The sequence below is a fragment of the Lytechinus variegatus genome, chromosome 1 (genome assembly GCF_018143015.1).
Source record: "Lytechinus variegatus isolate NC3 chromosome 1, Lvar_3.0, whole genome shotgun sequence".
Classification (NCBI taxonomy): domain Eukaryota; kingdom Metazoa; phylum Echinodermata; class Echinoidea; order Temnopleuroida; family Toxopneustidae; genus Lytechinus; species Lytechinus variegatus.
The window spans coordinates 32,421,543-32,565,721 of NC_054740.1; the positions used below are offsets into that span (position 1 = coordinate 32,421,543).

The following is a 144,179-nucleotide window of genomic DNA, read 5'->3' on the forward strand; positions in this document are numbered from 1 at the left end:
TGTCCTTTAATAAAGAACAAAACCACAGTTTGTCTATAATGGACAGTAACTAGTGGTGAGTATATTTTTCCTTGAAAGACTCCAAATGATCGAACAAGTTTATTTGACATTAGATAATTGAGGAACTGTTTTCCCTTTCTGTTTAAAGATATAAATATTCCTCTAATTCATGATTATGTAATTCATATTTACTATCAGAAGTTATGTGTACCATTTTCTTTCCTTTTAGATGTCAATAATTAGAAATCAGTTTTCTTGCATTATTGGTAAACACAGGTTTATTGGGGGTTTTTTTACTAGCAGATGCTATGTAAAAACTTACATTATTATTTCTTCATTAGAATGTGGTGTTTTGTGTTTATTTTGGTTTTTGATTTCTCAGACTTGTTGCCATGTAGTTGGTCATTTGCAAGTGTGCTTTGAAGACACAGGTTTTTTTTTAGTGGGATTTCCCTTTTCGAATTTCTTCCCTTTGTAAAATTGTGTTTAGTTCTTTTAGTTTGGAGATTTGTGAATTTGCATGAGTGGAGAGGTGATATGCTTAATTTGAAGTTAAATCTTCATGGTTGACAGAGGCGAGGTTATATTCTTCAATTTAGAGTTTTCAGCCATTAGCTTCATATAACTCGTGTTCTAGTATTAAATATATCATAAAATATATATTGAGCCTTGGGTAGTGTCAGTACCTTTATATATAAATCTGTGTAATGTTTCCCCCATTTTTCATGGAATTTTTACCCCCCCCCCCCCCCCTGAAATGTATCGAACAGGTACCATTTTTGTAATATATGGTGCTTACAATTTGTTTTATTCTTAACTGTTTGGAAGAAACTTTCATCTGTATTTTGATATTTTTGCTTTTGACATATACACATCATGTTTAACAATTTGTGACTGACTCTAAAACCCCAAACCCTGGGGGCTGTTTCATGAAGCTGTTGGTAAGTTAAGAGCGACTGGTGATCCTTTTTTATACGCTAAACAATCACCAATGGTGTGTACCATTTTCCACAAGAAGGATCACCAGTCGTTCTTCAAGTCGAACAGCTTTATGAATCCCCACCAGATACATTGTCATCAATGACCATAACATGAAACTGAGGTGTTTTTTTTTTATTTGAATAATCATATATCTCATATAGAGGTTGATGCTGCATGAAAGTGAGTTATAATTGGCTCATACTTCTAGCCAGGGGCAGCACTAAAGGACTTTGATTTCGGGCAAGAGGAATTAAACTAAAGTCCCAAAATAAATAATGTTCCAGCCTTCTCATTTTCAATACTCTAATCTCCTTCATTTGCCCCTTTTTCTCCACTTTATTATTTTTTTCTATCATTTGGAATATCAAGAGGGAGAGGAAGAGCAGTTGCCACCCCCCCCCCAATCATGGTATACTATAGCCTTGAATTGACACTACTAACCTATCTAACTTACGGTAAGACCATGCTATCAACAATACACTCATGTATCCTATAAAAAAATCGCCAAAGCTACAACTATTTCAAAGTCAATTTTCCATGCATACATTTTATTTGCCACATGGAAAGGCAGTCATAAGCAATATTTTTTTAAATAAAGCAAATGTTGAAATCATATGCTTGTATTTTTTTTAATTGGTTTACAGATTTGGTGCTGCTTTTCATGCCATATTAAAGTATTATATTATCAATGGCAGCTACTGTAAGGTAAAAGAAAATGGTATGAATCTTAAATTTAACACGTTACATGTAAGTAAACTGTTTTCAATATGGAGGGATGTCATACACTCTACCATACATACTTGTGCACATGTGTATCTCAAAGGCAATTTGTATCATTTCCCCATTTATGATTTTTGTTCTGTTAATTGAAATTCTGAAGCAAGACCAGTGACATTGCAGTTATATTGACTTGACTCAAGATGCGCATGAGGAATATTGACCAAGCCTAGATTATATTGCACAAGTCATAGACAACTACAATGTGATCCATTGTCATTGTTTCTTTTCTACCCTGTGAATGAAACCTGGTCAATAACTACATGCACATTGGCAAAATAATGGTCAAATCGGCAGAGAGCAGACTTCTAGTTTTGGAAAGTGTATTATTTTGATCCTTCCCCATCAATTTAGCCCAAATTTAGAACACGATTGCAGCCTTGATAAAAGAAATATACCAAGCATCATAGTAACACTAAAAACAACAGTGTTTAGGAATTAATTACAGGGTAGATGATAGTAATATCATAAAAATAAAATATTTTTGTCTTCAGTTTGAGTGTAGAGTTGTAGTCATGTCTTTCTTGATATCTTTATTTGCATTTATATAATGTGTATGGTGCTGCATGTAGCAAAACCAAATATATCTACATTCTATGCTAGTTAATGTTCATGCTGTTAACCCTTCCTGTGTTTTTTTTTTTATAGTGTAAAATTTGTATGTTTAGACCTTAGAAACATCACAAGCATAATGAAAGTTGTTAGGATTGGCAATATCTTCAATGTACCGTGCATTCTTGCTTAAGTGAAGCTTTCTTTAAATTTCACAAAAAAGTGAAATTTGTATCATGTTTATTTTCATCATGATATTCCATTATAAAGTTATAAAATGTTATTTCACTTGGCTTCTTGAAGATGAAGTAAAATCTAAAAGCACATTGTATCCTGTGGTTCAAGTTCCATTAAATCAAATTGTTACTATCAATCTTTTCAACAAAGATTGTCATTTGATAGTAGCAGAAACTGTTTTGTTGACGCAAAAGGGATAAAAAAGATTAGAATTAAAGTAATTACACGCAATGTTTGATAAAATGTTTGAATGTATTTTTGCCAGTCCAAGACTTGGGGCATTATTTCTATAAACTCAAAAGAAAGATGTATTTATTTATGACATGTCTTTCTTTATTTTGTATGAAGCCTGTGGAGTCATAAAATAAATATAAACATTTAGTACTAAATAGCAGGTAGTTTTGACAGGTAAATGGGTTATACTTAAGGTGTTTTATCTTTATTTTAATCAAATTTCAGTAGTAAGCACATTATTTGGGGTAAATTTAATGGTTTATTTCCAATTCGTCCAATTGCCAACTCCTCTACTACCATTTGGTCTATCAGCAGTTCGTCTACTCACCACATGGTCTACTTTCATTCAGTCTAATGCCATTCCGTCTCATAACCAGTTGGTCCAATAGCCATTAAGTCCATAAATCATTTGGTCTGATTAAACTAAAGTGTTTATTGTGCAAAAATGAAATTAAAAGAAAATGTGTATTAGATCAACTGGAAATGGTAATAGATGAAACGGTGATTAGGTGAAGTGATATTTGGACCAAATGGTTATTGAACCAAACGGTTGTTAGACATATAATGGAAGGAATGGCATGAGACTAAATGAAGGTAGACCATGTGATGAGTGGATGAGTTGGCAGTGGACGAATTGGCAATTTACCAATTTAACGATAATACTTTAATTTATCCGACAAGTAGCACAATTGACTGGTGGGCGATTATATTACAGAAATGATATACGAAATATTTTTAGTTGGAACTTGGCTTGTGCCATGGGGGCACTGCAACTTTAAGGCTCAAAATAAATTGAAAGTCTTGATATTTGCAATATCATTTGCTCGTCTGCTTCTGCAACAGAGGGGACATGCATTTTGATTTACTTGTCAATTGCAAATATGAAATTTTCTTGTAACATTCTTTAGAGACAAGAGTTTGAGAGAGCTGTGTCCCCCTCCCAAAAAAATATAACAATAGGACGACTATGCTACCTTTCAATTATTTCTCTTTATGCCACTTTTCTCCTTTTGGGGGAATGATTGAGCATCTTGTCATCCTATAGATTTATTAGTAAAGGTTAACAAGAAAAAGATATTTGATATTTTTTGTTTCAAATCATTTTAATATGCTGTAAATAGTTGTAAAACAATTATACTGTATGTACATGTATGCATTATATAGCTATGTATCAATAAAAAATCACAATTTTGTAATACAATTCAGTTGATCAGTCGCATGATTTCCCATGTTTATCTTCTCAAAAGAAGGATTCCATTAGAGCCAATTTACCTGTAAAAAGATCTTTGATGAGGATATAGGTCATTTTGACCCTCTTCATAAAGTTCAATTTGCTAGTCCCCTATTGATCCACTGAATTTGGCTCGGATCCATGCAACTTCAAAAGAAAAATAACAACTTGTGCTGCCAATCAAATATTACATTAGCTTGTAAGTTGCCATTGATAACAAATTTATTTCTAAAACAGTCATCCTTACTGTGAGGTAATTTAATTTTCTATGTGCATTCTAGAAAGACTAATAAAGCCAACAAAAATACATTCCATATCCTCAAATTAAGCATTTCCTTTACAATGCTGATCTATTTTAAATACCTTCACATTATTAAAACAATGAAACATCTTGAATTTACATCTTCCAGTGAAGAAGTTACATTGAATTTTCATTTCAGGATTTTTAGAGATAGCAAAGCTATCTCTAAAAATAAAAAAAAACTTAATAACAAATGTGATAAACTTTATTAAAAGCAGGTGGAACTTGATTTTAAAAATTACTGAATGAAAGATGATGGAGAAATCTAAGACCATATAATAAATAAGAATATTAAGTAAATGTTCATGAGAGAAACCAATAAAAAAATTCCCCCAAAATTTAGAGAAAAAATGCCTAATGAATAATTTGGGAAATTCCACTACAGTACTTGTAATGAGCAAAATCAATACTTTGCTCAATATAGTACTGTCAATAATGATAAAATGTGCAGTGTACACTTATGCTTTGATATAAAAATTTCATTGTGACTTTGTTATAAATTTTGAAAATAATGAAAGGGTCATAGGGGGTGTTGCAAGAAAATATTTGCAATCAATCACAAATATTCTGTTGCATTGATTGATCACTTTTAACTATAGCAAATCAGATTACACTCCTTTTTCATGGAGCAGATTAGCAATCAATCGCAAATTTGCAATTAATTGCACGGCACATGCTTGATTTCAGAAACAAAAATAGACTTGCAATTGATCGCAAGTTTCTTGCAACGCCCCATTAGAAGTAAGCATGCTGTATCCCCTAGCCACCCTGATGATGCCATAAGTTTCAGCGATCTGGCAACAACAATTTTTCCCATCTCATTTTTTTTTACATGCTAGTCAAATAGGCAAAATATAGTAGTCCACTAAAATGAATAGCATATCACTATTATGTTGATAGTTTATTTCTCTTCCAACAAAAAAAAAGGATTTTTGCAAGCAGTTTTAATCTAGAGTCAAGTTTATTTTCCATGTGACCAATGCAACCAGCTAGATACCAACGACTGCAAGGGGTACAAAACTGGATTTTTGGGGGGCTATATGATAATCATCACACAATGATAATCATCACACAATGATCTTACAATGAAAAAGTATTTCATCACCTGCCTGTCTGGTAGAGGGGCAGTAGGGTGTATGTGCAAACTTTTCAATTCTTAAAGTTGTGTATAGTTTTGGTAAATCCACCAAAATGCACCTATCACTATTCCAATTCATTGCTAGCTAATATGAATGGATATGCCCTAGAACAGTTATGATGTGGAGGATATGAAATGAAAATGTGTTTTACAGGATAAATTTTGCGATTTTACATGGATATTTAACTTGATCGGGTCACCCGATCAAATTAAAATATCTGTGTGTTTTTGTCTTTCAATTAAATCCTATTCCAAATCATGGAATGGGCTGAAACTTTCAAGATATGTTCTTTGTCTGTAACTTTTGGATATCTAATCACTAAATTTATAAGATAAGTGCTTGAATGCCCATTTTTTTAAATTCAAAACAAGCATCGCCGAGAGAGGGCGCTATATATCCAAGATTTGAATATTTGAAATTTTCTCAGAGAAGTGCAGTTGGAAAAATATCTAACGGTCTCTACGCTTCAGTAAGACTGTCATATTAGATGATATTCGATTATCAATCACATTATTGACCCTTTACCAAAGCTATACACAGGCTTTAAGTGGCTGGTATAAGGATGGAGGCTAAATAGCGCACTACACCAAATGTAAGGTGCGTGTGACAGTCTTATGCCAGCTGCATTGGACTAGGAATTGATGTATTCCTATTGATGTAAATCCTAATGCCCTTCTGCCAAACCACACAATGACTTTTAATCAACTAGAATTACTTCCAGTGATGAGGATGGACATTGTGTTATTTCTAAGAAAAAAAATTATATTCAGAGAGAAATTTTTTTTTTTTACTGTTCTTTGGCACCATGCTGCCACAAAACAACACCGTCATAAATGGCTAGCGTGCAACATGCATTTCATAAAACCCACTTTTTTTTCAACCATACTGAATGCTACCATCATACTATAATCTGCTTTTTGAAAGAAATATGCAATAGCATTAGATTACAAAACATTAAAGCAAATAAATTGATAGATCAAGGTTCTGAACAGTCAAGCAATGATGTCCTCTAATTTTTCTACAGCTTTTGTTACACCCTTACATGTGGAAAAAAAGTGTTCATATCAGCTCAGATATATGGTAATATCTGAACGATTATGTGATTCTAAATGATTTATTGAAGATTAAGTTTTCATTCAAACTCAAAACTTCAATGCACACATTAGCACTACTGTTTTCAGTATGCAAATTATAATTTGAAAATCTAAATTCTGAATTTAGAGACGATATAGTTGAATTTTTAAACTTAATCCGATTGTGATTGCTCTTAACAGTCAGTCGGCAAGCCCCTGTGTTAATGAGCAAATGAGCAAGATTTATCCAAGTCCTCTCGTGGCTGAATTCATGTCCCTGTAAAATCTCTTGAATTCTGAGACTTTCTTTCTCAAAGAATTTAACCACTTTCTCTTGGAGTAAAATTGATCATTTTTGTACCATGGGCAAGAGTAAATGTTACTCTTGTATATTGGTCATTTCTTTTTAATGAAATATTTTGATAAAGAAGTGAATTTTTTACCTGAAAAGATGTATCAAACAGAATTTTCTTCTTCTGTTTTCACTTGAAAATTGTGCAACATTTTGTGTTTTAGGCACCAACATTATTTATATCATCAGAAAACTCAAACTTTATACTTTCTTACAATGTCACTTTTGATATGTGGCATATTTTAGATGGGTCAGCAGCCAGCTTTTTCCATCAAGATGCAAGACGAGATTTCTGAAATTTCTGAGTAACATAAAATCCAGAGTTCTGATTGGCTGAATAATGTTTTCAAAACAACAGCCGCGGGTAATTTGAAGAGATTACCACATGGTGAGTGTGACCTTGCAGAGGCCCAGTGTGGGGAACATTGGAATTTGCGTGGGTGTGTGGTCTATATGACCAATCAGAGTGCAGTATTCTTGTTTTTGAGCTGCTAAATGTACTTGGCCTATGAAAAGCTGGCTGCTGACCCATCTAAAATTCATCTTCTTATAAAAATTATATCATATTAAAGCTGAGATCTTCAGCTTTATCATGATCTAAAAATCATTCGTGCTCAAACAGAAATTAAGTGTGAAAATAACAACTTTTGTTGCATTAAAGAATTATTTTGTTTCATGTTTTAGATCAAAAGTTTTCCCTATATCTATATTACAACATCATTTTAAAAATCCAAACACATGAGCTGAAAGAATGATTCTTCTTTACAAAGATACCAAAAACATGAAATTTGGTCAATATTTAGAGCAGCAATGGCCGTATAAAAAGAGGTGTTTTGGTTCGCACCAAGCTCATTAACTATGCAAAAACCCTTTAGTCATGAATATCACTTGGATAAAAGAAGCTACTTTTTCAGGGCTTGCCGACTGACTGTTAACCCAAGACCATAATAAGACTGCATGGTATGTAGTGGGCTTCAAAGATTAATGGCCCTATTTCATGAAAATTGTTATACATAAAATTGGCTCTCAGCCAACAGCATGTCCTGAATACGGAAGCTTGAAACAGCCAATGTAACGTACTATTGTTATCAAGTTCAATGAAACAAGGCCCTGGTTCTCATGTATAATCTAGAAAAAAATATCAGCTCTGTGATCTGGCTTCTTCCTTGGTAGATTGCAGTTTATTGGCTTGTACAAGGACAGTCCTCCTCTCGTGCAATCATGGCTACAAGATGAATTGTTCTGCAGCAGGCACAGATGACACTACTTGCATCTTCGTGACATACATCTCGTTGGACTCTTTCTGGGGTAAATGAACAAAGAAAAAAAGAAAACAACTGAGAATGAGAGTGACTAGTGACTTAATCCGAATGAAATATTCCACAAAGTTATTTCAGTTTAGTTTTCACAAACATAGCAGACCAATCAACACTACTAAAGATCTCATTGGTGGCGTGTTGTCTAAAATAATTGGCATGTGACATACAAAAAGCATGATAATGCCAGATGGAAGATATTGTTCAGTCTATTGAAAAAGGAAAATTCAGTATTCAAAATGTTAAATACATATACATAATAATAATAACAATATACAGTTCTTGAGTAGCACATATCACATGAATAATGTCTCTATGCGCTTCCAAAGGACTTGGATATTATTACCCCAGCTGTGAGCTTGGAAACTGTAATTACTCAGATTACAACGCACACGCATTTCTAGGAATAAATTCCTGCCAGGTACCCATCACCTCACCTGGGTTGAGTGCAGCACAATGTGGATGAATTACTTGCTGAAGGAAACTACACCATGGCTGGGATTTGAACCCCTGGCCACGACCCTCTGTTTCAAAGTCCGAAGACTAATCCACTGGGCCACAACCCTCCGCTACATGTAGGGGAAGGCGGGGTAAGTTGTAACACTTTTTGCATTTTGCATGTTAGAATTGATATGACTAGTAATATTGTAGAAATAAGTACCTTGCCTTTAAATTTGATTCTTGGGAACTCTTTTTCACCTATAGATAACTTTCTACCCCCACACTGAAAGTCATCATGACCTTTGAAAAAACGATGTCAAATGGCTCAACTTGCCCCATCTATGGGGTAAGTTGTGCCACCGTCTGGGGTAAGTTGAACCATAAAAACTATGTACAAAATGTATGCAGGAAGAACCAGGATGTCAATTTTTCATTTAAAGTCTTTTCACTTGCTAATTCTCTATAAATACTAACATCTTCTAAAAGTAAAAGAACTTTCATGTGAATTTGCTCCTTTCTGCCTGCATATCAATGGCTTTTCACATTTTTAACATTTCTTATTATACATCACCATAAGAATTACCATGGCTCAACTTGCCCCATGTTGTTTTGGCTTAAATTACCCCAGTCCAAACTTATTGCGATATTTTCACATCCACACATTTCTCATGCATTCATCATGTAAAAGACTATGACAAAAATGAGAATCCATACCTGGACTAACAATATTGTTCTTATTTCTGTACTATATTTAAAGACGTGTGTGGGTAAAAAGCAGTTATATATTTTACACCCTTTTTTCTACTTTTTTGGCTGAAATTTGTATTTTTCCCTCTAAACAGGCAATTTTTGTTTCAAAGTTGGAAACAAAGTGGTGGGGTTAAGGGCTATGCTATGGGTCATCAATACATGACACCAACATAATGTCTGACTCATTCATTATTGGCCTGGGAAGGTGGCTCAACTTGCCCCTATGCTCAACTTACCCTGCCTTCCCCTACATGTAAACTCATATTTTACTTACAGATAACTTATGTTAATCTATCTGTCCAATATGGATAATCTGGATGGAAGATGCTATCTCTTTTTGTACAGGCATGGTTTTAGGATAGGTCCTTTCACAGCAGGTATGCTGGTCACTACTTGCTTTTTCTTGAAGTCAAACAGATAGAACATCTTGTTGGATACATCCTAAAATGAAAGACATGACAAATTGAAATAATAAGATTACAACAATATCCAACATGATTTCTGAATCAATTAGCACTTTAGGTTGATGGTAAATGCTTTAAAAAAACTTCTGTTAAGGACAATGTAACAAATGCCAAGGCTGCTGCACACACAAAATTGCATGAAGCAGTTGAACAACACAAAGAATAAATGTGATATGATACAAAACAAGTGGAGCAACTCTGGCAGTCTCACCTGCATGATGTGATTCAATATAAAATAAAATTATTCTAAAAAAACACCATTCATATAATATGCTACTACGTTCATTGACTCTAAATGACATTTGACCTTGATCAAGTGACCTACAACTTGTGCAAGAGGAGTACCGGGGTTATACTGGATTACCCCTACATGTATGTCCATATTTCATTAACGATATCCATAAACTTTCAAAGTTATGATGGTAATTCAACAAATACCCCCAACATGGTCAAAGTTCATTGAACCTAAATGACCTTGACCTTTGTCATGTGACCTGCAACTTGCACAGTGTGTTCAGTGATACTTGATTACTCTTATATCCAAGTTTTATGAACTAGCTCCATAAACATTAAAAGTTATGATGGAAATTCAACAAATACCCCCACCATGCCCAAAGTTCAGTGACCCTAAATGACCTTAGACCTTGGCCACGTGACCTGAAACTTGGGCAGGATGTTCAGTAATACTTGATTACCCTTATGACCAAGTTTCATGAACTAGGTCCATATACTTTCTAAGTTATGATGTCATTTTAAAAACCTAACCTTACATTAAGATTTGATGTTGATGACTCCACCGCTGTCGGAAAAGTGGCGCCTATAGTCGCACAGGCTACCTTAGCCCCCCTTTCAAATGACAGGCTTTATTTTAAAATAACTTTCTTACCTTGGTCTTGAGCTGAAACCCTAAAGATTTCATGACAGATAGGAAGGAGGCAGGAGAGGTAAAACGACTAGCAACCTCAGCAACTTTCAAAAGACCCCTGCAAAACAAGGATAAGAATGATGGCAAAATAGGAAAAAATAATTTACAAAAATATATAGAGATTTTCGACTGCCTGCAGTCAAAATTTAGGCCTCCACCAATACCAGATCAGAAATTGGTGATGTCTAGTGATTCAAATTTGAGGAAACCTCTTTCCAAGGATCTGAGAAACATGTTCTTTGTTTAACCTGTTAATCAATTACATTACCTCAAATCCCATACGCATGTATGGGCATACAGCTTGCCATATCATTTTGTTTTTTTAATATCAATAAACACTTTTTCTTGAATATTTTGCAAACATTGTGGAATTTCCCACTATATTTATCATACTTTTATTTCCACAAGAGGAAAATCCTATCATGCCAATGAAAATTAAACGGTGTGCTTTTTCAATGTTGGCTTTTCAAAGCAACCAATCTATTGTTTCAACTATACACAACAAAAAAGTAAGTCCCCCCTTGAACAAACATCAATAATTTCCGAACCAATTCGAATTATTGATATATTTTTACATGAGCGTGTAGGTAATTTCATAGGCTACCCTCTGAGTAAATGTTATGGACGTATTTTACGTCATGCTTCAGTGAGCACCGTCAGAAGGCAAAAATGTCACTTTTCAAAAGTCACAAGCCAAATATCATGACTTTGATTCCATTTTACTGGAACTTATTCCACATTCTCATCATGAAAAATAGTCAGAAGGCTTGTAAAAGGTACTTTCTAAAGTACGATACAACTTTTTTGCTAAATTTCATGGTTGAATAAACACAAGTCCAAATTTACAATAATTGGATTTTTTACACATTTATGTCACTAAGAATGAAAGAATATGATGACAGTTATTTTTGGGAAGAGTATCTTCAACAATATTCATCGTTTCACGGTTCAATGAACATTTATTAAAAACAAAAAATACGATTTTCAAATATCATAGACAAGTATTGTTTCATTTTGGTAACTGAAAATGATCTTTTCTCAACTTTTTCGTTATGTTCACGACCATTTAACATGCTTCAATGATTCAAAGGCGTTTAATTAAATTTTCACGCTTGAATGAACATGTGGAATGTGATGCTCTCTTTTTTACGTTATTGGAAAAAATGCAATTCGTAACTATGGATATCTGTTAAAAACCTCCTTGCATAGTTCATTTGATTTGATTTTTATGAAAATCCCGATGTTTAATGCATCAGTGAGCACATAATATTCGAAAATTATGCAAATGAGAAGAAAGTTCAAAGCCTTGGCCTCACTCTGTGCTGTGTTGAATGGTTATTTTGGTGTGCGCGCCTTTTGGATAGTGTTACTCTGAAGCCATGTGCGAAGTTTCATGAAAAAACTGTTGGCAGAAGTAGCAAAAACCGTCCATGAAACAAACCCTCATTTCATATTTGTGAAAATTTTGACTTCTTCTCTCATAGACTTGTGTACATTATGAGTGCATATGTTTAAGAATAAGTAAACCCTCATTCAATATGGTGGAACTTTTTTTCAAGGCTGTCTTTAGCAATGTCATTTAGCAGTAATGTTTATTAACCTATGGGCAGAATTCTGTGCAAAAATGAAATCGATATGTTTGTTCATGGATGAGTGAGCACGCATCAAAGTGGGAAAAATTGTATTTTCAATGTCACAGATTCATTTTAAAGGGTCATAAAAGTGCATATTGAGGGCAAATTCGGTTTCAAATGTATTTGTTTTATCATCCATCATTTCTATCACCACACACTTTTCGAACTTAAAACATTTTCATGGTTGAGCGAGCACATTCGAAAACTTAGGAATAAGTACTCTTTATACGGCATAAGTGTATTCTTTTCGTAACAATTTTTCGTGATCAGTTTAATTTATGGGCAAATTAGTGGTGGACCCAGAATTTTAAAATGGGGGAGGGGCCTATAATCGGGGGAGCCACCAACATTTTCAAATTTTAACATGATCTATAGCAAGTTGTAAAGGATACTACCATAACCCCCTATGATGATACGTCACAATACAGGGGCCGCGGGACGGTTTTCAAAGTGGGGGGGGGGGTGGGGGTAGCTGAGCCAAAAGTGGGAGGTTGGGGGCTGACCATGAAAAAAATCCCAATCGTATGGTCATTTTTACATTTTTGTACACGCTTTTTGAAAAAAGTGGGGGGGGGGGGCTAAACCCCCTCCCCCTGCTTCTGCGGCCCCTGCAATACAATGTGCTCACTCAACCATGAACATACGATATCAAAATTGTGTGTGGAGTGGCTAAATTATGGATAGTAAAACAGCATAACACCATAAAATTCACCTAAAAACAACTTTTGTCCAACATTGTATTTGCACAATCTGAAACACGACTCTTGTGACTTTCAAAAATGGTCATTTTTAATTCAATCTTTGATTATTCATGCATGACTCAACCGATCAATTTCATATTTCCCCAGGAGTTGCCTAATGAGTGTAGAAATCCACCTACGAAATATAATATCTCAAAATAATTCCGTTCAAAAGTTACAGCAATTTGATTTAGGGGGGACTTACTTTTTTTGTTGTGTATATTTTGGAAAAATGTAAAATCTTATTTTAAACAAATATTTTTCTCACCCTGTTTTGAGTACTCTATTGGCTTCCTTCACGTAATCCATCCAATTAGTGCCCATCAATGAAAGACAAAACACTGCAATGTCTAGGACACCATCCTTCAACGGCACCTGAAAAAAACATTACACAAACTAAACATTAATGTACCGATTCCTAGTTAGCATGGCTTTCCCATACATTTTTATGAATACTATACATTATCTCTGGTGCACAGTGCAGACAAACAGGTTTTCTAGCTTATCCAGAACATCATATATGCATATAAATGTTGTTCCCACAGTCTTGGTACTCCAAAGCTGGATAAGTGCTTGCAAGATGTAGTAACAAGAAGTGTATGCTAACTGTATTCCAAGCATTTACAGTTATGAGTATAAATCTCAATAAAATTCATCAGCAAGATTTCTTCATATATTTCATATTTAAACTTGTAGCAATGCCAACTTTTACACTTTTTTACAACTTTTTTATCTTTGTCAAAGAATTCAGGCATTTCCTTTTTTGGTGGAATAAAATAGATTTGTAATGTCTTTGTAATGAAGATTTCATTGACTAAATTTATAACAGTGCCTTGACGAGATTCATTTCATAAACCTGCAATGTCTAACATATAATAATCTGAATGCAAAAACTGATTCTATGTGATTTCGTCATTACTTCGGACGAGACATGACATTTATCTCACAGAGCAACAACTAGTTTCTGTTTCAATAGTTTCAATTTATTAATTCATTCACTAATGACATGCTTGTGTTCAAAACAGGCTTATAAAAATTTAATTCCTTAGCCGTCTAGTTCAGCAGTTTTATAGGGGAACTTAGAAATATATATACCAGTAGGTTCCAAAATGCACTACTAACTGGGAATGATGCAGACATAACAAAATTCACCTTATTTTATTTCATAATAAAAATGTCATATTTTGCTACACAGCTTAAACTTACCAGTACAACTTTAACTGACCTACCTTCTTTGTATCACATACAGTCACATGTTGATTGATAGGATACAGATCAAAGGAATGAACTTTCTGCTTCACTGAGCGAGCTATCTTTGCATCCCCACATCCAAAATCTCCAATCACCAAGGAAGCTGGTCTGAAAATAATTTTGTAAATATAGAAGATATATGAAGTATGAAAGAGTATATTCACATAAAGGAATATGATGTAATCAAATAAATAACAGTAAAGGTTTCATGATTAGGGGACTGATAATGGTATATTCAAAAACAAAAAAAGAAAGCAAAAGAGAGAAAAGGGAAAATGTTTTGAAAATGAATTTGGGGGCAGCAGGATCATTTTGGGGAGAATTTCTTCTCTCTTCTTTATATTTCTTCAAAAACAAGAAACAACTGTTAACATGTCATTGCATCATTCATTTTATCAAGTATTCTGACCATTCATGGGAGAGTAAAGATGTCTAACATTTTAGAAATAATCAATAGTTTAATCCAAATGGCTAACTCTTGTCTGATTTCTAGGGCAAAGGTATTAGGGCAACAGAATCCCTTGGGGGAATTATTGCTGCTCTCTTCTTTTTGTCTTTCCTTAAAAATCAAGGAACAACTGTAAATCTCTTTGTAAGAATTCCCAAAAATGTACAGCAAGTGACCCCACAAGGCTACAGACTTCTTAGTTCTAACATTCCCATCATTTACACCTCATACTAACCTTTTCTTCAAGGCATCAATGATGATGTCAACTGGGTTTGAAGGCCACTGTGTAACCTGCTGGGTGAACCCTTCATGGTAGGTCAAGAAAGCTGTTGAATCAGAAGCAAACATCTCTTTGGCCTTGTCCCCAGTCACTTTATACAATTGTTCATTCAAGAAGCGGAACTGGGAAGACTTTAGCTGTGATTCCATCTGGGACTTGAGACTAACATCAGGTTTCATCTGTGTTTTTCTCCTGGTGTTGGCTAGGATGAGGTTGGAAGACACATCCCCATTAGAACTGATAACAGGTACATCATCTTCATCTTTACCTTTGGGCTCACTGTCCTCTTCACAAGGTTGCTCCAATGACTTCTTGACTTTATTCTTTTTAGAATCATCACTGATTTTTTCCTCATTTATCTTTGCTTCTTCTTGCTTCGCAGCTCTCAACTGTTGCTTTGCCAGTTTCCTCCTCAACTTTCTTCTTTCTTTCCCCGACAGCTTTGGATCAGATGACTCCAAACAGCTTCCTATTACTTCAGTGGTCTGACTCTCAATGGTATCTACTGATGCTGTACTCTTCATAGCTTCTGTAGACAAGGTTTGATCTTTGAATTTATTATTTCTAGGTTTTCTCTTTCTCTTCTTCTTTGCTTTCACCTCTTCTGAATGTGGTGAAGGATTATCAATTTTGTTTACTTCTGTAGAGGGAATATCACTTTTTTGTTTAACAGGCTTAGTAAGTTTCAAAGCTGTATTTGACTTATTAGGTTGGAGTTGTTCTGTCCTCTCATCAGTGCCCCCAAGATTCTGGACACCACCATCATCATCTCCATTTTCAGGTCCGAGTCTCACATTTCCTTTCTTTTTCTTTTTTTTCGAAACTCCTTCTTGTTCATCACCTCTATCTTCTTCGGCATGTTGTCTTTTCTTCTCTTTCATGGATTGAGTTTCTAAGCCAGGTTTCTTGACCTTCTTCATTTTTTGCTGCATTATAGAATACAAAAGTAAAATATATACAAATGCAAAGAAACAGCTTCTGTCTCAGCACTGGCATTAAAAACCTCAGTCTTACTTTTTCTCTCTGTAGTGTAATTTTAACATGAACTGCACTAAGCAATGAACCAAACCTGTGTCTGGGCGTGCATTTATATTTAGCCACATATTTACACTAGCTCAGTCCATATAAAAACTTCAGTGAAGACAAAGTCTGAGACTCTGAATGACAATATCCGAATCAAATCCCAATAGGATCTATGTGGCTGAAATCTAAGAGATCAATTAAAATTTAGACATTGGAGATTAAATCTGGGAAAAAGTTGAGCTGAAGTAAATCCCATAGTTTGCTAAAAAAAAGAAGAGAAATCAACACACTTTAAATATTCTTTAAAATATCACTTTTGTAACATAAAGTACTCAGAACATAGATTAGATATAGATCAATTTGTCATGTTTTTTTTATCATCTTGACCTTGGCATGCTCTTGGTAAAAGCTACTAAATCATGGTAACAACCTAGTCTTGAGGACTCCATGATGATGTTTAAAAAAATATTTTTACATATACTTCTTCATGATAAAGTATTGGCGGTGATTTTTTACCCGATTGCTAAGAAAGCATGAATGCTTGTAAGCAAGTAACCAGAGGATTAATGCCTTACCAAAGTGGGAATCGAACCCAGGTCACCAGAATACGAATCCCCCACTCTCCCGACTGAGCTATCGCACCGCCTGTCATCATGGAGTCTATATGAGACCAAAATAAAGATGGATTTCCCTAGGAAATCCATCTTTTAAAAACCATGTAAATGGTTGTGATTTTATTTATTTTTACACCTTTCTACGTCTAATGCGTATGAAGGTTTAAAAAATTAGTAAATAAAAATCTTAAAATTGAAGGTTTCTTACCAGACTGATCTTGTGTAGATCCCTCGATTATTATCATAATTATTTATAATCACGTACATGTATTAAATTTTAGTATTTGTTAAATAATAAATTCTATCTATAAAATGTTCTTCAAAACGGCATTTTGTAACATCGCTAATCGTAGCTACGTCATAATGAAGCGGTTCAAGGGTCAGACCTATTGTATTTGCTTTGTTGACAAACAGATCGAGGGATCTACAAGAGATCAGTCTTGTAAGAAACCTTCAATTTTTAACATTTTTATTAACCAATTTTGAAACCTCCATATGCATTAGGCATAGGAAGGTGTAAAAATGAACAAAATCACCACCATTTACTTGATTTTTATCTTAAAAGATGGATTTCCTAGGGAAATCCATCTTTGTTTTGGATAGTCTCTTAATTTTTCTTATGCTATGGGAAGAGTGTCAAGACTCCATGATTCAATTTCAGTTTTCAGTTTTACTTATTCAACCAATCATAAAAACATAGAAAATTACAATTTAAAACAATTAAATGAAAGGTTTGGACCCCTATAAGAAGCAGTGCTTATGAATTGGGGCCCAACATATATACAACACATTAAAATTGATACAATACAATACATAATATACCAAAGGGGCGGGGGGAAGAAAAAAAAGATAAACAAATTGGCTGGCCATTATTCAACACTCTCACACACACACACGCCAAACACACATCCTAATCATCTGAAAGCAGATCATGCAGAAAGAAAAGTGAGAAAGTGAGGTAGAGAAGATAGATAGAAAGAGAATAGGAAAAGGAAGAGAGAGGGAGGGAAAGAGAGAGAGGGAGGAGAGAGACAGAGAGAGGATAAGAGAAAACGGAGATGGTTAAAAAGAATGCACATTAACAATGGGTTAAGTCTCTGAAAAAATCTCTTTTACATAATTCCCTAAACCTTGACAAAGTGGTACTAGACCTGATATTATCATCTAAACCATTCCATTTGCTTAGTCCTACATACAAAAATGAATTCAATGTTTTGGTGGTGCGTACACGTGGTTTGTGTAATAAAAATCTTTGCCTAGTATTATACGAATGGATGAGAGAATTATTTACATACATATTATTTTTAAAGATTTGAGGAACATTACCAATATGAAAATTAAACATAAATATGAGTGTGTTTAGTGTTACAAGCACCTGAACTGGAAGAATCTTCAATTGTACAAATAAAGGATTACTATGAGCGTTGTAATCAGAGTGAGCAATTATTCGAATTGCTTTCTTTTGAAGAATTTTTAATTTGATGTAATGAGATGAAAATGAATTACCCCAAATGATATTGCAATATGATAAATGTGGTAATATGATTGAATTGTACAATAACATTAATATCTTAGATGGAACAAAACACTTTATTTTATATAATATGCCAATACTTCTTGATATTTTTAAAGAGATATTATTAATATGAGTCTTCCATCTCAGGATCTCATCCACAGTTATACCAAGGAAGGATATTGATGGACCACATTGAAGTGTAGTATTTTCAACAAATATTGCTTCAAGATTTTCATGAAGAAGTATATGTCAAAATATAAAAAAAACATCATAAAGGAGTCCTCAAGACTAGTAAAAACCATACATTTATAGTTCCATAGGCCTTTGCCAAAAGTGAGCATTTATTTTTGTACATTTCTCAGTGAATGTATTGAATTGAGTGCAGTAATACATAAAATCCGCATTATCCCTGGTAGCCCATAGTTTAACATTTTATTCTTTTACATGTATTTAAATACTTGTAGCTGTAGAACCTGTTTTCTCATACTAAGCAGAACTGCTAAGAAATGCCTAATACTATACCGTTCAGGTTTATTGTAAAATAAATCATTCAAAAAAACTGTCAGCATCTTCATGGCATTAATATTTTTTATAAATTCTATTTTGACTTGATCTCATTATGAAATAGATTTTAAAGGGGAGTTCACCCTGACAAAAATTTTATTGTAAAAATAGAAGAAAAAATAATAAAAAATATTGCCAAAGGTTTGAGAAAAATTCATCAAATAATTAAAAAGTTATTAGAATTTCAAATATTTGATTTGTGACGTCATATGCGATCAGTATTCCTACATAGCGAATGGTAAAAAATCACTGAAATGCCATTTTCTCAGAAAATTGAAAATGGTTTTCACTGTACCTTTTGTATATCAATAGAAAAATCATTTCACAGCTGATCATAAATAGAAAACAAAATTAAGTCATCAGGAACCATACAAAATTTGAAATTCATGCATTTTATATTACATAACACATGGGGCAGCTGCTCATTTATGACGTCACAAATCCAGAACTTTGATTAATCTAATAATTACTCTAATAACTTTCTTACTCTTTAACGGATTTTCCTCAAACCTTCACCAATATTTTTTACTATTTTTTCTGCTATATTTACAACAAAGTTTTCTTCAGGGTGAACTTCCCCTTTAAAGTTTATGTCAGCGTAAAGGATTATATTGTGGTGTTTGCACTTTGTTAAAAAAAATATATAGGCCCTATTACAAAATATTTAAAAATCTGATGTAAATCAAATAAATATGTTTTCTTTATCAATTTTTTTTTTGAAAATCGCCAACCCTGCCCTGATACCACATGACACGACTCATGACTGAGGAACAAATACGTTATCAAAATGTGAGAGGCAAGCCGTAAAGAAGGAGAGTTCACAGTATTTCCTTATATACATAGCCGACCCAAAATACTTTTAAAAAACAATTATTACAAAGACAAAGATGTTACAGTGAAAGAGACAAAGGCACAAAATGATTTGAATTAAATTTATAAAGTTGACTTTGAAAGTAAATTAACAAGATCTTTTCAAATTATATGAGACAAATCCCATGTGGTGAATAGGCAAAAACGATGAATCTTAAATTATTAGGTGCGTAGACACGCCCCCTACCATTTCCAATGGGACTGGACGAGTGAAATTTCTGCAGGATTCTGACAAAAAGATTCCAAAACTAAGTAAGAAAAAGGACCGGCATGATCACATCAGATTAAATAAATGGGACCGATAAAAATATTGACATCATGATATGGGATTTTTCAAAACTAGAGTCAATTAATTACCTTTTCATGATAAGTGAATAATGTTTTGTGTAGCTTTTGAGACCAAGGTTCATCCTGCCAACTCGAAGAATCATCTGTTGCCCAAAAATCCATTCTGAACTCTCGGGAAATTACAGATCTACAGTACGGTACATACAGCTACAGCGACTAAGAGCACGAGAATCTATTTGACTCTTTCAACAAGTCTTACTTTTTTTTATTAATGAATGATCAAATTATTTTTAAAAAATATATATCAATATTTATAAATATTTATCACTTTAATACCAATTTACTTAATTTTCAATATATTTTACTGATATATTTTTTCTACCTTAATGTGATTGATTTATTATTGGCCAAACTACTTTAAAACCCCTCATGATCTTCTTGTCAACAAACACGCACGTGCTTCGATCGCTCATCCGCTGTGCTGCCCTGATCCGGCCGACGTGACCAGCGCTTGCTGGAGTGGATGCGCTCTGCATGCAGTATCCTTCCGGTACGTGGTGGGCGGATCGCAGTAATAGCGGGATCTATATCTTCAGAAGACGAGCGAGACGGTGACAATTTTGGTATTGCAGACGTAGCCGTAGGCGTAGGGTCAGCTTTGCCTTTAGCAAGTGAAATTACTCCGCTCCTTTGATTGTAAACAGTGAGTAAATTTATTCCTTGCCTTCAATTTTTTTTTCATATAAAATTATAATCCAAGCGAGCGCGAGAGCCAGCCAGTGCCTAACCCACTTGTTCACTGCTACCACCCTGCCTGTGGGGAATCTACAGGCAGGACTATGGTATGCCAATGTTGTCCAGAGCACACACTTTAAAAAGTCATTATAATATCACTTTTGTGACCAAAATTACTAATTTCCGTACAGTTGCAATTTATTTTTCAATAGTAACTTGGGAATATTTTTTGTATTCACCAGAGCGCTCAAAAACTTGAATTTTGGGCATATTTTTGTGTACGCCCTCTATTGGTGGAAATTAATATGGCAAGAAAATTTTCATTTTTTGATCTCTATTTTTAATTAAGAAAAAAATGATTTAAAGTATCAAATTTAAATAAGAGCCAAGTTGTATGAATAATAGGTGTAATGGAAACTGTCAGTGTAAAAACATCAATCATTTGCCCCAAACAAAAAGAGAAAATTAGCCAAACATTGCCACCCTTATTTCGCCACACATGGATGGAGATATAACTGAGAACAAGGTTATATCATAACCTTGTTCATTGAATGAGTGGCCTAACCCACTCATTCTATGAACAAGGTTATATTATAACCTTGTTCATTGAATGAGTGCTTGTTCACTGCTACCAATAGCAATACCATCCTGCCTGTAGAGAATCTACAGGTAGGACTATGGTATGCCAATGCTGTATTACTTACTTACTTTACTTTAAGTCCTCGATGCTGTAGGCTTGAGTTGAGTGCCTGTTCATCGATCAGAGTATCTCCTCTGGTGGTAGTACAGTATATTGAGCACACACTTAAAAAAATCATTAAAGGGAAATGAAACCTTTGAAACAAATAGGCTTGTGTAGAAACAGAAAAATCAAAGAATAAGAATAAAGAAAGTTTGAGAAAAATCGGACAAATAATGAGAAAGTTATGAGCATTTAAATATTGCAATCACTAATGCTATGGAGATCCTCCCATTGGCAATACGACAAGGATGTGTGATGTCACTGATGAACAACTTTCCCTTTGGTGGACTATAAAATATTCTCAAAATGTCTCTTTTTGCTTTTTCTTATGATGATACAAACTCTCTATCCATAATGTATTCTGAAGAAATATGTATTACTTGCCCTCATGTAGAAAGAACACATGATCTATGGATAGATGTGATAATAGAGGCAATTCAAGTGAAATATATACTAAAGTAATGGGAGAGTTGTTCACAAGTGACATCACACATCTTTGTCGCATTGCCAATTTGATATCTCCATAGCATTAGTGATCGCAATATTCAAATGCCCATAACTTTCTCATTATTTGTCCGATTTTTCAATATTTTGTTGATCTGTTTCTTTGATTTTTCTGTTTTCACACAAGCTATCTTGTTCCAATGGTTTCATTCTCCTTTAAAATATCACTTTTGTGACCAAAATTACTAATTTCCATACAGTTGCAATTTATTTTTCATTAGTAACTTGGGAATAATTTTTGTATTTACCAGAACGCTCAAAATTTTGAATTTTGGGCATATTTTTGTGTACACCCTCTATTGGTGGAAAGTAATATGGCAAGAAAATTTTCATTTTTCAATCTCTATTTTTAATTAAGAAAAAAATAATTAACAAAATTAAATTTATATAAGAGCCAAGTTATATAATGAATAGCTGTAATGAAAACTGACAGTGTAAGAAAATCAAGCATTTGTCCCATAAAAAAAGAGAAAATAGGCCAAACATTGCCACCCTTATTTTGCCACACATGGATATGTAACTGAGAACAAGGTTATATCATAACCTTGTTCATTGAATTAGTGAGTTCAGACTTGATCCTGGCATGGGTTAGGGCAGGCACAGGCTCAGTGGCTGGCTCTCGCTTGGAGTCTTTGCCTTTGCCTTTCCCTCCGATGTAGACAGCTGGCAGCCGTCTGTTTCGAGGAGTTTAAAAAAAAAAATTTTTAAATTTCTCCTCGTACACAGACGGCTCGCTATCATGCAGCCACCATTAGGGGACTTGCAATGCAAAATCCCCCCGTCAGGGCTCTTCAATTTTTGTCTTTAATGAATAAAAATTTTGAAAATTAACGCGACCAAAATGCAAATTTATATTCCCTCTTGGCATTAATTGCCAAAAACGGAGAAAAATGAAGTTGAAAGGAACAAAAACAGTGACTTACCTAGGCTGTCGCGAATTCACTTCCCCGTTTTATCCGATCTTAAGTACATAAACATATGGCCATTGAGTCCCCTGTACAGATCGCGCTAGAACTTCGGTCTCTGTATTTGGTGAGTGAAGCCAACAGAGTTCAGCTGAACAACCAACAAAACAGAGACCGAAGCTTTTGGTCTACCTCCGACGTGGACATGGTTGCTCACTACCGGTACTTGCTGCCTAACGTGAGTTGCAATTTGGCATGGTGTGAGTGTTATGTTTTGCAGCTGCATTGCTGCTAGACAGCTGGCAGCCGTCTGTTTTGAGAAGTTTTTAACATTTTTTTATTTTTATTTATCCTTGTACACAGACGGCTCGCTATCGTGCAGCCACAATTAGGGGACTTGCAATGCAAAATCCCCCCGTCGGGGCTCTTCAATTTTTGTCTTTAATGAACAAAAAAAATTTAAATTAACGTGACCAAAATGCAAATTTATATAGGCTAGTGTAGTAGGTTTCACGGTACACCATGTATCTTTCTTGGGCAAATGTTGGTCCTGAAAAGGACCACCCAAACTCGACGTTTCAACAAGTGTGTTTTTGTCGTCCTCAGGAGAATGAAAGACCCTCTTAGGCTCAAGGCATTAATTGCCAAACAAGTGGAATGCCTCTGGCCGTCTCACCTGCATCACGCGGTTCAATATAGCAGCAGTGCTGACTTTGAATACTACTCTAACTCGCATAAGATGTTCAGTGATACATGGTTACTCTTATGTCCACTTTTTATGAACTAGACCAATAAACTTACAGAGATATGATGGTTATTCAACAAAAAACCCCAACATGGCCAAAGTTCATTGACCTTACATGACCTTTGACCTTGATCACGTGACCTGAAACTCAAACAGGATGTTCAGTGATACTTGATTACTCCCATGTACAAGTTTCATGAATCAGATCCATAAACTTTCAAAGTTATGATGGTAATTCAACAGATACACCCAATTCGGCCAAAGTTCATTGACCTTTGACCTTGGTCATGTGACCTGAAACGCGCACAGGATGTTCAGTGATACTTGATTACTCTAATGTCCAAGTTTAATGAACTAGACCAATAAACTTTCAAAGTTATGATGGTAATTCAACAGATACCCCCGATTCGGCCAAAGTTCATTGACCCTAAATGACCTTTGACCTTAATCATGAGACCCGAAACTTGCACAAAATGTTCAGTGATGCTTGAATACTATTATATCCAAGTTTCATGAATCAGATCCATAAACTTTCGAAGTTATGATGGGAATTCAACAGATATCCCCAATTCGGCCAAAGTTCATTGACCCTAAATGACCTTTGACCTTGGTCATGTGACGTGAAACTCATGCAGGATGTTCAGTGATACTTGATTAACCTTATGTCCAAGTTTCATGAACTAGGTCCATATATTTTCTAAGTTATGATGACATTTCAAAAACTTAACCTCAGGTTAAGATTTCGATGTTGATTCCTCCAACATGGTCTAAGTTCATTGACCCTAAATGACCTTTGACCTTGGTCATGTGACATGAAACTCTAATAGGATGTTCAGTAATACTTGATTAACCTTATGGCCAAGTTTCATTAACTAGGTCCATATACTTTCTAAGTTATGACGTCATTTCAAAAACTTAACCTCAGGTTAAGATTTGATGTTGACGCCGCCGTCGTCGCCGTCGGAAAAGCGGCGCCTATAGTCTCACTCTGCTTCGCAGGTGAGACAAAAACGGAGAAAAATTAACTGCTGATCGTGCTTCAAAGTTCTAGCTCTCCCCTCCCCCCTCTTTTTTCTCACTATCATGGGGGGGGAATCTTATACACTCTATCTCTATTATTCTTCCTCTGTTAAAGATAATCACTAGGGGGGCCTAGTTGTGGTAAAGATCTCAAAATGAATTCGAATAGAATCCAGTAAACTGACCACCCAAGTGTTTGTAGTATTAGCAGCTGGGGTCTATAAATAAACCCGGGGGGGGGGGCACTTACATTGACGAGTGGATACCATGCGCAACCAAAAAAACACGTAAAAAGGATACTCTTTTTCACGATAGGGCTCGTTACGTACGTAACGTGATAAGGGTGTCAAAAACACCCGGAGGGCACTCGACAAAAAATGGTGGGGGTGTGCCGCGGGCGAGAAAAAAACGGGGGCCTTGGAGCGGGCTTATTGTAAAAAGGAGGGTCCTCGGAACGGGCTTCGTAACTACAAATGTTTGTGAAAACGGGGGTCCTTGGAACGGTTCGCCAGCGTGTGAGTGCGTATGCATCCCTTTGGAACGATCATGTGTGCATGATGCAGCTAGCGCGGCCCCGCCGGGTGCGCTCGCGGAGAGCTGAGGCGATGGTAGGACAGCGCTCTGCGGCCCCTTTTCACCAAAATTGCAGCTCGGAACGGCGTAACAAGAAATATGCGAAGCTTTGGAGCGGATTTCTTTCTTCTTTTTTCTCGATAAGAAAATGCTATGCCTTGGAACAGAAATTTGAGTGTAAAAATGGGGGTCCTCTCCGCGGCACATACCCACTATGCATTATACACTGAGTGCCCCCCCCCCGGGCAAAAACACAAAAATAATGAAAAAAGAGTATTTCGCACTGAAAATTACGTGTTTAGGGTCGAATTTGCAGGGATGGTAAAACAAAGTTAAAATGTTGAATAAAGGATGTCCTTTTCGCCCCATTTCTTCGTGTTTAGAGTCCAATTTGCGCGAGGTGTAGAAGGTGGGGTCGTACTAAACCAAATAAGGTAAAGCCGACGACTGAAGGACCCGTAACAATAAAACATTCCTGTACTTGTTTAGGGGTTCATTTCAGGGAATATTTGCCAAGAGTATCGTTTTGTTTCCAATACTTGTTAAGGGTAGGGTTTCACACGCCAATACTTGTTAAGGGGTGCATTTTCAGAATATCGAAATTACGTGTTTAGGGTGCTTTTCGAGACCCCATGGTCGCGCATGGTATCCACTCGTGAATGGAAGTGGCCCCCCGGGAAATAAACACCACTGCTCAGTGGTGAGAATTATCTATATAAATAGGGGTGGGATTGACAAACTCATAACTCTGGATAAAAATGTGTAATTGCTGAGAAATGAGCAAAATAAACACAGAATTCCATAAAATATTGGGTATTTTTCCAAGCAATATTAAAGGACAAGTCCGCCCCAACAAAAAGTTGGTTTGAATAGAAAGAGAAAAATCCAACAAGCATAACACTGAAAATGTCATCAAAATCGGATGTAAAATAGGAAAGTTATGACATTTTAAAGTTTCGCTTAATTTCACAAAACAGTACTTATAATATATATTTATGCACATCCTGGCTGGTATGCAAATGAAGTGACTGATGACGTCATCCACTCACTATTTCTTTTGTATTCTATTGTTTGATACATTCTAATTTTCTCCTCGTCAAATGAAACAATGATTAATTCCTCCCTGAACTTGTTAAATTAGCATTGCTTTATGGTATAGTCAAGTTGGTCCTTATTGCCAAATCTGAAAAAAATGAACTATTGTATTCTTTTAATTCAAACATTGAAAAACAAAAGAAATAGTGAGTGAGGGACATCATCGACTGTCTCATTTGCCCGGGGGGGCACTCATATTATTTTTGATGGGGGTGTGCCTCATGAAACTCTGAATTGAGGGTCTAAGGAACTGGCTAAAAGGGTAAAGTACGGGGTCTTGGGAACTAAATATATACCGCTCGGTGTGAAAAATGGTCTACGGAACAGGATCACGGCACTTTAGGTGTAGCGCTGTGCATGCGCTAGCCAGGCATGAAGCAGCTATTAGTTATGTAGGGAGTTGCTAAGCCGTACGTGCATCTTCTTGCATGTGGTGCTCGTGCTTGACAATTTTGGCAGGGCTGGGGAACTGAGATGTCCCGTAACGGGTTTTGCGAGCGGCTAGATTAAAAAAAGGCTAGATATATCTAGGATAGCCTAGTAGTAGTATGAAACTTACTGGTGGCATGAATTTGAGTGTGTGCGATCGGAAATCTATCTAGAGAAGACTACATGTAACATAAATCTCTTCATACCCCTTTCCATCTTCCTTTTTTCCCCCCTCTTTCTCTGTCAGTGACTTTCACACTTTCTAAATCTCACCTCCTCTTGGTCTGACATGCCCATTTTTATTTTGTTTTAATGATGGGTTTACAGAACCTGACTGACTGATCGTGGTACCATCATGAGGCTAGTTATTCTAGATGATTATTCTAAAGCCAGTGAGTGGGCTGCTAAATATGTCCGGAACAGGATCCTAGACTTCAATCCTACAGAAGACAAGTACTTTGTACTTGGTCTTCCTACAGGTAGGAAATTTCCTCATCCCTAAGCTACTGTTTAATTGTCATGATAAGATTGTAATAGATAAGTTTAGGTACACCATGCATGCACAGACAGTGATGAATTCAAGATTCTTCAAAAGGTGACACTACATTATACAATTCCACAAAGTCTGTCAACAGTCTGTCAATGCAGAATATAATTAATAACGTGTTTGGGAGTTATGAAAAGGGGTTTGACTTGTGCAGGTTTGTGTTGATGTACACATTCTACTTCAGAGATTTCATGGGCGGGAAAGGTGCATATATACTAGCTGAGTCTACTTCAAAAACTGTCCAAGCCAAAGCATATTTTAAGACTATTATGCAAAATTGAGTTTACTTCAAAGTTGAATTTTGTCTAAAGTCAAATATATTTCTGTGCTAAATCATAACCCAGGACAATACTTGCTTGGATTTATTTGGATGTTGAGATGTAGAGCATAAAGGTCTGTATTCAATGGATAACAAATTTTCATACTTAGATAATCAATTTACTGGACTTCTAAAATGATATGGCAATTAATGATGAATAGAAGTTTATTCAGAACTTTAGTAAAGTCTTCAAGCAATTATTAATTCACCATACTCTCTTCCCATCTGTAGGAAGTACCCCTATAGGGATGTATAAGAAGCTGATTGAGTTCCACATGGCTGGTGTTCTCTCATTTAGATATGTCAAGACCTTCAACATGGATGAGTATGTTGGTAAGGGAAACCAGTCTCTGCCCATTGTTGTTTTAATAGCTAGAATTTCATCACATCTGTTTATATCATATGTAGAATTATAATAAACAGGAAAATGTGCTGTGATGCCTGTTTCATTTGTATTTGACAATAGAAGAGAAATATTAAGATTTAATCTAATTTTTCTCTGTATGATACATGATTATATTCTGTAATAAAACAGATGCATATTTCTTAATATATTTATACTGTAGAAATATACAGTATCAGTATTACTGTTAATAATTCTGCCACGAAGCACAAGTTTGAGAATAAAATATTTAGTGTTATCTGAAACAAAATCATGTTAGTGTGATTTATTTGCATGATTCTTGAAATCATACGTGAAAATATATATCTGTTGATGTTTGAGCTCTACAGATTTGGCTAATATTGTTCTTAATTCTTACAGATGTGGTAGCATCAGTTCTTGCTTTTCTTATGATCTTTTTATTTTGTTTGTATTGTTTATTAGGATTGGATAGGGACCATCCAGAGAGCTACCATTCCTTCATGTGGGATAAGTTCTTCAAGCACATTGATATCTTGCCTGAGAATGTTCACATTCCTGATGGCAACGCTGAGGATTTAGATGAAGAGTGCCGTGAATACGAGGAGGAGATCAAGAAGGCTGGAGGAATTGAACTTTTCATCGGAGGTGAGATGCTGAAGTACTCAATATATTGACAAATATTCTTTGCAGTTTAAATGATATAATCCTAAATAAGGTTGCCCCTTTCCAATCCAACCACTTCGTAGTTAGATAGACCACTTGACCACTTCAAATTGAATGATTTTTTACAATTTTTTTTCTTTGCATTCTGAAAACTAGCCCAGTTATTTACCAGACTTAGTTTATACCTTTTTGGTCAATGTATGTAGGAATTCATTATATAAAAAAAAATGATGTATGTGCCTACACTTCTGAAGTGCACATATTTCCAAAGAATGCCCAATGTGCATAACAATTCAAATTAACATTTAACAAATAGGTATGGAAAAAAGGGAGAAAAATAAAATCATTCATGAATAGACATTATATTGCAATTCAAAGGAAGAAGATAAATTGTTTTTTAACAGTACTTCAAGCTTTTGCTATTCTGTTGCATTATTTTGCTGTTATAAAATGTAATCTTGTGTCACATTATGCTTTCTTCTTTAATACAGGTATCGGACCTGATGGTCACATAGCCTTCAACGAACCAGGCTCTAGTCTTGTATCAAGAACAAGAGTGAAAACACTTGCCCATGACACCATAATTGCCAATGCTCGTTTCTTTGACAATGATATCAGCAAGGTACCCACCATGGCGCTGACGGTCGGTGTAGGCACTGTGATGGATGCTAATGAGGTATGTATTTCAATAGGGAATTTTTCATTGCATACCACATATGGTATACCACATGACCTTAGCCAAGCAAGCTGGATGTTAGGAAACTGTGGTGTTTCATAAAGATTGAAGTATGTCTTCAACTCAATGTCGATTTCAATTTATTACATATACAAAGAATCATATTCACGAGGGTGAAAAAAGACACCAACAATAAATACAACTGAACATTGGATTGAATATGAGAGGGACAGCAAGAAAGGAACAAGCCTTGTAAATAGCTAAGAGTTGCACTTAGCTTCCCAGTTGCATGCGATATGTAACATGTCGCCGATTTGGTGACATGCTGAGAGGACCCCTGCTACGCATTTTAATCCACGAGATCTGATTACTCATTTATAATCATGTGCATGTCTGCACTAAACACGACTTAAAGTCACACTTAAATCTTTGTGAAACATTCCCCAGGAGATATAGAGTGATCCTTAATGATGACATTTACTTTGGGACTTGAGATGTTCTTCATTATTTGTGGGGTGCCATCACACCTAGCAAGGTTGAGTTGGAATGAGCAGCTCTAGTGATATGCAAAGATAGTTATAATCAATCATGTCATCCTTTCCCCTTGAACAGCATGATATCATACAGTGTAACCAGGGGAGTGTTTAGTGTTTTGTAAAAGGACTTGTAGAAAGTTTTCAACACTGAGACGAGTCCAGTTCTATCCAAAAGTTACCATGGTAATAGCGATTCCCAGCCAATCAAAATCAGGGAAAGTTGTCTCTAGGAGAAGGTAGTCTTTACAGACACATCCCTATCATACACACTTCAATGGGGAAAATCATTCAAGGGGAAAACAAACGTGTGGTCTTCAAAGACAGATGATCCTTTTTATACAGGTAGATAAAGCTGGTTTGACTCAACATGTATATCTACACCCTTGCATCTAACCAGCTTTTTATATTGGATATTTCTTCAATTGATTCTCCCATCTTGTGCAGGTTATGATCATCATAACTGGAGCTCACAAGTCTTTTGCTCTCTACAAAGCCATGGAAGAAGGTGTCAGTCATATGTGGACAGTCTCGGCCTTCCAGCAGCACCCGCGTACCATCTTTGTCGTTGACGAGGACGCGACCCTTGAACTCCGGGTCAAGACGGTCAAATACTTCAAGAGCTTGATGTACGTCCATGACAAACTTGTTGAGGATTCTAAAGAGCTTCCAGAAGTCAAGCGACAAAAGAAAAAGTAGCTTTGCTTACTGTGAATTATTTTTTCTAAGCTGTACATGTATATCTAGAAGAGAAATATATATATTTTTCTTGCATTTATAAGAGGTGGGGGAGGGGGAGAGCTCTATAATTTTGTTTATGTATGTGGTCATGTTTCTTTACTTGAAATACTTGAAACTGTAGTCACTATATAAGAAAAAAAAGTTTGTTTCATGTCTTTGTTATATCTTACATTCTTATGTTAGCCAAGCTGTATGATAATGTATGTACTAATGTACAGTATATTGATTTTTTTGACACATTTTGGCCAGTCGTTGTCATTAACATGTGTGTAGGTGTGAGTGAATGTGTGTTTATGTGTATTATACACTCCCTTATTATATAAAAGCAATTGTGAATTGCTGCACGTAATCTTTTAGCAATCATCACATGACTCAGTGAGTCTTAGTAGATCATGTGGAGAATTTCATTCTTTAAACCTGGTTCATTGAATATCAGTTATATAAACAACTAGAGCACAGAGAGCAAACACTAAAAGAATGGACAATGCTACAGAATGAAGTTGATTATATGATGTAGGTGAAGTAGAAAATATAAACTTTTTATAATATTGCGTTGACAACAAAACAAATAATGCAAATTATTAAGCACTTGTATCAAGAGTGTTCAATACGCTTACTATTTTTATTTCCCTGATGTTAGCCTGGCCATACAAATTTACTTTTTAATATGAAAGAAAAAAACTTCATATGCATGTTATGATAGATGTTGTAATCATTTTATGCATCTCATAGCTACATGTATCATCCTTTAGCATTTTTAGTAGACATTGTTCATTTCTTTTCAACATTCATTGAATATAAACTGGCGTTTATCCTTCACTTTTCATTATTAGGCATTCAGTATTTGTAATCTTTTGATTTGAAATTTGTCGAGCATCAGAATTGAAAGAACAAGCCCTTAACGTTAAAAAAAACCTTGTTTGAGCTTGTAATCATGTGATGTGTATTTAAATTAGCTCTTTGTGCAAATGGCAGTCAATATGTACCAAAGAATTTTCTATGAATGTGTACATATCAGTAATTCTAAAATCGGGAAGATGCTTTTTCTTATTGTCATATGTAGACGTAATGTTTGTTTTTTTTCAATTACTGTACATTCCATGTAAAATGGTCTCATGACAGGGGCCACGGGGGGGGGGGGGGGGGGCTTCAGTCCCCCCCCCCTTTTTTTTCCAAAAGTGTGTGTACACAAAAAACATTAAAATGACCATTTGATTGTGATTTTTGCATGATTAGCCCCCCCCCCCTTCCACTTTCAAAACCGTTCCGCGACCCCTGCAATATGTGCATATAATCACAAATAATCACAATACTATGCTTGCCAGGTGCTCTCTTGTTTCAAAACCTCTGTTTTACCATGTTTTTTTTTTAATCCTAGGTAAGATTCTTGCCAATTTAGGGATTACTGGGTACATAAGACAATATCTGAATTGATTAGAAAATAGTGCGTGATGTCAGTGAAGTCTGGCAAAATGTCAAAGCCATACTATTGTTAATTTTCATGGTCTTGAAATTTGATACCACTTGGGTGCTTACTCCTCATGTAACCTGAAGATGATATGCCTTTAATTATGTTTTCTTGTCAAATATTTAAAAGATTTTATAACAGATGCTGTTTTTCATTTAATCACATTTTATCTGTGTATGGTTAAGACTTTTTCAATTGTTTACCATATTTGGTAGTTTATTTTATTTTTGTCAGTTGACATTTTCCATGAGAAAATTCAACCTCCTGGGCTGTTCCAACAGTAATATATATATTTAGTAAAATTTATGTTTGTGTTTTCCTTTTCTTTCATTTAACTGTGATCTATGTGATAAAATGTGAAAATTTTCATATTATGATGATGATATAAAAAAAAGTAAAGATGATAAAGTCAGTCTGTACGTTAGTAATAGGGAAAGTTGAGAAATTCCTTTTTCTGGAATTTTTGTTTGTTGAGGCTGTACAAATCTGTTTACAGATAAAGTTTGATTATCAATGCTTGTGTTTATTATCGTTTAAACCATACCTATCTTTATTTCATCACTGTAATTGTAAACTGACATTAAATGTTCCTTCTGAATCATCTCAAATGTATATGTATAATAATGCGTTTAAAAAAATTACTGGTGTAACATGGTCCCCAGTGGGATTGCCTTCTCATCAAAGAGGTGAAGTTGCTGTAGTCATTTTAGAGTGAAAGCTGAGATTTATAACAGGACGTCATTTGTTATATTTTATAGATATTGAACTTAAAAAAGAAAAAAAAGAGTGATTATCCCCATATTGAGTCACAAGGTCATGTTGCCCCAGCAATTAATCACATTTAGTTCATTAGATGATAGACATTCAATTCCTGTTTCTTCTGTTACTAATGAAATAAAAGTATTTCTGTCTATGGAAAGGATGAATCTGATACATATGCTTATTTCCTTGAATGAAAGTGCAAGTTCTTGTACCAGGTATGTTTAGAACTCAAGAAATGGGTTTATCACTTTATGCCATAAATCATCATGTATAGCTGTGGAGGGGTAATCATTACAAGAAAGTATGATAGTATTAGGCCCATTTCCTGCCAAATGTCTGATAAGATTAATTACCATAATGGTGGAGTTTCTTCTAATTGTAATTAGTGTATCCGGTTCCGTGACAAGTGTATCTGGTTCCATGACATTTGCTCTGGCGACAATTGCTCTGCTGTAAATTCCACACACTAATGGAATGATCAACTTCAACCCTTGAGTTAACACTAAACCCTACTCTAAACCCAACATAAAACCCTATTTCAACCTTAACCCACACCCTAACATCTTAGACGAAATAAAGCCCGGAGCAATTGTTGCTGGAGCAAATGACATTCATGTATAAGTGTGTAGGATATCTGAGGAAGTTCTTGTTTTATTAAGATTTTGTATTAAATGTGTGTGTAGAATATTTTGTAGATCTGGATTTGTGTTCTGTGACCTGTAACATACCAGGGGTGTGAGTGGTCACAAATAAAAAGATCTGACAAAAAGCTGAAGACTGTTGAAAACATTTAAAATAGAAAGAGCTCCCGTACTTTTTGTACAGAGGAAAGCCAAAAGTAAGCTGAAATTAAGCTGAAAATCAAAACAAAAAAATCTGAAATCAGATAAAAATCTGAACATTCACACCCCTGACATAAGCACATCGTGAAGTATGGAATGCCATAATAAGGACAACAATGTACTATTTGTTGATTGCCAAAACACTGATCATGGTGACTGTTCTTGATTTGTCAGTACTTGATTTGATGTCTCTAGTTGCCCTACTTATTATCTCAAGAAAATGGTTTCTAGAAACATAGGCAAGCACATGAAAGTTGCCTCAGAGAGCAGCTTTCAACATTTTTGTCTGTCCAACCCCATTTTTCTCTTCTCTTCATGAACTGCCCAAGTCATGATCATTTGAGAGCATTACAAATTTTCATTATAAATAGAAAACAGAGACAAAAATCCTCTAAATAGGGGGTACAGATTTTGTGAAATTTCCCAGTGGCATTAAAGGGGTACTCCAGGCTAAAAGTAATTATGTCAAATATATACAGTAAAATTTGCAGAGCAAAATGCTGAAAATTTCAACAAAATCTGATAATAAAGTTATTGTATTTTAAAGTTAAGCAGTATTTTGTGAAAACAGTTATATGCACATCATGAATATTCATTAGGTGTGCTGATGTCACATCCCGACTTTAATGTTGTTACTTGAAAATATATTCCATTTTTCACACATGTGTGAATGATATGTCTCCCTCATAATAAAGTAAATTGAAACAATGAACATGTTTTAAATCAGTTGCCAATCTAAATGTTTTTATTCTTGGAGGAAAAAAATGAAAAGACATAATTTCATGTATAATACAAAACAATAATTGGGGATATGATATCATCAATTGGCTTGTTGAATATTCATGAAGACATGCAAAGAATTGTTTCACTGAAATCATGGAAATCTTTTAAATGTCATAAATTTGTTATTCCTTGTCCCATTTTAATCAAATTTCCAGTGTGTTTTTTGGGGGGGGTCTGATTTTCGTCTTTATCTCTTCAAATCATATTATTTTCAGCCTGGAGTACCACTTTAAAAGTGAAAGCAGCTGTGATGAAGTAAAAAAAAAAAAAAAGCAGGAGTATGTTGAGAGGCATTGTTTTGTTTGGAATGGTGATATCAAACGGATGAAGTAAATAAAAATTTACATTTAAAAGTCATAAGACTTCATATTTGACTAATTCTTTGAGTTTGGCTTGAATACACTAAAAAGACATAAGTACAGCCTCATTATTATATATATTTTTTTCTTCGGGGGGGGGGGGGGGGGGGGAATGATAGAGGTCCTGGTTTTGTCTGTTGATACTTTGATGTGGAAATTTCAAAGATACCAGTATTGAGACTTTTGCAGGATTTCAGGCCCATTAAAGTGATGATTTTACATGATTATGGAAGGAAAACAAATTAAACTTTTGCAAATAACAGGAGGCAAAAAAAATGAAATATTTCATATAAACATAAATGCAAGTTGTGGTAATGATCTGAGCTGAATTCAAACAGAAGTTAATAAAATGACCACCACTATTAAATGTATGAATAAAGAAATATGTGTCTCTATGCGTATACAAACCCCATGACACTTGTATTCATCAAAGTTTGTGCCACAGTAGGCCTACATGTAGCTTAATATTATCTACCTGCCATAGAGCCTGACAAACTTTGACAAGGGAATGCAAGAATACAAAGTAGAATTTGATATAAATGCTCAAAATTGTTTTATTTTGTACTGGAAGACAGTCATAACAATTGATAAAATCACTAAATCATGATTACATGTCTCACGGTTTGGGCATTCGGCACACTGTAAAATACCAGGGTCAGAAATCTGATAATTGGTATGACTTCCAATCTCATGTGTAATGAATTCATTGCTATAGAAAGAAACAGTTTTTGTGGCTTCTCCTGTGCAAATTTGACTTGCATGTAGTTACCGGTACATATAATCCACATCAGTTTGCAACTTCAACTAGGATTCAAATAAAAAAAATGTCCAGTTACTGTTGTAACTTATAATTGCAAACCTTTACGTCAGACAAATTGCGTACGCTTTATAGAACATAAAGCAATCATTCATATAACAAGATATTAATTTGTGATAAATTCTTTTTCAATAACGTATTACCATACAATAAAGTTTTTATGGTATCTGGCTCACACACAGCCTGTCACTTCACAATCTCAGGCATGGTTCAGAGCAAACCTTGACCATTTGTTGCTACTTCAAAATGACTTCCATTTTGTCTAACACATTCTGGTATGGTTGATTATACACTAGAACAAGATATGGTATACCTCCTCATAGTGCCAGAAGCAAATTTGTCTACTTTTAACCATTGAAAAGGTAAATTTATACCTGTATTTGATTTGTGTTAAGAACAAGCCCACTTTCCTTTTATTCTTGCCCGCAGACTTCAACATTGATGTACCGTATTACCTTTATGACAAGACACAATTTTCAGACTACTAGCCCTGATATTCATCCATTCTAACTAACATGAGGGAGACTACCTCGAAAACTAATCTCTCCAAACAAGAATATCATCAATTTGAAAATACATCATAACCTACTGAATCTCGAGTATGTGAAAACACAAGACATCTTTTAAATAACAATAGAATCTCCCATATTCTCTGTTTACATAAGTAGGTATGTATGCACTGGATAGGGTTGTCCAGTAGAATAGGTAGTCCCTCATTTCTTTTCAGTATTATGCAGTGTCCTCACATTCTCCTGTGGTCAGCATGCATATTATCAGTATTTCATGACAGGTGTCTGGATTTTGTCAAATAGTACCACTATTTCTTGGTCATTAACCCCCCCCCCCCCCATTCTCATTATGAAGAGACTTGTTAAAGGATTCTAACCATGAAAATGAATATAAACATGATTTATATATCAGTGGTCATTTGAATCTTTTACATACACCATGTACTGTTAGTAAATACTAAAATGCTGGCAATAGTCTGGTCATTTAAATAACCCCCTATGTTACAAATTTCATAATATCTATTGACTATAATTCAGAATATCTTATGACAATTCAAAATAATGTTGTAAATTAGATGATAGCAAAGACTTTCTACACATCACATTCATCATCATCATGGAGTATATGAGAATTGCTTGAAATGAGAAATAAATTGCAACAAGTTTCTGAGATAATGGTAAATATGCCATTTCTTCACCGAGGGCTGATCTCATATACAGACTCGTTGGAATAACAAAACCACAATTGAAGTTTACTATCAGTCAGTCAAATTCAACGATTTCAGTAAATTTTAACTGTTCATTGCAAATTTGTTATTTCGACAAGATATATGGAATGCAACCCTAGGTGGTCAAGAATGTGTTTTCAGCTGCATTTTAGAGATATATTTCAACATCCGGCTTCAATCTACCTTTTACATACATAAAGGAGCAAATTAATTATATTAAACTTGTGGCAAAAAAAAAAAGAATTTGAAAGTATACATGAGAAATATTTTTAAATTGTGTCTTTTTTCATTAAATTCATTCATAAATAAAATGAACCATCTTTAGATGACCGAAACATCATAGATGACCTAGATTTCATCACATGGCCTAGGGAGTGATTTTGCATAAGAAGCCTAATCTATGGTTTGAAATATACATTAATCCAGTCCTTTGCCTTACAATCTTCTAAAATCAAAACGTCTATTGCAGTAAGAAGAATAGCCATTACGTTATTTCTCTAAAGATATCATTTGAATCTTGACAAATCTTGAATATCAAGCTATCAGGAGAATTGTGACACAAGCAAACTCTCTATCTCCATGGGACCTCTGCAGACAGAGTTGCATTTAAAAAAACAAAACAAGTGGAATGCCTCTGGCCGTCTCACCTGCATCACGCGATTCAATATAGCAGCAGTGCTGACTTTGAAAACTACTATAACAAGCACAAGATGTTCAGTGATACTTGGTTACTCTTATGTCCACTTTTTATGAACGAGACTAATACACTTACAGAGATATGATGGTAATTCAACAAAAAAAAACAATTCGGCCAAAGTTCATTGACCTTTGACCTTGGTCATGTGACCTGAAACTTGCACAAGATGTTCAGTGATACTTGATTACTATTATGTCCAAGTTTCATGAATCAGATCCATAAACTTTCAAAGTTATGATGGTAATTCAACAGATTCCCCCAATTCGGCCAAAGTTCATTGACCCTAAATGACCTTTGACCTTGGTCATGTGACATGAAACTCGTGCAGAATGTTCAGTGATACTTGATTACTATTATGTCCAAGTTTCATGAATCAGATCCATAAACTTTCAAAGTTATGATGGTAATTCAACAGATTCCCCCAATTCGGCCAAAGTTCATTGACCCTAAATGACCTTTGACCTTGGTCATGTGACGTGAAACTCATGCAGGATGCTCAGTGATACTTGATTAACCTTATGTCCCAAGTTTCATGAACTAGGTCCATATATTTTCTAAGTTATGATGAGATTTCAAAAACTTAACCTTAGGTTAAGATTTTGATGTTGACTCCCCCAACATGGTCTAAGTTCATTGACCCTAAATGACCTTTGACCTTGGTCATGTGACATGAAACTCAAGCAGGATGTTCAGTAATACTTGATTAACCTTATGGCCAAGTTTCATGAACTAGGTCCATATACTTTCTAAGTTATGCTGTCATTTCAAAAACTTAACCTTCGGTTAAGATTTGGTGTTGACGCCACCACCGTCGTCGGAAAAGCGGCGCCTATAGTCTCACACTGCTATGCAGGTGAGACAAAAACAGAGGCAAGTCCAAATTGTCCAAGGCTCTGATTGATTGAAATTCAAATTGTGTTTGATTTTGGAAGTTGCCATTGATTGCAACTCTTTCTGCAAAGGGACCAAGAAAATATAAATAGATGCCTTGCCAGAGGGTGTTGGTGCTAAGACATGAATCTAACTACAATACACTATCACAATACCATGAATGATTAAAACATGCACATTCCCACTGCACTTCTGAAAATGTGGTATTTCATTAACACATACCGGAGGACTATAATGAGATAGCATACAAATGAAACATGTAGAAGTGGTACATGTAGTTTGAAATATGAATGCATTCTGAAGGGGCATCACATATGATTGGCAAAGGAGCACTGACAGACAGAAAACAATATACTAGAAGAAAACACATCCAGTTATGATCATTATCAGAGCATTTCATGGAGGTTTTTGTCCATGATTTTCACTGGCAACATTCTCCATGAAAGCTCCACTGTTCAGTGCATCTACTTCGAGTCATCCGGTCTATGCTTAGTCTAGGGAAAGCTATGGCTTCGTGTTATAAGCGATCTGAACAATTTAGAAATCAAAGAAAAGATATACCCACTCTTCCACGAACCAAATCACAATCTGTAACTCGCACCCAATAGAAAGGAAATGATACGAAGGAAGCAAATATACGTAATCATCTGCTACTGGAGTGAAATTAATAAGTCCACATAAAAACAAAATCAAAATTGAGCATAAATTGAATAATCTTTCCATTTATAATGGGAAACAATGGATCATAAATGACATAATGCATATTTGTAATGGGAAAACTATATGTATTGAACACTAAGAATGAAAATTATTATAATATTAATTTATTGAGTACATAATTCAACAATGGCATATATATGTTTTCAGAATTTGTCCAACAATTTTCCTGTAGACCAAACCTATCAGGATTCATGAGGACTCAGAATTGTGAGGACCTTCCAGCTAAAATGATCATTTCAACATCTCATCCATGATATACTCCGAAAATAATCTGAAGAAGTATGTATGCAAGAGATATGAGAGAGATACATTCAATTTATCTGAAGGTCCAAAGATTAAATACCAAAAATTTGTTTATAGCACTAGCAAAGCAGTTGTTATCCATATGATGTAGATTACCCATCCCTAGCTTTAATTCCACAAACAAGTTGTGACAGCAAGACAGAGCATTTAATCAACCTTAGTCTCGAGACTGTCACTCTAAAGTTCATATTAAGATCTATTCCATCACCTCCTGGGCGGAGGTTGGTAGAAAGCTTGAGCCGGTCTCTGATTCCGCCTATCGTTCCTGTATCCTCCAGGATCCTGGCCCTGCTTGGAGACAAACGGCCCATCACCTCCTTTCCGGAACTCCAGGGTCATGTTCATCGACCCGTCATAGTTGCCGTAGTCTGGCACCAGTGGCGTTTGACCAGGGACAAGCTGTGCCATGGGTGGGGGTTGTTGGTAGTGTTGGGGGTAGGGCGGGGCAGGAGTCATGAACTGTTGCTGCTGCGGGGGCTGCTGCTGTTGTTGGTGATGTACTGCAGCTATTGGTGGTGGAGGCGCAGTCTGCATAATGAAAAATAAAGGAAATCAGTACAAACCTATTTTCCTGTGTTGGGGAAAAATACTATGAAAAGTGTTCTACATAATTCACATCTTCTTTGTGTTTTTGTTATTTTTTCCTTGCGTGAATTAATCTCTTACAATACAAATTGCTCACTTCAAAAACGCTGTATAAAGTAAATCATCAAAATTCAGTTTTATTAAAATGGACATCCAAAACACTTATTCCAAAGACAACGAAGAATCTGAAAGCTTATTCACGGCAATTGTCAAATCATCCTTCATCCTTCTTACTGAGAAATCAGGGAGTTCTTTCTTAATAACATACTTCTAATTGAAGGTAATATAATAAAGGAGACATTTAATGTTTCTTGAGGTTAAATCATAGAATTTCAATAGAATATTTCCCTGGCAATTGGAAAGATTTCCAGGCCTGAATTGCAATAACAACCATAACAGTATTGTATTAATTGTTAGAACTCTTTCCAAATTTACTAACGCAAGTCCCTGATTCATTTCTTCATATTTTAAAGGACCAAACTGTTTTTTGTTTAAAAGTTTTCAGAGTCACCTTCCTCTTGCTATGATGTACAAGTAACTCTGCCCAAGTCAAATTTCTTAGGCCCACAAAAATCTCTTCGACATTGGAGAAATATATAACTTACAGAAGGGGGAAAACATGTCTTGCATAATCTGGTAAAAAAAAATATTGCTTTAATTTCGGCGATTTGACTTCTAGGACGATTCATGCAGAGTTACTTGAACATGAAATTCATATTCAGGGTCCCATATGATCATTTTTATGTAAGCACACTTACCCAGGGCTGATCAGGAGATGGCATTATATCAGTGATTAGCACCTCCTCAAAGTTTCCATATTCTACAAACTTCACCATACAAGTTTTCCCTGATGGATGAATGGCAGTTATTTGTGCCTCATAAAACTGTCAAGAAGTAATCAGCAAACAAACAAACAATAATTCAAAATCAAACCATGTTGATGACAGTGAATATTGAATAAATAGACGTTATTGGAATTCCATTAAATAATCAACCTTTTCGTACATCCGACCCCCATTTTTCTCAAGTTTACGTCACTTCAGGAACTGACAAAGTCATGAAGGTCCCACATATATGGGGTCAGACATACATATTTTATGGAATTGCGCATTAGTATATTCATAAGAATTTCACAATTAATTATGTCTACAAGATGGAATTACAGATTATGATAATAGCAAAGGCACAAGAGCTGTGTTAAAAACTAAACATGTTGTGATGACATATGAGTAAAAAAAAAGCTATAAACTTCAATTTACTTCAATTATCTATACCATCAAGCTCAAGACTCAAACTATGACAGGAGCAACACAAATGTTTTACTTTTTAAATTGTGATCCCCCCATCAATCCACATCTAATTCAATTTTACCAAAGTTAATAAAAAAAAATATATCAGTTGATTATATAGGCAGAAGTTTGACTTGAAGAGTTGACAAGTCCACTCATGGGTAAAGTAAAATTGGAATCTTGAAAATCATGCACATTAATAGAATAGTATACATCATTCAATGTCAGTTTAAGAAACAATTTATACAATTTTGTTTGTCAAGTTTCAAATAATGGTCTAATGCTATTGTTGACAGATCAACCCACTGTTGATCTGTTGATGCTTGAGGAACATCTCATAAAATGTTTTGTCAGTAATTTTCAACAACTAATTTTCTCTCAGCCAATCAGATGCAAGAATCTTCAGTAGCTTAAAAAATATCTGTTGGTGAAAATCACTGACAAAATCTTGTCATTTTATTGACTTTATAAACAAATTATTCAATGATCATTACCACAATTGGAAGTACCCTGTATAATAACCCATAGGGCATTTGGGAATAATTTTTTTTTTAATCTCAAAAAGAAGTCAGATTTGGCAGTTTACAATTGGCCTCACTTTCGGTCTTCCAGTAGAATCCCATTCAGAGTCTATTCCTTTCCAATCCTATCATTTCAGCAAAGAAAATAGGGAATTAGCAGGGAATGGATACTGAGTGAAATTCCTACTCCATGGTGCAAAAAACAAACCAAACAAATAAATATCCTACCTTGCCATCCTCCCAGTACTTTGAAAGGCAGTGATCTCCTTCCTTAAACGGTAACATAGGCATGCCTTGACCCTGAGGAATCATTTCTGGTCCATTGGTCATGACTTTAGTCCTCACCACAGGTCCTTGGTTCAAACCCTGGTTGGTTGTATCAGCAACCCTCCTCCCTGCATCACTAACCATCTGTTGCTGAGGTATAAATGGTTGTGACTGCTGGTTCAGAGGCTGGAAGTCTGATCTACTATTAACCTGATTCTTCACGGCATTCTCCTCTTGACCAAGCCCTTTCCAGTTCCCAACACCATCCTGCTGAGATGTTTCTTTTCCATTGCTCTTCTTTGTAGATTGACTTTCCTCCTGCGCTGGAACATTGTCTTTCTTTCTCTCCATAAGTCGGTATGTCTTTTCAGGGGTATTATCATTCTTACTGCTGTTGTACCTACTTGAATCGCCAGACTTTCCCTGGCCATCGTATCGGCGATTACCACGTCCTTGGTAGCCATTGTCATTCTGGTAGCCATCTTTCTGGGAGCTCCTTCCCCTATCAGATTGGAACCTTTCGGGTCTACTGTTCCTGTCCCTTCCCTGGTATCCCTTATCATTCTGATACTCATCTGCTTTACTACCCCGTGATTGTCCATCAAACCTTCTATCATTCCTATCTTGATACCCTCCGTCTTTTCTCTCGTTCCTAAACCTTGAATCATTCTTATACCCTTGGGATGCATCCTCCTTATCATTAGTCCATTCGTTATTCTTCTTCCCATCTCTCCTTCGATCATCATACCTATCCTGTCTATCCCCTCTCCTACCACCTCGATTGTCTTTGTTTCCTGGTTGGTTGTCCCCCATTTGTCTCTGGGCTTGTTTCTGAGCTTGTAGCTTCTGGAATCTAGGTGGCGTCTCCCGGACATTATGGGTAAAGTTATTTCCACTAGCATCCCTGCCTGTTTTGGACTGTTCCCTTTCGTAACGGCCTGAACGGTCATTTTTCTCTCCATGGTCTCTGCTATTTTTTTCTTTAGGTTTGTATGCTAGGAAATAGAGAAACAAAAACACCAAGATAAATACGGATAGCACTACTATCTGTAAACCAAGTGCATAATGGCCGTAATTCCATCATTACCTGAAATAAATCAGAGCTAGCCATATACCTGACATTTGCAGTTTTAGATAAGATGAGAATAGATTCATGTTACCTTCATGTGCAGCACATAGAGAAATTACAATAGAACAATATTGCGAAAAAGAAAATTAATAAAACTTTCAGACTGTTTACGTCGAATCCTAGAAAAACAAACCCAATAAGCCAAATGATAGGCTTATCTTTATTCATCACTGAATAGATAAATAACAGATAAATGTATAACTCTCTGAAGTATATAACACGACTGTGAATTTACCTTCTGCTTTAGTTGGACCAAGCTTGGATTCCAGGAAGTCAAAGAGAGTTGTAGGAGCAGAAGGCTGAGAGGGAGCATCCTCATCCTCATCATCATCACCACGCCTCCCTCTGCGACCTTTGAATCCACCTGTGTGAGAAACGGCAGATACAAATATTAACAATCCTCCCCACCTTGTAAAAAGAAGTAGAAACTAGGATTCTGTGTGTACAAAATTGTAAAAATTAAGTCACTGTAAACAGCACAGGTTGTCATGTCTTTCAGCTCTACTGAAATATTGATTAATCAGATACAAGATTTCATTCTCCAACTGAAAAATACTTGTCATCTCACCTCTGTCCCTCTATACCCCTTTCATAAACCCAATTATACGGATAATAGCCGCATAATTTGGTCGTAAAATCGGAGGAGGACCAGAGTTATCTGCATTATTTTGATGCTGCTATTATCCGCATAATAGCAGCATCGGGACCAGATTTTGACTTCATGAACGCACTTCCAAAGTAATGCGGATAATTGCCATGGTGCGGTCACAAGGTCATTGTTTTCCAACGCAACCCCATCGGAGGGGGCGTGTGCAGTTGCCATGACAATTATCCACCTTTTTCAGGTCGGGCGCTCGTAAAAAAGTGTGGATTATTTTCGGAGTTTGTGAACGCAATTTTTATTGAATTATCCGCATTACTCTTAGGCGGATAATTGGAGGATGGGTTTATGAAAGGGGTATTAGCCTAGGCTGGACCAGGGGCCCATTTCATAAAGGACTTGCAACTGTTGTAACTTTCCATTATGGCAACTACCATGGTAAAAGGGGCTCAGTAGCCAATCAGAATCAAGTTTACCATGGTAGTTGCCATAATGGCAAAGTTACAACAGTTGCCAATCCTTTATGAAACGGGCCCGTGGACTTTGTATTCCACCTACAAACAACAGCAAGTCATGCTCTTGGTGAAAATCAGAGTATTACTTTGATCCAATTTCTTAAATGGATTAATTTTCCTAACAACATAATCTCAACCTACCTGATCCCCTTTCTGGCCTGTCCCTTCCCCTCTGTGGTGGTCCAGAGCTACTTCTAGTATTTGATGTATTAGTTATCCCACCGCTGCCACCACTGGTTTGGTTACTTCCCCCTCCCACCAGAGAGTCTACTGCAGCATCAAGGTTTCCCGAGTGCTTCTTCAGGGCAGCTACAGCATCCTCCTTGGAGAATCCCATGCTGACAAGCTGTGATATCGACTTGTCATCTGGCTTTTTCTGTATTCAGAGATGTCATTGTACAGGTTAACATAAGAGCACAGGCATTGTGAAAAAGCAAGTCATTTAAGAGAAAAAGATGTCAAAAACAGAACTTGCAAGTTGGGAAAGAGCCCGAGTAAGTTGCTAGTGGATTCACTCAAAGGTTTAGCTTGACATGGAGTGAAGGAAATATCCTTTATGTGCATAATGTCGTTTTTCAGTAGCTATATATTTTGCACTGAAAGGAATGGCAAACACAAATTGAAACTTGGCCTGTCAATATAGATTACCACTTAGTTCCAATTACAAGTGGACATTGTGTATAATTGATATTTTAAGTATCTACTTGCATGAATTCCAATATATGCAACTACAATTTGACAGAGTATATTCCTTGTTCAATTTCAGAGCCACTCTTTTCTGAAGATTTTTAAAGATCAAAACAGACTTCAAACAAATTCTAGTGTCATTAAGTGTGACTTCAGTCGGTACTCTGAAAAGATTACTTGTAAGGGCAATGAAAACACCATATAACTAGCAAAGGACACGAAAGCTTTCTCCTTTCATGTCCACACACATATCGAACAGATACTAGGATTATGACCCGTCACATCAAGTAGCATTCTCATTTGCGAGTATCAAAACATCCTGGCTGCACTTTTACTCCAAATGTTTGCACAATGTAGGATATACTGCATGGTTTGAGACACTCCACAATCACAATTAATGATGCTATCAGTATATCTTCCTTTCCCAAATTAGTCTTGCATCAGCCTATCCTTTTCCAAAGTGGGTCAATATATTTCCATGTCTACCAGTCTTACTGATGTCCTGTGGATAAGTGTTGCTTACTAAGACAACATATAGCTTTTCAAGATGATTGTTTCAGCATTTTCCTCCAATAGTCAACATCTTGAGCCCGTAACACAAAGCTCAGCAATGATTGCAGAAATTTTTTTTCTATGATTGATTGCACTGAATACGATGTACACCCAATCGTGAAAATCAAGAGTGAAATTAATTAATAACCTTTGTGTTACAGGCCCAAGGTCACCACTTGAGATTCAGTTTAGGGCTGGACAGGAGTGTAGGAAGCTCTTTCCAGAAATGAACCAACTAAGAATTCCCCTTATTACATGGCATGACTGAGAATGAACTTACCTCATAACCCAGTTCTCTATAGTTTGCAAAAGACTGACTGTTCCTATTGTTTTCACTAAGTGCACCTCCACTTGACCCAGTTCCTCTCCTGTCTGAATAGCTTGATCTGGTTCCACCCTGATTTTCCTAAGAAATACAATATTCAAGATACATTGTCACCATATGCTGGTCTATGAGATGCAAAATGTCTGAATCCACAAATGGTTCCCCCAAAGTTGCATCAACCCTTGTTTACACATTGCGAAGTATCAGCAGAGATCTGTCCAGTTTTATTTCACGAATAAAGATGTTCAGGTGACAATGACTATATTGTGAAAGAGTCTGTCTCATAGTGATTGCGAAATTCAGATTACAGTAAACATGTTAAAATGCTGTAAGTTTTTAGAACCACCAAATCATCAGAAATTAACTCTATTCTTCTGTGAGTCACATGCACATGTTCAGAACTACATGGATGGGACTACAGACAAATCTTTGACTAGAACGTCTCAAACATTCGGTTTTTTTTGTACCGGTATTTCAAATATCAGGGCATCGAAGAGTACTTGTTTACAGCAGACCTCTCTAAAGGGATCTTGAAAACTTTGAATGCTTTTCTCCTTTTTCCACAGAATGAGTAGTAAATGAATTGCCCATCTCACCTTTGTGTCATTATCCTGACCTCCTGCCTTGGTACCCCCTCCTCCAAACTTCTTTCCTCCTTGACCTCTGGCCTGGTCCAGTTCTTTGATAGCTGCTTTTCTCTGCTCCTCAAACTCTCGATCCTGATCGGTCTGCTCCCGGTTCTTATCAAGGTTCAGGGTGCGCTTCTTGCCTAATTAAAGGAAATCAAAAGAATCATAGACAGGTTGTTCATTGTCCAAAAGAATGTTGGATATTAATAGGGATCTATTATCTGTTATGTAATTGTACAATCATCTTGGGTTTGCTTCATTTTAATTGGAAAGCACAAACCATTTATATCATAAACAAATATTTTGCTTCAAAATACACAAGCACAAGACAATCATTAACAATTACTAATAATCATTATCATTGATATCATCGTCAATTGTATATCAAATATTTGATTTACAATACAAAAGTAAAGCAACAAATAAGTATTTTGCTCTCCAATAATAGGCAACATATCAATAACTCATAAATGATTACAAATGATCATAAAAATCAATGCTAAGATTTGCATTCTTATATAGAATAGATGGACAGATGTATGGATAGATGGATACCAGTACTGATAGATACATGTATATACACACATGAACACAAAGAGTTATGTTGATTTTGATACCTGGTCCATCTATCTTCTGCCTACTGTCAGAGTGGTTTTGAACCCGATGACGTTGACCAAATGGTACCCATGGGGGCGGTGCACCTTCTCCAACCAGAGTCGTCCTTGTATGGTGAGCCAGTTGCTATACATGAAATAGAGTAAAGACCTTAAAAAGCTACATACAGAACATAGATTTATCAAAAAAATAACAAATACCTGTAAGCCTTCAGTATCAACTAAGCATTCAGTACCTATAATTCTTTCCAACACTCCATTCTATGCCTACTTCATTCCTAAAAGTATTCGTTTTTAAACATATATCAAAAAGCTATCCAAATTACCACTATTTCATTGTCACATTTCATTTATCTTACAACTTTGAGTCAATAATTGTTGTATGTTTTAATTCCAGTTCTCAATATTTACACCTATACTTCAATCCAGTAACACAATACAAAACATAACAAGTGGAATGCCTCTGGCGGTCTCACCTGCATCACGCGATTGAATATAGCAGCAGTTCTGACTTTGAAAACTACTTTAAAATAATTATTCACCACAAACAACATTCATATATAATGATGAAATTTGACCTTGATCATGTGACCTAAAACTTGTCAGTGATAATTGATTAACCCTATATCCACATTTTATACACTATATCTATAAACTTTGAAAGGTCATGTGACCTGAAACTCGCACAAGATGTTCAGTGATACTCAGTTACTCTTATGTCTAAGTTTCATGAATCAGATCCATAAACTTTCATAGTTATCATGGTAGTTCAACAGATACCCCCCATTCTTTGACCTTTGACGTAGGTCATGTGACCTGAAATTCGCACAGGATGATCAGTGATACTTGATTACTCTTATGTCCAAGTTTCATGAATTAGACCAATAAAATTTCAAAGTTACCATGGTAATTCAACTAATACCCCCAATTTGGCCAAAGTTCACTGACCCTAAATGACCCTTGACCTTGGTCATGTGACTCAAAACTCAGGCAGGATGTTCAGTAATACTCGATTAACCTTATGGCCAAGTTTCATGAACTAGGTCCATATACTTTCTAAGTTATGCTGTCATTTCAAAAACTTGACCTTCGGTTAAGATTTGGTGTTGACGACGCCGCCGCCGTCAGAAAAGCGGCGCCTATAGTCTTACTCTGCTTCGCAGGTGAGACAAAAATGATAACAGTGCGATACACTTCACTGTAACAGGTGAATTAATGAAAGAGTAAAACATACATATCACTTTGACCTGGAACACAAAGCTAAGCAATCATACTTTTTATGACTAATTGCATTGACTGCAATGTACAATTAAACATGAAAATGAAGCATATGAACAATCGCAAACTGTTGTGTTACAGGACACAGGGGATGACTTACCTTGGCTACTTCCCATCTCTCTACCATATCCTCCACTCTACCACCCAAGACCTTCAGGGTTGAGGGTGATAACATGAGCAATCCATTGGTCATGTCCACACTGCCCTTTAATAACACTTTGGTACCAGGGGGAGTGTTCAGACTGATAATAGAATTAAGACAATTGAAAATATCAATGATTTGATATCAACTTATTGTCAATGACTACATTTGTTGACTTCACAAGAAACAATCATGGGGAATTATAAGTTGGCAGGACATACCTTGAGTTAAGGAACACTACTGTTGGGTGTAATCAAATTGAGATCAGGGGAAGGTTTCATGAATGTTTTGTCAGTGATATGTACTGACTAATAAGCTCTTAGCCAATCATATGTGACACTTTTCCTTAGCTTATAACAATAGTCAGTGAATTCACAGACTATTTGTTTTATGGAATGCTACCCACAATTTTTAGGTGATCTGTCTATCGACAGATCAACTATTAATTTCATACGAATTTTCTTTTTTATTTATTTATTATTTATTTTTATTTTCCCACCTCTTCTTGTGAGCACAAAATCTCCAAATCTATATCATCAATTATCTTCAAAATATCATCAGATATGGGGACTTATCATGTAATGTGTATAAAGCAAGTTCAAGGTCAAAAGGTCATCATGACGTCATCTAGACGCCATTTTGTAAAATCACATTATCAATCATATCTTCATTATCAATTATCAAAAATTAACAATATTTACATCACATTAAATTCAGGTCAAGGGTCAACTGCCCATGTCATCAAAGGTCATGTAAAGGTCACGACATGCGCGTACGCGCGCGTCAAAATTTAAAAATGCTCAAAATCACTTTTTGACCAAAACAGAGTACGAATCAGGTCATTTTAAGTATTTCAAAAATTTGCACGCGCGCGTTCTCGCGCGTAACGGCACTATAAAACATGGGATCGCCATTTTCTTTATATCAATGCACCGATAATATAATTCTGAACAATATGATACCTTGATCAACCTTCTACGACAAGTAATAAAGGAATTAGCCTCCATCAAAGTTTACAGCACGCGCGCACGCGCACTAACCATAGACAATATATGTGCAAAAACATGCCTATACAAAATTCATTACAGCTTTTAAAGTCTGTTGACCCCCATTTTTTTTTCCATATTCGAATAGAGTATGGATGGGAGATGTGATTTCATGTCGCATTTGACCCGAAATTTTATCATGACATCATCAAAATGGCGTCGGAACTCAAAATTCCCATTTTGCTACTTATGACGTCATTATAATTATGCAAATTTGACTTTAACTCTGTAAATATTGGTCAATTTTCGCTCAGTTTTCAATATGTTGTAGCTGAGGACATACTCTTTCTAATTTGATGCCTTTATTCACTTTTAAAGGAATGGATCATCCTAAAAAATGGCAAATTATAGAGGCATGTCATTTTCGCTCATTTTGTGTGCAATCTCTATGGGAAATGACTTTTTCTCAAAACTGGATTTTACATTCCTCTATTTCGCGAGCCATATCTTCATTTCTATTGGTTGGTTTTCTCTGAGCTTTTAGCATGTTGAAGCTGAGATTATAAGCTATCGCAAGTGTGGTCTTCGTTTTCCGATCAGATGCCGAGATCATGCCCGTATTTCACTTGCAAAATTGGATTTGAGATCCTCTTAATTTGCTTGTGTAGAAAGTCTATGGGATACAGTGCAGCTCAATTGGTAAGGCACCAGACTTGAATCCTTAAGGTCGAGGATTCGAACCCAAAAGTGAACATAAATTTTTTTTCTTTTTTTTTTCTTTTCAACTTTTCGCAAATGTTCCTTAATCACCATTACAAGGTATATTAGTTCAAATATCGCACAATAAAGTAGGTTAAAATCGTTTTTAATAGGCCTATAACATGTACAATGTGTATCGCCTATATACACCTACATGTATTTCACATATTCTCACTTCCCTCTTTTCAAGATGTTCTTTTCGTAATAAAAGTTTAGTTTTCAATATGAGCATCATATTGATCTCAATAAACATGGTGATTGTATTCATGATCATGAAAATCAGAGACTGATCACCTAATTCCTCCTCATGACAAATTAAAATTCTAGTTTTTTTTTATAATTTCATCATGATTATTTACACAGATTTACTTTTGGAAGCAACAAATTAATTCAGCCTTTCCTTATCATTTCAGTCGAGTCAGTAAACTTGATGATTAATTCATGGGGATATGAGAATCTCAAATTTAACCATGAATGATGCGGTTAATCTGAAGAATGTTCTTGGCATCTGCAATTTCAGAGTCATACAGTAATAATACATTGGAATCAGACGTTGTTTAAAGGTTACAAATAATGACGAGTAGTCTATTGTTGGAGGATTACTAATTGGTATGCCAGATATTGGTAATTGAACACAGTCATTCGAACAAAAATCAAACATATCAATCACGTAATACATCACATAATTATACATCTAAATTTTATTATGACATGAAAAACCGCTTTCCTTACCTAATTTGGGATATTGTTTCCATAACAACCCCAAGGCATGTGGTATGACCATCAGTAAGCTGAAGTCTTAGAAGTGTAGGAGCCATAGAAGACTCCTCATTGGCCTTGGGTGCTCCTATGTTACGCACTTTCTGAATCTGCAACACATATGGACCCTGGATCTGATAAAGGCACAATCAACATTGCTCACATTTTTATACAAAGGACTCTAAAATACTTCAAGTAAAAATCAATATCATTAACACTTCCTAATCAATGCCACAATGAAGAAACTAATATACAGTACTCTCACAGCAATTTGCTTTCATATGCACAGTGATGTCAAGAAGAATGAAAGGAGAAAGCAGGGCATGATAATGACATATCCTAAAATGGGCAGTTTAACTATTAACAAAACAATGTTCCACTTCTTCTTTCTTCCCTGGATTCAGAGAACTTTATTGCTGAATTCTAGCAAGGGCCGGGTAACACAAAGCTTTGGAATAACTTGCAAATATGAATGGACACTTCTCATTGGTTCCTGTTCAGTATGTCGTAAGAAAATAGACTTCTGGCAATGACCTTGATTCATCAATGCCTATATGTATTGCCTGTAAACCTAAATATGGACCCAAACTACTATGAATAACAGATTAGGAATCATTGCAACCTACTACATTTAGGTTTTTTACTAACTTTTTTTGGCCGACATTATAATGAGTTGCTCCAAAATATGACAGTTGATAATTACCTTGTCAGATTTTGCCTTGCCAATGTCTGCTGGAAGGGCATTGGACCCAATCTGCTTCAGGTCAATCTACAAAGATATACAAAAAAAAATAACTTTTCACAATGCAAAACATAAACATTTAGATGACCTATACCTTTGAATAAAAAAGTTGCTCAACAAAATGCATAACTAAGCATATACTATGACAGCTCTTACACGCTATATCCCATAACCATTCAATAAAAAGTTTTGACCCAACCTTGACATAAATTTTAATGAAAGAAAATTTTTTTATCAGATAAAATAAAGTATAAGGACATTCACACGACTTCTTTAAAACAAAAATGATGAGGAAATGTCCTAACCAGAGAAGACTAAGATGCCTGTGTCATGAAAATATATGAATTATCAGACCTTCATTTTTGAGGAGCGCGATCGCGCTGGCGCTCCTACCGCGCTCCTAAAAAGAAATAAGGAGAGCAAAAAATCATGCTCCTAAAAAAAAAAATAGTGATATTCACCTCTTTCCCGACTCTGATTTAAATTTGAACTCGGTAAATATTGTAGTCCCATATGTAGATTTTCATGGGAACACCATGGAAGTCTACATGTGGGACTACAGTATTTACCGAGAGTAAGTTCAAATCAGAGTAGGGGAAAGAGGTGAATATTCTTCATTTTTCTGATAGTTTTCAACTAAATCAAAATAATTTCAAGGAATTATGGAAAACAGATGGCCATTTCATGGATTTAAAGATGTAAAATGTGAAATTTTAGCAGGAGCATGATATTGATCACTGATGTTTTGTAAACGTATTGACCCAGGCCTAGTTTCACCACAGATTAATTAATAGCTACACAGCTAATGCATATACGATGTTACGAAAAATCTAAAATTTATCATACATGTATTGTACTGAATTGATTTGAGCTCCTCAAGGAGAGCGATTCTGAGGAGCTCAATTGAGCTCCTCAAAAAATAAGGAGAGCAATGTATTGAGCTCTACGAAATTATAAACGTGAAGGACTGAATTATGAAAAGAAAATTACCAAAATAATCAGGCATCACTGACATCAGTAAACGTACATATTGACTGTGTACTGGATGAAAGTTCATGCAGTATAATATACATTGAATTATTATTGCAAAATCAAAGCAATCACCAAAACAATAAATCATGGCTGGTATTCTAACAAGTGGAATGCCTCTGGCCGTCTCACCTGCATCACGCGGTTCAATATAGCAGCAGTGCTGACTTTGAATACTACTCTAACTCGCACAAGATGTTCAGTGATACATGGTTACTCTTATGTCCACTTTTTATGAACTAGACCAATAAACTTACAGAGATATGATGGTTATTCAACAAAAAACCCCAACATGGTCAAAGTTCATTGACCTTACATGACCTTTGACCTTGATCATGTGACCTGAAACTCGCACAGGATGTTCAGTGATACTTGATTACTCTTATGTACAAGTTTCATGAATCAGATCCATAAACTTTCAAAGTTTTGATGGTAATTCAACTGATACACCCACTTCGGCCAAAGTTCATTGACCTTTGACCTTGGTCATGTGACCTGAAACGCGCACAGGATGTTCAGTGATATTTGATTACTCATATGTCCAAGTTTAATGAACTAGACTAATAAACTTTCAAAGTTATGATGGTAATTCAACAGATACCCCCGATTTGGCCAAAGTTCATTGACCCTAAATGACCTTTGACCTTAATCATGAGACCTGAAACTTGCACAAAATATTCAGTGATGCTTGATTACTATTATGTCCAAGTTTCATGAATCAGATCCATAAACTTTCAAAGTTATGATGGGAATTCAACAGATATCCCCAATTCGGCCAAAGTTCATTGACCCTAAATGACCTTTGACCTTGGTCATGTGACGTGAAACTCATGCAGGATGTTCAGTGATACTTGATTAACCTTATGTCCAAGTTTCATGAACTAGGTCCATATATTTTCTAAGTTATGATGACATTTCAAAAACTTAACCTCAGGTTAAGATTTCAATGTTGATTCCTCCAACATGGTCTAAGTTCATTGACCCTAAATGACCTTTGACCTTGGTCATGTGACATGAAACTTTAATAGGATGTTCAGTAATACTTGATTAACCTTATGGCCAAGTTTCATGAACTAGGTCCATATACTTTCTAAGTTATGATGTCATTTCAAAAACTTAACCTCAGGTTAAGATTTGATGTTGACGCCGCCGCCGCCATCGGAAAAGCTTCGCAGGTGAGACGTACATTATTGTTGTTTGTCTTATTAAAATCATCATGTTGATATAAGCCAGTTCGTAGTTCCTTTCTGTGCATGATCAAAAGAGTCTACACATGATCAGAGGAATGTCATTTGTACTAAAGTGACATGGTGGTTTAAAATCTAATGAGATAAGCACCAACTTTGATGTCTTGATTATTCATATATTCTTTTGAATTGTGGTTTTCATTTACATCCACAAAAAATCAACAATGCCTCCATGAATGACTGGTATTTCACAGTTTGCCAAGTACATTGTGCAACATGGTATGATATGCATTCAAAGTAGGAATGCAACAAATACCTTCATTGATGTGCTATTCTAGTCACCTGGTCTATTTAATTTCTTCATCCTGCTATGTAAGACAAGCTTATGTAATATCTTGCTTTGAAATCTGCCTATCATAATGAAAGAAATGAAAGGTAATTTGACCAAATTTGTCCATGAAGTAACTATGAACTGGTCTATTGAACTGAGGTATGTCACTGTCTTAACCCTAAATAGACTGGGCTATTTCGACGCCTAAGAAGACGGGGGGGGGGGGGCTGATTCAGCCCCCCCTTCTGATCTCGGCCGTCGATCGCGACGAAAATTGGCACAGGCGTTACCCATGGCATTATCTACAAAACTATAACATCAAATTCTGCAAAAAATCTCATGTCTCATTAATTATGCTAATTTATGCGTAAAGTCATAGTTTGCTCTAATCAATGAAATAATGCCCCTGAAATGCTAATTTTTGTTTCACATACTCTAGATAGGCATCTGATCAAACTTATTTTTAAAAATTTCAACATCACATCTATTTTCATATGTATTCTATTGTTTTCTAAATTTCTTATGTATTTCTTTGTTTTTTTTTTTTTTGTTTTTTATTGTTTTTTCAATGGAAATTGTCGGGGACTTCATTTTGACCATAAAAAAGATAAAATCAATAGATTTTAAGCAGTAAAAGGAAAAATAATGATACATTTATGAATTTTGGCTAAAAGCACTATTTGCATTGGATTTGTACACAAATTCACGTTTTTGAGTAATTTGGGGTCTGCATGCACTTACGAAATGTTGCGTAATTTCGGAACCGCGTACCCGGGGGTCACAATTTTGGTCTCAAAAGTTGCGCGAGACTTGAAAGTATAAAGTCAGTGAGCGACGCGGTCAAAAAATTTCGCACGGCAGACTTCTCGCGAAAATTGTTGAGGGGGGCTGAATCAGCCCCCCCACCCCCCCCCCCCCCCCGTTTTTTTAGGGTTAATAATGCACACTTTTGACTTGCATGCTAGTCCATGGGAACACTCCTGGACACAATTTAACAATTTGAAGTACATGCATTTAAACTTGTTTTTTGACAATAAAAATCAGGAGTTACATTAAGATATAGAGGATAGTTTTTTTTTTTTGGGTTCTGGTAAAGGCTGTACTTACATCCAGAGCTCTCTTTGTAAGAGCATCCACTGACATAGCAGGCACTCCATCCTTGCATCGCTCAATCCCATCTTTAGAAAGATGCCTAAAAACAAGAGGAAAGACTTGTAAGAGCATAAAGTAAAAATAGGATGATTAGTAATATGTTGAGTCCTTGATATGGGTAATTTATTCAACAAAAATAACATGAAAACGTTGTCCAAACTATGTAGGCCTAACTAGAAAAAAAATTACAGTGAGAATGAGACCCCAAGAACATTGTAATTGATGGTTATTTCTGATAGGAAAACCTTTGCAACATTAAAAAGGTGGTACGCAGACTCTAGGGAGAGTAACATTGTGAGAGCAAATAGATTTTTTTTTCTTCTCTCCTATCAACTCTAGGCTATGCCTATGCAAAAGAGTGCCATGATCCAGTGCTGGATCAGAATATAGATATCCTAGACTAGAGAATGTAAGTAGCCAGGTCAAGAGCCTGGTTTAGATTCACACCCAAAGGGTAGGCCTACATTATGGGTAATTTTGAAAGTTGAGACCATGCAGGATTTTGATTGTCTGGCCGAGTATCGGCCCACTAATATGGTGCAACTACTTCCCACAACTATAGCCGAGATGATGGCATGGTGTGAACATTGGTGACTTTTTCATGTGGGTCCTAAAAAAATTGTTGTAGTCACTTTGGGAAAAAATATCTTCAAGCGCAAAGCAGCGGCACAAATCACGATATATAGCGACTGGTAAATACGTAAGGATGACGATGTCATCCAAGATGGAAACTTACATTGACCAACGAAAGGATCGAAGATGACTATGTTTTGATCATCATTTGAAAGGAATTAGCGGTAACTGCCGTCTAAGGTACGATATTTCTGAATTTTGTATATTTTTCTTAAATTTGATGCAATATCTTTTTTATAATGTGACATTTTATGTACAAAAAACGATAGGAAATTCAGGTTTCCGCCAAATGTTAGATCTAACGTTACTGCTAACGTTGACTGTATGTACGAGCCAACAACTCTTCAGTCTATGTATTGGTGAGTGAACATTGCAATTAAAAATAGACAAATATATTTAACAAACATTGGTGCAAATATCATTTGTGATAATTGTGAAAATAAATTTAAGAACAAAAAATATTGCAGAACACAACGAACAATTGTGTACAACGGATAGCGGAGCGTGAACGTAGCGGTCGTGTACATTTTTGCTTATTACATGACGTCATCCAGCCCCTGCCGAGAACCAATTTATGAATGAAAATATAGTAAGCATGCGCAGTGCAAGCCTTTTATTTCCCCACACAGAATTCCACCAAAACAAGTGTGCAATTCTCTATCACCTCGTACCAAAATCGACCTAGAATTTCACTTTCCCGTATTTTATATGAATTATGAAAGGTATTCTCGGAGGATCTATTTTCTCACCGATACTGCACAGGTAAGCAAATTTCGATTACTTCTTGCTTTTCTGTCAAAATCTTACGAATTAGCGTCTATATGCCATCGTGTTCGTTGGAATTTGTAGGGTTTATCGCAACGTGCACAAAGTCAATTGGCTTCCGGTTTCGGAGCGTCGCGTGAATATGCATGAAATTGCAGTTTCGATAATTTTCGATCGATACCGGAGCGATCCGATCACGAACCAAAACTATTTACGGCTTACACAACGTGACTGGATATCGTTATCGCTATCGATACTTACCTTACCTTACCTTACCGCAAATACTGGAAGAATGCTGAATTAGCAGTCGAGCTTCCAGATCTATCTTCTAATTTAGTCATCTTCCATCATGCTTCAATAAATTAAGGAGGCAGTGGGGCAAGTTGGTGAAAATTGACTTTTCGTATCTAATTAAGAGTAGTGGGAATCATAATGCTTATCTTGCCAGTATCGGTCTAGCCTGATTTTGAAGGTGTCTACTGTGGGAGCTTCAACTACCTCAGCTGGGAGATAGTTCCAATCATTTACTCGGTGACTAAAAGCATGCTTTCTCACATTTGTTCTGCATCTTGGCTTTACAAGTTTGTATCTATGACCTCTTGTAGTACTGTCAGCTAGTTGAAAAAAGTGGTCTGGGTTAAGCCTGTCGACTTCATGAGTGATCTTATACACTTGAATCATGTCTCCTCTCTTTCTTCTGTACTCCAAGGATGGTAATTTCAGGTGTTTAAGCCTTTCCTTGTATGGAAGATGTTTGATCCTGGAGATTACTTTTGTTGCTCTCTTCTGAACTCTCTCGACAGCCTTAGCATCAGCAATGTACTGTGGTGACCAGATGACATTTCCATATTCCAGGAGTGGCCTCACTAACCCTTTAAATAGTTTGGGGATAGTGGTCGAATCAAGACACTGGAAAGTACGTCTTATGCTGATCAGTACCCTGTTTGCCTTATTAACAGCATTTGACACTTGCTTGTGGAATTTTAGATCGTCGTCAATGATGATCCCTAAATCCTTTTCTTCTCTAACTGCATTCAGTGCTGTACTCCCGATGTTGTAGTGCTCTCTTTGGTCACCTGATCCAAGATGCAAAACACTGCACTTGTCAGTGTTGAATTGAAGTTGCCACTTTGAGGACCAGTCCATCAGTGAGTGCAAACTTGCTTGGAACAGTTCACATTGATTTGGAGAGGAGACAGACGAAAAGGCCTTAGTGTCATCTGCATAGATCCTTACAGTGGATTCCATAACATCAGGAAGATCATTGATGTACAACACAAACAATGTCGGGCCGAGCACGCTACCCTGGGGCACCCCACTCTTTACCGTGCACCACTGAGATCTGGCATTGTTTACTATTACCCTCTGGGTTCGGCCACTGAGAAAATCAGCAATCCGCACGCAGTCCGAAGGAATTATTTTTGGGACCACGTGGTCATGATGTGATCTGCGCGATTGACCAATCAGCGGTCTTCGAATCGCTGTGCGGAGACGATCTATCCGTTGTACACAGTCTATGGACAATTGTTCGTTGTGCAGAAATGCTAGGCTTAACAATAACATGCCGAATCTTGGGCATGTTACTCTACTTATCAGAAACATTATAAGTCATTACATTGTCAACTGATTTTGTGAATAAGTCACAGTACAATCACTGACACTGCACTGCCATTTTTTAGTTCGTCAGCGCTGGCGACTTCTTTCCACTCCCATTCAGACTGGTCATATGTAGCTATGTGCGAGTACGGGGCATCGCGAGCGCTGGTTTTGGTGGCACAGTTTTCGCGCAGGTTTTGCTGCGAGTGGCATCGCCTCTGTCTGGGTGGCTCATTGAAAATGGGGTTTAATGCGCATGTGCACATAGTAGGTGCAATCTCGTGCCTTTTAACAGACAGCTGAAGATGTGCTCTTTCTGTACATATAAGTTTCAATGTGGATACTCGCCTGTAAAGTGTGGATATCGGAGCTTGAAAGTTCATCAAATTTTTGGACGCGTAAATGTTCGAAATTTTTTTATGGTAAGTAAAACAAGAATCCGATTAGGTATACAATTTGACTGGAAATATATTTGAATTATCAAAAAATCCAAACTTACGCGATTCTGACGTTGCGCAGTCCAGATATAAGAGATGCCAGCTACCCTTGTCACAGCCGGTCTCTCGGCAGTCGAGCTGCCCGATGCGCCTGCGGTTGGCAGGGCGATGCTACCCTTGTCACAGCCGGTCTCTCGGCAGTCGAGCTGCCCGATGCGCCTGCGGTTGGCAGGGTGATGGGAGCGGTCGATAGTGAGTCGTTCATGCAGGATTGAACTAGATCGTAAATTGCTTACTTGATGATTATGTCGTGCCTTTTTTGGGAAATCTCTGTCATTATACCGTAGATAATTATTCTGATATTGATTTTAATACATACATTTGTCACAGAAAGATTTTATCATCCCAAGGTTATGTGACTCAAGTCAAGAGTCTAGGTGGTTGATTATCGTTTCATTTGGAAACTGGATTTGCTTTTGACAGTGGAATATCAATGTTGACTTTTCTAAAATTAAATTCATGGGTGGAAATCCCAGGGGGACACGTCCCCCTACCCAAAATAATAGGGGGACATGTAATAATACATTTTTTTTTCTTTCTTTTTTGGTCAAACTTTTTGGGGTTAAAATGACCTTACAACAGTTTGGGGATAAACTTTTTTTTAACTTGTCAGAGTTGCCAGCATCCATAGGCGGCGAAAGCTGGGGGAAGTGTACCCCCCGCCCTTAATTTGAGGTGGGGGACGGATCCCCCCACCTCAACTTTTTTTTTTTTGATAACCTTTTTTTTGCTTGTCAAATTTAGTTTTCTGCGTCCCCCTATAATTTTTGGTTGATAACCTTTGGTGTATTTTTTTGATTATCAAAATAATTTGGTGGTCCCCCCTAAAATTGTTGGCTTTCGCCGCCGATGCCAGCGTCCCCCTACCTTTGGGGCCAATTTCCGCCCATGATTAAAATGCAAAAAATTTGTTGTTTAATTTTTCACTCTCAGAGGAAATATTTCACTTCCACATGGCTCTATTGTCTATTTTTTTTTCTATGTTATTCATTTTTTTTTTATTTTATTATAATTATTATTTTTTTTTCAAGAAGGGTGCAGGGGGGGGGGTTGTGTTCATAAGTTGAAATGGGGATGGGATTTGTATAAGTTTTTGTGTCACTTTTGTTCTCTTGTTTTGAGTGTTGGAGCTTTGATGCCTGTTTTTGTTGCTGTTCAGAGCTTTATTTATGTGCAGTGATTTCACACTAGAATATGAACTTATTTTTCATTAAAAAAGGAGTGCTCGAACATGGCCTTTGTTGTAATCATACATATCTAAGAAATGCATATATTAAAGCTTAATTTTTATGTTTCCTTCTTGATACTTGAATTACATGCAATGCTACATCTTTACACCCTCAGACTCTGCTGCTCATCCTTCCTAAAAAAATTGTAATCGAATGCCCATGGTCTCCAAAATGAAAGCTACATTATCCATCTATAAACAAATTGTTGAAACAATAAAATACATAAAGAATTGGTGAAACAATCAAATACATCAGAAAAGCACACTTGTATTTTTATACCATACAAAGTACATGTACAAAAGGAATGATATTTTTCATTTGTAAAAAAAGACCCCATACATACATGTACACAATACTAAAGTTGAAAAAGAGCTAATTGTAATTTATATCAGAAAAACAAAGAAATACATTAGAAATTACAAAAACAATACTTTAAACAAATTCATTTAGGAAATTATCTACATGATGCTGTTTTGATGCCAACTAAATTATATACAAATTATCTCTCATTATCACCTTCATTTGGCAAAAAAAAGAGGCGAGTAATTGTAATTTGCATAATTAGAATTAATTAAAAGAAATTATTTTACACATAATAAGAAGAAAAATTACCAAGTGAAATGATTACACATCAATTGAGTTTTCTTTCACCTTTCCATTGATACCTAAATTACTTCAAAGGGCTCAAAAACAAAGTTAGAGCCCGTTGAAGACTTGGGTTCAAAATGGTCACAAAATGGTCACAAAAATCGGTTATGCACTCCATTGACTTTACATTAAGACAATGACCACAAATTTGGATAAATATGCGCGACTTAAACTGGAATAACTTTATAATTTCTTGATGAAAATTTGAGTTCTTGGTATCATTTGAAAGGTCTTTTTAAGGGCTTTCAAATGATACCAAATTCATTGAGATTTGAGGATTTTCATTTTTTTTGTCACATACCTATCATATGGTCTAACATTAGGTAGGGGCCACTCACACATTGTACGAGGTTAGTACGGTATGTACTAACCTCGTACAATAGACTGTGTTTGACCCTGGATTTCGAAGTAGTCGGCAAACATCGCTTCATTGCTGAAGTAATATTTGCCGAAGCTCCTTCTCGCTACGCACCGGGGCTCTTGCCGGTGAGTAGCAAGAGTTTTTTGAATATAAAATAATAATAAAATAATAATCCGATAAAAAAAAGCACATTTTGCTTACCTCGGCCTCGAAAGTGACTTCGCTTGTCTCTTCCACGGAAATACAAGGAAGCCCGTTGGTGGCGCTAATAATTTCACAACCTTGATTCAGCTCCTCGGTAATTTTATAACTGTATCTAAATTCTTTGAATGCGCAATCCTCATGATTAATTTACTAATTATGGGCACCAATTAATGAAATGCCTTCAAAAAACATAATTAATGATTATTATTGGTGATGATAACACTCATTTGCATTAATTTAAAAAGATGACTGATAAAAAAAAAATGAAAATAATATACGTGCCTGGAAAGAAACCAGCAGTACAAGCTTTGACGAACGTCAATAATACGTATACGGTGTACCAAAGTCTATACAATGAAAAGATTGGACACTTCACGGACTTTGCGTAATGCCTTGCGTCGATATGCGTGTAAAATAGTGTAGGTGCCTATTCTTTCCCTTGTCGTGTCTTTGATATGAATATAAATCGCGCGCCCTCTTCAGGAGAAAATTGATATCAACGCTGACTGATTTCTATCTCCGTAAAATCTTCACTAAAGATCAAGAAAATATACATATTTTTAGAAAGAAACTTCAAGGAGAAGTCACGGAAGGATCTAAATGATTCGGTAAGTGTCATAGCAGGATGTGGAATGTTTATTTAAACAAAATATTTTATGTGGGCAAAAGCCCACTGTATTTTCGAAGTGTAGTGGTAGGCTTCATCATTGAAATTTTCAAATAAGAATTTTTAATAAATTATCATTCAGAATATGTTCAAACACACCTAATTTACATAAAAACAACATTTTTATAACCACAGGATGCTAGTTATGGATAAAAATAAATTTTAAACCTGCCTACCTTGACTGGAGGTTTGCAATTCTCGGAGTGGCAGAAATTTATGAACCTACGCGAACTCAATAACATTACGTCATCTCTAGTGCGCTCGAGTACGGGCGCACCAGAGTGGCTATGACTCATACCTCCCTAGCCTCAAATAAGACGTCGCCGCAGACTTTTTTTTTGGCAGCGCTAGCGCGCAGTGCTTCTCCGCCGCGGGGTGCTTCTCCGCCGCGACGCGGGGTGCTTCTCCGCCGCGAGGTGCTTCTCTGTAGCGCGCAGTGCTTCTCCGCCGCGGGGTGCTTCTCTGTTTGGTATTGGTCAAAGGAGCAAATTTGTAAGGTATCAATCCGATCGGGAGCTTCCGTTCGAAATAATCTCCATTTCGAACGGAAGCTCCCGATCGGACAGATATCTTACACCAGCGAGCTTAGTTATAGCAGACGGCTGCTTTCCTTTGCTCGACAATCTGCACGGCCGTACGGGCAGCAGTGCATACGCTATACCCAACGGCGATTTGGATACGATAGATGTGACGTCACAAAAAAATATTTAAAACTTCAGAAATTATTTTTGGATTGATTTTTGTCAAACTTTTACTAATATGTTTCATTCACGTGATTCCTCTTTATTTCATGCAAATCTAGCTCCATGCCAACTTCAATTGAAATGTCATTGAAAATATAACAAGAGTAAAGCATGTGGGTTACAATCATTCAAGACCAAGACAAGTCAGCAAACAAGCAAGCAAAAAAATATATTATAAGATAGAATAAATAGAAGAAAAAAAATCCCGTCTTTTCATCTTGAAATTTTCTGTAAAAAATAAATGTTTGTTTCCAATTTTCAAACTTGTCTTTTCTATGAGGAATTTTGAATAGCTTCATATCACATGCTTCACTTTTAAGCAGGGGCGGAAATCATGGGGGGGGGGTGAGCTTGGGGGATTTATCCCAGAATTTCAGTTGGAAAGGTTTATTTTTTAATTCATTTTTATACCATAAATTCAGTAGTATTTTTTTTTGGGGGGGTTGCAAATTTGGACAAAGTGGACCCTTTTCAGGGATCAATGATTTTCAGGGGGGGGGGTGCTATCGAAACGACAATGAAGCCCATTTTCTGACAAGCCCCCCCAAAAAAGGTTCATTTTAAAAGAACCCCCCCCCCCCTTTTTAGTGGATCCCTTCCAGCAAATGACCCCCCCCATTTTTTTTTTTTTTGGGGGGGGGAGGATTGCAAATTTGGACAAAGTGGACCCTTTTCAGGGATCAATGATTTTCAGGGGGGGGGGGGTGCTATCGAAACGACAATGAAGCCCATTTTCTGACAAGCCCCCCCCCCAAAAGGTTCATTTTAAAAGAACCCCCCCCCCTTTTAGTGGATCCCTTCTAGCAAATGACACCCCCCCCCCCTGTTACTTTCTTGAAATGTGTTTTATATTTACATCATTACAAAACTTTAATTTTTGTTGTTTTTTTTACTTTTCCTTACATTTTTTGACTATTTTTTTTAATTATCCAATTTCTTCTCCTTTTTGCTCGCAGGTATTAAAAGAACTATTCTAGTGACCCATTCGTCATGGAATCCACATTACATGGACTCCAAAGTCAGTTCCCTCTTCGTCCAAGACTTACCTTTTTGTCCAAGACTTCCTATTAAGGATGCTCTTCACTCTTCTGAGACTGGATGAAGCTTCAGTCTATGCATCTTACATACAGAACTTTTAGGCTAATGAAAGCCCCCCCCCCCAAATATATATATATTTATGAAAAGAAAAGATCTTGAAAAAAAGTGGTGATGCATTTCAATTAACCAACAGTTTTATTGAAATACTGAATTTTCGGTATTTATGTATATATCCTGAATCCATGGCTGACTAATCATCACATTAATATAATGTACTGATGTTGTTTTTTTACACTATTCGCATTTCTTTATTTCATTTCTTTTGGGGAGGGGGGAGGGTAAAGGGTTTTTTTTATCAATTTTCAATGTTAATTATTGTGTAAGAGAAGCAGTACAATATTATTCAGACTTTTTTTTTATTAGATCAATTATATCCATTATTTGCTATGTATACAGATATTACTCTGTTTTGATTGATTACTGCTTCTGTACTGGTATATAGTAATTCTGGTTTGCTTTTTTTCCTTTCTCTCTTTCTTTTTCCCTTCGAATTATTTCTAACTAGTTTTGTTACATAGGGGATATTTGCTTCTTGATTAATTTTGTTTTATTCTATTGTTAATTTCATTTGAGAAATATTCTTCTTTGGATATGAATCAATAAATTGTTTGAATTTGAAATTGAATTTACTGATTTTTTTTCTGGATCTGAGAGCAAAATTACTTTCAGTTTCTCTGAAACTAGTGTATACACAAATAGTGGCATAGCCAGAATTTTATTTTGGTAGGGCAGTCTATGCAAAGAACCCCTTTTCTTCTCATTTCCATCCTTTAACTTCCATTTTTTTCTCTTTTATTTTTCTTTCTCTCTTTTCTTAAAGGATTTTTTTTTTTGGGGGGGTGTGACTGCCCCCTGGCTATGGCAGTGCATGCAGTGTAATTGCACCAGAGCATTCAAATTATTCGGATTACACTGAGTTTGAGCAATACATGTATAACTTACAGTGAAAAATTGTTAAAAAGTTCTTAGGACCATCAAATTATGGCAGGAATATAGTTATAACAGGATTCTTCTGAAGGGTGGGAAGTTAATGCAAAATTAAATGTTAACCCACAGAGGTATAACGTGTCTCATTTAAGAGACGCTTTTGCAGTTTCTCTTCTTTCTGACCAGTAGCAAGTACACATGTATGATCAGAAAGAGAAAAATGTATTGAAAAATTTGATACCACTCTGAATACCTTATGTCATGCCATTTATAAGTTCATAAGTAAAAGACATTTTACTTCTGCTAATCATGCTCTCTAAATTGGCAATGCCACGAAAACAACAAAATCGCTTTTTAGCAATGCAAATTGGCAAATTTCAGCAAAAATCTTTTATTATCATTATTTTAACTCATGTTATATTTATTTTTTAAAAGTATGAAAATTGATAGAAAATTACTTGTTGCCAATTTGAGGAATACAATGAAATAAAATTTAACCTTTAGAAAGCTGTGTACCTCTATGGGTTAATCAAGAATATTCATTATACCTGCAAGGTGTTTCAATAAGATTTTAGCTATGACTGAAGTTCAACTATTGACCCTAACATGCACATGTTGCACATTTAATTTAGCACGCAATCCAATTAATGTATATGCAATAGCCCACATATTATCTGACCAATGCAAAGATACTTTCCATTAATCTGCATACCATGGGTTTCAAGCTTGATTTTCTAAGCAAACTGTCAAGCTTAAATGTTAGTGAAACACCTCTTTGATCTTATACTGAGTTTTCATTTCCACTATACAATACTATCAATGTCTCACTTCCTTCTATCCATAAATTTTGACCCTACCACTTGATGTCATAAAAGAATGTAAGAAACTTCTTATAGGTAAGTTTGCGTATACCTTGGCTTGAAGTTCTCAACTTTGAAGTGAATGGGAGCATCGTGGTCTAGTGGTTGTGACTCATGCCTTGCAATCGGTGGGTTGTGGGTTTGAATCCCAATCCTGGAGCCAATTTCCTTCAGCAAGAAGACAAGCTTAGCCGGGGTAATATATACAAGCGTCTTGATCACCTCATAAGGTGGATATGTGCGCATTATAAATACTATACATCCATTATTGTTGTTGTTATACTGTAGAAGTTACATGGAGATAAAGCAAATGTCTCCCAGATGAACATCTGTCAGAAATTCTGACACCGTCATAAAAAAGACCTCACTGCTGCCATCATATATTACTTCGTATTCCTCCTTCCATGCCGTAACTCTGCCATTATACCACACCTCTTTCCCCTCCTCCTCCCACTTGTGGGCAAACATCCTGTTAATGACTTGGGTGGGATCTCTCAAATTCTTTAGAAAGTCATCATCCTCAAGCTGTGGACCACTGAAAAGAATATTCTTCAATTCCTCCAAGGAACTTTTCGATAGCGAGTGCTTCCCCATGTCCTGGCACAAAATTTTTTTCCTGAAATTAATTTGATTCCTTAGGATGCCCATGGCTCTGGTTTTAGACATGTTTTCAAGTAATTCACATTGATTTTGGTCTTCATATAGTCCATGTTGCAGTACATTTTCAATGAGTTCCTCTATCTTGTTCCGTTCCTTCTCTGCTTTTTCCGACAGCTTGCGTTGTTTATCCCTTACCCGCTGTTGAACTTTCTCCTTGTACCTCTGCTTTTTCACCTTTTCCTTTTTCCTCTCAGTTACCCCTGCTTTAATTGCCGAGCCAATCAATCTCTTCCTCCTTTCTTCACTTTGGCTCTTCAACCACGTGGCTGTGTCGTTACACTTGAACATGACTTTTGATTCTAATTTACCTACAGAAATATTTCTAGCATGATGCAGGTGTGAATCAACACGCGCAAAGTTCCGCTCCCCACTAATGTTTGTGCTTGAGCATGATGCAGCCTGCTCCCTGACTTCCACCGATGGTTCCCAGAAGACGCCACCAGGTAACTGTGACTGGAGCTGCCGTTTTGTCACCTCTAGGGCTGCCATCAGCATTCCTCTCATTGGTTCTTCCATTTGATCTTCATATGGAGGAGACACTAATGATTGGAAGATATCATCCCTCATTGGGTCACTGCTGAAGATGGTGTGCTGGTCTCTGAGCAGGGAGGATGGATTGCCTGCCCACCTCTCCAATACCTGGACTGCAGAGTGGTAGTTGGCATTCATTTCCAAGATATTTTGCTCCTGTGATGCAGCTTCCATCCACGGGTGGGTGACCAAATGCCCCATCAGTCCAAGGCATCTAAGATGGCAGATGTTCTTATCATTCCATGCATTCACAAATGCACGATGGAGATCATTTGATGGTTTGGTCACTGTTCTGAAATATTCTACTATAGATGGCCCGATGTGGTAGAGCAGCCCAGCTGAAGAAAACAAAATGTCAAATCTGTTTCCAACCCATCTTGGTAATACCTTTTGATGACCTCTCCCCTTTAAAAATGACCTGAGGTCTGTGCTGTCGCCACAGCTTTCACTGTTGAAAAGCTTGCTGCCAACCCGAATGAATGCTTGGACATTACATTCCCCACCTTTGTTAAATGGCATTTTACGGGTCCTATCATGCACATCATCCATTTTTTTTAGAGCTTTGTTGACCTCCTTGGCAATAGTATCGAGAGGGTGCATTGCGCATCGAAATTTATTTAGGTGGATGTTTTTCTCCTTTTCAATTTTTCTGTCTACTGAATCATTGGTGATGCACCTATCTGTCATTGTGTTGGTTGTCTTGTTACATAAGATGTCTGGGGAGATGGCATCGCACGCTTCTTCAATCGTTTGAACATATTCATCTGCCCCTCCTCCAACCTGTTGAGAAACGCCCACCAGAAAAGTTTTTTCTTTTGAAGCAACTTCTACCTCGGTCAGATGACCTACCCGGCCCTTTGTTGTACCATCATATTTTATTGTCAAATTGTTTTGATCTTTGAGTGATTCCCGTACTTGAGATTTTGAGAGAACTTTCATTTCCGATGCCATTCTATGTTGAGTGGATGAAGAAGGAAGGCACCCTATTTGTCTACCATTGATTGTTTCACTGACAATCCTGATGGCCTCACTGGTCCGATGCTCTGGAACACCGATGTCCTGTCATGGAGTGATAAACAAAACTAATTTTCCAAACAATTCATTTTTTTTCACAATTATAACTTTCACTTAGAAGTTCAATTATAGAAATTAGTATATATTAAAAGAAAGCAAAGAAAGGATAAAAGAAAACAAAAATTGTAATAATGAAAAGAAAAAAAACACAAATGAACACAAAAAAGGAGTATGTACACAGTGGAAATTTCTGAACTGATAAATAGAAAATTAAAGTAATCTCCAAGTAAAGGATATTGGCGGTTTCTAAAAGTGCATTTAAAATTATGCACACTACTAAATAAAAAAAATTGCATTTCATAATTTTGATAATGAAAATGGATGAATTTCAGACACTGGATAGCTAAGAGGAGGCTGGATGAGCCAACTTCATGTGAGCAGTTTTGGATAACCTTCAAGAAAATTTTGAATTCCTTCATCTGCAAGAAAAATAATAATTTTAGAAAATTTGGTACAAAAAAATCTTACTGTTCCATGAGCATACTCAGCAGAAGGTGGGGTGGCTGTCATTGCAAGAGAGGCACAATACTATTTAATGGGTCCCATTTAAGAATAATTACTGTACAAGTAATTCCTTTGTTTTTGGTTATGGTGAATACCTTACAATGGCAATGCACTACCTCTCCCCCTGCCCCTTTCATTAATACATGTGTGTTCAGGAAGTGAAAAAACAAACAACCCCCCAAAAAAAATAATAACTATAAAAACAAATGAATGAATGAATAAATAAATTTTAAGAAAAAGACATCTGCACATTTGTAATGGTTAATCAAAGCAATTACATTACCAATTTCACTTCATAAATGTGAAAATTATAACCTTTCAATTTCGGTTTTCAAAGACGCATGAACTTCAGTTTTAAATTAATCAAACTTGTAAGTTAGGGTGAATTAGGCATGCAATATAACTGGCAGACAGAAGGACCGAATTTATTTGCCATTTCAAAATGAAGGATCAATCCATTATCTACAGTATAATTTTGATTATAAGGGGGGGGGTTCAGTGGTCAAGAGAAGGATATTCATTTATAAATAAGAGAAAATGCATGGACAGTGTTTTAATCTACATATTTCAATATGATGTTGCATTCTTGAATGAGAGCAGTTTCAGTGGAATTTAAATCCAATGGCAATTAATTGTGCATCAAATTTGAATATGCATTTTCCTTTCCACAATGAATTCCTGGCATACATGTATCTGAATTTAAATAGAAGGAAAAAAAATCATGTGTCTGCTAATCATATATATAGACAGATCGTTTTTAATTCCCAAAAGCTCTATACCTCTTTGGGGGTTCACTTCTCATATATCAATGCATCAATGATGCAAAAAAACACGAACCTGTAGATAAAATGATGCTTCGCGTACGCTAGTGTTGAATTGTTTTCCTTCTTTCGTCGGAATTGGGACAGTAAGCCTTTTAATTTCATCTTGAAGGGTTTCAATCTTTTCAAGAAGCTGTAGCACATCAGAATCCTGTTGCGGAGGCAAAGCAGAGTTGCGGGTCCCTGTATGAAACGTGGAGAACAATTTCCTCTGGAGGCGGATGTTCTTTTGCCTGTACCTTTCTGCTTTCCTCTCAGCATTTTTTTTCCCTGTTTCTATCTTTTTGGCTTTTGAAGATAATAATTTAAACTGCTCTTTATAATGCTGCAGACTCTTCTTGGCTCTTTGAAATTTTCTCGGCAAGTCTTTTCTCCCTCCCTTTCTGAGCTCAGATGCTAGTTCTCTTACTCTGCCTCTTGCTTTTGCTAGTTTTTTCTGAAGCTCTTTGGTTGCTATATTATGGTTCTTTGTCATCTGCTCAAGCTTGTTTTGATACTCCAACTTATTTGAGTCAGAAATCTCCAATAGTTGCTGACAATTTGAACATGAATCTGTTGAGGGCTTTCGAGATGGATGGGTAGATGAAGGGGTAGGATATGGTTCTTCCATGAAGGCAGCAATTTTTTCTTTGGTTCCTGGCCTGTTCAAATTCTTTTTCATCGAAGCTAGCTTGTCGCTGAGTCGCTCTATTTGCCGAACAACAGTGCGTTCATTGACATCCCAGATTTTGGCAACTTCTTGCAGAATTTCTTTCTCTGAATGATATATCAACATTTCCCCTTTGGTAATACTTTTTCCTTCTCTGATAGTGGACAGTAATTTCCCTGGGTCTGGTGCGTTTCCTTCCATTGCCATTTTCCTGTTAAATAAAATTCATTCTACTTTCTCACAAACTTGTGTAAATTAAGCACTTGTTAATGAAAAATTGAAAATAATGAACGATAAACTTCAGCAAGAAAAAAATATATAAATGAAAATTAAAAAAAAAATAGAAGAGAAAGGATAAAAAATCCACATAGAGTATTGTACACAAAAACAAAACAAATCAAAATACACACAAAGACAAGAACAGAAGTCACAAACATGAAACAGTCAAACCATGAGCATAAATCTTTCGTTTCTTTCTTGGGTATTTTATTTTTACTGCTGGATAATGGGCCTGGTCAAGATCAGGAGCACAGACAACCAGGACACAACCACAAAGGCAGCTGAGGTGTTCTGACAGCTTCGACAGCCAGTTTGCTCTGGTGATCTCTGTGGACTACAGAGTATCACCTAAGCATTTCTGGCTGACATGTCAGCTGGTAGTTTAGATCTCAGTTGTGCATCCATTTCTTCGAGTAGTCTTCAAAAACACCTTTGAAATTCCTGGGAAAAAAATGAAACAAAGAAAAATGGTGCAATTTTTTTGTTCAAAACTTTTTACTGTAAATTCATTATAGAAAAAAAATCACTTCAAAGAGTTTTTAACGTTTGAACAATGTGCTCAAATTGGAGATAAATTATTTTTAGCATACAGTAATTTTCAAGAATGGACCATAATAGATTGCAGTTGTAACTCTTCTGAAAGCAGTGAGGATGGAATTGTAATTTGACTTTGTAGAATACAGTGCAGTCGTACGCCTCGGTATCAAGATAACCTACAATTACATTTGTGAGGATTTATATTCATCTCTCAATCTCATGTATTTGAAAATTAAACTACAACAAAGTCATAGTATAAATCATATTCAAAGGAAACTATATAATTGAAATTGGACACAACAGAATGGTAAAATAGATATAAGACATTCAATAAATGAAAATGCATAATGCAGAAAATATCATGTTAAAAAAACAATAAACACTAGATTCTGTCTTAATTACAAATTAATAATTATTGATTGATTGATAAACATGTACGTAAATGTAACCTTGACTATGCAAATTACAATTGCCAAAGAAAGGGATTGACTTAGGATAGAACTCTATTTTGATTCCCAGAGAATTTAAAAAGCAAAAACAAGAAAAAAAATCTTTCCAACACTCAACCTGGCCTGGGAGACGTCCTCAATAACCTTGCGGGATAATTATGAAACAAAAATATGGAAAAAGGAACTTGGCCTTTTGTACACAACGCTCTCTCCCCAGTCGATGTTAACACATCAAGAAATACTTAAATTAATTTTCTAAATGTCATGGCAATTGAGTGTCCAGATTATACCACAAATATCCAGAAAAAGGGGTCCGGGAAATTGAGGATAGACTTTATATAAATTACAGAGATCTGCTTTTGTATCAAATTTAAAAAAAAAGACAAAAGACAACTACGCAAACCTCTATTGTTACAAACAAAAAGAGCAAGAGGAGTAAGCAGGGGGTGGGGTTGGGCCATTTTATTTTTCATAAATTATTTTTAGCTGATTCAAAATTCAAATTTAATAAAGCCTAAAAAATGTTCAGCTCAAATGACCTTTAAGTACAAACACCGATATTAATAATAAAAAAGAGCCAAGAGCTAGATTTGGTAGATTATAATTTATATGCATGATAAAATTTAAACTGGTCTGGAAACAAGATGGGTGAAGTAGCACCACAGGACCCCCCCCCCCCCCCCCCCCCCCGCCTTCAAAACAGAGTTCTTAAAATTATGTTGATCTGACAAAATTCAACAAATCAACAAGTCTTATTTATTTTTTTAGAATATTGCATGATAATGCCATAATTATGATAAAAAAGGGGCTACCTTTATTTATTTATGATTTGACATATAAAATAAAACATTCATGATGAGACTAATAGTTGGTACCCGCGTACCGTGCATTGTCAATTGGAGTCGTTTACTACACAAAAATCCATAGCGAGCAACACGGCAGCCAACGCGAAATTCGCTCGCGGGCTCCGACGGGGCGCGAAATTTTCATAATCTCGTCGATGCAAGCCCCTTTTCATGCAGAACGAGCACTCAGTGAGCATTGGTGAGTACGATTGATTTTGGTTTCAAAATATCAAAAAACATTTCTGAATTCTTTCTAATACAGTCTTTCAATTGCCAAATGTTGCCAGATATGGATAAGTGTACAAATTACACAAACTTAGCGAGAAAAGTGAAGAAATTTTGACTTACCTTGTCGGGATGGGTCGCTCGCGAGGGGTTAGAACAATGTAAATACGGAAAACTGCATATCGTACGAAAGAGAAAATAGTTTAGGTTAATGATATGCGGAGATCTTGGAAAATGACCCAATCACTTTTAAATGAGAATGGTATCAATCCACACATGTCGAAACACCGATAGCAGAGAAGCACTGCGGCTGCAGCAAAAACCTCCGCACGCTCTACGTACAAAATATAGTACGAGCGCGAGAGCGCCATCTTGTGGTGAATGACGATGCCTACTAGTGGTGTGTCGCGTGCGTATGACTGATAATCCTTCACTCGCGAGACGATATGAACCCATGGGTGGGTAGGGGCCTACATGAATGCACTCCTAGTACCAATGAGGTCCAAACATTACATGTATGGACCTCATAGGCGACATCAGTGCTAAAATTGGGTTAGAGATTTATGTGGATCTAAATTTATTGTAATTTCAACAAAAGTACTAGCTAAATTTGAGGCTTTTGTTGAAATTTTGCTTTAATGATACATTAATGCTTCAATAAGTAACAAAAAATTGAAAGAAATGAAGGGGAACTTACATTTTGACGACTTTTTCCTGATTTTCTTGGCAGTTGTCCTTCACTTCTGACTCTCGATCGGACCTGATATGCAGATCACGTATACGCGTTCTCGTCAGGTGATCGGTCGGTTATTCTTTTCGCCAGATGTTGATAATTATATATTTCATAACGCAGCGTTCATCGCAAATTTAGCTGAAAGAGATTGAAGTTGAACAGCGCAAGCTTTAATTTATTCAGAAATAACGTTTGATTGCACAAGTTTCGCCTCGGACATTTAGGATCATTTGGTCCCATATTGGCGTAACTACGGGGGGGGGGGGGTGTCCCTACCACCGTCCACACCGGGCGTCCACAAGCCAGCAATTATCTTTTTTCTCTCTTTTTTTAACCAAAATGCTTCCCCCCAGAAAAAAAGAACCAGGGTTAAAGAGAAAGACAATTATGATAGAGGAACACAAAATACTTTATTTTTTCAGCTTTTAATGCATCGACTTATAATCAAATATTAAATGGGGCTTAGAACATTTTTTTAAAAAGTCAATTAATAAAAATATTCCGCTCTTCAGGATTTGAGCTTTCATGAAATATCCGATCTTTTTCATGATTACCGAAAATACTTCAAATGTCAAAAAAAAAATTATCGGTGTAGTAGCTGATACCTTGCGCCCGCCTTAATTATTTTAATGTTGAGATACTTTGCTTTAATTTAATGAATTCCTAAAAGCATTAATTCTCAGATCATTTGTCGCAATCGAATGATTCGATTGGTAAGCTAGTTGTATAATTATTATGATTCATGAATTGTTTAAAATGTGTCTCTCTATCAGTTTTGAATATTTAAAAAAATGTCAGCTCGTGCTTTTTGCTCGCAATATTTTGATTAGTAAGAAATTCTTGTGTATGCGAGTTTGATACATAAATAACTAGAGAGAGAGGGGGGGTGTCCCTCAGCTACTTGTCCTTGCTTATTCCAATTTTTTTTATTATGCTCGTGTTGTGAGTATTTCAAAGTCTTTTCTTTTTCTCACCCTTTTTATTGTCTCGGAGCTTCCCTCTATTTCTTTGCTACGATGTATAGCCCATCTTACTTGTTTCATTTTTTTATGTTCTCATTTCATTGAAAACATAATTATTAAACTGACGTAGAAGACTTTACAACAAAATTTTGATATTGTTTTTTCTTGTTTGTTTGGCTTTCTTTTTTCTTCTCCTCAGTCCTTTTTCTAATTAGTTTCCCTTTCCTTATTTTATATTATTTCATTTCATGAGGCATCCGCCAACTTATATACAACAACAAACGTTAGAGGCGGATATCGGGGGCGTGGTGGTGTGCCCTCTAAAAAGAGGAAAATAGGAAGGAAAAAAAGCAGGATTTATCTTGGTGAAGATGATAGTGGTGGTGATGGTGGCGGTGATGATGATGATGATGATGATAATAATGATGGTGGTAGTGGTGATAAAGATGAGAATGAAGTTGGTGACGATGATATGATGATGATGTAATTTTGTCTTTAAAAAAATAATAGTGCAAAGGCGAAATCATTTAAAGTTTATTATGAAAATAGCAGAAAAAAATAATTTGAAAAATTGTACGTATGCGTATGGAAAATCTATCCCCCACCAAAAAAGAAAAAAAGTGAGATTTTGTTTTGTTATTTGTGACGGCGTAGGCCTATGCGAACAGCTGTGTGATATAATTATGGTAAAAAAAGTAAATGAAATGCCAAGAAATACATGATAATGACTTTTATTGTACATTCAGTATATCAGTAGATAAATTCATACTCGTTCCAAAAAAAGAAGAAAGTGGGTATATTATGGACCATTAAAAATGGGCAGTTGCTCTATATATTATATTACATAGAATATATAGAGCAATATATATTATATTACATAGAATATATAGAGCAACTGCTCGTGTGTAGCGGTAAGTTATTCACCTGATCTACATAATTCATGCGGCGCACGGCGCGTGCGCAATGTTTAATAATTATTGTTGTGAATACAATGAATGTCATCAAAAACATAATAACACAGATCAAATAGTGCCAGCTCGACGCGCAAAATGAGAAAAAAAGTATATATTTTCTGCCCTGATAATTTGATAACCCTAACCTAACCCAATTTCTAAGTATTTTTATCATAAACAGGATAACTATATACAATGATTGAAATTAACTTTATATTCTTTTGCGAACAAAATGAATATGAAAGACAGCTTTTTGATAAAGAACACAGTTTTAGAGCGTTAGAGCGCGATTTATACCTACAACCGCTAACATAGGCGGATCCAGGGGGGCCGAGGGGCCCGGGCCCCCCTATTGGCGGAGCAAAAAAAGAAAAAAAAGAAAGGAAAAAAGAAAAGGAAGGGAAAAGAGAGGAAAAAAGAAGAAAGGCAAACATAAGAGGAGGAACATGATTAAATGAAATAACATTAGGGGAAGACTCTGAAAATAATTTTTTTTTAAATCTATTTGTTAGGATAAAAAATTTTCGCTCGCGCTTCGCGCCTTATTGTCTTTTAGGGTATTTGCATATCTTGCTCAATATGGAGCTTGAAAAATCAAACTTTGAAGTCATTATACAAAACATATTTCAGCTGGGAAATTGAACTTTCATTATTTTGTTTCATTTACAAATTGATTTTTAAAAAGTGCTCTGTAAAAATGTCTGTGATATCATCTGAACATTATCATTTTCTGCTTGCGCTGCGCGCTCGCAAAATTTGAATTTTCAGGTACGTATTATTTTCCTGTATTCCATAAAGTTCTCAAAAAGTTCCCTATTCAGGTCAGATTGTTAAAACGTATCAGCTAGCGCCGCACGCTATAGCATTTGGATTAGTCGGTTATGTATATCCCAATATTAATTCTAAATCAAACTAATTTGATGACAGTTTATCAAAAACTTCGACTCGCGATTTCTGCTCGCATTGATAGATATATAATGCCTCTTATGCATAATTACAAAGTGCTTTAAATGTCCAGTTTTCAGGCCATAAAATTAACACATTTCGCGCTCCCCTGCGAGAGAAATAGGAAGATGGTCATCAATTTCATATGATGACATAATGCCCTCATAGCATGTTCCGGTCCTATGTAAAAACTCAAAGTAATAAAAATAAAATACATCAGCTCTTTTTTAACTGTGATCCATCACAATTCACAATTTTCCCACAAAGTGTTTGCATTACAGAGCTTAAATTCACCCTTTGTTATATCATATATTTTTAGCTCGCGCTTTGCGCTCTCTTTATTGATTTTCATGATAAGAAAGTTACTTAGAATACCCAAATTCTAGGTCGAAATCTAAAACACACGTTAATTCAGATACGCAGATTGTTCTCTATTTAAATCATTATCCAGTTTCAGATCACAATATCAAAAAGTGTCTGCTCGCGGATAAATAACTTATCCTTTTCATGATAAAACATGAATAGTGCGTCCAGAATCTTTCCCCATAATTTTGTTTACCCATCACATTTCTCCTATTTTCTCCTCCCTTTTATTTTCCATTAATTTTTCTTTCGTTCACTTTTTTTCTGTCCTCTTTTCCCATAATTTATTTTACCCATCACATTTCTCCCTATTTACTCTTCCCTTTTATTTTCCATTAATTTTTCTTTCGTTCACTTTTTTTCTGTCGCCTTTTCCCTTCTAAGTTCTATTTTTTATTCTCGTCTCACCGCTTTTCCTCATCCCCAGCCCTCGATCGACGCCCGTGCAGATTCGCAAACAATATCAAGAGTATATGTCTACTTGCAAGGGCGGAAATCTCTCCCCAAAGGTAGGGGGACCAGGGGCTGGAAAATTTGACAAGCAAAAAACAAACAAAAAAAGAAGGTTTATCACCCTCTAAAGAAGGTCATCTTGACCAAAAGAAATTTGACAAGCAAACAAGCAAAAAAAAGGGGGCATGCCAAAAGTAAGATCGTCTCTTCCAAAATACATTTCGAATTTGAACGACATGACCAAAAATAGTAGGGGGACATTTCATAATGTGCCCCCTACTATTTTGGGTGAGGGGACATGTCCCCGGCCCTGGGGTTTGCGCCCATGTGGGTGGGGGTGTTGCGCCTCCCTATCGGGATCATATCACAGCGAGTATACACTCTTCCATATTGGAAGAGTGTTTACTCGCTGAGATTTCGATCTCACACATAATTTTATAAAAAAAATAGAACAGCTACGCCTTGAACACAGGCCAAAATGCCTAACGATTTCTCCGCGGCATTAACAACTCTCGTAAAGGGCGCTCCATTTATAAATAACGTTGCATGAACAGCTCTCTATGGCGACGAAATTTACCGCGGAATTGCAGCCAGCAGCGTGGGAAATTGGCAGAAAATTCAAGAAGAGAACCGGTGAGTACCGATTTAACAGTATTCATGTATTAATTAATATTTATTTAATCATAAGAATAATTTTTTTTTACGGAAAGAAAGCTTAGTTCTAAGCTAGGGCGGCCCAAATGCGCGTGAGTGGAGTCCCAGTTTCTTAACACGGGTAAGTATTGCGGTGTCGCCTAGAGTGCATGAATGCACACACAAGAAGAAAGGTGACTGATTTTACAATATGCCCAAATATTCATGTTGGACCTTAATTCAAATCGTTAGGTGTGCAGACTTTGGGACCACCATTCATATTGAATTGTGCTTGATTTGACAATTCTTTAACACAACAGAAATCCTTACGTGTGGGACTGTGATGTCTGTAGGAAAAGACATCCACACAAATATATGCAAAGGCAGTGAAAGAGGAGTACTCTTACACCTACCATGTACCACACAATGTAAGTGCATTCGATTAATAACACAATTAAATTATCCAAAATTCAAAATGACGATAATACAAGATGACATGTGTCCAGAATGATTAGGAAATCGATGATAATAATCTTACCATCCACGAGTCAAAAGCTCTGCTTCGACCATTTTGCTGAAGTCATAGAGGGTATTCAAGGAACGAAACATCTGATTGGCTCATTGTGAGAAATATGGATAATCATCGCTGCATTGAGCAGTTTCATTGGTCGAAAGATATGATTGAACAGAAGTAGGGCAAGGGAGGGAGAGGGCGAGAGAAGAAGGGGAGAGAGAGAAGTAGTCCATGAGAAGGGGGGGGGGGTACAAGTGGAATATATACAAGACTTTAAATTCATATATCTTTGTACATTCGTGAGTGACAAACATATATGCATGTATAGGTTAATTATTATTATTTCAGGGACAAAACTGCAGTTTTTTGTCAGCTCTTAACATTATAAGGATCACTGTTTTTGCTTTGCGCTGCATGTCTTAATTTTTTTTTTTTTTTTTGGGGGGGGGGCTTGGTCAAGTTGGTTATAGATCGATTATTTTTTCATAAATTATCTTCTACTTCTTCTTCATTTTTTTTCAGGGGGAGGGGGGGGTCTGCCCCTATACTGTATGTCAATGTATGAATAATGGCCGTATTAGGTTGTATTGTGTAATATGCGGAGTTTCATTGAGTCAAGAATCATTACAAACCAACAATAGATTAGTTCCTAAATATTATTTCATTGTTATTTAGACCTATACCCGGTAAATTAGAATAAAAAACCAGAGTTTAAATAATTAAATCAATTCATGAATAATAAATCGTATCAGGACATCTCCCCCTTGGACATCCACCCCCGGATATCTAGGATATCCACCCCCAATGATAATTACCCCCATTACCCCCTAGGACAAGTACACCTTAGGACATCTACCCCGGCCCGGATATCTACCCATCCCTCCGGACTTCTAACCCGCGGCCTGCACATCTACCCCCGGACCATTAACCCCGGACAAAGGATCGAATTAATTAAGGTAAGGAGTAAAACAAAAAGAAGAAGAGTAATAGGAGGAAGAAACGTGAATTATGAAATAAGAAGTAGAGAATGATTGCAAGTAGAACATTTCTAGGCCATTATTTAAAAATGAAAATTTTGATAGCGGCTCCCTGCTGTGTCAGTTAAGTGAGATAATATTTTGAAAAAGAGGATAGCATAATTATGGAGTTTAAAAGTTACCATTTTCAAGTCAATATGCACAGATAATTCTGTTCGCGATTCGAGTTTGCAGTATTTTTTATGAGCGCGGTACGCACCCTGATCATGATCACAAAATTGCTAAGAAAATTAAGATTTAAAAAAATGAACAAATTTCAACTAGCGCTTCGCACTCGCATTGCGTCTTTGATAAGACAATATGATTTATAAAGTACCTCTCCTCGATCTTCGTGCATACAATAAAGTCCTCAAAAAGATAAATTTTGATTATCTTTTTTTATTTTATCGAAGATTTTACCTCGCACTTCGCGCTTGCATTAATTGTAAAAATGTAATAACCCGGGTAATAACCCGGGTAATAACACATGCATCCTGTTGTTACAGAAAGTGATTAAAATGTCCTTTTTGAGATCGAATATCAAAACGTTTAACTTGCGCTTTGCGCTCGCGTTATTTATTTTGGAAAATATACCCATCCTTTAATGATTGCCAAATATGTATAGAGTGTCCTGTTTTCAAATCGGAACATCAACAATTTCCAGCTCGCGTTTCGTGTGCGCATTATTTCAGTGGGACACGTATTCTCTTGAATTTATACCAAAAATTCCTTAAAATGTTAAGTCATGCAGTGTAATCATATGTGACGAAAGCATGGGAGAGGGGAGGGGAAGGGACTGGAGGACGCATCCCCTCCAAATATAAAAATGAAGAAAGAAAAAAAGACAGATCAATGAAAGAAAGAAAAAAAAGAAAGAAAGAAAGAAAGAAAGAGGAAAAGGGGGTGAAAAAAAACTTGGACCTAGGTCCATATATTATACAGACTAAGGTATGATGTTGCAGTGAAGGACATCAACCCGCCAAGTTCTTCGCGTTACGCACTCGTGCAATAATTAATAATCACTTCTTTGTATTATCTACAATAAAAAAAAAGTGGAGCGCCTCGGGCAGTCTCGCCTGCCCAATTCAATATGGCAGCAGTGCTGACTTTTAAAACAACTATAGAATAATCATTCACAAAAACACCATTTATATGATGAAAAATATTATTTTCACTGACCGTAAATGACATTTGACCTTAATCATGTGATCAAAGCCTTGTGCAAGGCGATTAGTGATACTTGATTACCTTTGTAACCACATTTATAGATCCATTAATTTTCAAAGTTATGATGGCAATTCAATAAATACCCCCAACACGGCCAAAGTTCATTGACCGTGGTCATGTGACCTGAAACTCACGCAGAATGTTCACTGATGCTTGATTACTCTTATGTCTCAGCCGAGGGGCGTAACTGGCAGGGGTCGGTGGCCAGGGGAGGGGGGCAAGAGCCAAAAATTTCCCGGTAATACCACGGTGTGAACAGGACTTTTTATGATTGTGCCCGAGCATTAGGGCGAAGCAGCAGCTCAATGCGTGATAAGTACAAAAAAGAGGGGGCACAGCATAACGCGCGCGGCAAAAAGTTGCTTCATATAAGTCCCGAGCGAGCGAAGCGAGCGAGGAAAAAAAATCACCTATTCATGAGAATCTAACTTTGACATTGATTTTGACAAGGTATTCAGAAAATAACATTATATATCTTACGTCCTCCTTTCCTTTAATCTTTTCTTTTTGTTCTTAATTGTAGAATTTTGGGGGCCATTGCTATGCGGATTGGATCCAGGGGAAGTGGCGTCACCAGGATAAGCTAGGGGGAGGAAAAAGAACATGGGGGGACACATTTTTTGGCCTATTTCACAAAATCGAGCGAGAAACGTGAGGTAATTTGTCAATGTAGGCACCACTGACTTTGGATCATGCAGATTAAATCTCACCAAATAAATAATGCGAGCGCGAGCTGAAAATGTTTGATATCCTGAGATGAAAACTGGACGTTCTAAGCACTTTTTGTTATCATGAACTGGATGGCTATCTAACTAAACAATTGATGCGAGCGCAAAGCGCGAGCTAAACATTTTTCACTTATGAAAATTATGACTACACAGGGTGGGTATATCGCTTTTAACGAATAATAACTCTAATCGTGAGCAGCATTATCAACTTGAACACTGGATTTTTATGCCCTTTTGAATAGATAATTTACTTAATATCTCAGTCAACAGTTTAAACTGTGAGCGCGTAGCGCGAGCGAAATTTTGAATTTTATTTATGTTGACATATATTGTTGGGAGCTAACAGTGATGGATGAGAAACTTTTTAAAACACTTCAAAACAGCACTTTGGAAATTCAGCCAAAGTAGGCACGATAAATCTAGCTGTCGTAAAGCTTAACTTATAGGTTGATCGACATAGGGGATATATAACTAGCCCTTGGCAAAGGATTTTTTTGTCCTGATTGCAACCATTAATGCATAAAATTTAGCAAGCTATTATAATATACGCCATCCATCTTTCTTCCCGTTCTTTATATTAATCATCGGCAGTTCTTTTCTTTTTCTTGTCCCTTTTCTTCATATTCTGATTTTTCAATTCAGCTTTTGGCTCTACCCTCATTTCCAGTTTCTTTTTGCGTCTTTCTCCAAATTTCCCGCCATTCTTGCCTGTGCCATAAAAGTCATATCTTTTGATTTTATATCCCTCTCTTGCTAATCATACTAATTTATTTAATGTACTATTTACATCTCAAATGTTCTTTCGTTCATTTTCCCACTTTCCTTCCATTTCTCTATTCATGTTATGTCTTTCTGTCCCTTTCTTTTCACTTTTCCATTTCTCTTTCTTTCTTCCCTTCCTCTTAACAGGGACTAGAATCTTTTTCTTTCTTTCTTTCTTTCTTTCCCTTTCCCTCTCTCTCTTTTCCCATATTTTTTAATTTCCCGGTGAAATCCGCCAGAAGGGGGGGGGGGGCAGCTTGCCTGTTACGCCACTAATGGTGCCATGGAGGACTAAAATAGTTCCATGCCTCCACTGATACAGATCAGTGCTGTGCCCCATGGCTAATTGCTCAAAAAGCGATGGAGTAAAAATTTGGGGCAAACAAGCTTTGTAGGTAAAACTTTACGCCCGCAACAAAGTATGTTAAACTGACCATGCAGGCAATTCAAAGGGGGCCGTGGGACGATCGATGTTTGAATTCAGGTTTTCACTTGAAAATGAAGGTGATTTATTTGTTCAGGAAAAAATTTGAAAAGCGAAAAAAAAGTGAGTATTCGCTACAAAATGAAAGTAATTTGAGTCAAATTTCTACATTTTATAAAACCAACCTAATTTCCAGGGGGTGCTGCCTATAATAGTGCATAGCATTATATAGCACGTCACCAATACAAGAAATCATGGGCGTCGCTCGACCCGCAAGCCGCCCCTATATGACATAACAGTCATTTCTATATATTCTGTATATTTTTCCTATTCACATGCATAAATACCACAAGAATATTGAGAATTGTTGTTGTTTTTAGCAACGAGAAGGTGAACTATTGTAGGCTGGGGGGGGGGGGCAGCCGGGGGAGAGAAAGGGGTTCGATCGATAGACAGAGGGGAAGGGGAGACCAAGGACTTTGTTGTAGCTGTGCAAATGTAAGATCCTCTATTAAAGCCCCGGCCCTTTCTACACCGTTACGCCTTCAACGCCCCACATGGCATTATCCGACCACCAAACAACTTGTGGTACAAGAAAAAAATGTCATAATCATACAAGATATTCGGTTACACTTCGTAATTCCGAAGCTTCGTAATTCCGAAGGTTCTTTATTCCGAAGGTTCGTAATTCCGAAACACGTAAATTGCCTATACCTCGATGTTCGTTAATCCGAAAACGAAAAAGGGTTCGTTAATCCGAACATTTGTGGCATAATTCCGACGGTTCGTTATTCCGAAGGTTCGATAATCCGAAAACAAAATAAGGTTCGTTGTTCCGAAGGTTCGTTAATCCGAAAACGAAATAAGGTTCGTTGTTCCGAAGGTTCGTTAATCCGAAAACGAAATAAGGTTCGTTGTTCCGAAGGTTCGTTGATCCGAAAACGAAATAAGGTTCGTTGTTCCGAAGGTTCGTTGATCCGAAAACGAAATAAGGTTCGTTTTTCCGAAGGTTCGTTAATCCGAAAACGAAATAAGGTTCGTTAATCCGAAAACAAAATAAGGTTCGTTAATCCGAAAACGAAATAAGGTTCGTTAATCCGAAAACGAAATAAGGTTCGTTAATCCGAAAACAAAATAAGGTTCGTTAATCCGAAAAATGAAAACCGTGAAAGCAGAGGCAAGGGGAGGGGGGCGGGGGCACTGTTGCCGTTCAATTATTATGAGGATGGGAAGGCAAGGGCGGCTGAACGAATTTTCGTTGGGGGGTAAAGCCAAAAATGAAACTCATACGTCAAAATGGGCACTTTGGTGATATTTTCACCTTAAGATTATCATCTGCTTGAAGTCATTGTGTTTGATAGTGATTAAGTAGAGAAAAACTTTTTTGAAGTGACTTCTTATTATGGCAAAATGTATAATTAGGCTTTATTTTTCGGGAGAGAGTATATGAGCGAGCGGCTTGGTAAAACAAATTCAAAGGTGAAGTTGTAAAACTTTTTTTGTGGTCAATTATTCTTAAAATGGCATTATTGCGAGGTGTTGCGAGCGTGAATCACAAGCTCAAACTTTAGGGTATTTAAATAAAAAATGAAAATAAGTTTTTTAAAATTCGAGCAGATTTCTGCTGTCATTAAAAAGATGTGCATCTAACAAAAGAATTAACACGAGCGCAAAACGCGAGCTTAAACATACTGACCAGAAAAGGACCTGTTAACGAAAGCATTTAGTGACCTCTTTAGGATGCATATTTCACCAATCAAATGAGAGTGCGAAGCGCAAGCTGAAAATGTGCAATATTCCAGCCTGAAAACTTAACTTAACTTGTATACTTTAAAAAGAGTATTTTATTTCGAAAAAACATAAAAAACGGCACATTTATTTTTGAAAAAGGAATTTTCCCATTTTGGAAAATATTAATTTCCCTGTTTTTGGGGTGCAAGTGCCCCCTGCCTCCCTCCCGGCGGATCCAACTTTCGTCAAATAGGGGGGAGGCAATATTTTTTTCAGTCCTATTTTCCTCGATCGGCAGCTTAAAGTTGTTTTTTTTTTGTTTATTTGAAAGGGTAGTCCTAACAGTCAATTATTTCATTTCATGAAATGAAATGAACTGTTTATCGATTCTGCTGTATTAATGTATTATATTAATCAATGAGTTCTAACCTGGGGTTGTCATTTTTTCAAGCAATCTGCTTATGATGACAATCCTTCTCCTGCAAATTGTAAATGTTAACTAATTTGGTATGAGATCAGTTTTGTTTGTAATGATAATTTTAGTACATTTAGTTATGATTCATGCCAAAAAAAGTTCTCAATATACTATGTTTGTTATGTTATGGAAAATGTATTATATACGAATGATGTAATTGCAGAAGTAAACAATAAAATCAAATCAAATCAAATTATCTTTATACTTATAAAATAAAGTAAATATGTAATAACATGATAAACCATTTTTAAATAATGCGAGCGCGAGCTATATATTTTTTTGATGGGCAATATGTTTGTGATCTTCAAAACGAGATGCCTGTGTAACTAAATTTAGATAATAACTGCGAGCAAGAAGCGCGAACAGAGTTTTAAAATATATAAGCTCTGACCTGATCTAAAGGGGACATTTTAAGAACTTTTTGCAGTTTGCCATGAAGACGATGCGTTTTTCAAACAATGGCGGCGGAACGTATTTTCTTTTTTTCGGGGGGGGGACGCAAAGCAAAAAAAGGGCCAATAGGGGCAATTTGGTGCAAGTGGATATTTTCACCATGAGATTATCATCTGTGTAAAGAGGTTGTGTGTTTTGTAGTAATTAAATTGAGCACAATTTTTTAAGTGATCACTAGAGTTATATATTTACGTTTCATTTCTGCGAGCGTAAAATTCGCCTTTTTGGTCAAGTACTGTTAAAAGGGCATCCTTGTGAGATGTTGCGAGCGAATCACGTGCTCAAACTTTTGGAAATTTCATGCAGGTCTAGAATGATAATTGATATAGATATTATTTACCCAGGGAAGCCACTTCAGTTCTGAAAACTGTTCTCCCAGCTATTATTATTTTTTTTTTTACAAGAATGCTTAGAATGTCCAGTTTTCAGGTTTGGAAAATCGAAAAAGTTTGGCTCACGTTTCTCGCTCGCATCAAGTATTGTTTATTGAGGAACTCATTCTATTCCTGGTTACAAATAAAAAAAAAAAAAAAAAGTATAAAATGTCCAGTTTTCAATATGTAATATCACAAATTTTAAGCTTGCGGTTCGCGCTCTCATTATTTAGTTCGTGAGATATATACTCTATTCATGAGTCACTAAATGCAGTCCTTAAAAGATTACTTTCTGAAGCCTGTTGCATAAACTTTTTACCTTTATAGTTAGAAAACTGGTAAAAACTGAAAACTAAGGTTAGTCTGATTTCCGCCATTGACTTTAGCACAGGGCAAAAACTCCTGTAAAAACAATTTATGCAACGGGCCCCAGGTCAGTATACAGCTCGCCCTCGCATTAATTCTTTAGAAAGATACACATCTTTCTTACGATTACAAAAAAATGCTCCGAATGCTCAATTCACGTCTTGAAATGTCTACTAGTTTGAGCTTGCGATTCGCGCTTTCAACATCTCACAAGGATCATTATTAGTATTATCTTTATTACCAGCAGAAGCTGTTATTAATAATGACATCCCCTCCAATACAAATCCTATTATCTAGAGGTTACTCGCACGCGACCAACACACTTGATCCCTGCATCTTTAAACCATTTGATTAGGCAGCAATTGCTCAGATAAAATCGAAATCGGGATATGCTTGATCAGGGCGCCTATATTTTTAATGATATACAGGCTTTTGGCCACAACACACGCATGTATCATCGATCGTTATTACTATCATTGCATAATATCGTGTAATCTTGTAACGACAACATCGTTTTTGTTACCAAAATGAATTATTCTCATTTTCGGAAATACGAACCTTATTTAATTTTCGGATTAACGAACCTTATTTCGTTTTCGGATTGACGAACCTTATTTCGTTTTCGGATTAACGAACCTTATTTCGTTTTCGGATTAACGAACCTTATTTCGTTTTCGGATTAACGAACCTTCGGAATTACGAACCTTATTTCGTTTTCGGATTGACGAACCTTCGGAATTACGAACCTCATTTCTTTTTCGGATTAACGAACCTTCGGAATAACGAACCTTATTTCGTTTTCGGATTAACGAACCTTCGGAATTACGAACCTTATTTCGTTTTCGGATTGACGAACCTTCGGAATTACGAACCTTCGGATTGACGAACCTTCGGAAATACGAACCTTCGGAATAACCGAACCTTCGGAATAACCGAACCTTCGGAATTACGAAGCTTCGGAATTACGAATGTATGCGAGATTTTCAACCTAAGCCGCTGTTATTGAATGTATACTGTAACATTTTATCACAGTTGATCGTCAACGTCTATAATCATATTGCAAGTGTCATTGGTAGTAAGGACTGAGGTTTAACCAAATAATAGAGCCCCGGGATGGAGTGGATAGAGCCGGGATATTTGACCCATCACATATTTGTATTGGATGCCCGGATTGGATGTCTATTGGATTTGTACATGAATTCACATTTTTGAACAATTTTTGGATCTGACATAAGAAATTTCAAAAGCGACTTGGTAGACTTGGTAAATTAAAGCCGTAGAACGACGTGCGCAGGACCAGCTTTCCGATTTATCTGCAACTGCATGACGAAAATGTTTAGGATTCAAGTTCAGTTCTGTTCTGTTGTTTTAGAACGTTTTTTATGTCCCCCTATTATGTTCTTGTCATCGGATCGTATTGTCCTGAGAATCAGCATCTTTACATTATTCTGAACCCAAAAGTTTATTACAATTCTTACTCTAATCCTCTGCCCTCTGAGAGGCGCGATAGCTTATAGTAGAGCGAGGGTTTCGGATTCCGGTTCGATTCTCACTTGGTGCGCTATATAGAGCGGGAGCCAGGAGGGGTCAGCATAGCTGAAAAGGTAGACAATTTTCATGATTATGACAGGATTTCCTGTATCACACAATGCAATGAATGGGGCGTCTGCCGCATAGGCGGCGGAAGCGGGGGGGGGGGACGTGTCCCCCCCTAAATTTGAGGAGGGGGGACGGACCCCCCCCCCCCCCTAAATTTGTAGTTGATGACCTTTTTTTTTTTTTTTTTTTTTTTTTTTTTTTTTTTGCTTGTCAATTGATTTTCCTACGCGTCCCCCCTTAAAATTTTTAGATTGAGAACCTTTTTTTTTTTTGCTTGTCAAATTTTTTTTTGTGGGTTGTCCCCTCCTAAAATTTTTGGCTTCCGCCGCCAATGGTCTGCCGTGTCCTAAGTGGTGGGTGTGGCCGTGGGGGCCCTTAAAAGAGGGCCAAAAAATGAGCTAGCTCAGCTGGAAAGGTAACCACCTGAAACCAACAGGAAAATATTCGGCATAGTTCACTTGTACATGAATGACACTTAACTGACACTTTAAGTGGTGGGGCGCCCCGGCAGACGCCCCTAAAACCCTGCCCCTCCCAAATTTAGCTAGATCAGCTGGAAATGTCACCACTTGAAACCAACTGGAAACTGTTCGGCATAGTTCACTTGTACGTGAATGACACTATAACCATGGAGCAGTTAACAGCTGATACTTTAAGTGGTGGTGCACCCCGGCAGACGCCCCCCCCCCCCTCCATGTTGAGCTAGATTAGCTGGAAAGGTAACCACTTGAAACCAACAGGAAAATGTTTGGCATGATTCACTTGTACATGAATGACACTTAACTGACACTTTAAGTGGTGGGGCGCCCCCGGCAGACGCCCCTAAAACCCTGCCCCTCCCAAATTTAGCTAGATCAGCTGGAAATGTCACCACTTGAAACCAACTGGAAACTGTTCGGCATAGTTCACTTGTACGTGAATGACACTATAACCATGGAGCAATTAACAGCTGATACTTTAAGTGGTGGTGCACCCCCGGCAGACGCCCCCCCCCCTCCATGTTGAGCTAGATTAGCTGGAAAGGTAACCACTTGAAACCAACAGGAAAATGTTTGGCATGATTCACTTGTACATAAATGACACTTAACTGACACTTTAAGTGGTGGGGCACCCCCGGCAGACGCCCCTAAAACCCTGCCCCTCCCAAATTTAGCTAGATCAGCTGGAAATGTCACCACTTGAAACCAACTGGAAACTGTTCGGCATAGTTCACTTGTACGTGAATGACACTATAACCATGGAGCTATAACAGCTGATACTTTAAGTGGTGGTGCATCCCCGGCAGACGCCCCCCCCCCCCATGTTGAGCTAGATTAGCTGAAAAGGTAACCACATGAAACCAACAGGAAAATGTTTGGCATGATTCACTTGTACATAAATGACACTTAACTGACACTTTAAGTGGTGGGGCACCCCCGGCAGATCCCCCAAAGTCTTGACCCCCCCCCCCCACAATGTTGAGCTAGATCAGCTGGCGAGCTAAAGTACCCTCGTGAAACTACCAGGAAATGTTTGACATAGTTCAGAGTTACATGAATGACATGCTCCATGCTGAAAATAATTGATTTATTTATTGATAACGAAAAATCAAGCAAACAAGACACTGAAAATTTGATAAAAATCTGACCAGGAATAACAACGAATGGCATATTAAAGATTAGCATTCCGGTGAAACAGTTTGAGGCATGTGTTCATGAATATTAAATTAGTAAATCGATGATTTAATATCCCCCCTTGATCTATTATATGTTATTATATGAAATTAGGTTTATTTAATTTTTTTCTTTTAAGAACTGAGAAAAAATTGGGTTGACGACTGATTTAAGGCATCTTATATTCATTGCTGCAACTCATTTCATTAATAAAGGAGATATACATATGTCATGTAATAACATAAGAAAAAGGAAAGTGGGGACGTGACATCATCAGCCCACCTAATGAATATTCACGATGGTGTGCATATTACTATTTTTACAAAATATTGCTAAACTTTAAAATTCTATAACTTAGTTATTTGTTATCTGATTTTATTGAAATTTTCAGCACTGTACTCTGTGAATTATTTTTATTTATGTAAATATTTTCAACATGGAGCATCCCTTCAACTGACATTTTGAGTGGTGGGGAGCCCGGGAGATGCCCCCAAATCCCGCCCCCCCCCCTGAGATTGAGCTAGATCAGCTGGAAAGTTTATTAACAACATGAAACCAATTAGAAAATATTCTACATCAGCTGTAGAGGAGCTGGGGGTAGTAGATTAAGATGAATTTGATTTTTTACTTTTTTTCAATTTCGTTTTATCCATGCCATGTTTCCCATCATGTACTCAGCTCCACTATCAAATACAAGGACACCTATGCTACTTGCTCAAATGTTTTATGAAAAATGAATGAATAATTATTCATTGTATCATAACTTAATAATTCAATGAATGAGTATGAATTAGAATTTTTAAAAATATAATAGTTAAAAGAGGACTAGGAAAAGGAAGGGAATGGGAAGGAGAAAAATGAGAAAGAGATTACGAATGGAAAAAGAGAAACGGAACATAAGAGAAAACCAGAAAAATAATAAAAAATAACCTTCACACCTCCAAAGTCACGTGTTGATTGCTTCAATGTAAACAAAAATGAATGGGAATAAAGCAGAAATTTAACATGACCTTGAAGAGGTAGGAAGTCAAACATTTGATTTTTTTCTGATAAAACATGTTGCCTTGCGTTAGAAAACAGTAGGAACATATTTAATTTTCTGAGCTACGAAAATACAATTTATAAGGACGTTCCACAGTTATGTTTGTGCGCATCTTGATTTGGACATATTTTACACTCTGCGCACTGACGTCACCAGTGGCGTAACTACGGGGAGGGGGCATGGGGGGCACGTGCCCCCCCCCATCGGCTGCCCCCCCCAAAAAAAAAAAAGAACGGAGAAAAAGAGGGAAAAAGGAAGAGAAATGTGGTGGGGAAAAAATAAATTATTGTTCATTATAATGTTATATGACATAAGAATTTTTTATAACTTTATGAAACATTATTTGCTTCATTGTGTCTTCAGTGTTTCTGGTGCTCGCATAGACTGTTTAGCGAGATATATAACCCTGTTGTACTAAAACCTCTAATTTTCAAATCAATATACAACAAATATATTTCCTCGCAATTCGAGTTATTATTGTTTTATGTAGTGATATATTCTTTTTTGTGATTGCCCTATTTTAAGGTCTTAATATGAAACATTTCCTGTCCGTGCGAGCGTTCCCATAAGTGGATTGCTGAGGTTTCTGCTCTTCATGAACTCTTAAGATCAGTCCCTAAAATGTAAATTTTTCTGATCTAAATATAAAAAATTTTCAGCTCGCGCTTCGTGCTCGCATTATGAGGTTAGTGAAATACTACGGTCTTAGGGAATCCCTACAAACAAGCCTTAGAATGCCCCTCTTCATGTCTGAATTTCCTAAATTTTCAGCTCGCGCTTGCAGTATTTGATTAGTAAGATGCGTATGATAATCATGATTACAATGACTACGAAAGGTGCCTCATGACTATGTTTAGATTTAATTCTAACAAAATCAGCAAAGGATGGCACTAGCATTGGATGACTATGGTGAGATATTTATACTCTTAATGGATTCTAAAATATAGTCCTTAAGATTTCCCTGTTTAAAGTCAATATATACAAAAATTTTAGCTCGCGTTTCGTGCTCGCATTATATGTTTAGCGACACAATTACGTATCATGATTACAAAAAAAATACTTATAATGTCCCTTTTTGGCTCTCAATATCAAAATTTTCAGCTCACGCTTCACGCTCGCATTATTTAATCAGTGAGATACATATCCATTTAATGGCACTGCATGTCCTTAAAATATCCCTATTAGGTCAGTATACCTGACAATTGAGCGCGCTACGCGCGCTCCCTAAGTGATTTTTTTTGCCGGTGCCCCCCAATGCCGTGACCCACGGTACGCCACTGGACGTCACAATGGATGGACAGGTGATTAATCAGCTGCAGGTATGAGCCGATTTACTTACTATGCACTCTAACAAATCCAATGTTTTATTTTATGAAGCTAATGAATAATATAAACTGGAATTACTCCATAGACCAATTCCTAAAAATACTTCTACAAATTCAGAAAACTTTAATCTGTAGTGCTGGAAAGAATAATGAATATTACCACAAGTTTGAATAAATGGTAGAGTGGTTTCAAATTTTACTCACACAGATACAAAGCATTTGGCGTATTTTTGTAGTTATAAATTTTGCTCTCATAAAAGTGCTGACAGTTTGAAAACAAGCATATGAACCCCTATCTTTTAATGTTTGCACCTCTTTAGGTATATGATTTCCTCTACAAATTCAAAGTTTGGTGAAAATGACATTTGTTTTGAATAAAGTGCAGCATTTATTGTATTTCTCAAGTTTGTTATTGAAATCTCAGTCTCACAGACTGGGTTTTGGTATCTTTCACATAATTTTAAAGAACTGACAGTGCTGTTTAGATTTCAAAGAGCAAAAAAATAGCAATATGAATAGATTCTACACCTTGAGCATACAATTATTAACTATATTTCAAAATTTGATGAAATTTTCATAGATTTAGACTGAGTAATAGAGGTTTAAACTGATTGTATTTATCGCGTGAAGTCGAAAAAGGCCATTTTTTTTAAATACGCAATTCTTAAAAACTTCCATTTGGGTGAAGTTTGAAGCTCTATAGCAGAAAATCAAGCACATTGACCCATATAATATTTTGCATATTTAGAATATTCAGGTGTTATATTATCTCTGTGTAAAGTTTGGTAAAAATGACATGGATTTCACTTTAATTGTGGAACATCCTTACAATGTAAATTCAACAAAAACAAAACTAATAGTTATAGTTAGCCTCATATGGTAGACAAAGAATTCAATTCCAACAATACTTTGTCTGAGAATGTTGAAGTAATGTGATAAATCTGCAACATTAGGGTTAATAAAAATTATTTACAGATAACTTGTGAATACCGTGGCAGTTTGAATCATCGCTATACTCGCTATCATTAATAGTTATTATTGGAACCAGTGGGTTTTTTTTCTCTCTCCGTAAAATGTCCCGAACGTATTGGTGATCATAACCAAAATTGTATGGTACATGTTTGTTGTGGATGAGATTAATTTAATGCAGTAATGGCCGAAACCAGGCCTCCATAACACAAAAGCTAGTGATTAATCGCTAAATGAAATGGCCTATCAAAATCATCGTTGCAATCAGAATTGTCTTTCAAATTAGCGATTAATTGCTAATCTTTGTGTTACAGAGCCCTGGACAAATAGAGTCCTAGGCTAAGGTCTAGACACATCCTGCTATATATGTAATATATCCTTACCTATTAAGTAAAGCTTTACGCAGGCAAGAGTTACCGTAAAAAGTTTCTTAATGTCTACAATCTCAAAAGCTACCGGGGACTTTGCCCCAGACCTCATGCAGCAGAGGCTGCATGAGGTCTGGAGGTTACCCTTTGGAGGTTACAGATGGAGATCTGTGACCTCCAAAGGGCCCTATATCGGGGCCCCTGTATGGACCTTCCTGCATTGAGCTTTATGCTGAAGCACTGGCGTATATGGGGTGCGGGGCTTGGTTCCACAGCCAAGGTTGGAAGAAAATAAAGATGACAAGGACAGGAAATTAATCGGGGAAAAATGAAATAATTATGATATATAATAAATAATTTTTATATATAATGTAAAAAAAACCTCGCATAATTAGAATTTCATTTCACTTGGCCATTGGCAACAATTTCCCATATTTACTATATGCGCCACCTAAAAATATTTCGTTTACTACGCCACTGCGTTGAAGTAATGTGTTGCGTTAATGGTATACCTGGGATTTTTTTCTATAAGGACTAAAATGGCTTTATATAAAGAGGTACATGTAACAAGGGTTCCGTCCCCGGATCCCACCTGCATATCACTAACACACAGATTGAAGGGTTCTGCAACCAAGAACAAAAAGAAAAGGATAGGAAAAGTAAGGATTTCATTCCAGCGTTCTAGCCCAATTTGAACGCCCCACATTGGGGGCGTCTGTCGAGGGGGGGGGGGTGCCCGACTAATTAAAGTGTCAGTTAATTGTCATTTATGCACAAGTGAACTATTCAAAACATTTTCCTGTTGATTTCAGTTGGTTACCTTGCCAGCTGATCTAGCTAAATTTGGGAAGGGGCGGGGTATTGGGGGCGTCTGCCGGGGGCGCCCCACCACTTAAAGTGTCAGTTAAGTGTCATTCATATACAAGAGAACTATGCTGAACATTTTCCTGTTGGTTTCAAGTGGTTACCTTTCCAGCTGATCTAGCTCAATCTGGGGCCCCCAATTGGGGGTGTCTGCCGGAGGTGCCCCACCACTTAAAGTGTCAGTTAAGTGTCATTCATGTACAAGTGAACTGTTCCAAACATTTTCCTGCTGGTTTCAGGTGGTTACCTTTCCAGCTGATCTAGCTAAATTTGGGAGGGGGCGGGGTTTTGGGGGCGTCTGCCGGGGGCGCCCCACCACTTAAAGTGTCAGTTAAGTGTCATTCATGTACAAGAGAACTATGATGAACATTTTCCTGTTGGTTTCAAGTGGTTACCTTTCCAGCTGATCTAGCTCAATTTGGGGCCCCCAATTGGGGGCGTCTGCCGGGGGTGCCCCACCACTTAAAGTGTCAGTTAAGTGTCATTCATGTACAAGTGAACTATGCCGAATATTTTCCTGTTGGTTTCAGGTGGTTACCTTTCCAGCTGATCTAGCTAAATTTGGGAGGGGGCGGGGTTTTGGGGGCGTCTGCCGGGGGTGCCCCACCACTTAAAGTTTTTTTTTGGCCCTCTTTTAAGGGCCCCTACGGCCACACCCACCACTTAGGACACGGCAGACGCCCCATTCATTGCATTGTGTGATATGGGGAATAGCTTCATTAACATGAAAATTGTCTACCTTTTCAGCTATGCTGACCCCTCCTGGCTCCCGTACTAATAGTGCCCTCTGGTAAGGCATTAATCCTCATTACCAGGGGCCTGCATTGCATAAAACTTTTTCCTGAGAAAACTCAGGTTGTTTTTACCGGAGTTTTTGCCCTGTGTTAAAATCAATGGCAGAAATCAGACTAACCTCAGTTTTCATTTTTTACCAGAGTTTTCTCAGGTAAAAAGTTTTATCCAACGCCCCAGGTCCCTCGAAGAGGACCTTAAGCTGTCGGTCCTCTGGTTGATTGCTTGTACATATGTCGTTCACCCTTTGGCCTTTCCAGAAGAAAACCCAGTAAGACCAGTAAATATTTTTACTGGTTTCCAGTATAATTTTACTGGTTTCCAGCATATTTTTACTGGGCCAGTTGATTTTTAACTGGACCAGTAAAAATCAACTGGAGACCAGTTCCAACAATTGCATTCCAGTTGAAGCAATTAGTAATACCAGTTAAATTGTTTTTCATTAAACTGGTGTTACTGGTCCAAGAAATGGTTTCCAGTAGATTTTTACTGGTTTCCAGTATATGTTTACCGGACCAGTTGATTTTTTAACTGGACCAGTAAAAATGAAATGGAGACCAGTTCAAACAAATTATTGCATTCTGTTTACTGGTCAAATAAATAATGACTTTATTTCAAATCAGATCATTTAACAAATTATGAAAAATTAATCTTGCAATTCAGAGAAAGTTATTATCGTTATCATTTATCATTGTTATCATCATTACTAATATAATTATCACAATTATTGTTATTATGATTATTATGATCATTGTTGTAATCATTCTTATTACTGTTATTATTGTTATTGATATTGTAATTATTATTATTAATATTATCATAATTACCAAGTATTAATATTATCATTAAAATAATTATTTCCTCTAATTATGATTAAGATCAAAGCAAGATGTATTCCTCTGATATAGTCAACTGGTCTAAAGTAATTCAATGTTTGAAATTAAACTGGTCAAGACCAGTAATTCTGATGATGCTGATCACGTGGTTTACCTCATTTGCATATTTCCTGTGTTTTTTTTAAAGAAAAATCAGGATTTATTATGGAATATCCTTGCAATAGCACTCATTGTTGTTTAAAACCTTCAAAATAAGTGTGTGAACTAATTCACAATGAAAATGTGTAATTTCATACATCACATTCAAAATAACAGCAGAAAGATTATTTTACTAACCATCTTTTCCATCACATTTCACTGGCCATGGTATATAACAAACCAAATGCATGTAATAAACTGATCCAGTAAGACCAGTACGAGGACCAGTTTGACCAGTTTGACCAGTTAGAGGACCAGTTAGATAAGCCCAGTGAGACCAGTAACAATCACCATAAACAAGACCAGTATAAAATTCCAGTACTTCAAGACCAGTTTAATTTTTAACTGGACCAGTAAAATTTCAACTGGACCAGTATGACCAGTTAGACCAGTAAACCGATGTTCCAATTTCCAGAGTTACCAGTTAAAATTATACTGGTCTAACTGGTCCAGTGGAACTGGTTTTTCCTTCTGGGTTGATTTTCATTTTGAAGATTAGCTCCAAAAGAGAATCCATGCAGCTGCAGTCTACTGATTGCCACTAGCTCACTATAAGAGTGACCTCGTAATTTGATGCCATATCTTGCTGTGTAATGTTCTAAATCGTCGTACGAATACCCAAGGAGCTTGAAAGCTCCTTAAACGAAGGGGAAGTTCACCCTGACAAAAACTTTATTGTAAAAATAGCAGAAAAAATAAAAAAAATATTGCCGAAGGTTTGAGAAAAATTCATCAAATAATTAAAAAGTTATTAGAATTTCAATTATTTGATTTGTGACGTCATATGCGAGCAGCATTCCTACATAGCGAATGGTAAAAAATCAATAAAATGTCATTTTCTCAGAAAATTGAAAATGGTTTTCACTGTACCTTTTGTATATCAATAGACAAATTATTTTCACATCCGATCATGAATAGAAAACAAAATTAAGTCATCAGGAACCATACAAAATTTGAAATTCATGCATTTTATATTACATAACACATGGGGCAGCTGCTCGTTTATGACGTCACAAATCCAAAACTTTGAACTCTAATAACTTTCTTACTCTTTCACGGATTTTCCTCAAACCTTCACCAATATTTTTTACTATTTTTTCTGCTATTTTTGCAACAAAGTTTTCTTCAGGGTGAACTTTCCCTTTAATTGGAATATGTACAAATCTGTGACTATGCTATCAACTTACTAAATCAAAGCGAATGTAATATCTAGTCGTAATGACGTCATAGCAATCAAACGATTTCCTACGATTTGAAACTAATTTGCAGTGGCGTAGCTAGGATTTTTCCGGGGGGGGCACTGCATGGGGCTGCTTTTTCAGGGGGCACCATTTTTTCCGGTGTGTATGTATGTATCACAAGGGCGGATCCGACTTTCGTCAATAGGGGACGAAGCCCGAAATTATCTTCATCTATATTTTCCCCGATCAGTCACTTCTTATAAAGCCCCAGTCACATATAGACACGGATCCTCACGGATCAACACGGCAATACCGGCATGATCCGGGAAGGTCCGGGATAGTTTTGCCCCGGATGACTGTAAACACGGCATCAACAAGGCAGCTTCACACGGATCTACACGGACCATGCCGGCAGAGCATGTCGTCAACACGGACCGACACGTCAGCAACACGGACCTTCACGTCAGCTACACGGACCAACACGTCAGCAACACGGACCAACACGTCAGCTACAAGGACCAACACGTCAGCTACAAGGACCAACGCGTCAGCTACAAGGACCAACACGTCAGCTATATTGACCAGCACCGCAAATGAAAATCTGTTCATAACAATGAGCTGATATTTATTCATTTATTTAGTTATTTATTTATTTTTTCTCATCCTTGTCGCAACATTATGTTGTGTTTAAAAAAGATATCAAAACTTCTTTAACCAGTAAAAACGCTGTTTTTTATACAACACAGTTTACTGTTTTAACAGTAGTTGTTAAATCTTGAACGACAAATGTAATTTCGATTTGATTTGATATCACTTCATTGAAATCACAATAAAGGAAAGAAATTTACAAAGTCTATAGAAAACATAATAACAATTAAGATAGGCCCAGGTCATGACGCATAACTGTCGATGCAGGGCAGTAGTATAAAACTTAATGTACAATTTCGATGTAACAGGTACATAACATATACATATAAAATATAAAAAAAATGAAATGTGAAATAATAATAACAAAGTTGGGAGTAAATATTAGAAAAAAAGAGAAATAAATATTCATACATGCACTAAGTTTACAAATATTAGGTTGGGGCCAATCTCCAAAGCGTAAGAAAATATCCTGAATCATTTAATCATCCATTTAAATAAATTAAGCATGTTTGTGTCAACTGTTTAACAACTACTGAAAAGTTCATAAAGTAAATAGCGTTGTAATGATTTGATGGGAAAAAAGAACACGGACTGCCAAGGATACTCCAGGCAGCCACACGGACCTACACGGCTGCTACACGGACCTACACGGCAGTCACACCGACCTACACGGACCATCCCGGATGGCTTTGCCAACCCGGCAGTCCACGGATGACGCCGGATGTTTTTGACAGTCAAAAACTGCCGTGTTGGCCTCCCGGACGTTCAAGGACCACCCCGGACCTCCAAGGATGCCCAAGGCGCCAACACGGATCTCTCCCCGGACCACCCCGGATCAGATCCGGGATGGTCCGGGGTGGTCCGGGCTCTATATGTGACTGGGGCTTAAAACAACATAAACATGAAATAATCTCATAAGCCTTATAAAAAGTGCGAGCGCGAAGCGCGAGCGATTTTTTTTTTTATTTTTTATTTTCATGTATTTTGTCCTGAAAATTTAATATTCTGGGCAATGTTATGTGTGATCCTGAACAAGATTCGTATGTAACTAGATGCATTACTGCGAACGCCAAGCGCGAGCAGAAATTGTTATTAACTGTTCTAGCATTATCTAAAAGGGACCTGTTAAGGACTGCTTACAGTTACCCACGAAGACGGTATATATTTCAATAATGCGAGCGCGAAGCGCGAGCAAATTTTTTGTTACATTCCGACCTAAGAATTGTCATTCTAAGCACTTTTTGTATTAATAAATGGGAAAGGTATGTAAGTGAACAATTGAAGAAAATTGAGATTTTAGACCTAAAAGCGGGACACTCTATTTATATTTTGTAAATCATAAATAGCATATAGTTAATTGGGTATCATTAATAATGCGATCGTGAAGCGTGAGCAGACAATTGTTGATATTCTGATGTGAAACTGGAATTATTTTAAGTACATTTTACATAAAGAACATGCAGGCTATCGCGCATGTTTTAGATTTAGACCTAGAATCTGGGCATTCTGAATACATTTGTTTAATGGAACATTGTGGAATACACGTAGACAATACGAACTTGGCAAATCAAATAATGTGACCACGCAGCGTGAGCTCAAAATGCTGATATGTAGACCATAAAACGGACATTTTACAGAGCACTTCAATTTGTAAATGAAAAAAAAAATTATAAAAGCTCGATGTCCGAGCTAAAATATGTTTTGTATACTGACTTCAAAACTTGCTCCATATCAGCCTATTGAGCAAGATATGAATTTCATCGAACAGGCAATTCTGGCGCGAAGCGCAAGCAAAAATTTAATATGGTAAAATGAAAGATTTTTTTTTGCAAGTCTTCCCCTCACATTATTTCATTCACTCGTCTTCCTCTTCTTTTTTTCTCTTTTCTTTTCTTCTTTCTCCTTTTTTTTGCTCTGCCAATTTTTTCAGGGGGCCACACCAAATCTCAGGGGGCACGTGCCCCCCATGCCCCCCGTAGCTACGCCACTGCTAATTTGGCCTTTACTCCAAAATAAATGCTTGCAGTCATACAATTTTGTCATATTAGTATCCTTCAATTAATTTGAACATCAAATAAAAGAACACTTATCATTCAAATTTTAACAAAATGAGCAAATTGCAGTTTGTTAAGTAATCGCATCATGAGCCAGTCGTAAGGTGTGTGGTTGCTTTTAAGAGGTACATAATGTAAGTATACGATGTACCAATTTGTTACATACTGGTAAGATTATAGCATAGTAATATATATGAAGGACTGATGGTATATATATATGTGTATATATATATATATAATATATAAAAAAATTCTCCTCATCTGTAATTTGGGAAAATTTCAAGCAGGATGTATACAAGAAACTAAAAAATATTGTATGTTGAAAGGAACTCCATTTGTTATTGAAAGTTATTATGCGATTTGTGGAGGTCTAGTGGTCAAAGGAGTATTTTCCTCAATATTTGACATGAGTTTGCAAGATATTAAAACTTGGTATATACTTGTTGTAAAGTGAAATGTTGAAATTTACAGCACAAATGTTTCGTTAGAAATTATAGTCCGCAAAACCACATCAGGGGCGGATCTAGCTTTTTCCAAGGAGGGAGTTTGACCGAAAAATTTGACAAGCACAAAAAGGGCTTCAATACAAAAGAAGGCCATTTTGGTACCGAGAAATTTGACAAGCAACAAAATAAAAGAAGTAGAAGAAAAGGTTTCACTACAAAATGAATTAGGCCAAAAGAAAGGATTTCACTATAAAATTCTTGGTTAGCTCCAAAATGTAGGTCATTACGTTTATTTTTTACTTGGCAACGCAAGGGGGGGTTAGCCCCCTATCCCCCCCCCCGTCTATCCGCTACTGCATATACCAGCGATCAAGTATGTCCCTTCCTAATGGTATCTATACGTAACAAACGGAAAACTTGTATCCCGCCAACCGCCACAAGCATCCTGATTTAATTATTTTAAAGGCAAATTTTGATAAAAACAGAAGAAAAAAATAGTTCAACACAAATATTACAGACGGCCAATCTTTTTTGCCCTCTTATCATCGTGACGATAAAAACGGCCACTAAAAGTGAAGTTTCGATGTTTACATTACATGGTATACTGATTTAAAAAAAAGCTTCGTTTAAAGGTAGCCTAGGTATGATGTATGGTTACTATGAAAAACATCAGGTGTTAACGGGCATGTAGGGGTTCCCACAAAACACATGATCATAGCCAGAGTAGGACTTTCTACTCGGGTCTCTACTGCTATGATAAAGTATAATCAGTATAAGATTGAACGTTATATTTATTGAAGAAAACAAATATAAAGGCAGAAATAAAATAAAAATCCCCTCGCGAAATTATGAAGTACGGCTACAATATGACCTACAATAAATCAGCACCCCTTTCAATATCACTTATTCCATTGGCCTTGTTGGCAACACTAATATATTGTTTGTTTTTATTAACAGTAGAAAGTAAGGCAGAAGGCAGTAATCATACTTAATTACTTATAGAGGTATATTGAATACTGAAACCGAAAATAGTTTTTGATTTTCCTTTTCATGTCTCCTTTTTCAAGATCTGTGATGACAATGACCGACAAACATGAATCATGTGAATCATAAACGACGAAGCGATATACAATCACGTGTTGTGATTGTTAAGGCTGCGCAGTTTCGAATAGAACTTCATCGGCGAAAGCAACTTTCTTTTCGATTTTAACTAGGGCGGTTCCATACTTCGATATCACTTCAAAACGCTTAAAGAGCTGAAAATGATCTGCAGCAAATCTACCCTGTGCGATGCCTTGACGGTCCTACTAGTGGTAACCTTTGGTACCAGTACCTGGGTTTCCCTTGGAGGGATCTGGGTGGAACTACCACTCCTTACCAACTTGGACATCCCTGAGGGGTACAAAATCGGATCTTACTTCACCATCGTCACCCAAGCAGCAGTCATCGGACCACTCATTTTCGTCTCGTGCCAATGCTTTGCTCCAAAGAAGTACCATCTGGAAATCCCAGCTATTTACGCAATTTTAGCGGTGGGTGCCACAGCCAGTTTTCTTATGATATTCTTTTGGGATTCGTGTACGTTTTGGTTTGGAGAAGAGCATAGCACCGCTTTTCTTATCCTATCCTTCTTCATGGCTCTTGTCGATAGTACTTCTAATCTGACCTTTATGCCCTTTATTTCAAGTCTCAAATCAAAGTACCTCAATTGGTATTTCATAGGAGAAGGTCTTAGTTCCGTTATACCAAGTATCGTTGTCCTAATTCAAGGCTCTGGTGGAGAAGATGAATGCGTGGCCAATTATACATTTACAAACACCACCAAAGACCCTGTCAAAAACGTCACAATTCATCAAAACTGCACGATATGGGATGTCGAGAAAGTCGGAGACTTTCGCTTCCCGCCACAGTATTATTTCACATTCATATTTGTTTTGTTTGCGCTCAGTACGATTTCGTATTGGATCCTGAGATGTGTTCCATTATTTCAGGACCAGTACGAAGAAGTGGAGCTAACTGAAATTACAAATGACGCTGGTATACGTAGATGCCTTGAGTGTCGCAAGGGCAATCAAGTTGATGAGAAAACACCTTTACTCTTAAGTAACGCTGAAGAAAATAAAACGCAAGGGAATGGAACAGGATTGCCAACAGAAAGTTGTGAGGATGACCTTAATGAAGAATCGTCTGTGGATAGAGAACGCGAAATTGATTGCAGTATGGTTGGAATTGTAGGTAGCAATACTGACAGAGACATTACAGGGAACTCTAATGTTTCCACGAGTAGTTCATCTGCAAGGCATGCGTTTCTATTCATAACGTTGACACTGATCAGCGCCCTATTCTATGGTGTCCTACCGGCTATCCAGGGCTATTCAGCAGCAGCATACGGGTCACACATATACCTCGTTGCAACAGCCTTTGCAGAAATCGGTGGCCCAGTTGGCACCATCCTAGTCATGATTCGTCCAACAACCAGCTATCCACTTGTCTTTCTGATGTCACTCGGAGGCGTGGCTGCTGGTGGGTATTGCATCTTGACAGCATCCCTCAGTCCAACACCTCCGCTGCAAGGACACACAATCGGAGAAGTTTTAATCGTAAGTTCGATGAGGGTTTGGGCAACAATAATGCAGTTAATAATCAGTAAAAGTTAATACTAGTTTTGTCGAATAGATAGGTTTCAGTTTCAGTTTGGTTTATTTCATTTCAACTCAAGTCAATTTAAGAATAAAAGAAATCATTACAAAGATATAAATGAATATACAAATGTGTACAGTATGACATAGATAAATATTTATATTAGACACTAAACAATATGATAGTCATATCAATGATATTTACAATGAACTATATAATAACGACATCACATAACCATGATAATAATAAGTGTAGAATATTTATGATAAAGTATTTTGCATACAGGCGCGCCGGAACACTTTCAGTTTTGGGGGGGGGGGCAAAATCCCGAAGGGGGCACAATATTTTTGACAGATTGAGATACCGAAGCGATCAAGCGGGAGAGGGGGTTGGACCCTCCCCCCCCCGTGAGGATTTTGTGTAAAAATGGAGTATAAAAGTTGCGTTTTTAAGAGAATTCAAAAATAAATTTCTTGAGAACTAAACATAAAATTCACTACGAAGACTATACTCAGAATTTATGAGAACCTATGAAATCTACGCGCAAAACGATCGCTTCGGAAAGTTGTTTTCGTGTCTGATCAATTAGATTACGTAATACGCTTATATTGACTCAAAATACCGGAAATTACATTTTTTCATGCAATATCCTTTCAGAAATATTTATTTATGTACATTTACATACACGGACGACGCGAGAGAGCACAATTATCGTAAGTTTCAAGGAGTGTATTAAGCAGAAGAAGCGTAACAACAAATACAAAATACATTCTAATTAATGTCTTCAAATTCAAAATGTCATACTATTCTGACGTAGCAGACGTCGATAAGCACTTAAATCCCCATTCTATGCAAATCATTTCTGACCTCAGCATTGGAGATAGACCCTGATTATCCATGCATAGGCAAAACGTTTCATATATTGTAACTGGAGGAAAAAGAAATATGACCTGCTTAACTATTGTCTAACAATTTAAAACTTTTCTGAAAATTTAAAACATTACTCGATTTATGTGTTTCCTTTGGCATGTTTTGTATGACTGGGAAGCACTTTTGGATGACCCCTTCAAAATCTTCTTTTTTCTTTACATATTTTCAGGGGAAAATGTGACCATAACTAGGAAATGATGAATATCAAATTCTAGGAAATATTCATTTGTAAATAATCATGAATTAACAAACTACGGCAGTTCATAATGTACATTATGTAACATTGTTTAGAAGAAAACAATTACATTCCAGTAGCGGATGTGGTTGACGGTACATCATGTGGAGTTTTCAAAAAAAGTGGAAAGAGGAAGAAGTGAAATTGACAGGAGGAAGTGGACAGTTGATAGTCAAGTAATTTTTTGTTCAAATGAGCGTAGTCCTGATAAAGACAGTAAACCAGAAAAGGTTGAAGAGTTGAAGAGGTTTGATTAGTTGATAGATGAGTACTCCTGCTCTGCACTCCATTCGCCGACTCAAGCTAGCATCTTCTCATTTATCCAATAAGCAACTACTCAAGCCTCTAAACTTTTCGGTTTACAGTCATTTTCAGATTCCATATGTTGCTCGAGTAACTATCGTTCACGCGCGTTGGTGATATCGGCTCCGGTCTGAGCGTTTCTGGGCGACCGCGAGTTTGTTAGCCGACACAGCCAGCATGCATTGGTGAACCACTTTCAATTTGCCATTCGGTTTTAGTCTGAAATGTATTCATTAAAAGGTTAAACGTTATCACACTGTAATAAGATGGAAAAGGGGCTTATCAAAGGTATGTTTCCGAGGGACATGTTCGTCAAAAGACGCAAGGCTTACTATGATATGTAATTGCCCCGTCAGGGGCGAAATTTTTTCATTTTTTACAATGGAAATGACAATTCTTAGGCAGAAAAGTGCCTTCATCCTTTACTTTTGTCCTTAAATGATATCATTTTTCTACTTTTAGGGGTGCACATTGGGGGGGCAAAATCTCGTTTTGCCCCCCCATAATTTTCTTTGGGGGGGGGCAAGTGCCCCCCCCTGCCCCCCCGCTTCCGGCGCCCTTGTTTGCATATAACTTTTATTCATCTTTACTATTTAAATAAAAGTTGAGGAAATTAAGGATCCACTCAAAAACAGGGCTTGTTAAGTGTGGATTACTAACAAAGTAAAAAGACAGATTTGTACAGGTATAAGTATAAAATGCAAGAACGACAAGAAAAAAAAATCCTAAAAAAGAAAACGTCTTATGATATGGTGATGAATGGAATACGGATATGATGGATGGAGAGTGAAGAGAAATGTAACCGAGAAGAAAGACCGGTACACCTGTGTGGATGAAAGAGAAAAATAGAAAGAGAGAGAAAAAAATAAGAGTGAAGGCAGATCCTTGTCCACTTTGGTAAATTCTGTTATCCATAGGAATTTAAAGTTTGTTCAAGATGGAGTGATATAACGTACTGTGTTAGCCTTGGGATACACTGTTAACCCCCCCCCCCCCCCCCGATTTTACAGGGAAAAAAGAAGATTTTGCAGAAAGCAATAACAGAATCGGGAACAGAATCATTCTGTAAATTCATAAAACAGGAACTTTTCTGCAATTTAACATAACAGGTATATTTAAGGAAATTTGGAAGGTTCCATCCCCAAATACCAATTTCCTGTAAGATTACAAGTGTTCTCGAGACTCTGCTGCAGGAACTTCTTTTATTTTAAGGATAAATAATAACGGTGTAGTATAGTAGTGCGATCGTGATTTTTGTTTAAGGGCAATCATAGTAAGAATATTTTAATCTTATTATTTCACAGGTTTTGGCGTGGATCCTTCAGGGTATATTCTTCTCCTACTGCCGGGCCGCCATTGGTGGGATTCTTCGTTCTGACAGTAGGTCCTGGATGCTGATGATGTTCTTCGGAGGGTGTACTACAATCGGTACCATTGTTGGCGCCGTCATAATCTTCCCACTTGTAAGCGTTCTCAAAATCTTTAAGAGCTTTGATCCATCTCAGGCGTGCGCCAGCCTCGTAACTTGTCTGCCCCCTTATGAAGAACTTGTAACATCCAGTCTCTAGCATACCATATCGAATGATCAAGAACATTAAATTATAACACTTTCCAAACACACACACTTCTCACCCTGACATACCCACCCACAAAAAAGAAACCTGATGAATTATTATATAGGACATGATTACATGACGGATAATAATTTTTGCCAAAGCCACAAACGGAAGACAATTCCCGAAATGATCCAGTCTGCAAGTGATTTGAGGAAATTGTGATGTCTGAACTATAAATAAACTCATTCTGGAAATTGAAATGCATCGTTCTCCCTCGATGATAATGTATACATTGCCAATGCCCATTACTTACAATTTTCGTATTTGTAGCATCTTTTCCTTCCATTTTATAGAGTGATTGTATTATTGAACTAGGACTTATTTTGTGTGAATGAGTGTGTGTGTTTATTGTTAGAGCTCTACTCTTTTCTCTCCTCAGTCATGACTCTGTCAGCATTGTTGCGGTATTATTTTTGAATTCAATCATGTTAAAATGATAGCGAATTTCATTGGATCTAACCTAGCTATGGATATCTATGGATGCTTATGAACGCAGTCTAGGACTCTATAGGGTCAATCTCAAAAAAATGATACAATTCACAAAAAACGTGTCTCGACTATCTTATGGCCGCTAGCTTCACAACCCTGAACATTTTCTACAAAATTTTTATCAAGAAAATGACAATAATAGATTAGTTTCACAAAGCATATGCGACCAGTGACTTGTAAAGCTCTAATTTTATTACAAGAGCCTTTTATTTTTGCTTTTTGTTAGAATAGACAGTGTCTCGGGTCAGTTTTAGATTTTACTATCATTCTCTTTTATAAGTATTCTGTATTTCTTACCTACATTGATGTCTGGTGAGGGCAGCATGGTGTAAACGTCTGACATACTGCGCTTATCCTAGTATTTGATGATCACTTTGTGATTAATTTCACTTTTAACTTTGTCCCAAATTTATTTTAACCTCCGTAACGAATACTGCCACAAGTTTTTTCTCCCTTTCAAACTGAATTATATTACATGATAATGTGTCTGCAAGTAGAGTGATAATCAATAATAAATAATTGATACGGAATTATCATATGTGTTTCCTGTATTACACGAAAATAAAGGACTGTTCTTACAAAATGAAATGTATGACTAAACAGATTTAACATCCGTAACGCACCTTAAGAAGATATGCACTTTAGCAGTTCTGTTGAGAATTCAGCATTATATAGAATAAGAGACACCTTTCATAATAAATACAGTTTGCAAAGTTAGGGCTGCTACATAAAGACCACGTTGGACCTTAAAGCATAAAGACATTAACTTCCGTAACGCATTAACTTCCGTAACATTTTTTCTTGAATATGCTACAAATTTATGCTATAATGAATCACTCCGGATCATACAGATATAAATCATATAAGGTACCCTCCACCTACTCACCCATAAAAATGATAGCTATTCATCCTTGTAAAATTATTGTTACACACCTTATTTTCGACATCACTTTGTAAAGAGGGAAAATTGCCAGCGAAAACAATTTCCCGCGAATTATATACGATATTTAATGCTTTTGGAATTTTAAGTAATTCATACTACAAATTTGGAATATTGGCAACTTCTTTAGAACTTAACAATTTTAACTTCCTTTGCTATATAAAGTGCATTAACTTCCGTAACAATTATTGTTACGGAAGTTAATACACTTCTTTGATGTACTTTGCTGAGATTGATAGTACGATTCTAGTTCCAGAACATGTGACATGGCTTTGTCTAATGCTGAAGTCGGCAGAAACGGTGGAAAGAAAGGGAATAAGGAGAAACAATAAAACTTTCATAGACAAGGAAACAGAACGGAAAACTATTTGCAATGACTCATGAGCAATGATGAGGAGGGTTATTTCACCGATCAAAAATGTGAGCGCAAAGCGCGAGCTAAAACTTGTGTATAGTCTTACCTGAAAACTTGAGATTCTAAGCATTTTTTGTAAAAATGATCAGGAGGATATCTGAATAAACTATTAATGTGAGTACAAAGTGCTAGCTGATTTTTTTAGTATTCCGACTGAAACCTTGACATTCTAAACAGTGTTTGTACCATTTACAAGGATGGGTATCTTAATTGATGCGACTGTAAATTTGTTAAGTTTTGATCTGAAAACAATCATTTTTGGACGTTTTAATTTGAGAACAAGATATATATCCAATAAACAATTATTGAAAAGGTAAAACGCGCGCTTTTTGAAGTTTAGAACCCAAAACGGGACATTCTATTAACTTTTTGTAATCATAAAAAGGATGGGTGTCTTGCTAAGGAACTGATGCGCAGCGAGTGCAAAGCGCTAGCTGAAAATGTGTCATTCCAATATAAAATACAGTCATTTTAAGCACACTTTCAAATAAAGAGGATATAAATTGAATAAAAAAATAATTTCATGCAATAGAATACAAAAGAACAAGTGGGGTTACATGTATGTACACTATCAATCAACTCTTTAGATATTCATGAAGATATGCATAGACCAAACTGTTCCCCTAAAATAATGCAAATCTTTAAAATGGCATAACTTCGTTATTCCTTGCTCGATTTTGATCATATTTGCAGTATTTTATTTTTTCAGATTATTATCTGTTCAGAACATATTTTTTGAGCCTGGATGACCCCTTTAATGCGCATGAAAAGAGCTGAAATATTTGATATAGGTCTACCTACGTGAAAACGTGGAAAGGGGTATTCAAACACTCAAGGTTTGTTGGAATTTATTAATGAAATACGTATTTCGATAATCAAACATTTTGGCTATTCATCATTTTTGTAAATCATTTTTGTAACAGGATGCGTAATTGGGTATCTCGATGAAACAAAATAATGAAACGAAAATCGCGATTAGATCATAAAGATTCCATTAATAATTTATGTATTTCTGATATCCTCTTGTTTCATTCACGTCACTTTATTATTATTCGTTTCCCCATGTCCTTTTAAACGTTTTCTTTTTTCTCTCTCTCTCTATCTTTTTTGGCTATTGGCAAGCGGCGGGATTCCTCGTAACCCAGAGAACTCATTCTGGTTACGGGACTACGATTGTTATATTTTGTTTATTGCCAGAAACTTTTAAGATGAACTGCAATTCTGTGGCCCTGATATTCGGTTTTCTCATTCCAACTTTGAACAAGAACGACAATAAAATTACAGTTTCCGTTTCATGTTATGTTTTCACAATTTTTTGGGGTGGCAAAAGTAAGCTATGCGCGCCACATTTATCTTTATTTATTAAAAAAAAGGTAACACGAATACCTAAATATGGATTTTCCTAAGCTAACAATAAATATTGCAATTTGTAACTTGATTTAACTTCCGTAACGAAGATTGACAAGGGTAAAGGCCACTCGATGATTTGATGGTAAAGTATCTTGGGATTCCCAGAATTGGTCATGCATTTCTTAGGATCTTGCTTAGGATTACTTGAGGCCAGAAACTTCTAAGACGAACTACAATTCTGTGGCCCGGTTATTCTGTTTTCTAATTTTAACTGTGACCAAGAACGACAACAAAAATGACAGTTTTCTGTTTCCTGTTCTATTTTTAACATTTTTTATTTGGGGGGGGGGGATTAAGAAATGCGTTCCACATTAATCTTTAAAAAAATGATATACGAATACCTTAATATGGATGTTCCTAAGCTAACAAAATAAGTATTGCAACTTGTAACTTAATTTTAACTTCCGTAACGAAGATTGACAGAGTTAAATGCCATCGAGAGAATTTAATGGTAGACTATCTTTGGATTCCCAGCATTGGTCATGCATTGCTTAGGATCTCAGGTTATGGATGAAACTTATTTTAAGGTTAACTCATTCAAATTATGAACATTATACTGAACGAAAGATGTGCAATGATTTTTATGGTACTTTTTGTTATATGTTATTTGGTAAAATCCTAGTTCTGAAAAACAATATTGAATATTTTTCCATCTTTCAAACATTTTGGCTTCAGAGATAAAATTGTTGATACCACACTGAAACTAAATTGTGTGCATTTCAATTCCAATCATTTCAAAAGTGATTTAATCGAGTAACATAAGTGGGCAATGCTAACGATTAACCTCCGTAACGTTGATATACAGTGCTCGAGTTAATCCGGTCAGTACTTCAAATTGACGCAACAGCGACTTGCCCCTTTTCTGTTTCCACTTTCTCATACATGGTACTTTCACAATATGCATCTTTCAACCCATTCTGTAGACTTCAGTTTTACGATTTTTTCCCCCATCAATTGGTGCATTTTTCTGAGAATGACCCTATATTCAGTTCCAAATTCTGTTTCCTCTTTAGGTTGGCCGGATCATGTCCTGGTCATGCTGATGGTGGGTCAGCGTCAAACTTGTACTTCACAGGTTTCAATACTTATCCAGTCCATTTTCGAAGCTGTGGACACTTGTTTGGTTATTTTGATTTAAACAACACGATTGATATCGGGCATTTGTTGAAATTGAAATTGATTCCCTTTTCAATGAACAAAACTGATACTCATGCATTTTCTGATCCAGAAAGCGTACATACACAGCAAAAACTGTGGTGTTAACCGGTGTACATATAGGACCACACCAGTTATTTTACACCGGTGCTAAATTGGTGGTGTTAGTTTTACACCTATAGGTGTTACTACAACAACTTTTGTTGTTACATTTACACTCTTTGGTGTTATGTTTAATCTCTAGGGTGTAATTTTAACACCTCAGGGTGTGGTCCTCTATTAACACCAATTGGTGTCAGTTTAACACCGCAGTTTTTACAGTGTACGGGGGGGCAGTCTGCTCCCCCCCTGACGAGCCACAACCCATGCAAAGGACGTATCCCTGCCCCCCCCCCTCCCTGACGAGGTTGAAAGACTTCTTTTGCCCCCTTGACGAGCTTGAAGACCTTTATTGCCCCTCCCCCGACAAGCTTGAAAGACCTTTTTTTTTGTTTTTCTTGTGTGTTTTTTTTTTTGCTTGCTTGTAATTTTTTTTCTTGTACGAAATCCTTTATTTGTGATTGAAGACCTTTTTTTATTATTTGCTTGTCATTTTTTTTTCTGTTACGAAATCCTTTGTTTGTGATTGAAGACCTTATTTTTATTTATTTTTTTGCTTGTCATTTTTTTTATCTGTTACGAAATCCTTTATTTGTGACTGACGACCTTATTTATTTTTTTTTTGGGGGGGGGGCTTGTCAAATTTTTTGGCTTACGGTTTTGCCCCCCCCCTCCCAGTGGAAAATCCTAGGTACGCCACTGATGTGAATAAATATTTTGTGAGGAATTCAGTTATTTAAAGGTATTATTTAACTTTGTGAGCAGCCGATTCAAAAAATTCTCAAACCAAGATGAAACATGTGTACAAGTGCATGTATTAGAACTAATAAACCCTGAAAACAACCATTATTGAGAATGAAAAGCTAAAACTAAGGGGCAAACCCAGATTTTGTAAATAGGCGTCTTATAGACACCTAAATAGTACACATAAGTGTATGAGATGAAATTAAGATGGTGTTTCCGGTCACTTTATATTTCAATTTTTGAATCATTTTCGAACGCAATTTTTTCTGGGCTTCATTTTTGGAACATATCATTGACACAGGTGACAAGTGTGACCTTCTAGCTCAGATTTTTTTAAAGTCAAACCAATGTTAACCAATCACTTTAAATCCTCGAAGCATGGATAAAAATTTGATGAAATGGGAATTGTTCTATCATCTCTAAACCTTGAATTTGATGTAATTGCTGTTTACTGAAACTTGGTTTAGTACTTCTACAAATATAAAAATGTATAAATTAGATGGTTATTTGCTTGTTTCTAAATGTATACCTTCCGAGACTGCCGGTGGAGTTTCTCTATACTTGAGAGACAAACTTACTTCTAATTAGTTTTCAGAATATAACTGTAATGAACCTAACTATTAAATGGTATTTGTTGAATTTGCGAACAATCCCAAACCTACAGTTACTGCATGTGTTTGTCGCCCACCAGACTCAAATATATCTTGCTTTAATGACAAATAACAAAATATTCTAGAAACACTGGGAGAGAGAGAAATTATATCTATATTTGTGGCGACTTTAATATAAATTTATTGAACTATGGTTCCCACAGTAAAACAAATGAATTTTAAGATATTATGTTTACATATTCATATACACATTCCTCTTTGTCATTCAACATTAGTATACAATTCTTTATTCTTCTGTTGGGGTACGTGAATGGAATAATCTAAATTTCGATATAAGATCCAGTTTTCCCGGCCAGTACTTCGATAAATTGATTTAAGTGTATGTATAAGAAACTTATATTTAATAAAATGTTGTTCATGGCTGAATAGGATACTCACCTCTTTCATCTCCTAAAGTTTTTTTTTACTTGTTTGCTTGTACATCACTCTCTTTCCTATTATAATTCCTCTATGATCTCGAGCTATATGTGTTTGATCTGTATGAATTAATGTGTGAATCAGGTTGGGTGTGTGTCGGTGTGTGTATACTCTTAATATGTTATATGTATTTTTATGTAGGGCCCAGATTATAATCAGTTTTGCTTCTTTTGGGTCCTGGCTATTTTCTAATTTTATTTTGTTTGGTAAATGATGATTTGTACTTATTCTATGATGTTCACGTACTATGTTGATTTCAAATTTTTAAAAAAATTATTTAAAAAATTATTTCTTCAGAATTCAAAAATACATAATTATAATACACGTCAAAAGGATCTGATTCGTCAGCCATTTGCGAGAACAAATGTCACTCTGACCTCCTTTCATATATCATGTATTAAAGAGTGGAACAATTTACCTGTTGATATAAAAAATAGTAAAACTCTTTTCATGTTCAAAAGATTATCCAAAACTTATTTTCTTGACAGATTTTGATTATTTTTCCTTCAATATGTGTTTAAGTTAATGTATTTGCATTTAAGTTGATGACCTACTCAGAATCTATGTTTAACATGTATATTTGTGGGTGGATGTGGTTGTGTGTGTGGGTTTGTGTATATATGTGTGTTTGTAATATTTTTTTTCCATTCTATTTTTAGCATCTTAACCTTATTATACATTTTTTTCTCTCTCTCTGTATCTTGTAGATTAGTATATCCTATGTTTTATGTTAATAATCATAAGTATTCCAGGGCCCTACTCACAAGCTTTGCTTTTAAAGGGGTCCTAAAACCAATTCGTATATGCTATAGTCTGATTGATGTATGTTCATGTAGTCATTTACGTTGTATGTACATCTATTTTGATTATGATGTGATGTTTTTGGTTTTGAATAAATAAACTTGAACTTGAACTTGAAATGGTCAAATAAAATAAATGAAATGAAATAGGATAACTGATCAAGAAAACTGCAAAAAAAAAATTGAATGTTGATATAACTATAATGCTATTGAGATCCTCCCTTAGGTAATACAACTTAGATAAAATTATGATGTTCTCTGATCAACGGACATGCTGGCTCAGTGGTATGGCATCTCATGAATAGGAGGTCGTGGGTTCGATTCCCGTCGCAAGTCATACCAAAGACATAACGGCGGGTCCTTCTGCTTTCTGTTCAGGCACTTGATGCATTACAGTGCGTTCATACAAAAAGGTAATCCAAATCTAGAGGGCAGGTATTCGGATTATATTTGATTTTGCGAAATTATTCTGCATGGGTATGAAAGAAGAACTCATCAGCTTTTTTATTGATACCCTATTTGTACCATGACGTCATTAATTGATGTTGAAGACAACATGTGCAGATACCACTTTTCCAAGTTTTGGTAAAGAGGGTAAAATGTGAGCTGGATAGAATAAAATGTAAAAAATAATTTTTGATTAGATTTGATTTATTGTTTTCTTCTGCATCCATAATATTCGTATAATACATTTTTCATAACATGATAAACATAATATGTTAGTATTTTTGGCATGAATCATAAATAAAGAGTACGAAAAAGATAATTCCAGACAAAAATGATTAACTATATGATATTCACAATTTGCAGGAGAAGGATTGTCATCATAAGCAGATTGCTTGAAAAAATGACAATCCCAAACTTATTGAATTAATTAATACATTTATAAAGCAGAATGGGCATATATTTTCAAATACGAAATATGAATTCATGCAATATTATAGTATTGTGGCGGCCTTCCGTCTTGAACGGGTCCTCGATGCTGAGGGGCCGGCCTGTCCATTGCCTCTATCACCTTCATCCGTTGATGAATTACTAACCATCTTTAATGCGTACGTTCACCCTGATGAAAACTTTCTTGTAAAAATAGCAGAAAAAATAGTAAAAAATATTGGTGAAGGTTTGAGGAAAATCCGTTAAAGAGTAAGAAAGTTATTAGAGTTCAAAGTTTTGGATTTGTGACGTCATAAACGAGCAGCTGCCCCATGTGTTATGTAATATAAAATGTATAAATTTCAAATTTTGTATGGTTCCTGATGACTTAATTTTGTTTTCTTTTCATGATCGGGTGTGAAACGATTTGTCTATTGATATACAAAAGTTACAGTGAAAACCATTTTCAATTTTCTGAGAAAATGACATTTCATTGATTTTTTACCATTGGCTATGTAGGAATGCTGCTCGCATATGACGTCACAAATCAAATAATTGAAGTTCTAATAACTTTTTAATTATTTGATGAATTTTTCTCAAACCTTCGGCAACATTTTTCATTAATTTTTCTGCTATTTTTACAATAAACTTTTTGTCAGGGTGAACTTCCCCTTTAATACGAGCGGTTTCCTTATATCTGTATATAAAAATGTAGAGACATGCCGGGCGTGTTCCGTTTTCCCAAAATATATGGGGGTGGAGTGTTGAGGGGTAGTGTGAACAGATGACTATAAAATAACAGGGGGTTTCTATTGGAACTGTATAATCTCTATGGGTAGGCTTATATTGTAGTAGTCAATTGGATTCCATAGATCACACATGTTGGAGACGATGAATAAATTTAGTTTATGACAACGGTCATAATTTAATTATACATCATTGTTCTGCATTTGTACAGGTTATCAGCATTAACACCGTCACCAATTAACCAGATTTGTATTTGCAGTAGTAGAAATTAAGCAAGCAGTGTTCATTTCCAAACCTTTCCTTGATTCGGCCCAGTTGGAGAGGAGCGCAGAGAGTTCGTCGTCCGACTCCTACCTCTCCCAGCGTCGAAGTGACGAGGTCATCACTGCGAAACTCCGCAATTTATGGTCTCCGAGATCGAGAGCTACCTTAGGCCCCCATCTCACTAGGATGGCGATCATGACGACCATGGCGACCATGGCGATCTGTGTAAATCCCGCAAAGCGTAGCAGAATCGTCCTCGAATTCTATTTTTAGCCTGCGAGGCGATTGCACTACAACTTCACTGCGACGGACCTGCGCTGAAGGCGATGGTAATACGCTGGTAGTACGACGCTGCCACTCTCTTGCCACGATTTGAGGCAGATGTGATGCGCTGCTTCTGCGATCAAAGCGACCGTACAACGAGGCCCATACGTTAATTAGGACCTCGGTACGGTGGTGCTACGAATGGAACGATTGTGTTACGTTCATGATGGGCTCTTGAAACGATTTCAAGCAATCGGCATATTGATCGCGGCACATGAGACATTTTTCAGTCGATTGCCAACCTCCGCCCAAGATGGATGTCCAGAATTTGGTTGGACTTATACATCTTAACATTATACAACAACTTCAGTTAGAAGTTGAATACGAGGACCTGATACGAGGACAGTAGAAGGAGGAGGCCAAAAAGATACTGGGTCCGATCCTGGCTGTCACTTAAGTCATAATATACAATATATATTAAAATTTCACTCAAAAGATGTCGATGAGCCTAATAGTTAATATGAGGGATGCATCCAGAAATTCATAAAAGAGCATAAAAATGTTTTATATTTTGTTAATTTTTTTCCCAAAAAGTTTGTCACTCAAAATTGTTAGGTAAATTCCTTTCAAATTTGCTTTCAAGAAGTAGTCTACTGATGTGAGAGCACTCATTAGGGGAGGGGGGGGGGCACAATGCCAGAATCCCCATAAAGTGTGCTTTCCCAATCAATACATTAGTGATCGAATCATTAAAATTTTAATATTGTTTACTGTCACTGTAGTTAGAATTCATTCTATTTTTAAAACATATTCAATTTATATATTTTTGCGGAGGTAACCCATTTCGTCATCAAGACATGCGAGCGTCTTTTTTTCTCTCTTTCAAGCTGGCTCAGCAGTTAGATTTTCATCCTCCTACTATACCTCCTCCTCCTCCTCCTCTTCCTCCTCCTCCTCTACCACCACCATAACCTCTTGTTCGCTCCCTCTTGGACCGCCGGCATAACAGATTGGACAGCTTCCCTTTTTGGTCCTTTTTCTGGGAAGTATATTTGAAAACGTCGTGGTGTCGCCTCGTAATCTGTTGAAAATGTGATAATCCGCTACCATCGGCACGTTGTTTCATAGCAGCGCAGACGGTCGCTGCTTAATCGCTGGCCAGTCATCAGCGGCGCAGCAAAAGCGCAACGCGAATGCCTGCAGCGGGCTGAGAACGTGTGCCACATGCCACCCAAAGGGAAAGCGTCGTGGTGGAAACGGTGTGAAGCGTGTCGAGCGCAAGGCAGTCGCCTCGTAAACGGAAGCAGCGTAGCAGAATTGTCTTGGGAACGGGCTTGAAAAACACGGGCGATTGGTGCCGCTTTTAATGCGCTTCTACTACGCTTTGTGCGTTGGAGCTTCGTTACAGCTACGAATATGTCGTTTGTAATACGCTCTTGACTCGATTATGATGCGCTTTAGGGTCAATCTCAAAAAAATGATACAATTCACAAAAAACGTGTCTCGACTATCTTATGGCCGCTAGCTTCACAACCCTGAACATTTTCTACAAAATTTTTATCAAGAAAATGACAATAATAGATTAGTTTCACAAAGCATATGCGACCAGTGACTTGTAAAGCTCTAATTTTATTACAAGAGCCTTTTATTTTTGCTTTTTGTTAGAATAGACAGTGTCTCGGGTCAGTTTTAGATTTTACTATCATTCTCTTTTATAAGTATTCTGTATTTCTTACCTACATTGATGTCTGGTGAGGGCAGCATGGTGTAAACGTCTGACATACTGCGCTTATCCTAGTATTTGATGATCACTTTGTGATTAATTTCACTTTTAACTTTGTCCCAAATTTATTTTAACCTCCGTAACGAATACTGCCACAAGTTTTTTCTCCCTTTCAAACTGAATTATATTACATGATAATGTGTCTGCAAGTAGAGTGATAATCAATAATAAATAATTGATACGGAATTATCATATGTGTTTCCTGTATTACACGAAAATAAAGGACTGTTCTTACAAAATGAAATGTATGACTAAACAGATTTAACATCCGTAACGCACCTTAAGAAGATATGCACTTTAGCAGTTCTGTTGAGAATTCAGCATTATATAGAATAAGAGACACCTTTCATAATAAATACAGTTTGCAAAGTTAGGGCTGCTACATAAGGACCACGTTGGACCTTAAAGCATAAAGACATTAACTTCCGTAACGCATTAACTTCCGTAACATTTTTTCTTGAATATGCTACAAATTTATGCTATAATGAATCACTCCGGATCATACAGATATAAATCATATAAGGTACCCTCCACCTACTCACCCATAAAAATGATAGCTATTCATCCTTGTAAAATTATTGTTACACACCTTATTTTCGACATCACTTTGTAAAGAGGGAAAATTGCCAGCGAAAACAATTTCCCGCGAATTATATACGATATTTAATGCTTTTGGAATTTTAAGTAATTCATACTACAAATTTGGAATATTGGCAACTTCTTTAGAACTTAACAATTTTAACTTCCTTTGCTATATAAAGTGCATTAACTTCCGTAACAATAATTATTGTTACGGAAGTTAATACACTTGTTTGATGTACTTTGCTGAGATTGATAGTACGATTCTAGTTCCAGAACATGTGACATGGCTTTGTCTAATGCTGAAGTCGGCAGAAACGGTGGAAAGAAATGGAATAAGGAGAAACAATAAAACTTTCATAGACAAGGAAACAGAACGGAAAACTATTTGCAATGACTCATGAGCAATGATGAGGAGGGTTATTTCACCGATCAAAAATGTGAGCGCAAAGCGCGAGCTAAAACTTGTGTATAGTCTTACCTGAAAACTTGAGATTCTAAGCATTTTTTGTAAAAATGATCAGGAGGATATCTGAATAAACTATTAATGTGAGTACAAAGTGCTAGCTGATTTTTTTAGTATTCCGACTGAAACCTTGACATTCTAAACACTGTACCATTTACAAGGATGGGTATCTTAATTGATGCGACTGTAAATTTGTTAAGTTTTGATCTGAAAACAATCATTTTTGGACGTTTTAATTTGAGAACAAGATATATATCCAATAAACAATTATTGAAAAGGTAAAACGCGCGCTTTTTGAAGTTTAGAACCCAAAACGGGACATTCTATTAACTTTTTGTAATCATAAAAAGGATGGGTGTCTTGCTAAGGAACTGATGCGCAGCGAGTGCAAAGCGCTAGCTGAAAATGTGTCATTCCAATATAAAATACAGTCATTTTAAGCACACTTTCAAATAAAGAGGATATAAATTGAATAAAAAAATAATTTCATGCAATAGAATACAAAAGCACAAGTGGGGTTACATGTATGTACACTATCAATCAACTCTTTAGATATTCATGAAGATATGCATAGACCAAACTGTTCCCCTAAAATAATGCAAATCTTTAAAATGGCATAACTTCGTTATTCCTTGCTCGATTTTGATCATATTTGCAGTATTTTATTTTTTCAGATTATTATCTGTTCAGAACATATTTTTTGAGCCTGGATGACCCCTTTAATGCGCATGAAAAGAGCTGAAATATTTGATATAGGTCTACCTACGTGAAAACGTGGAAAGGGGTATTCAAACACTCAAGGTTTGTTGGAATTTATTAATGAAATACGTATTTCGATAATCAAACATTTTGGCTATTCATCATTTTTGTAAATCATTTTTGTAACAGGATGCGTAATTGGGTATCTCGATGAAACAAAATAATGAAACGAAAATCGCGATTAGATCATAAAGATTCCATTAATAATTTATGTATTTCTGATATCCTCTTGTTTCATTCACGTCACTTTATTATTATTCGTTTCCCCATGTCCTTTTAAACGTTTTTTTTTTTCTCTCTCTCTCTATCTTTTTTGGCTATTGGCAAGCGGCGGGATTCCTCGTAACCCAGAGAACTCATTCTGGTTACGGGACTACGATTGTTATATTTTGTTTATTGCCAGAAACTTTTAAGATGAACTGCAATTCTGTGGCCCTGATATTCGGTTTTCTCATTCCAACTTTGAACAAGAACGACAATAAAATTACAGTTTCCGTTTCATGTTATGTTTTCACAATTTTTTGGGGTGGCAAAAGTAAGCTATGCGCGCCACATTTATCTTTATTTATTAAAAAAAAGGTAACACGAATACCTAAATATGGATTTTCCTAAGCTAACAATAAATATTGCAATTTGTAACTTGATTTAACTTCCGTAACGAAGATTGACAAGGGTAAAGGCCACTCGATGATTTGATGGTAAAGTATCTTGGGATTCCCAGAATTGGTCATGCATTTCTTAGGATCTTGCTTAGGATTACTTGAGGCCAGAAACTTCTAAGACGAACTACAATTCTGTGGCCCGGTTATTCTGTTTTCTAATTTTAACTGTGACCAAGAACGACAACAAAAATGACAGTTTTCTGTTTCCTGTTCTATTTTTAACATTTTTTATTTGGGGGGGGGATTAAGAAATGCGTTCCACATTAATCTTTAAAAAAATGATATACGAATACCTTAATATGGATGTTCCTAAGCTAACAAAATAAGTATTGCAACTTGTAACTTAATTTTAACTTCCGTAACGAAGATTGACAGAGTTAAATGCCATCGAGAGAATTTAATGGTAGACTATCTTTGGATTCCCAGCATTGGTCATGCATTGCTTAGGATCTCAGGTTATGGATGAAACTTATTTTAAGGTTAACTCATTCAAATTATGAACATTATACTGAACGAAAGATGTGCAATGATTTTTATGGTACTTTTTGTTATATGTTATTTGGTAAAATCCTAGTTCTGAAAAACAATATTGAATATTTTTCCATCTTTCAAACATTTTGGCTTCAGAGATAAAATTGTTGATACCACACTGAAACTAAATTGTGTGCATTTCAATTCCAATCATTTCAAAAGTGATTTAATCGAGTAACATAAGTGGGCAATGCTAACGATTAACCTCCGTAACGTTGATATACAGTGCTCGAGTTAATCCGGTCAGTACTTCAAATTGACGCAACAGCGACTTGCCCCTTTTCTGTTTCCACTTTCTCATACATGGTACTTTCACAATATGCATCTTTCAACCCATTCTGTAGACTTCAGTTTTACGATTTTTTCCCCCATCAATTGGTGCATTTTTCTGAGAATGACCCTTTAGCACCTCCGCGATCTCGCTACGTAAGTTTTGAACATGTTCAAAATTTTGTGGCGACCAGGAAGATGGTGGCGACCCTTGCCGCTTCAGAAAAGATCAAGGTACGACGGAGAAGATTGAAAAGATCAAGCCACGTTCAAGCTACGATATACCACGCTTTGTCGATTTTTGACGATCGCAGCGGAATCGCCATCTAGTGAGATGGGGCTACCTTACGCAGTGCTTTGCGTAAGTCGATCATTGAGTTCTAACGCACCAAAAGCTATAGCGCCATCTACTTTTACTGCATTATAACCAAAAACCGTAGCGGAGTGGTTCGCTACAGTATGAAGATGATAAAGCTGAGGGTGATGGTGATATGATGATGATATTGATGATGATGATGATAAAGGCCATGGAGATGATGGTGGTCATGATGTAATGAAGAGTCAAGGCATTCCTCTGAAATGATTATTGAAAGGTTAATGTCTTATTCACCAACACCTCCACCATTTCCTCCTCTCCCTTGTTCACAAAAATGGTAGCATGGAGGGTTTAAGGACATCGTGGACAGCTCGACTTACAATTGCCGGATCACTGCTCAAAAGGCATCCACCTCATGTCACATTCGTCCCTTCAAATCATCATCAAGATCTTGAGGAGGAATATAAATACCTTGTTTTTAAGTGTCTCCAAAGGAAATATCACAGGGTGCGAGGTCAGGGGCTCTTGGTGGCCATTCTACGTCATGGTTGAGGGCAACAACTTGATGTCCAAAGAGTTCTTTGAGTCTATCTCGAACGATGTTAAAGCGAAGGACATGAGTGCTAGTCCTGAATCTACAAAAGATGCAGGTTCGCTCCACGAACCTGCCTCTCAAAATGTTGGCCCAATGACTGTGGTACGATCTGCTCCTTAATCATTTGCAAGTTCATTCACCCACTTACACTCCTCTGGAAGAAAAAGGCCCAATCAAGATTTTTTGCAGTCCAATTTACATCAGCGTCTGCCCTTTCCTCAAGTTTTTAAAAACTTAGAAAAAGTGGTATCTGCACCAGTTGTCTTCAACATCAATTAATTCGGCCATGCATGGCGCAGATGGTACGAATTAGGAATCGATGGAAAGCTAATAGGTTTTTCCTTCATACCCAAGCAGACTTATTTCCCCAATTTACATATATATCGAATACCAGTCTTCTAGATTTGGATTACCTTTTAATATAATAACACGTGTTATGCAGGGACCGCTGGGAGAACACTAAAGATCATCGTGGCTACCCTGGGTAAATGAGAATTGTCATTGTCTATTAATGTATTTCCTAATTTTTGTCCATCAATGGGGGGGGGGGGGTGTTGTTCATAAGACTTATGTCTTAGTCGCATTGTCAATGTGATGATGTCCATATATCATCACATTGACAATGCGACCAAGACATGAGTAGCACTTCGAAATTCACCACGGACGATAACTGATGATTAAGATAAACTGGTTTGAATATAAAAGCAAAATGGAGTTATGATTTTTAAAACTTGTATTTTGTGACGTACAAACAAATGTACAGCTCCTCCATGAATATGTGTGGTAATAATCCCCCAATTTCTATCATTGTTTAAGAAGAAATAACTGGGTCAATTGGGAGAGTGGGGGTCTCCGCGATCCAGATAACCATGTCTACAATTTAACAGATAGTCAATGCATAAGAAGACAAAAGATTCGGTTGGGCTAATGTCCCATTTTACGTCTTAGGGAGAACCCAGTGACGAAACTACGGGGGGGGGGCACGTGTCCCCCTCCCCCAATTAGCTGACCCACAAAAAAAAACGGGGAAAAGGAGAAAAAGAGGGAGAAAGGAAGAGAAACGTAGTGGGAAAGAAGACATTATTGTTCATTATAGTGTTATATTATATCATAATTATGTTATATTACATAAGAAACATTTTTTATAACTTTACGAAACATAATTTGCTCAGGGCCTATGTCTTCATTGTTCCTGGTGCTTGCATTGTCTGTTTAACGAGATGTATAACCCTGTTTTTCCATGGACCTATAGGTCCATGGTTATACTAAATCCTCCCGTTTTCAAGTCAATATACACCATACTGCCAAATGTATTTATTCGCACTTCGAGTTATTAATGTTTTTTGTACAATAGTTTGCTTAAAATCATTGCCCCATTTCAAGGTCTGAATATAAAACATTTCCTTCGCAGTAGTGGATTGGTGAAATATGTGTGCTCTCCATGAATTCCTAGAATCAGTCCTTAAAATATCTCTTTTTCTGATCTGAATATCAAAAAATTTCAGCTCGCGCTTGCATCATATGGTTAGTGAACTATGTATGGTCTTCGATCGTGAATTCCTACAAACAATGCCCCTCTTCAGGTCTGAATTTCCTAAATTTTCAGCTCGCGCTAGGCGCTCGCAAGATTTGATTAGTGAGATGGGTATGTTAATCATGATTACAAGTGCTTTATGTGCATGTTTAGATGTAATTCTAACAAAATCAGCAAGCGCTTATTGGCACTCGCATTAGATGACTATGGTGAGATTTGTATACCTAATGGATTCCTAAAATATAATCCTTAAAATCTTCCCGTTTGGGGGTCAATATTTACAAAAATTTCAACTCGCGCTTCGCGCTCGCATTATTTAGCGAGACAGGTACGTATCATTATTACAACAGATTAATTATAGTGTCCCTTTTTAGGTCTGAATATCAACAATTTTAAGCTCGATTACGATTGGTCCAATCAATCGTAACTCTATGGAAATCCATCAGTGTCGTAATTTTTTATACAGGAAATTTGCACAATGTCCTTGGTAAACAAAAAGAAACAGTGAATTTTCAAGAAAACAATGTATGCATGAATATAAATCATAGAAAATATTTTGAACAAATTATGCATGATAGATGTTGATGTTGCTGGCCATCCTCAGTTGTGATTGATCAGATCAATCGCAACTCTTTGTAAGATGGGCCCCTGGGCTCCATCTTACAAAGAGTTACGATTGATCCGATCAATCGTAACTCTATGGAAATCCATCAGTGTCATATTTTTTAAAGAAAAACTTGCACAATTTCCTCTGAATGCAAAAAGAAGCGCAGTGAATTTTCAAGAAAACGGTGAATGCATGAATAGACAGTACGTCCCACAAAAAACGAAACCGAGATTAATCGATGATTTATCGTTCTGCAACTTTCTGCAAACTATGTTCCCAGATAAATAAAGAAGGTGAGTTTATTAAAGCACCGAAGAAAGGTCAATCAACAAATCAATTAATTCATGTGGTGATAGTGCTTATCAAAGTTTGTTCGATTCATTTCGAAATACATTGGTAAGGTGTGAAATAAAATCGGTACGCTTTTAAAATCTAATGATGATAAACACTAAAATATATTACAAAAACAATTTGAGTAACAATGCAATCAATAATTAATCAACTAATTATTATAAAGTGTTCTGAAAATCACAATTCTAAAATGGGCGAAGATGAATAATACAATCAATTAAAAGAATCCATAAAAAAATTTCAATCAATCGCTTAGGTGATATCAATGATGTAAATCATATTTTCTTCAAATTCATTCTTATGGTAATATCAACGAGATGTAAAACTAAAATTCAGAAGAATACTATTAAATTGTGCGACAATACACATTGTAATCATTTACAAAACTGAAATTACAAATCAATCAATTTTCAATCAAATTCGTCATGTTCAAATGGTTCCTGAAAGACTATCATCAAAATTCTTCGTCTGCATGTAAATCTTCACTTTACCTTGTAAACAAATTAATATCCCTGGATAACAAGTCATTCCTTCAAATTTTACTCAACGAACTAATCAATATGGAGAAATTGTTAGAGGAACTCTATTTCATTAACAAGTCCTGCATCAAAGATATCATCCAAATAATTTATTTTAAAATAAAATAGTTATAAATTATGCAGACCTATGGGTTAGCCAGTCAATCTACAAAACTCAGTCGGACCCTTCAGCCCAACTCGATCTCTACAATTTATGTTTATATATACATGTAGTTTGCGCAAAAACGATCAACAAAATGATCATTAAAGAGTACAATTTCTGTCTCTATTATATATCAACAAAGAAAACTATCAACAAATAAATCAATCAATCAATAAAGCAATTGTATAGTAGATTTGACGTGCTTAGTCATTATCTAATCAGGCGGTAGATCTATAGGCCTTTATTATAGGTGCGATAGGAGAAAAGGAAAATTATCAGTATCATTCCAATCAATCAATATAAACATATTCATAAAGATTCTGACTTTTTCTAGACAGGTGAGTTATTAAATTTCATCTTCAAAATTAACTCTCCGGTATCTGAACTATGATCCCATAATACATGTATCACTATTACAGCTAGTTTCTGAATTCATATGTTCTCACTCATTAATTAAGTTTCCTAGGAATTTTGAAAATCGTTCCTGATGTATAGATTGACTGAATCATTATCAGTTAACAAAGTGGTGAATCATTTATAATGTGAGAGCACTTTAATGTCCGAACTCTCTTGATAGATTTCCTCTGGATTATTTTCGAAAATGAATTGAATTTTAATAATGGAACATCTTTCCTGTTTAAATCCAATTCGATCAATCAATAAACCACCAAAGTGAGGACTGCAATAAAGCTGACGTACATAGACATAGTCTATATCTTGTTGGTGCAAAAATCCTTATAAAACAGATAATTATCTATGCATCGATTGATTCATAATATATGTGAAAAGGTGATTATAAAAATAATCTTCAATTAAGGAGGTGGTATATACATTCACATTGCGTGAATATAATCAAGAATGTCTCAAAGCAAAATCTTCCACACTCAAATTTTACTGGTTAGTACAAGATGTTACAAGCAGGGTGTTTTTTTTAAGGGTGCAGGTTTACTTCAAGGGATTCTTTATTATTTATGTTTCAAGAGAAGAAGTAAAGAGGTTATATGGCACATCACACTCTATTCATAACTTACTTTCAGAATGTTGTTACCTTGTAAAATGGCGGCTGTTGCCCAATTTCATGAATGTGGCACAGACGCAGATTATAAGACTATGTAAGATCAGAAGATTAATGTTCATCGCAAGAAATTTGAAATATGTATATGTTTTCATGAATGAATAGATAAATTAACTGACTTAGGAATGAGATATTGAGAGTAAATACAGACATTTTATCTCAGCGTCGGCAAAGAGTGTTCTTAAGAATTTGTTTAAATGGTTTAATGGTAAAACAGTATACGATGATATTGACTCCACTATTGAAGGTGGTAAGTGCGTATAATAATGATAATAACGATAGATGCAGATTAATGCCCGTTGAAGCAATGTAGATGTTCGTGAAAGAAACGGGGATATATGAGAAGAAAAAACAGCAGGTAATTATGAGAGGCGTTCGCAAAATTCGAAAGTTCTTTCGAAGCAGAGATGCGTTGTCATGTTTAGGACGAGGTTCTTGTCTCCTGCGTCTGTTGGGGATATCTCCGACAGCAGGGGGCTCTGGAAGAGAGTAACATGTTGATTCCTCTCCATAAATCTTAACCAAGACATTGCTGACGCGATTGTCTCGTTGCTCTACATCACTCGAACTCGCTATCGGCAATGGTGGAACGCCCGCGCTCTGATCAGCGATTCCCCGGCTATCCGCCGGAGTGTTGGCTCCAATTGCACCAAGCTGTCGTTGGAATCGTTTCAGGTGTGCAAGTGAGATTCTGATGATGTGAATATACATGATCATCAAAAAAAACCATGACCAACCAAGGAATTCCAACTATGCAGTAAGAATATGGCAGAAAATTTGGCTCACGATAGTCAATAGTGCATAAAAACGATTCAGTGCTTATTTTCCTTAAGATATGAAAAGAATCATCGTTTAGGAAAACAAAAAGGGCCAGCAGAAAAATGTCAAATGTTGGGAGGAATATAGATGCAAATATCAGGTTTTTGCGAGTGGCGATTCTGGAGTGAAGAAGGGGCTTCACAATGAACAGATATCGATCCGTGTTCAAGAGTGCAACATGGACAATACTGGCACTTAGTAGCGATTCCATGAAAAAACCAACCACCCTGCAAAATTGCATTCTTCCATATGCCCACATTGTATATTTACCAATCGTTTCTGCCAAGGCTGCAATGATGACCACTGCTAAAAACAAAGCATCGATAACGGCCTGTCCGATTAAACAAACCTTCGTGGAATCTGCCATGTCATCTGATGAAATTTTGGGAACAATCTTTATGATTACCAAATTGCCAATGAGGGATAGGAAACAAAATACTGGACCTAACAAAATCATATATCTATGACCGATGGGAATTGGTGCAATATCAGGCAATGGTGATGTGGTCGTTAATATACCGGTAGTTGTCAAATTTCCAAAACTTGTCGCATTTGACATTCCAGAAGAAGAGACGGATGCATCCATAATGATAACCCTGACTCACACCTCAGTAATAACGATCAAACATTCAATCATTCTTTTGGTTTCCGCAAGTAGCTAGTAGGCCTCGACGGAGACTTGTTCATTGTCGTTCGTAGCGTTTTATAAATGAGATTCGTCCGCTACGGTCAGTTGCAAAATACCCAACTCACGGTGTCCGGGAATCCTCAACTTGCCTATCTTGTGCAGATGAAAGTCAGTTCCGCCCTCCTGCACATTGTCATAACGGGTATTAATGGAGGTCGAGATATTGCATGAGACCTTGTGTACCCCAGGGATACAGCTATATTTTAACAAAACAAAATAATGATTTGCCATTAACTTCATCTCAATGGGGTGCAGAAATTGAAATAACGAACTTATTCGCAATTACGCTTGGAAATAGAAATGGAAATAATTACGCGACAAATGGGCAATGTCCGCAAACAAATATATTCAAAGTCCTAAATTGAAAACGAAAAAATACTACATTATACAGAGATGATATTGAGAATCACAAAGAATTTTTTTAAAAATCCAATCTGATCCTTCCTGCTGCGATAATAGTTATTTTGCTTAAAATACTGTCGTCTTGCACGTTATATTAAAAAAAAATGCAAAACAAGAAGAAAAACAAACATTTTTTTCTCTTGATAAGAGAAATACATCTCCGCAGAGCCTTTTGAAATTATATAGATATAAACACTGTAACACAAATGTATTTACACTATATACAAAATTAAATATTGACTTAAAAAAAATAATCAATACTACCGTGGATAAGTATGAAGTTCACAAATATTAGATTGAATCAATAAGAATTCAGGAGAAATTTTTTGATGAGTAATTTAAATCGTATAAGATTAGCTGCCTCTTTCATTTCTCTGTCCAGAGAATTCCAGAGTTTTGGTCCTGTGAAAAATACAGTTTTGCTAGAAAATACTGTTTTACTTTTAGGTAAGTGATAGTCATTTGATTGTCTCGTATTATATGAATGTAAAGTATTGTTTCTCATAAATTTCTTTTGTAGGACATTAGGTACACTATTTCTATCCAGCTGATACATGAATTGGAATAGTTGCAAGCGGTACAGGTCATTGATTTTAAGGATACGTTTCTGACGAAACAATTCATCCGTATGAGCTCTAAAGGACATATTGCATATTATTCTCAGTACTTTTTTCTGAAGTAGCAAGACTTTATTTAGTCTCGTTTGAGAGGCATTACCCCATGCCAGAATTCCATAATTAAGATATGGTAGAATTAATGCACAATACAACATGGATAGCGCCTGTGCTGGTAGAACGTATTTAAGCTTATTGATGACTCCAATATTTCTTGACACAGTTTTGCAAGTATTGTTGATATGAGCATTCCACGTAAGCTTGTTATCAATAGTAAGACCTAAAAATTTTGTTGTTTGCACTTCTTTGATTTCAGTATTATCTAAAAGTATTTGATGCGGTAGATGTTTCAATGAATGACTAAAAAGCATATAATTAGTTTTTTGCAGATTCAGTGACAATTTGTTGGCTTTAATCCAGTTTGTTACTTTTTTTAAATTCTGTATTCATAGTGCTCACAAGTACATGTGGATCATGGTGTGTATAGAAAATATTGGAATCATCAGCAAAGAGAATGAATGAGAGAACATGAGATGAATTTTTCATATCATTAACATAAAGTATAAATAACAAGGGGCCAAGAATACTACCTTGTGGAATTCCACAGGAAACTGGCCTTGTTGGAGATTCTGATTCATTTACTGTAACAAACTGAATTCTATCAGTAAGATAACTCCTAAACCATTGTAAAGCTGTCCCTCTGATACCGTAATTTGATAGCTTACATAATAGTATTTCATGATCTATTGTGTCAAACGCTTTTGAGAAGTCAAGGAATAATCCTACAGTATGATCAGAATTATCAAAAGAAGTAGATATTTTATTTATTAATGTCAATATAGCATGAGTTGTATTATGTTTTTCTCTAAAACCAAATTGGTTATCACATATAATACTATATTTCTTAAGGAAAGCAACTGTCCTTTTATAAATGATCCTTTCAAGAATTTTTGAGAACGAAGTTAACAAGGATATTGGGCGATAATTACTAGTAATTAATTGGTCACCCTTCTTGAAAATGGGTATAACTTTAGCTATTTTCATCTTCTTTGGGACCTGGCCAAGCTGCAATGATAAATTAAATATATGAAGCAGGGGATCAGTAAGAGAATGTATAATGTCTTTCAATACTTTATTTGTAATGCCATCATATCCGGGTGTCTTTCCTGCTTTCAAATTAAATACAATCTCAAGTAATTCTTCTCTATGAACTGGAGTAAGAAATATTGAATTATCATTTTGTTTGTCCAAAAAGTCCTTAAACGAATTTTCTACAGGGATAATATTTCCAGCTAACTTTGGTCCAATTTGAGAGAAATATGAATTAAATTCATTTGCTATAGAATGAGTATCTTCAACCATATTTCCATCTACACATAATTTATTAACAGCACTAGATTTGTTAATTTTGTTTAGAGCCCCATTTATTGTTTTCCATGTATTTTTAAGGTCGTTTTTATATAATTGTAATTTTTCTGAATAAAACCTCTTTTTTGCTAATCGGAGAGTAGTTGTTAAGGTATTTTTATAAGACGTGTATCTATTCCGTGAAACATCATTTGGATTTGATATATAAGAAACATACAGATTATTTTTCCGATTGATAGACCTTAATATCATTTTTGAAACCCATGGTAGCTTTGGAACACGTTTATAGTCGTAATTTCGATATTTCTTTAAAGGAACACAAGAATCTAAGCAATCATTGAAATATTTCAAAAATATGTCAAATGAGTCATCGACATTCTCTTTCGAGTTATAAACGTCAGACCAATCAACAGAGCTTAAATCTTCTTGGAGGCGTTCAATATTTTTGTCACTAAAGTTGCGACAGATCCTATATTTCTTTTCCATTTTTGCGAGTGATTGCATTGTTTGGATATGGCTAAAAATAAGAAAATGATCGGATATGTCTGTCGTTACAATGCCAGCTTTCGGAAGAGGGTGAGAGTTACAGAATATATTATCTATAAGCGTAGCAGAATGATCAGTAATACGGGTTGGTCTAGAAATAATCGGCAAAAAAGTAGAAGTTAACATTAATTCAAGGAAATCGTTTGTTGCAGAGTGATTACTGGTCAAGAGATTAATATTGAAATCACCAGTGATGATACAATTGTTATTTATCAATTCTCCGTTTTGCAAAAGTTCATTAGTAGCAAGTAAAAAATCTTCTATACAAGAAGTCTGAGGAGGTCTGTAGATGACACCTATTAGAGTTTTCTTATCTTTTTGAAGTTTTACTTCTACAAATAAGGATTCGATGATATCATTCATATATTTGAAAACAAATATAGTCAGAGTAAACTTTCCCAAGGGTGAAAAATAACTAGTTTTCAAGAAAAATAAGCAAAATGACAGAGAAACAACGTTTAAACCTTTACTTTTAGTTTAGAAGAACACTTAAAAGTACATTGATGAGGATGATGCACTCTCAGTTTTGGATCAATAGAGGGAGCGCAGGCCCGGCCGTGTGCCCTCACCCTCCCCCCTTGTGAGACATAATACCTGTAGTGGAAATATCATAAAATATTATAAGCACTTTAAGACCTTTTTTAATTTGTCAAATTTCTCGTGACCTGAATTACTTTATTCTAGAGTGAAGACTTTTTTGTGCTTTTCTTATTTTTTTCAATAACAATCGCCCCCCCCCCCCCGGGGGGGGGGAAATCCCGGACCCACCCCTGCACACTCCGTCAGTGCTCAATGCGCGCGCTAAGAAGGTTACAAAGTACACTCATAAAAATGTTGGGCAACATACTGTCCACAAAATAGACCGGTTTACTAATGTAGTCAAATTTATGGATATTTCTCCCCCCGGGGCCTAGTAACGAGTTATCCATTAACCTGTATCTATTAATGGTATTTCAATACTTGGAATCTACTTTGCATACATTGCATACACAGAGTTGGATAATCATTATTTTTTTACCAATTGTGCGGACAGTATGTTGCCCAACATTTTAAGAGTGTAGAGGTCCACTGCTATTAACAAATCTGAAAAGGTCTTATGGGAAATGTAATTAGTTGACCCTTTTTTAGGAAGGCCTATTCCTCAAGATGGGGCATGCATGAGCAATATGAGAAAATAAGTTGTAGGTCTGTACATGAGAGGTGCTGACAAATTGATTTTCTAAAACTTTCAATTCTTCTGCTCGCTTGCCCGTGGATTTTTCGAAACAAATTAAAAAAAAACATACCTACAACTTTCAACAGGTATAGGCTGGTGATTTCAATATATCTTATCCCGCTTGAGAGGATAACAGCATGATACTAAAAATAATCTTTAAAAAGAGAGAATCAACAAACTCTCCTTCACATCATCAGAGTCGGGTATATGGATTTAGTGCAAATAATTGAAACTACTTCGTCTGCAAACGCTGTACATGGAAATACGATTCAAGAAGAGTTATCCGGAAAAAATAGATATTTCGTTTAAAGAAAAAAAAATCTGAATAAGTAGCTTCACGAAATCACGAATCAATCTCGTAGAAAATTCAATTTCCTTCCAGCAGCGATGATTAGTTTATGTAACGTTTGTTTCACAATAGATGTATTTCTGAAAGGTAGTCGTCATTGGAACTGATATAGTGACATTCTTAGATTGCTAAAAGAAAATATACGCTTATTATGTGACTTCTTTCTTTTAGAAAAAAATTGTACATGCAGAGATAATTAAATATTTCTTTCAGAAGAAAACTCACGAGTTATTCTGTAAAAATCCAACCCGATCCTTCCTGCTGCGATCATAATTATTTTGCTTTGAAAGACGGTCGTCTTGAACGTTACATTAAGAAAATACTAAACAAGGAGAAAAACAAACACGTTTAATGAGAGAAATACATCTCTCGGGAGCCTATTAAAAACAAATATGGTCAGAGTATACCAAACACGACAAAGAGAAACGGAAATTATCTTGGTGCTCTCTAGACTGGCATGTTTTTTTTTCTTCAAACCTTTACTTTAGAAGAATCCTTGGAAATACAATGATGATGGTGATGATACAAAACACTATAGGATCTTTATCAAATCGAAAACCTGGTTCATAAATGAAACCTGTGATATCTGTCGATATTCAAGAATCTTATAAACCAGGATTACAACATTTCATTAACCAAGTTTATTGTTTTGAAAAAAAAGGTTTAACAATACTTGAAACCGGGTTTTTCAACGAACTGGACGAACTAGGTTTGTCACTTGATAATCAGTGGTGTTGTTGAAAAACTAGAGCTTTATCAATCCAATAATCTTGGATACTCAGTGAAAACCATTTCAATTTTGGGGGATAACTATCTTTTCATATACTTGTCTTGCACAAAACCCGCATAATCAACATGGAGACAGAAAGAGATATTGAGAAAAATCAGCTTTAATAACTCGGTCACATTTGCTCTACGGCGGCCGTAAGGCGAGTCGGAAACAGCCGTTTTATTCATTTCTATCCAAACCACCTATATGCAGCTATCATATATATATATATATATATATATTTATATATATATATATATATATAAGAGTTAAAAACTGCTGTTTTCGACTCGCCTACGGCCGCCGTAGATCAAATGTGACCGAGGTATAAAACGACAGGAAAAAGCATGTATGAAAATGGTACGTCGGTTGAAGTGTTAAATGCCCCAGAACTAAATCATTCTTGATTTTCTGAGAAAATTGCAAATCATGGTAGTTCTATATTACGTGAAATACGTTATGGGGGAGCTGCTCGCACGTCAGAAAATAAAAGTTTAAACATTCTAATATGTTATTCTGTGATTGATTTAGCCACATCTTCAATGATATGTTGACCTCATTTCCATAATCACTGTTGATATCATTGACTCCCCCTTTTAAATATTTAATAAAGTGAAAAAAACACTCATTGCTTATATTTCACAACGAATTTAAAGGGGAAGTTCACCCTGAAGAAAACTTTGTTGTAAAAATAGCAGAAAAAATAGTAAAATATATTGGTGAAGGTTTGAGGAAAATCTGTTAAAGAGTAAGAAAGTTATTAGAGTTCAAAATTTGGGATTTGTGACGTCATAAACGAGCAGCTGCCCCATGTGTTATGTAATATAAAATGTATGAATTTCAAATTTTGTATGGTTCCTGATGACTTAATTTTGTTTTCTTTTCATGATCGGGTGTGAAATGATTTGTCTATCGATATACAAAAGTTACAGTGAAAAACATTTTCAATTTTCTGAGAAAATGACATTTCATTTATTTTTTACCATTCGCTATGTAGGAATGCTGCTCGCATATGACGTTACAAATCAAATAATTGAAATTCTAATAACTTTTTAATTATTTGATGAATTTTTCTCAAACCTTCGGCAATATTTTTTATTATTTTTTCTGCTATTTTTACAATAAACTTTTTGTCAGGGTGAACTTCCCCTTTAAGTACTCTGATGATTTCCCTAATATAATGTTTTTTTTTCTATTTTGTATGTCCCCTACTATGCATCATGGACCCCGTTTGGATCCATGAATACATAAACCATGGTCAGACTTCCAACTGGGTCTAGCTTTAATTAATTAAGAGAAAAAAGATTGTACACGGTAAAAAACCCCATTGTTTTAGCCTGTCACTCTAACAATAGTTGTTTAAACCCTTATTTAAACAACTTGTTTAAAAAGTTTAATAGTTGTTTAAAAACTTTAAACAATACTTTCTAGAGTGACGAGCTTAAACAATGTGCTTAAAATTTCAAACAGCGTTTTTCAGTGGAGGTAGATACAGTCGGGGTAAGTTTTGCATTTATTTGTGGTGGGCTCTCTATAATATAAGTGCAACAATAAAGATATAACTGCAACAACCTAAACAAATTTCTTTATATAATAATTATAAACAGCATCTTTAGAAGACCCAAATCATAATCAATAGACCAGTTCGTAGTTACTTATGGACAATTTCGGTCAATGACCTTTCATTTCTTTCATTATGATAGGCAGATTTCAAAGCTTGCCTTCATAAGCTTGCCTTACAAAGCAGGATGAAGAGATTGAATAAAACCAGGTGACTAGAATTCCACACCAATGAACACTACCAGTCGTTCGTGAACGGATTGCTGTTTTTTTTTTGTGGATGTAAATGAACACTACAATTCAAAATGATATATGAATGATCAAGACATCAAAGTTAGTGCTTATCTCATTAGATTTTAAACCATCATGTCACTCTAGTACAAATGACCTTCCTCTGATCATGCGTAGAATATTTTGATCATGCGCAGAAAGGAACTACGAACTGGCTTATATAGTATGCGTCAATATTGTACAAGAGTGGTCATCACATCCAATGTTAACTCAGTCCCCTTTTTCATAAACCCTTTTTTTTAATCGGTGACAAAGTTCAAATTGTTACAATTTTTAGCTAAAGGCATCTTGGCTAGATTAGCCATCATAGGATATGGAACTTGAAATTGAGAAAAATGTGTCATACTACCATTTTCTAAATAATAATATGCCTTATCTAAGTCAAACTGTCTATATATACACAAGACAGATATCTGGGGACAAGAAACGCAAGTTGTTGATTTCCAAATCAATGTGTATAATATTCATGTATAAATTTTAGGGTCATAATTATTGCTAATACAAAATTATTTCCAAATATACAAAACCATATATATATACATGTATATATAGATATAACTATAACATAGATGTAAATCACCAATATATACAAAAATACAAAAAATATACATATATACAAAAAACAAGAAATGCAACATTAGTAATGCAAATTATCTATCACATTTATTTGTTCCAAAATATAATCATGAGTTACTAATAAGAATTTGGGGGGAATTCAGTCCACGTGCCTTTGGATATTCAAATTCCAAAGAAAACATTTCAAGGAGCCGTCTCTTAAGCATTAATTCATCAAAATCAATACTTCAGTTGGTAAAATAACTATCTTACTTGGTTATGAACTTAGGGAAAATAGCCAATTTTGGTATTCGAAGTTTGCCTATTAGGTAAAATCATACTTGAAAGTTTAAGATATTTCAAAGGTCTAAGATATTAAGTAAAGGCTTCTGGCCACTTGTCTGCATTACACCATTTCATGTGAAACAGTGACAACATATAATGCGACACCAAAATGCTCCTGATTAAGAATCTTGACTTACAAATTTTCAGCACTCTCTTGAATAAACATTAAGTTACTTGCAAGTTCTACTAACTGCATAATATTGATTGGTAAAAAAAATGGTGACCTGCCTAGAGTGCTGTTTCATCCATTGTGGGTTTCCTTTGTCGGGTGAAGGTAGGTTTTGAATAATACATATATATATATATATATATATATATATATATATATATATATATATATATATATATATATATGGCGACTTATCATTGTTCAAAACCCACCTTCACTCGACAAAGGAAAGTATAATTGGTATAGTGTCGAAAATCTGTCTATCTGACGGTCAATCAGATCGGGGTCGCCCTAGCTACTAACCCGTCTCTGTGGTCTAGTGGTTAAGGCACCGGCGTTCAAAGCTGAGGGCCCGGGTTCGATTCCAGGCAGAGACATTTGTTTTCGGCATCACCAAATTTTCCAAAGGGTAGAAAAGCTCTGGAGAACCTAGATTTAATCTACACCTACCATTGTTGTCTTCATCCATTTCTTTACACAATATTGAAATAAAAGAGTTGCCAAACCTGTTGTACATGTATACATGTAACTTCACACATTTGTATACTTTCTTCCATACGTGAACTGTATTAAAGCAATAGCTTTGATCCAGCTTTTATTGAAAATGAAACTTAATCCCTTTTCTATCAACAAAGCTGATTTTCTCATCCAGACATTCGTCTTGGCAGTGCATGTGATTCAGTAGATAGTTTAGCAATGTTAAGTAAAAACTTTCTATCTTTCATTAAAATTCTCGAAGCCTAAATAAACATTTTGATGAAATGGAAATTGTTTTATCATCTTTAAACTTTGATATAATTGTTGTTACTGAAAATTGGTTTAGTACTTCGCGTCTACAAATATAGAAATGTAGGAATTAGATGGTTATTCGCTTGTTTCTAAATGCAAACCTTCCGAGACTGGTGGTGGAGTTGTTCTATACTTTAGAGATAAACTTAGTTCTCTGAATATGATTGTTCTGAACCTAATTATCAAATGGTATATTGTTGAAATTGATAACAACCCCAAACCTACCATTATTGCTTGTGTTTATCATCCACCAGACTCAGATATATCTTGCTTTAATGACAAATTACAAAAATTTTCTAGAAACACTGGGAGAGAAAGAAACGATATCTATATTTGTGGCAACTTTAAAACTTATTGAACTATGGCTCCCACAATAAAACAAATGAATTTTTAAATAAAGTTATGTTTTCATTTAATTTATATCCTTTAATATCAAAACCTGACAAAAAGCATCAATGATTGATATTTTTAAAAATACTATAAATGATAAAAACACAAAGGTCTTACTTTAGAGTGAAATTTCAAATCACTATCCAGTGTTTTCGATACCCTGTGATATTCACGCAAAGCCTTTTATTATATATATATAAAACGTGTTATCAATGATTCAACTTTGTCAATAATTAAAGAATGTTTATCATGTACTGTTTTGAGCAGTGTTTATAAATATGAAAAAGTCAATGAATCATATGACTTGTTTTTTAACAAATTTAATGCAATGCGTAACAAATGTTTTCCTATTAAATCAATGAATCAAGATAGAAATGCATATAAACCTTTGATTACACAGGAGATATTAATCGGTGGAGCATAAACGTAGATTATAAAAAGATTATGTAAAAAGTATGTAGAGACCTAGTTCTAGTTATAAAAAAATATTTGGATTATAAACATAAGTGAAAACATATCATCAGAACATAAAAAATGAACTGTTATGAGTCTTTATTTTATAACTTGAAAATGATATGAAAAAACATGGTCTCCAATAAATATAATACTTGGTCAAAATAAACATAATAAACTACCTCAACACAGTACGATAGAAATGTGAAAATAAAAGGTAATATTGCACATCATTTTAACAACTTAAGTGTAGGTAAAAAACTTACCTCACGCTTTCAAAATCAAAATTACTCTTGAAAAATACCTGTCAAAACCAAACTTAAGTTCATTTTGATAGGTCAGCAACTACTCATGAAATTGTCCAATTATTTTTTTAATTAATAAATCAAATGGATCTGATTCTTTTTCCCCTAAAGTAGTTAATTTTTTTTTTAAATGTATAAATATCTTTGTGAATCTGCTATGTGACATATTTTAATAAGTCTTTGAATAGTGGAATAGTCCCAAACAGACTAAAGGTGGCAAATATTTTACCCCTTCACAAGAAAAATGATATTAATGATGTAGAAAATTACAGGCCCATTGGCCTTTTATCAGTTTTGCAAAATTATTAGAAAGGGTGATGCATAAAAGACTATATGATTTTTTTTTACTTAAATGTGACATTCTCACTTCAAAACAATTTGACTTCCGTTGAAACTATAGTACTGATTTGAACATTGTTCATTTGTCAATTCAAATAACATCCTCCGTGAAATTTCTAATGACATGTTTTGCTATGGAATATTTATGGACTTATCCAAAGCATTTTACACCATCGACCCCCATATTTTACTTTAAAAAATATATCATTATGGTATTCGAGCTGTTCCACACCAATGGTTTCGTGATTATTTACTATTATAGAAAACAGTATGTGGTGGTCGATGGTGTTGAATCTGATTATGTGAATGTTGACATTGGAGTACCACAGGGATCAGTACTTGGACCGCTTCTTTTTATTATTATATCAATGATATTGTAAATTCGTCTAAATCACTTAATTTTTCATTTATTTGCAGATGACACAGTATTGTATCATTCACATTCTAACACAGTACAACTGGTTTCCCTTTTAAATGAAGAATTGAATAAATTGAAAAATTGGTTTAAATGTAATAAGAAACATAACATAAAAAACATTCAATCAATCGTTTAAGTGATATTAATGATGTAAATCATATTTTCTTCAAATTCATTCTTATGGTCATCAACGAGTTGTAAATCTAAGATTCAGAATACTTTTGAATTGTGCGACAATAAACAGTATAATCAATTACAATACTGAAATAACAAATCATGCAATTTTAAATCCAATCCAATCAATCAATCAATCAATAATTTCATATCCATAGCTCATTTGGTTTGAAGTCCGCTTCATAGTCGTTGAAAGACTATCACAATTCTTCGTCGGCATGTAAATCTACACTAACTTGTAAGCAAATTAATATCCCTGGATAACGAGTCATTCCTTCAAATTTCAATCAACGAACTAGTCAGTGAATCAGTATGGCAACAATTGTTAGAAAAACTCTTATTTCATTAACAAATCCTGCACCAAAGTTACCATCCAAATAATTCATTTTTAGAATAAAATAGTTAAAATCATCAATTTGCAGACCTATATAATATAGCCAATTAATCTACAATATGCATGAGTCGGACCCTTCTGCCCAACTCTACAAGATGTTTATATATACATGTAGTTTTTGCAAATGATAAGTACAACTTTTGTCTCTATTTACAAAGAAAATTATAAAAAAATCAATCAATCAGTAAAGCAATTGCTATATAGTAGATGGGACGTATATAGTCATTATCTAATCAGGCGATAGATCTATAGGCCTTTATTATATATAGGTGCGAAAGGAGAAAATGAAAATTATCATTATCATTCCAATCAATCAAAATAAACGTATAAAGATTCTGACTTTTTTCTGTACAGGTGAGGGATTAAATTTCATCTTCGAAACTAACTCTCTGGTATCTGAACCGTGATCCCATAATATAGCATGTATCACTATCACAGCTAGCTTCTAAATTCTGAAAATACTTATGTTCCTACTTTTTTGATAAGTTTTCTAAGAATTTTCAATCAATATTGATCGATCAATCAGTTTAGGAAGTGATGAATCATAGTGTGAAAGCACTTCAATGTCCAAACTCTCGTGATAAATTTCGAAAAATGAATTGAATTTTAATAATGGAACATCATTCCTGTCTAAATCAAATTCGATCAATCAATAAATCAATGAGCACTGCAATAAAACTGAGGTACATAGCCATGATTTTATCGACTCTACATCTTGTTGGTGCAAAAGTAACACCGAAATAAATTATCCTAATAAAACAGATAATCATCAATGCATCAATCGATCTATAATATTTGTGAAAATGTGATTACAAAATAATCTTCAGTTAAGGAGGTGGTATATACATTCATATTGCGTGAATATAATCAAGAATGTCTCAAAGCAAAATCTTCCACACTCAAATTTTACTGGTTAGTACAAGATGTTACAATCAGGGTGTTTTTTTAAAGGGTGCAGGTTTACTTCAAGGGATTCTTTATTATTTATGTTTCAAGAGAAGAAGTGAAGAGGTTATATGGCACATCACACTCTATTCATAACTTACTTTCAGAATGTTGTTACCTTGTAAAATGGCGGCTGTTGCCCAATTTCATGAATGTGGCACAGACGCAGATTATAAGACTATGTAAGATCAGAAGATTAATGTTCAACGCAAGAAATTTGAAATATGTATATGTTTTCATGAATGAATAGACAAATTACCTGACTTAGGAATGAGTTATTGAGAGTAATACAGACATTATATCAGCGTCGGCAAAGAGTGTTCTTAAGAATTTGTTTAAATGGTTTAATGGTAAAATAGTATACGATGATATTGACTCCACTATTGAAGGTGGCAAGTACGAGTAATAATGATAGTAACGAAATATGCAGATTAATGCCCGTTGAAGCAATATAGATGTTCGTGAAAGAAGCAGGGATATATGAGAAGAAAAAACAGCAGGTAACTATGAGAGGTGTTCGCAAAATTCGAAAGTTCTTTCGAAGCAGAGATGCGTTTTCATGTTTAGGACGAGGTTCTTGTCTCCTGCGTCTGTTGGGGATATCTCTGACAGCAGGGGGCTCTGGAAGAGAGTTACATGATGATTCCTCTCCATGAATCTTAACCAAGACATTGCTGACGCGATTGTCTCTTTGCTCTACATCACTCGAACTCACTATCGGCAATGGTGGAACGCCCGCGCTCCGATCAGCGATTTCCTGTCCATCCGCCGGAGTGTTGGCTCCAATTGCACCAAGCTGTCTTTGGAATCGTTTCAGGTGTGCAAGTGAGATTTTGATGATATGAATATACATGATCATCAAAAAAACCATGACCAACCAAGGAATTCCAACGATGCAGTAAGAATATGGCAGAAAATTTGGCTCATGGTAGTCAATATTGCATACAAGCGATTCAGTGGTTAGTTTCCTTAAGATATGAAAAGAATCATCGTTTAGGAAAACAAAAAGGGCCAGCAGAAAAATGTCCAACGTTGAGAGGAATACAGATGCAAATATCAGGTTTTTGCGAGTGGCGATTCTGGAGTGAAGAAGGGGCTTCACAATGAACAGATATCGATCTGTGTTCAAGAGTGCAACATGGACGATACTGGTACTTAGTAGCGATTCCATGAAAAAACCAACCACCCTGCAAAATTGCATTCTTCCATATGCATTCTTCCATATGTCCACATTGTATATTTACCAATCGTTTCTGCCAAGGCTGCAATGATGACCACTGCTAAAAACAAAGCATCGATAACGGCCTGTCCGATTAAACAAACCTTCGTGGAATCTGCCATGTCATCTGATGAAATTTTGGGAACAATCTTTATGATTACCAAATTGCCAATGAGGGATAGGAAACAAAATACTGGACCTAACAAAAGCATATATCTATGACCGATGGGAATTGGTGCGATATCAGGCAATGGTGATGTGGTCGTTAATATACCGGAAGTTGTCGCATTTAACATTCCCGAAGAAAAGACCGATGCATCCATAATGATGACCCAGACTCACACCTCAACAATAATGATCAAACATTCAATCATTCGTTTTTGGTTTCCGCAAGTAGCTCGTAGGTCCTGACGGAGACTTGTTCATTGACGTCGTTCGTAGCGTTATATGATCGTCCGCTACGGACAGTTGCAAAATACCCAACTAATAGTCCCGGGAATCCTCAACTGGCATATCTTGTGTAGATGAAAGTCAGTTCCCCTCCTGCACACATTGTCATAACGGGTATTAATGGAGGTTGAAATATTGCATGAGACCTTGTGTACCCCTCTCGAGATGATACAGCTACATTTTAATAAAACAAATAATAATTTCCCATTAACCATGTTAACGTCATCTCAATGGGGTGCAGAAATTGAAATAACGAACTCATTTGCAATTAGGCTTGGAAATAGAAATAATTATGCGACAAATGGGCATTGTCCGCAAACAAATATGTTTAAAGTCCTAAATCAAAATAGAAAAAAAGGTTTCCAATGTAATGCCATCTAATAGTATTCACTCCTTGAAACAAAAACGAAAAAATACAGAGATGATCTTCAGAATCACGAAGTTTTCTTTAAAAAAAATCAATCTGATCCTTCCTGCTGCGTTCATAATTGCTTAAAATACTGTCGTCTTGCACGTTACATTAAAGAAAATTCAAAACAAGGAGAAAAACAAGCAATTTCTTTGGATAAGAGAAATACAGGATATCTCCGCAGAGCTTTAAAAAAAACATGGTCAGAGTAAACTTTCCCCAAGGGTGAAAATAGTTTTGAAGAAAAATAAGCAAAATGAAAGAGAAACAACGTCTTAAATATTCACTTTAGAACACTTAAAAGTACAATGATGATGCACTTTCAGTTTTGGATCTATATAGAAGGGAGTGCGGGCCCGACCGTGTACCCCCCCCCCCTTGAGAGCCAGTGGAAATGTCATAAATTAATATAAGCACTTTAAGACCCTTTTTTTCAATTTGTCAAATTTCTCATGACCTGAATTACTTCAATCTGGACTGAAGACTTTTTTGTGCTTGTCATATTTTTTTCAATAACGACCCCCCCCCCCTTGGAAAATCCCGGATCCACCCCTGCACACTCCGTTAGTGCTCAATGCGCGCGCTAAGGGTTACAAAGAACACTCTAAAAAATGTTGGTTAACATACTGTTCACACAAAATAGGTTAAATCTTTATCAAATTCTGGGTAGTTTTAAACCAATAATGTGTGCTTTAGGTGAAACTACACAGAGTTGGATATTTTTTTACCATTTTTTTGTGCGGACAGTATGTTGCCCAATAGATGTCCACTGCTATCAACAAATCTCTTAAGGACAAACATGGTCAGAGTATATCAAACACGACAAAGAGAAACGGAAATTATCTTGGTGCTGTCAAGACTGGCTTGTTTTTTTCTTCAAACCTTTACTTTAGAAGAATCCTTGGAATTACAATGATGACGATGATGATACAAAACACTATAGGATCTTTATCAAATCGAAAACCTGGTTCATAAATGAAACTCGTGATATCTGTCGATATTCAAGAATCTTATAAACCAGGATTACAACATTTCATTAACCAAGTTTATTGAATTGAAAAAAAAAAGTTTTAACAAACTTGAAACCGGGTTTTTCAACGAACTGGACAAACTAGGTTTGTCACTTGATAATTAGTGGTGTTGTAAAAACTATAGCTTTATCAATCCAATAATCTTGGATACTCGGTTAAAATCCATTTCAATTTTTGGGGATAACTATCTTTTCATATACTTGTCTTGCACAAAACCCGCATAATCAACATGGAGACAGAAAGGGATATTGAGAAAATCAGCTTTAATACCTCGGTCACATTTGCTCTACTGCGGCCGTACGGTAACAGCAGTTTTATTCATTTCTATCCAAACCACCTATATATATATATATATATATATATATATATATATAAGAGTTAAAACTGCTGTTTTCGACTCGGCTACGGCCGCCGTAGATCAAATGTGACCGAGTTATAAAACGGCAGGAAGGAGCATGTATGAAATACTATGTCGGTTGAAGTGTTTAATGCCCCAGGACTAAATCATTTAATTTCTGAGAAAAATTGCAAATCATGGTGGAATTCATATTACGTGACAAACAGTATGGGGGAGCTGCTCACAATGTCGGAAAATAGAAGTTTAAACATTCTAATATGTTATTCTGTGATTGATTTAGCCACATCTTCAATGGTATGTTGACCTCATTTCCATAATCACTGTTGATATCATTGACTCCCCCTTTTAAATATTTGATAAAATGAAGAAAAAAAAACACTCATTGCTAATATTTCACAACGAATTTAAGTACTCTGATGATTTCCCTAATATAATGGTTTTTTTCTATTTTGTATGTCCCCTACTATATGCATCATGGACCCCGTTTGGATCCATCAATACATAAACCATGGTCAGACTTCCAACTGGGTCTAGGCTTAATTCATTAAGAGAGAAAAAAAAGATTGTACACGGTAAAAAAAAAAACATTGTTTTAGCCTGTCATTCTAACACTAATTGTTTAAACCCTTTTCTAAACAACTTGTTTAAAAAGTTTAATAGTTGTTTAAAAAGTTTAAACAATAGTTGCTAGAGTGAAGAGCTTAAACAATGTGCTTTAAATTTCAAACAGCGTTTTTACAGTGAAGGCAGATACGGTCGGTTACGTTTTGTATTTATTTGTGGTGGACTTTCTAGGTTCAACAACAAAAATATAACTGCAACAACATATATAAATTTCGTTATATAAACATAATCTTTGGAAGACGCAAATCATATACTATGCCTCTATATTGTACAAGTGTGGTCATCACATCCAGTGTTAACTTGGCCCCCTTTTTCATAAACCCTTTTTTTTATTAGTGAAAAAGTTCAAATTGTTACAATTTTTAATCTAAAGGCATCTTGGCTAGATTAGCCATCATAAGATTTGGAAGTTGAAATTTAAAGAAAAAAAGGATTATACCATTTTCTGAATAATATGCCTGATATAATTCAAAATTTTTATAAACAAGATAGATGTCTGGGGACAAGAAATGCAAGTTGCTAATTTCCAAGTCAATGTATATAATATTAATGTATAAAATTTTAAGGTCATAATTCCTAATACAAAATCATTTCCAGATATACAAAAACATGTACTGTATATATAGATATAACTATTACATAAAATTGAAATCACCAATATATACATATTTATGTAATCATATAACAGTGGATAAATTTTATTTCATTGGCCAAATAGTAATATGAAAATAATTCAATTCTTGAAGATTTCATCACAGGTATCTATAAAAATATACAATGTCGATTGAAAAAAATACTTTATACAATGTTCATCATTCAAGTGCAAAAGTAAAATCACTTCACATAAAACTCATTTGATGGAAGCATGCATGGAATATGTTTTCTTGGAATTATTGAAAATGGAAGTAAAAATATAAAGAAATGTAACTTAAGTAATGCAAATTATTTATCACACATACATGTATTTCATCCCAAATATAATCATGCGTTACTAATAGCATTTGGTTGAAATTCATTACATGTGCAGTTGGATATTCAAATTTCAAAGAAAACATTTCAAGGAGTCGTCTCTTAAGCATTAATTTATCAAAATAAATACTTCAGTTGGCAAAATAACTGTCTTACTTAATAGGGAAAAATAGCCAATTTTGGTATTCGAAGTTTGCCTAATAGGAAATATACTTTAAAAGTTTAAGATATTTCAAAGGTCTAAGATATTGAGTAAAGGCTTTTGTTAAGTGATCTGCACATTATACCATTTCATGTGAAATAGTGAGAACATATAATTTCTGTAACTTTCCCACTGTGACTACACTGTGGGATGCTGTATTCTTTCCACCAGGGATGTAGCTCAGCACACAGTAATGGTTGATAAACACAAACACTTGGAATATTTTTGTAACTTAAGGACGCCTGCAATTCTAATAACATCATCATTTGGATTGATATACAGTATATATATATATAGTGTAAAGAAATGGAGAACAATGGTAGGCGTAGCTTAAATCAAGGTTCCCCAGAGCTATCTACC

The 144,179-nt window shown here is 35.9% G+C and overlaps 4 protein-coding genes across 5 annotated transcripts; 2 read left to right on the forward strand and 2 right to left on the reverse strand.

The window, feature by feature from the left end:
- Nucleotides 1-7,732: 7,732 nt before the first annotated feature.
- On the reverse strand, nt 7,733-20,188 carry LOC121411586 (ribosomal RNA-processing protein 8-like). Of its 2 annotated transcripts, none has more exons than XM_041604392.1 (7): nt 20,071-20,188; nt 15,082-16,052; nt 14,377-14,506; nt 13,416-13,522; nt 10,735-10,831; nt 9,659-9,825; nt 7,733-8,176 (listed from the first exon to the last, which is right to left on the reverse strand). In XM_041604392.1, exons 1-6 carry the CDS (start codon nt 20,161-20,163, stop codon nt 9,712-9,714), a joined length of 1,512 nt encoding a protein of 503 aa, XP_041460326.1. In that variant the 5' UTR covers nt 20,164-20,188; the 3' UTR covers nt 7,733-8,176; nt 9,659-9,711. The 2 variants fall into 2 exon arrangements, with proteins under 2 accessions (XP_041460326.1, XP_041460316.1); XM_041604382.1 differs by having other exon boundaries at nt 7,733-8,180.
- Nucleotides 20,189-20,422: 234 nt separating this feature from the next.
- On the forward strand, nt 20,423-31,724 carry LOC121411598 (glucosamine-6-phosphate isomerase 1-like). Its single transcript, XM_041604403.1, has 6 exons — nt 20,423-20,704; nt 27,077-27,228; nt 27,847-27,948; nt 28,442-28,624; nt 29,134-29,318; nt 30,299-31,724. The coding sequence occupies exons 2-6, from the start codon at nt 27,105-27,107 to the stop codon at nt 30,548-30,550; spliced, it is 846 nt and encodes a 281-aa protein (XP_041460337.1). The 5' UTR covers nt 20,423-20,704; nt 27,077-27,104; the 3' UTR covers nt 30,551-31,724.
- A 7,506-nt stretch (nt 31,725-39,230) lies between these two features.
- LOC121411608 (tudor domain-containing protein 3-like) lies at nt 39,231-78,033 on the reverse strand. Its single transcript, XM_041604414.1, has 13 exons — nt 77,933-78,033; nt 55,506-55,590; nt 51,813-51,878; nt 51,083-51,243; nt 48,564-48,705; nt 47,189-47,312; nt 46,539-46,711; nt 45,898-46,023; nt 44,520-44,754; nt 43,498-43,626; nt 42,095-43,128; nt 40,815-40,940; nt 39,231-39,999 (listed from the first exon to the last, which is right to left on the reverse strand). Exons 1-13 carry the CDS (start codon nt 78,001-78,003, stop codon nt 39,676-39,678), a joined length of 2,796 nt encoding a protein of 931 aa, XP_041460348.1. The 5' UTR covers nt 78,004-78,033; the 3' UTR covers nt 39,231-39,675.
- Nucleotides 78,034-100,488: 22,455 nt separating this feature from the next.
- On the forward strand, nt 100,489-105,187 carry LOC121411614 (solute carrier family 52, riboflavin transporter, member 3-like). The gene is made up of 2 exons (XM_041604427.1): nt 100,489-102,038; nt 104,851-105,187. Exons 1-2 carry the CDS (start codon nt 100,701-100,703, stop codon nt 105,112-105,114), a joined length of 1,602 nt encoding a protein of 533 aa, XP_041460361.1. The 5' UTR covers nt 100,489-100,700; the 3' UTR covers nt 105,115-105,187.
- The last annotated feature ends 38,992 nt before the right edge of the window (nt 105,188-144,179 follow it).

Bases quoted from the DNA above. Each gene is read 5' to 3' on its own strand.
- LOC121411598 (XM_041604403.1), top strand. From the start codon at position 27,105: ATGAGGCTAGTTATTCTAGATGATTATTCTAAAGCCAGTGAGTGGGCT. The intron at 27,949-28,441 runs GTAAGGGAAACC...ATTGTTTATTAG, and splicing joins CAACATGGATGAGTATGTTG to GATTGGATAGGGACCATCCA. The intron at 29,319-30,298 runs GTATGTATTTCA...CATCTTGTGCAG, and splicing joins CTGTGATGGATGCTAATGAG to GTTATGATCATCATAACTGG.
- LOC121411586 (XM_041604392.1), bottom strand. From the start codon at position 20,163: ATGGATTTTTGGGCAACAGATGATTCTTCGAGTTGGCAGGATGAACCT. The intron at 13,523-14,376 runs GTAGGTCAGTTA...TGTTTTTTTCAG, and splicing joins CTGTATGTGATACAAAGAAG to GTGCCGTTGAAGGATGGTGT. The intron at 10,832-13,415 runs GTGAGAAAAATA...CTTGTTTTGCAG, and splicing joins AATAGAGTACTCAAAACAGG to GGGTCTTTTGAAAGTTGCTG.
- LOC121411608 (XM_041604414.1), bottom strand. From the start codon at position 78,003: ATGTTTCGTTCCTTGAATACCCTCTATGACTTCAGCAAAATGGTCGAA. The intron at 43,627-44,519 runs GTAGGTTGAGAT...TTTCTCACACAG, and splicing joins CAGGCCAGAAAGGGGATCAG to GTGGATTCAAAGGTCGCAGA. The intron at 40,000-40,814 runs GTAAGTGTGCTT...TTCATTATGCAG, and splicing joins CATCTCCTGATCAGCCCTGG to ACTGCGCCTCCACCACCAAT.
- LOC121411614 (XM_041604427.1), top strand. From the start codon at position 100,701: ATGATCTGCAGCAAATCTACCCTGTGCGATGCCTTGACGGTCCTACTA. The intron at 102,039-104,850 runs GTAAGTTCGATG...ATTATTTCACAG, and splicing joins CAATCGGAGAAGTTTTAATC to GTTTTGGCGTGGATCCTTCA.